Here is a 144,179-nt window from a genome sequence, read left to right on the forward strand (position 1 = left end):
GGGGTTTAGCCGCTTGCCAGCGGCACCCCCATGTGCCCCCCCCGCCAAGCCTCCCAGAAGCTACTTTCTGCCAAGGCCGGAAGGTGGGTAAGGTTGGTGGCCGCTGGGCCAGGCAGGCTGGGGGAGGCGGTGGTGGGCTGCCTCCCCTCTAGGGGGTGGGGGGTTTGGCTGCTTGCCAACGGCACCCCCCATGTGCCCACCTGCCAGGCCTCCCACAGACTACTTTCCGCCAAGGTATTACGGTGGGTTATGTCGGCGGCTGTCGGGCCTGGCAGGCTGGGTGCAGGGGGTATGGCCTGGCAGGCTGGGTGCAGGGGGTATGGCCATTTGCTGGCAGCACTCTCCATGGCCCCACCCACCAGGCCTCCCAGAGGCTACTGTTTGCCAAGGTATTATGGTGGTAAATGTCGGCGGCCGCCAGGCCTGGCAGGCAGGGGGAGATGGTGGTGGGCCACCTCCCCTCTAGGGGGCAGGAGGTATGGCCACTCACCAGCAGCACCCTCCATAGGCCTGCCCGCCAGGCATCCCAGAGGCAACTTTTTGCTAAGGTTCTATGGTGTACTATGTCGGTGGCCTCCAGGCCTGGCGGACTGGGGGAGATGGTGGTGGGCCACTTGCCCTCTAGGGGGTGGGGGTATGGCCACTCGCTGGTGGCACCCACCATATGCCCACCCACCAGACCTCCCTGGGGCTACTTTCTGCCAAGGTATTACGGTGGGTCATGTCGGCGGCCGCATACCTGGTGGGCTAGGAGGTGGTGGTGGGCCGCCTTCCCTCTAGGGGGCAGGGGGTTGGCTGCTTGCCGGCAGCACCCCCCAGGTGCTCGCCTGCCAGGCCTCCTACAGGCTACTTTCCACCACGGCCGGAAGGTGGGTCATGTTTGCAGCTGCCACATAACCAAATGACCCAGCAGCAACAGTCTGCAAAGAAAACCCTCCAGCAAGACATGATGGCATATGCAGAGGTCTTGCACACACAAACCCACACCCTGGTGGGTCAGAGACACCAACATACGTCCACCAGATGGGGACATCATGGTATCAGGGCCAATGCTGTTGTCCACAGAGCATTGGTGCAGAGGCTGTTGCTGCCCAAACACACCAGTTGGACATGGAGCATTGGATGTTTAGGTACATGGGATAGATAAGTATCTCAATAGACAGGTGGATAGCTGTATGGGATAAGTGTATAGGATAGAGAGATGCATGGATACATTGAATACCTGTATTGAATTGACAGGAGAGACAGATACCGTGTACAGGCATATTGGGGAGACATGTGGATTGCATAAATATCTGCGTTATCTCATAATTAGAAAGTTGGAAGGAAAGAACCAAGGTTGGGAGGTGGGGCCAGCCCCTAACATGTAGAAGTAGAGTCTCACGTGCTGGCCATTGAGGTGGTGGAGGATGCTTTCGCCCCCATTTGTGGGGGAGGCATCAGTTCCCCTAGGAAAGGGGATCGTGGGCAGACAGGTAGGTGCCCATGTGGGGAGCTGTGGGCTGCCCCCCATATCACCCACCAGCCTGCCGCCACAGACATGGCAGTCTATTCAGCACACCCTACAGAAGACAGCAGTTCCACAGAATCCACACCGCTTAGAGACAGCTTACCTGTGCAGGCAGCACAGGCAGGCTGCCGCCAGCATCACCCACCTTCCTGCCTTCACAGGAAGGATGGGTGTTGCAGCCAGGACCCATTTCCCCTGCTCAGAGGGGACAGAAGATGCTATGGATAAGGGGCACTGTGCTGTGCAACCATATGTGCAACAGCTCCTGAGCTGCCCTTTGTGCCTAAAAGCAGCAGCAGACAGCACCCACCTTCCTGCCTTCACGGAAAGGGTGGGAGGGACCCATTCCCCCCTGCTCAGTGGGAACAGCAGGTGCCATGGAATGGGGGGGGCACTGTGTGGCGCAACTGTATCAGCAACAGCTTTTGAGCTGTCCCTTGTGCCCAAAAGCAGTGGCAGCTGACATGGCCCACCTTCCTGCCTTTGCGAAAAGGACGGGATAGGCAGGACAGGAGAGGTCGTTGGGAAGGGTCGTATTAGTTCCATCCACAGAGGCTGAGGATGAAAGAGGGACCTTCTGGGAACTTGTCAGGGAGAGGACACAATGGGCAGGACAAGTCATGGGGAAGGGTCGTTTGGGCACCATGCAGAGAGGGAGAGGTTGAAGGAGGGACCAGGACCTTGTCAGGGAGAGGGGGACAAAGGGTTACCGGCTGCATTGAGGGGCAGGACCAGGAAGACCCCTTCACTGGTGAGCCATGGGCCGAGAAACCCACTGAGTCACGGGGCAGTGGTGGCAGACGACATGACCTACCTTCCTGCCTTCGCAGAAAGGATGGGATGGGCAGGACAGGAGAGGTCATTGGGAAGGGTCGTATTGGTTCCATCCAGAGAGGGAGAGGTTGAAAGAGGGAATGTCCAGGACCTTGTCAGGGAGAGGAGGACAAAGGGTTGTTACCAGCTGCATTGTGGAGTGGGACCAGGAAGGCCCAAAGACGGTGGCAGTGCCATGGTAGTCCCTTGTGCTCAAAAGTGGCGGCAGCTGACATCACCCACCTTCCTGCCTTCATGGAAAGAAAAGGATGGGCAGGACAGGAGAGGTCATTGGGAAGGGTAGTACTGCTTCCATCCAGAGGGGGTGAGGTTGAAAGAGGGACCGGAAACTGGTCAGGGAGAGGACACGATGGGCAGGACAAGTTGTGGGGAAGGGTTGTACGTTTGCCATCCAGAGAGGGAGACGTTGAAGGAGGGATTAGGACCTTGTCTGGGAGAAGAGGACAAAGGGTTACGAACTGTGGAAGCAGCCCCGAGATCTGAGGGGGTCTAAAGCCCGCTGCAGAGGAGCTTGGCTTAGAACCACAGTAGACTTGGGGTGGCTCAGAGCCCAGGTAGGTCCAGGTCCACAGAGAGATACCCAAGTAGGTTGAAGTTGACCTTGATGAAGGTCAACATGCCCACCAGGTCTGGGTGCAGACATGCGTAGCGGGGACGGAGGAGGTCTCCCAGGTGGGAGAACACCTGCTCGCTCTGCACGCTGGTGGGAGGGCAGGACAGGATGTTGGTTGCCACGATGGACAGGTCTGGCCATATGGCAGATTTACTTGCCCAATATTCCAACAGATTGGAATGGGGGGGGCTCGGGGGGCTCCCCAAGGTACTCGGGGCTCAGGGGGCTCCCCAAGGTACTCTCGCACCATAGCTCTCGCCGAGTCCTCCACTGGAAGAGATGCGTCCACTGTGCTGCAGCCAACCACACAGCCCACCAACAAGGCCCAGAGATAAAGCAGGGTCATTTGGGTGGGTCTCTCCTGGCATGGCTCTCTTCCCCCCTCCTCCCCTCCCCTCCCCCCTCCTCCTCCTCTTTCTCTGCCACCTGCCCCTTGCCCCTGCCTGGTTCCCTCCTTCCTGCCTTCTCTTTCTGGAAATGGAGCACTGCTGTGCGGAGCTCCTTTTTCCAGCGCTGCATCTGAACTGCCCGCATGGCAATGCTGCCCTTGATCCGGGAGTCACAGAGGGAGGCTATTTGGTATGGCAGCTCATGGCACAGAGGATGCAAGTGCTCGGCCACACATGCCTGCATCCTCCTCACAAAGTCCCTGATCCTGGGGAGCAGCTCTTTCTCATGGTCGAGCTCCTTGGCCAGGAACTGGTTGGGCCCGTGGATCAGGAGGATGACTTGACCCAGGCTGGCCTTGTACGTGCACAAGAGCTTGGTGGCCTCCTTAAAGGGTTTCAGCATCTGGTACATCTGGGCAAGGAATCTCCATTCCATGGAGCTGAGGCTCAACTCCTCTCCTCTCCTCAGAACGTCTGTAGATGACAGGATGTCCTTCAATGGGCCCTTCTGCTCCACCAGACGACATATCTGGGGGATTCCACATGATCAACTTTGATCGGACTTTGTGAGCAGCCGTGCTGCAGTGGAGTCGCATGAATCCACTGCTCCCCTGATTCCACATTAAGGTTTTTGTTTTGCATTGACATTTGATTTCATCATGCTCCAAGTCCATTTTGTGGAATTTGCCAGTATAAAAATTGATTCCTCATGGCTTTTTCCAGGGAAAGTGTTGACAAACATGCATCTTCTTCATTTTTTTTTAAACGTTGCTACGTATAAATATTGCATCAAACAAACACATCAACATTTTTCTCAAAACACACATTGCTATGTATAAACGTTGCATCAAACAAACACATTTGATAGGTCAGAACATTTCCCGCCGATATCATGGAATAAATATTGGTTATTGACATTTGCAGGGAAAATTGTTATCAATGACCCCACTTTCCTGCTGCCTCAGAAGCTGTCAGCTGTCAGTTGTCAGCTGTCAGTGAGCAACAAGTAACAAATTTGGTGCATTGAGAAATGGACCTGTTATTGGGCAGCTGTCGTCACATGACACAGGATATGTTTCTGCCTAGACATGTAGAAACGTTTTAACATTTTTAATATTTTTTTTTTAAAAAGAGAGAGAAACAAGCGGGGAAGGGAAAAGGTAGTGGGTGTGGCTTGGAAAACGTGATCAACCAATCAAATTTAGTTGATTAGAAGGGTGGGAGAAAGGGGCAAGAGTGGGGAAAACATTGGATAAAGAATTTTGCACGATTAAAATCCCTAATCTGCAGCAAATGGACAAATAAGTCAGGGAAGAGTAGGAAGGAAAAAACCTGGACAAAACCTGCAGTGACTTCAAAGCTGCTGCTAGGATCATTTTCCCACGTGTGGAAATGCAAAAAAAAAAAAAAATTGAGGTCATTTGGAAGCTGAACCGCGGAAAACCACTAGTGGAGAATCACCCATTATATTGTAGGTGGAGTTCCAGCAGTTGGGCACGTCTTGAAAGAGTTGGTGCTCGGGGTTCCCCCCTCCCCCTGCCTCTGGAACAGCTCGTGGAAATAGTTGATGCTGTGGGAGAAGTGGGAAGCGATGCAGCGGCAGCTGTCCAGCAGATTGCATCCACAACGTTCCCTCGTCCCAGCTGTCCCTGGGCTTGCTCCCCAGCCCGAGCACGTCCCTCATCACCAGGTGCAGCGTGTGCGCCATGCACACCAGGCCCTGGAGGGATGCCTCTTTCAGGGCTGCCAACATGTTGCTTCCTGTGTCCGTCACCATGAAGCCACATCAAACCCTTCCCTCCCAGCCATCCACTCCCTCAGTGCCACCTTTATGGTGATGGCAATGTTTTTCCCAGTATGGACCTGGTCTATTGCCTGGGCCTGGAGAAGAACTATCCTGTAGCCCGGTGTCAAGCATGGCACCTTTTTCCGGGTGCCAGTTCTTGGCATGGGGTGGTGGAGGTCCTCTGGTTACCACTGGTGGGTGGTGATGGCAGCTGCTTCAGAGGTCAGCCATGAAGTGTACTATATGGCCTTTGGCGGCCGACAGCTCCCTGAGCACCATGTCTCACACAGACTGGTAGAGGGCATGCAGGACTCGCGCCCAACGGTGCTCCGTGATGGCATGGAGAACCATGGGGCAAAGTGCTGAAGTGGCCTTTGGAAGCCCAGGCCCTCCATGACGGATAGGAGTAATCTTTGCAGGGCAATTGTCTCTGCCACCACATGAATGCCTGCCTCCTGAGCCCTTGACCTCGCCCTTTTCAATGGCACTATCCCCGACCCTGATGGAACAACCTCCCCAAGGGTGGCCTGCTGACCATTCTGTTCCCACCAGCAAGGCTACTTGCTTGGGGTGGATTCCGATGACCCTCCCACTGATCCCATCTCAGAGGAGCTGGTAGCCCTCTGTCTCCCCCCGCCGGATGTTTTGCTGGCCGAGGACAGAGACCACAGGCTCAGATGGCGTGTCTTCAGGTGCCTAGTCAGGACTGTCGATGACAGGTGCTTCGGGTCATTGCCCCTGTGCACCAGGCCATCACAGACACGGCACCACACCACACGGGGGTCATTCAGAAGGGCCCGAAAGTGCATCCATACAGAGAGTTTGAACCGTGGCCCACTAACTGTTCCAGGGAAAGGAGGACGAAGGGTTACTGGCCGCGCTGTGGAGCTGGCACCAGAGGATGGAGTGAGGGATAGATTGCAGCTAGGGACAGCACCGGGAGTTTGGGATGGGGACAGGATGGATGTTTCATTGAACCCCAACCATTCCTCCACAGATCCCTCGCCCTCCTCCTCCTGAAAGTGTTTAAAGAGTTCCTCTTCCCCTGGCGGCAAGAGCTTTTCAGCCTCCTCCACAGCCCCCAGAGGTGAATTTTGGGGAGCGGGAGTCTCTGCTGCCCCAGAGCCCTGCCCGGTACTGCTACCCATGGGGCAACCAGGACAATCTTTGCACTTCCCCCCACGACCTCCCTTGGCTACCACCTGAAGCTTCATTGTACCAGCAAACAAAATTAAGGAGGGAAGAAAAAGAGAGAACACTGTGAGCCCTCAGCCGAGGCACCCACTGAACTTGGCCCCAGGGCCTGGCAGCAGCCCTGGAACCAGAAGGTGTGCAGACCAGATCAGTAATAAAAATGTGAGCCCTCAGCCAAGGTTCCCACCGAACTTGGCCCCAGGGCCTGGCAGCAGCCCTGGAACCAGAAAGAGGGGCTAGAGCCCTAGCCCGGCACTTCCAGAAACCTGACCAGATCAGGCACTGATAATAATAATAATCAGTGTGAGCCCTCAGCTGAGGTGCCCGCTGAGCTTGACCCCAGGGCCTGGCAGCAGCCCTGGAACCAGAGGGGAGAGAACCCTATCTCACCCACCACACACAGAAAAAAATCCCAGCTCCAATGCGCTCTCCCTGTTTCGCTCCCAAAAGGCTAGCAACAGCTCTGTCCCACTCCACTGCCTGCTGAAACTGAAAGCCAGCCTGGGAGCACAGTGCCTTTTATAACCAGAGGTCCCATAGAGCAACACAGGAGGTCTGCGGTTTGCAGTTGGAACTGCCTACCAGGGTTTGCAGGGATGAGATTGGAGTTCCCATGGCCACAGAACACCCCTCCCCCTCCCTCCCCCCTGGTGTCTGCTCCCATGTAACCAATTGTAACCAATTTGGAGCTCCACACTTGGAAGGAAGACCTCCCCATGAAGCTAAGTTCGGCTTACATTGGGGTTTCCAGGGCGACAGAAGGTGTGCAGACTTCAGGCAGTCCATGCCTCCATTGCCAAGGGAATTGATTGAAGGCGCCTGACTGTCTGGCTTCACGGACAGTGGACGAACGCAACAAATGAGGCTTGCGACGACCACTTGTTCATCTACAATGGGGTCTCATGAACGCTTGTTCGCGAATCGCCGATTGGGCTGTTCGTGGATTTTTTGTCTTCTTAATGCTGTTTGTGCCCATGTCTAGTCAGAGCTCCCTTCGTCAGATACTTGGTAAGAGATTTACTTTCACTCGGTAGGAAATGTGCCCTAATTACATTGGCCAAGGAATCTACAAGGAGGAGCGAGAGCAGCTTCAGAGTTGCACCCAAGCTGTTGTTCAAGTTAAAAACCCATTTTCCTATGAGTATCTGGCCAAGGTGACAGAACTATCGGGAAGACAAAGAATAGATGGGCTATCTGGAGATTTTGGACAACTGTGTTCCACTAATGTAAGTTTTTCACTTTCTTTTCTTCCCTTCTTTGTCTTTCTTGCGTGCTTATGCTCTCCAGGGAAGGATTGCCTCTTAATATGTGTTTGAGCAGCACGTCTCACGATACAATCTTGTTCTTAGAATGGCACCTGCAGGTGCTCTGTATTATAAAATAATAGTTTAAGACTTTCGAAGATGACAAAACTCAAAGTTCCCTTTCAAAATTATAAAATGACAATCTCTATTGATCTAAGCTCAGGACAGGGATAATGTCAAAACACCAGCAGTAGCTGAAGCACAACGGTACAATGTTATTGTTCAGAGCAAGAAAGTATAAGAACTATTAGGCTTTGATTTGTTCGTAATAGAGCTTAACACTTTGTTAAAAATAAAAAGCATGGAAGAAAAACAATAGTATCTGTACAAGTTAGGTTTTGCTCTTGTTAAAGCGGTCAGGGATTCAAATTGTATTCTAACATGCTTTGAGAAAGGACAAGCAGGCAAAAGTACATATTGAATGAAAGAAGTGGCACAAAGGGATTTATAGTGTGTTGCTTCATTCTGGGTATTTCTGCACATAACATGGTGTATCTTTTGTTTCTTGTTCAGTCAGAAGAAGTGGATGAAATAAAATATGGTGCCAGCATACTTTCTGATAAAATATTCCACTAATATGAATTTTCAGTCTGTTCAAGGATCTTTGTCATATGGATGAATGGTTCTGAAAATGTTAAATATTTTAATTTATTGCCAATTCAGAAGCTCTAGCCATAAAAAATAACTATATGTAGCAGTCTATGGAGCAGAAGCAAATGGCTGAAAGCAAACAAACTGAAAATGAACCTAGACAAGACAGAAGTGATGCTGGTTAGGAAGGCAGAGTTCTTGAAAGACATTGCGTTTCCCACTTTTGATGCAGTTTCTCTGACACTTGCAGACTCAGTTAAGAGCCTAGGGGTTATACAGGATCCAAGTTAAGGCTGCTGCAAAAAATGCTTTCAATAAACTCACTCTAGCTTGGAAGATGGCCCCCTACCACGACATGACTGATCTGACCGCCTGGATTCATGCCATAGTAACATCAAGACTTGACTACTCTAACATACTGTACATTGGTCTTTCCTTTAAATCAAGTATGATCTTAATAGGTAGTTTCTATGTTTAATATGTCATTCTTAGAATTGCTTATGCTCTGTTTCAGCATTTCTTCAACTCTGTATTGGATTTCTGCTGGTTTAAATCTTTTCAAATTTGCATTTATGTACCCTATTACATTGTTTATTGAAATGTCCTTGAAATTGACTGTACCAACTCATACTGTATAATCTGCCCTCAGTCCCAGTGAGAAAGGCGGACACTAACTAACTAACTAACTAACTAACTAACTAACTAACTAACTAACTAACTAACTAACTAACTAACTAACTAAATAAATAAATAAATAAATAAATAAATAAACTTTAGTTTTCTTTAGTAATTGGGTTATGAATAATTTAAAAAGATCTTACGTTGTCAACAGACTAGGGATGCTCAAACACATGCAGGTTTGGCCTATGTCTTGTTTGCTTCTCAGGAAAAGGGATCCAGTTTTTTATAGACTGTTCACATGTTTGTCAACCCATTCATAGCTATTACATAGGATGCTTCAGCATATCAGTCATCAATATATCTAATTCTTGACATAAGAAAATCTGTGGAAAGCTAAATCTTGAGATTAGAGCCCTGAACAGACCAGACAAAATTATCTACTAATTTGAGAAATGCATAAAAGTCTGAAAATGTTTTTTAAAAAGACATTGGGAGGGTTAACTCCCTGGAGTTCCTGCAGCTTTAAGAAATGGATGCCTTGGAGATCATTGCTAGGGAACCACTACAGTATTGACAGTGTTCAAGACTTGATTTCTGTCAGTAAAGGCAGGTGGAGGGGCACGACCCTTTCCAGAGCTCTTCTGGCCTTTGAGAGAGGACTCATCAAAGTCAGGCTTGGCCATCACCACGGGGTGAGTTGATACCACTCAAATTGCATGACTCACCCAGGCCTGGCTGCTTGCTTGCTACTGCAACAGCAGCCGTCTCACAAAAGCAGTGTTATGTAGTGGTCAGAGTTTCAGATTAGGATCTGGGCAATCCAAGGTCAAATCACCATTTTGCTGTGGAAGCTCGGTAACTTTGGGCCAGTCATACAATGTCAGCCTAATTTACCTCACAGGATTGCTGTGAGGATAAAATGGAGAGAGGAGAATGATGTAAGCTGCTTTTGGTCCACATTATGTAGAAAGATGGAGTAACATTAAACAAATAAATAATAAATATAGCTTGAGGGGCAGATCAAACTGATGTTGGTGGATAGATGAGAAGCAGGGAAAGGCATTGCCAGGAGGAGGGATAGAGGGAGATATAGGGGAAAGTGAGGCCTTTGAAGGTTTCTTACTGCACCAGGCCCAGTGGCTAGCATCATATTATGGGGGCCAGGGTAGAGGCTGCTGAGAAGAGGGAGGAAATAAAACTGAAGATAATGGGGAAGGTAAGTTGGCTGCTGGGTGGGAAGGAGAAAAGGAAGCAGGAAAAGGGGAAAGGCTGGGGGGATTTCACAGAAGGGAAAGAGAAAATAATGGGAAGGAAAAATGAGATACCCCCACAAACCTTGTGGGCCCCCTATTTGTGGGCCCTAGGTTTGCAGAAAAATCTTAAATCTAGAAATAAAAAATTGGGGGCTAACTCACCTCCAATAATAGCAGTACAATATGTATCTTTAAGAAATAAATCCCTATGCAGTGGCCATTGTGGGGTTTGCTAGACAACTGCAGCAGTATTGCCAGTCTTCAAACTTCCGTTTGTGTCAGTAAAAGGAATGGGGTGTTTTAGCCTTTGAGGAAAGACTCATTAGGGCCAGGGACAGCAGCAACCACTGGCAGGCCCAGCTGCTGATTACCATACAAAGACAGCTACTGTATGAAAGCCAGTATTGTATAATGGTTAGAATCTGGGAGACTTGGGTTCAAATCCCCTTCTGCCATGGAAGCTTGCTGGATGACTGAAGCTAGTCACACGCACTTAGCCTAAATGTCCCTACAGTGATTTTGTGAGGATAAAATGGAGGAGAAGAGAATGATGGGTTCCCATTGTGAAGAAAGGCTAGATATAAATGAAGTAAATAAATATAGCTGAAGATTGGGGGGGCAGATAAAAAGTTCATTGGTTGGTGGGAAGATATTCAGATCCATCAGCAAGAACCATGTTGAAAGAAGGGAGATTTTTCTCCAAAGTTGGGAAACCTACTCAGAAAAATCACAAACCTTACAAATGGAGTGGTTACCTCTGCCTAAAAACAACAACCAGGGAGCAGGTATTTGTGTTCCATTTGTGCAGTCAATTGTTGCTTTATTACTGCTCTGGGTAGGTGGAGGAGGAGCAGCAGGAGTCTCTATGAGTTGCAGAAGTCATGGTATGGGAGTGCAAGCCACCTCATCCCTCCACAGCAGGGGAGGTGGTGCTGGGGGTGAGGGGGTAGGCAAGGAGAGCCTTTGTTAATCCTCTCCTCTGCTGCTGACCTGCAAGATCATGCACAGATGGTTAGGTGGGTGGGTATACCGGGGGGGGGGCAAGGAGTGGACAGAATGTTGGAGTGGGGTCAGGCAAGCCAAATCCTCCCTCCCCGGGAGTTTCACAGTTTCCCTCTTGTTCCTTCCTAATAGTATGCCTTGTTACAAAGCCCAACTGAGAGCCAAACTACAAGTGACGTCTTACACAGGTTGGACACTAGTCGGCTTCCCTCAAGTTTTGATGGGAAATGTAGGCATCCTGGTCTTGCAGCTGTAATGGAGAGCCAAGCTGTAAAACGAGGGCGCCTACATTTCCCATCAAAACTTGAGGGAAGCCGACTAGTGTCTAACCTGTGTAAGACGTCACTTGTAGTTTGGCTCTGAGTTCTATTGCTCTGCTTCCCCTCCCCTTTTGCTGTGCCACTTACTGGCAATGAATTGTTTAAATAGTTTGGTTTTATCCTTATATCTCAACAATGAAAGGGTCACTTAAAAAAATAAAGCTAGAGATCTAGAGAAGCTAGTAGATTGTAGCAATAGATTCTTAAAACTCCCATTCTCAGAACTATGGGAACATTGATAGGTGTGACAGACAGGACTCGTTCCAGCTTCACCTCCTCTGAAAGACAGCCAATGGGAGTTGGTGGAATGCTGGACCAATGAGAGTAAGTGTTAATTGGAGGGAAAAGAAGGCTCTTGGGAGCTGCTTGAGGGAGAAGAGTTTGAGATACTGCTCAGAGAGGTAGGAGAAAAATAGCTGGCTGTTTACTGTTCTAACAGTAAAAGCATTTAGTACAGCATCTCATAATACATCTCAAGTCCTTAGCACTTGAATCACCCTCCAGTCGTTAGCACTGGAGCACCTCTGCAGTAACAACTAAAACTCAATAAAGTACCTCAGAATGGTCAAGTTGTTAACTATGAGTCAATGGTGATAGAAGACAGAAAGACTGATATCTGCAAGTGAACATCTTAAGCCAACGAATGCATCCTTATATGGAAGAAATAAGAAAGTGCCAACTGAAGATCTTGCAGCACTACTACCAGATGACAAAATGGATTGCAAGACACTAGATAACCGTGGCGTGTGCTCTGGCACACTTAAAAAAAATGCTAGAGAGATGTTGGCCAAGCTGACATTTGATTTTCCTGAGCAGCATGAAAAGAGAGATCTGACGACATTACAGTTTGTTCCTGAGAGAAAGGAGAAGGGGCCAAACTTGACAAAGGAAACAACCACACAGAACCAAAAGAGATGGCAAGCCACCTGTGCACAACATCAAGCATCCCATGCTTCTGGGAATACAAACCAAGCTCCAAGATGTGGGAGAGGAAACAGACAAGACTGAGCAAAGACAGCACTCAACCTTTGAGGAGAGAGGGAAGCCTGTGAGGATTTGAATTAGGGCTCTCTGCCTGCTATAGTGGAGGTTAGACAGGCATATGAAAGTGTTGTTTGTGTCTGTGAGTGTGAGGTGGGGTCTACCTATATACCTTACCTATATAGACTCACAAGACCAAGAAAGGTAAGGCATCTGGGCAGGCAGGCAGCAGCAGGTGGATCTTGAGGTCAATTTGCTTAGATGGGGACTAAGGTTTGGAGATTGGGAATCAAACCGGGGGAGTGTAGAGTGCTGGGGAAAATTAGGCACAAGGGCAGGCATAAGGAGCAGATCCTTTAGAACTGGAATATCTCACACACATATGTACAGGTTGCAGTCAGTCTAGACAGCCCAGAGTTTCCCTTCCCCTCCCATTAAGGAACACTGTGCTGTCTCTATGCCTTTTGCCACCCCAGTCGGAATGAAGAGACAGACGCCAGACTTGGATCTAAGGGCCACTTTATTAATTAACTACAGCTAACAATATTTATTAAGAACTGCAGCAAGGGCCTACAAGCGGTACAGGTCAAGCCACGTGGTCATTCCCTGGACCTCTGCCTTGACCTGTCTGGGCGAGCCCCAAAGCCCCAGGTGTGGGCCATCCCAGTGGATGGCTGCAACCTGGCCAGCCAGGCAAATTGGATCCCCCCTTTCAAGCTCCTAAGCCTCAGCTGTACAGCAGTGAGGTAAGGACTTGCACTCGTGGTTCCCCAAGGCAGTCTGCCCGCACAGCATGGCAGCTGTCACAAGCAGTACCATCCTCTCCTGGCAGACCCCTCTTTCCCCTGAATGGAAAGTGCCAAGGGTGCTCACCGGCCCGCTCCCTATTCCCCAAATCTATCCAGCCTGTGACATCACTAAACAGCCCACCATGCCAATTACCTCAACCCCAGCAAAGGTGCAAGGTAGGCGAACCCCCCCCCCCAATGCCAATTCAGGTGAAAGAGGAAAAAAATCCTACCTGGCTCTGAAAACAGCAGCCGGCTAATCCTACACCAATACTAGGAGAGGAGGGTGGGCCGAGCATTTGTGAACGACTGACGTAGGGGTGAGGCGGAGCTGCCCAAACAGGCTGCAGGCTCCGCCCCCCCAAACAATCCCCGGATGCCTGGGAAATGGCGCCTTCCCCTCCTCTTTCCGAGGAGGCAAATTATGGCCCCCAGCTGCACAGCTAGCCGGCAACTGAAAGGGCCGTTTTATTAGGAAAAAGCTGGCTGCTTATATAAGAGAAACCAATAGAGGCAGAGACTGTGATAATGAAAGAAACCTGAAACAAAGAAAAAAAACCCTTGTTTTGTTGTTGTTATCGTTTTTTTAGATGGTGAATTTCTTTTTTTTATATTACAAAAACCACGAAACACCCAATTTTTGTAATTATTATAATTAATAACAAAATTAATGTACATCTAGCATTTTTCCTGCAAAATTTGTAGCATCCACCAAAGACTAACATTCTGTTTTCTAAAAAATACATAGTGTTAATATTACCAGACATAATATGAATCTCTGTTGTTCCCACACTGATCCCACTGCCCTGATGTGTAGGTTCAGCCAAGCATCTACAGCAAGACCCTATGCATATACAAGTGTACACATGTAAGAAAGGGTAAATTGTCTGTGCGCTTGGGTTAAAAAGACTACAGAACTCTTAAGAACAGGAGTAGCTTTGTGCTGTGTAATGAGACCTGGAAAACAATGCTGGGGAGATAGAGGAATAATGGATGCTGGAAGTCAAGATGGATAAAGAAATGTTGTTGTCTAAGCAATGGACTAAAGAACAGGAACTTATGGTAACAAATGAGAAGATGTGGTGCTAGAAAAAGCACACAAGGAAAGCAGGGAATTATATTTCACATTTTGATATGAAGTAAGTATGCAGTATGCCAAATGTTGTCTGAAACCCATGTATATATTCCTAAACATTTTCTTCTGTTGTCAGATTATGTTCATTTACCGTTTTCTAAATAGTTTGTCCTATGTAGATTGATGAACTATGATGATGATTTTATCTTCTTAAATGCTTGAAAAGGCATAGTATAGAATCACAGCTGCAAACTCTCTTTTTGATCAAGGAGAAGAAGAAAGAGCAGATTTTATACTGGGGTTAGGATCTGTAATGGTGGTGAATAGTCCTGCTTTTGAATCACAGTTTGGTTATGCATCGTGAGCAGCAGCCTCAAAAATGTTTTAATGGGAACACTGAAATTGTTCTGTTGTGTGTTACAAATACTTTGTGTATGCATGGTGTCACACTGCTTTCCCTTCTCTGTCTACTCAACTCAGGAAAAAAGAAACACAAAAGAGGTGCTTTTCTTGGTTGTCTCAGCCCTGCTTGGAAAGTTGAGGGAGGGGAACTGTGTGGCTCATCTCTCTAGAATTCCAGCCTGTTTTTTCTGTCTGTTTTCCAAGGCCAAATGGGTTCATCTGAGGTTCTAAACTGGATTACAAATGCTTTGTGCATTCTTAGACTGTTGCCTGGGTACTTCAGTTCAGTCTAATAAATCCTTAGCTTCTGCCAACATGATGAATACCATAGACTGACTGGTGTTGCCAACTGGGCAAGAGCAAATACACTTGAAATATAGCTTATATTAAATGATGTATGGCCTGCTTATCATGGCCCTGGGTGTACATAAATCCTGCAATCCAGTAAATTATGAGCATGTACCAACTGGGACCACCTGGCCTGCCAACACACTGAATGTCACCAGCTACATAGACATAAAACCATTCAAAATACCATTCTTTTCAACTTGTGAACAAATGCTCAATACAATTATATGGGATTTGAACTTGAGAAAAAAGATGATAATTCCAAGCAAGGAAACTTAAGTGTTTGAATGTCTTATTTGCAAAAACTGAATAATCATTGATTAGGCCTTCAGCTGGCAAGAACTGCGCAAAGTTGTCAATGATATGATATTTTTAAAGTTGTTAATTCATAAATCAGAAGCAACCTGACAGGACATAACATGCACATAGGATTGGCTACATGTGATCTTATGAAATGTTACCTCAGAAGAACAGCTCACACAATTGGGTTATATGTTTATGGAGAGTAGAGTTAAGGCCAGAAAAAGGTTTATTAAGGTCAGAATAAAGGTTTATTATGATGGTAGTAAGCATAATATGAGTTTACATGATATGGCAGTAGTCTGTAATTGACTAACTTGTAGCTGTGTAGTTATCCCATTTATACAAGGATTGTGCTGATTAAATTCGTAACAAACCTTTGCACATTTAGAAAACAATTCTAAATAGGTCTATTCAGAATCCTACTCCATTGTATTCATTGGAGCTTATAACAAGGAATGTACTGTTACCACAGAATAAGGAAAGTGTTCTTATGATTCTGTTATTGACTTGATTGGCACATCCAGTGAAACTTTGAAAGAAAGAAAAAACTTTCCTTCAGATGCCTTCAAAGGATACAACATTTATCTGTACAACTTTCAGGGCTGTATCAATCTTCAGGTAGAGTGGGGCAACTATTTTAGAAAACAGCATGCTGACATTTATTTTAGGTGGGTTTTTTTAGTCTCAGAAAATGGACCTATTGGATTCTTTCCCCTTGGGTAAAAAAATGCCTTGAGTCAGACCCAACATCTTCTATGAAAAATAAGTAGTGTATACTTTCTTGAGTTTTCAACAGTATCTAATAAAAAAGGAAAAGAGACACAGAGCATTCTTACTGCTGCATATGATAGTGAAACAACATGAGCATATTGCCTAAGCGAATTCAAACCCACAGTGCCGATGATATCATGAATTGCTTAGGCTTCTGTTATGTGGTTCATGCTGGACAGAAAGTCTCTGGATGAAGCAATTTTCTTTCTTTTTTTCTTGAAGTATTACATACCAACCATCGCCTGGTGCTTTGAACCACTCAAATGGCTGGTTTAGAAACAGGCTTCCCATTTTGTTTTGTTTTTTAATTCAGCCTTCTCATGCTTTTCAAGTACTTTTTAATTACACTGTATTCCTTTGAAACAGATGCTTTTAATATTCAGCTTGAGTATTTTATAAGCTATACAAATATTTTGTTTGTGGTATTTTCTGGGGCTCACAGCCAAAATATGCTAGTCAGTGTTTCAGAAGATCATTTTATTATACTGGAACCTGAGGCGATTCAGCTTCTGAACAGTTTTCTCTTTTTCCCTGTAAAATTAACATAATGTTATATATGCATGGTTGTGTTAGTTAACCATAGTATTTGGTACAAGAATTTGATTTTGCAAGGTTTTATGTGCCAAATCAGAGTATTAAAACAATTAAGACAATTTTCTCACTATAAAAGTAGATGGCCTTTTGGCTGCCACTCTTGCATTTACTTTTGTTCTAGGTTTCTGTTCCTACACTAGAAATACCATAAATTTCTATCAAGTACCACTCCTTACTAATTAACAGTGCCATCCTAAGAACACTTTCCTGTGAGTAAGCCCTGTGGAATAGACTTGAATAGGATTCTGAGTAAACGTGCTCAGGATTGCTTTCTAAGAATGAAGTGGTATAAAGTGGTGAAGGGGTTATCGTGATTCTTGTAAAGATGTACATTTTTACATCTTTTAATAGGCTGTGCCAATAGTAGCTATAAAAGCTGAATTTCACAAAGAAAACATAAGCAAAAAAAAAAAGAGTTGGATCTAATCATCATTTCCATTGTTGAAATAGGGAAGTGGGAATCCCTTTCCCTATATATATATGAAAGAATATGACATATATGAGAGAAGATGACAAATACTGTCTGCAATCATACAGAGCATGAACATGTGGATGTTGGCCTTTCCTCCCCTTTCACCTAGAAACACCATCAAAGACTACAAAACACTGATGCTGGAGAATGTGGAATTTACATAGACAAAAAACTCAGGGACTAAACTGAGGAGGGGAAACCAGGCTGCTGCTGCTATAGCAATGGAATTTCCATTGATGGAAGAAGGTTGACTTCCCCTGGCTCTCCTTCTTCACTGCAACTTCCAGGTCTACAATGGTTTTTGCCAATGTGCTCTGTAGGCTTCAGAGAATTGCTGGGGAAAGGGTGTTGGTGGGAAAGAACTACATTTTTAAATGCACACAGTCTTGGATCTTGGATACCATTATGTCTACTGTTCTCCACTATGTGTCATATCCTATCCAGTGGAGCTCTGAGCTACCTTACAGCATTCACAAGATCAAAAGCAACACAATGATTATTATAAAAATATGAACACTTGCATTCTAATATGAAACTTTTTCTTTACCCCTGAAAGACTCAAAGTTATTTCACAAAATTGCTTTTGATGTACAAAAAAGTCACCAAATGGTGGTTGTTCCCCTCAGCTTTCATGTGATGATCTTATGAAATGCTCACCAGCACAGTAAAATCTTGAGAATTGCTGATATTTTCAGGACACATTCACTTATGAGTTCATCTACATTTTGCCTGTATAAATGTATCCTGAGCAGGGCTGGCGCCACCATTGAGGCGGTGAGGTGGGCACTGCAGGTGCCGGGGTGCTGGAGGGGGCGCCGGAGGGGGTGCCAGGGGTGGAGGCGTGCACCACGGAGCTGGTGTGCCTGGCCTGCAGCTGCTGCAGCCAGCCAGCCCTGCACTGCTGCCGCTGCCGCTGCTGCCACTGCCACACGCCCCCAGCCGGGTGCAGCAGCCATGGACCAGGCACGTCAGGCATCCAGGGCAGTGTGCGGAGTGCAGGCAGCCTCTGCGTGCTGTCCCAACCACCCTCCGGCCAATGGGGCTGGCTTTGCTGCGTGATGATGTCACCATGTGGTGATGTCATCATGCAGTCCCGGGGCGCGCGAACGTAGGTGCAGCCACGGGCGCCAGAAACCCTGGCGCCGTCCCTGATCCTGAGAGAAACTCAGAAACATCAAACCACCATCAGAACCGCTGTAGGACAAAAAGCAGGATGAAGGGCTTTGATGGAAAGATGATGCTTCGGGAAAACAAGGGTTAGAATGGCACATACATTTATTGATTTTCCAATAGCACATATGATTTCACTTAAGTCTGGTCTACACATGCAGCAGAATGAGGTAATAATACAATGGTAGCATACTGAGATAGAAGAATGTGGGTTGGTATTTCAGATTTTTATGTCTTCTTTCTCTATGACTATCTTTTTGGCTTTGCTTGGCTATTGATTATAACAATTTGATCCTACATGTTGTCTATTAACCAAAACAATTCAATAATATACTTATGAACTTTTCTTTAAAAAAGAGTAAATCTGACACATGTGTAACTGCTTCACTATATTTCAAGTAGATGGAATATACTTTTATGGTTCTGCAAACAATAATCCCTTCTGTGAGAATAAAACCATGAAGCGTATTTTGAACAGAGCATTTGCTTTTCATTTAGAGAATGAAGAACTGGTCCTGTGGCCACTTTAAAGTGGTTTTGCACAGTTGCAGATGCCCAACATGCATGACTGCATCATCCACCCACAGTCGGCATTAAGGGCTACTTTCAGAAGAATGGTAACAAGTGAGATTTCATTCACTTCTGTCAGTTCACCACATGCTTTCTTGGGATGAAAAAAAATGTCACTACTTAGAAGCCCAAATGACAGGTTCATATTTATCCCACAGCTCTTGCCCATCTTCTAAATGTCTGGAGCAGAAATTTCATATTCTGTAATTGTGCTGGTCTCCCAATGAACTTTTAAAAACTCAGCTTTATTGTTTAGCTAAATATGTTCTGCCCCTTGCTTTGTTGATCCCTGCTGGTGACTTTTCAGTGATATCCAAATGAAAAATCAGGGACGCCCACCCTGATTTTTATCATCAAAACAATATTGTGAGGAAGGTTAGGATGAAAGAGAGTAACTTGCAATGGTCACCTAGGGAAACTCCTGACTGAGTGAGAATTTGAATCTGGACCTTGGCCTGAGATAATGGGAGAGCTGCTGCCAGTCAGAGGAGATGGTATTAAGTTAGAAGGCCAGTAGTCTGTTTCCTACGTTCAATAGTCCTTCCGTAAGAGATACTTCCTTTTATGTGTGCATTTATATCTAATCTGTACAACTTTTTTAACACCTGTGGTTAGACTGTAGTACTAGGTAGTGTTGTAATTTTTTACAGACTAGATTAACTGGGTGCTAGTGGTGCTAAAGTGTCCTTCAAATGTTGCTGTTCAGTATCAAAAATAACTTGAGGGAAAATCCAGAGAAAGCAATAACTTTATTGAATCACTGCTAGCTAAAGTCCAGTGGAATTAAGAACAGTGGAAATCTTAGGTCTCTGTTCATTGACTTGTTTTTTTTTAACAGGACCTATGTTTTGAACAAAGCAAGAACTGAACAGCCAGCAACATTCTCCCCTTCCATTGACTTACCTTGCAGAAATCTGAGACATTTCACACCATTCATTCACAGCATGAAAAGCAATAGAAACTCAGGAAGAATTCTCTTCTGAAGCACTTCAGTTGCTGGATTCCCCTACATGATCATGGGCAAATGGGAACAAATCACTGGAGAATATAATAAGAGAATTGCCTATTGTTGGTCACACTGCAGGAAAAAGAGGACTGAGGAGATCTTTGCATGATTCCTGAGGTGGCTATGGTGCTCAATAAGGAAAGGATTCTGACAAGGGCCGATTCCAGATGGCCCTCCCCATCCTGAAACGTCGTGCGTTGTCGCGCGGAAAACGCGAAATACCGCATTTTCTTGTGCGAGTTTTGCGCGATGTCGCGCAAAACTCACGTGAGAAAATGCGATATTTCGCGTTTCCCGCACGACGACGCGCAATGTTTCGGGATGGGGAGGGCCGTCTGGAATCGGCCAAGATCTTGTTTGGTATGCACTCTGAGGAGGAATGGGTTAAAAAGCCCATTGACCTGCATTCTGCTCTTTAGGAGATGGTGGTTGAGGTACATAGTAATGGTCCGGGGATCATGGCAATGCAAGTTCTTATATAAAGCTACTGTAGGCTTCCCAGTTCCTGCTTCCTACCTTGAAAAGAATAGAGGAGATGTGGTCTACATGTTGGGTTGCAAGGAGCATTCCTGCTGATAGCACTGAATCCTACTGAAATGGGTCCAGAGGTGATGGAGAAGATGGTGATGGAGATATGGGGCTGTGGCTGTAGAATTAAGCAGATATGATGCAAGTGATGTCATCACCTGAGCCCAAGCGTGGTTCTACTCTCTATGCAGTAACTGCTTCTCACTCCAGCTGTAGCACTTGGTCCTCTATCACCACCTCCTGACACCCTCTAGTAAGGATGCCACATCCCACTCCCCTTTCAGTGCTTTGAGTGGGAACTCCCCCTGCAATCCATCACACAAAACATTGCTGGAACAGAGTTATGGGCATCACAACAAGTCTAATCAGTCCCCGGCTTGGTCTTGGAACTGTCACTTCCTGCTCATGAGGAAACATACTACAATTCTGTCCCAAATACTTTCCCTGTATCTCTTCAATACTATAACATCAAGGGGTGTTGTGGCATCTTCAAGTCTTATTTTGTAAACTACCTTGAGTCTCAGCAAGAAGGTGGGCTATAAATGAAGTAAAGAAACTTCACATTGTTTCATTATGTTTTGATAAATCTGTTGATTTTTAAGAAGCAATGAGAACATTTTTTTTGTTTTTAAGGCTATATATAAAACTAGCTTTCACAATTCCATGTTCACGTCAACTTTTTTTGGTTTGCTGAGTTAGTACATACTGTATCTTTGTATAGAATGCAGTAACAGTTCTCTTGAAATAATTAGATCATTATTTTCCCAAGACCATGATACATTTCTCCTCCACTACAGATTTTTTGCCCCAATAGAAGAAACACATAAGGATGCATTAGCCTACTTGCTTTTTCATTAGATAATACCCAGGGTTGGTGACTAGAGGTGGGAAAATGGCCTCTCTTCTTGCAATTGGCTGTTTATAATCACATTACTGCCCATGTGCTTCATTGCATATGTCACCATTGTGATTTGTGTGATGCTAAACTTATAAATTAAATTTTATTCCTACATTCAAGTTCTTTAACACTTTTTAATCTCAATGTAACAAAAGAGAAATGCACTCTTCTTTTATAGAAAGCCAAAGATGAACAAGAGTCCTGAATGGGCACATACTGCAAAAAGTGAGAGGGGCTGGTTTCATGCTGTGGATGAATGAATTTATTTATTTCATTTTTATCCCTCAACCATTCCTCCATTGAGCTCAGAGCTGCAGATGAGAAATGCAAGAAATGGGGAAACATCCTAGTAACAAAGTAAGAATAATGCAAGTTTTATAGATATCAGAGGAAGAGGGGATATATTATTGTAGTGACACAATTAACTTTACTTGAATGTTACTGTAACAATGTCCATTAAAAGTACTGAATAGGAAAAAGAAAGATAGAATCCATTCTTGTTCAGAGGTACCTGAAGCCATAGCCTGGCTGCCGCACGAAATTAGATCTTGGTGTGACTACATTGCTCATGTTAGAGGCCCAACATATAAAAGGACCACACGCAAACTTTTGGTAGTCAGATTTTTGCTATATGAGCTATTTTATCTGGATTGTTTCAAGAATGGGTGCACTGAAACAAACGATTCTGGGAAACACCAGGCAGAGAACTGAAATCTAGCAACCAGTCTGAGATCACTTGTAGTAAATGCTGCACAATGTTAACATATCAATCATTTGCCATATTTATGTATGTATGTTTGTGTGTGTATGTGTGTGTGTGTATTTCAGTCTCCTGAGGAAAGATCTGAGAATATCAGACCAACTATCACCCTGGCAAGGCAACTTGAGGCCACTGCAGAAGCAAAATCACAGGACATTGGCAGCAGTTATATCTAAAGAACTGCGGCTAGAAGCCAGAGCATTGTATTTATCAGCTAAGTCCCTAGCCTATGGGAGCTACTTGGCTCATGGGTTACAGTTAATAGAATAAGGTATTTTTTGTTCCATTGTACAAAGTAACTAATTTTATGCCATTGTTTTCTTTTGATAGTTTAATACCAAAAAAAGTATTCTGATTCCACAGTCCTGAGCAGAGTAATAGCATTCACCCCATACAAATTTCATTTGATTTTCTGTGTTGAGGTTCAAACCAGAAACATTGATGGAAATATAATTACCCCAGATTTTGAACTTGACTCTTTGCCTACATCTTTGACATAAAGGTTGGTTACACAGCATGAGAAAAGGAAGAATGGTAGCGCAGTCCTAAGGAGAGTTAAACCCTTCTAAGTCCATTTAGAAGGGTACTTCAGGATTGCACTGTGAGTTGCTGACATCTGATGTTGCCCGTTTTTTTTCATAAAAATCTTACATAACATGATCATCAATTATTATTGGGGATATATATTTCAGTGATCTAGGACTTATCAGAGGATATTAAATCTTTATGACAGATTCCCCAGGATCTCTGAATCTAAACTGGAATATTTTCAATGTAGCATATTCACCAATCACATTTTATCCCTCCTCCAATTAATTTAATATGCAAAGTATTAGGTTATAAGGTAAGTCAAGCAGGCTGTAGATCTTATGATCCTGGCGGAGCACTCTATGCCTCTATCAAAAGCTCTGGAAGAAAGGGAGAAAATATAGGTATCAAACACACTCATGAATAAGAATGCCAAGGTATTCAAATACATTTAGAGACAGTATTGTATTCTGAACCTTGATATTATAGCTTGTGTTCTGAGCTTGATACTGAAGATAGTAGAAGCCAGCAAAAGAATAGCCCACTGTAGAAATGCAAATCTTCCAAAATGTGGAATCCATTAATCCGCAGCATGCTTTCTTCTGCATTGCACTCACTCCATTGAAAGGGTAACTAAATGTATTTTGAATATTTGCATAATTTCAAACATTCTGCTCATAAATTATTTATTGGTTGTGGTCAAATGAATGTTCTTTCTTTCATAATTATCTTTTGTGCAAAAGATTGCATAGTTTACAGAGACATTTCAGTTGCAATTGAAGATCCATAGTATCCCTTAATGTGGCGGAGGAGAAATGGCACTTTAATTGTAGAGCTGCTATACGTTTGCTCTTCAAGTGTAGCAAAGCGCAAAGGATTACATATAATTTGAAGTTATTTTTAAATGACTGCTTTAAAGCAGAGGCATAGTACAGTGCCTAGTTCTGGGCACTCAAAATTAATCAGAAAGGGTGATGAAGCTTAAAAGAAAGGAACCACTTAACATCGTATGCCTTGTAGAAGCTGAGTAATGATAAGTATCCTGATGCAAGTCTTCCTCTGTTATCAGCAGTGTCTGTTCTTCAGTTCTCCACAAACAGAGACATAGAGTAGGCAAAATGATGGTATGCAGGACATGAAATGGAATTGGCTAATAAGAGCACTGGTCCAGATCCAGCTGCAGTTACAGGTATGTGGTGAAATCGAGGCTATCTGGGTACCTTCTTATGAATATTTCTATTTTCAGAAAACAATAACTTTGTTAGAGCTTGAGAGAAAGGTTGTAGTCTTAAAAAATCTTGGATAGACATTTGAACTCTTGGCCATTGAGAAAATCATGGTTTCAATAATTGGGCATACTCTTCCCGTATGATACAATAAGCATTCCTCTTGTCCATTTTTACACGTGTATCTTGTTTAGTGTCGAATTAAAGGTATCCTGTACAAGAAATGTTGAGTTTTTGTTGCAGAATTTATTTACTTATTTGCTTTGTTTTTACCTGACTTTCTTTACAATGGAGATCCAAAGCTGCTTACATCATTCTCCTCTCCTCCATTTATCCTTGCAACAACCCTGTGAGGTAGATTAGGTTGAGAGATAGTGACTGGCCCAGCAAGCGTTTGCAGAGTAGGGAATCAAACCTAGGTTGCCTAGATCTTTTACTACACCACACTAGCTCTCCAGTGTATTCTTCTCATTGCATAGATTATCATTTGGGGAGGAAAGAGCATCAGAAACATCTTCTTCCTTAGTGTATGAATCTCCCATCTGATGAACTGTTACGGAATCAGTAATTCAAAATACTCCAACCATATTCTGACATATGTTCACTATTCTAATTTCCATAAAAATGCAATGCCCTAGGGATGTCCTGGGATTGTCATACCAGGTAGTAGCACAGGTGACCATAACTTTATTGGGTACATATTGAAGAGGCATCATGAACTGTTGTCAAAGCAATCTTGGTCTAGTAATCTGTATTTCATTCCAATTATTTACAGTAATTTTTTCTCTGTTCTATAATTACTTTGAAATTGTTTTAGATTATTCTAAAAAACCAGATCATTCCTGAGCATCCTTCTGCAACCGCACACTTTCATATGTCTGCCTTTGTGTTTTATGGCAATTAATTTGGACTCTTTTGTCAGAAAAGATGCCATGTCTGTATGGGAACTGATTGTACAATGCACCTAATCGGATATTTGATTCAGACCTTTGTAAATGAAGGAGGCAGCTTGCCTTTAGTTTCCAGCAGGACAAAGTGGTACCTGTTAATATTTGATGAGAATGATTATTTTAAACAGTTTGGGATGATAAAAACCACTCACTAGAGGCTGTGTGAACATTGCTGCACATTACAGCAATAGATTTGCTGTCAAAAAGAGAATGGGGAAGTTTTTCTTCACTACCACACAGCCTGCTCTTAAAGCAAAATTACTCATGCCACCAGTTTAATCGGCTTTGTAGTTCTACAAATCAATTCAAGGGCCCTTTCTTGCAAAATCTATATAGAAGCCTCACACTGGAAGGGGACTAGAGGGCCATCCAGCAATTAGTCCCATTCACTGACCCTCCTGGGTAATCCAGACTACTATGTGCCACAGGGAAATGAGTGTGTGCACTGCAGAAGGACGCCTACTAGACAACTGGCTCCAGGCAACTTATACAAGCAAGCAAACTCACATACAGCATCAGAAGAAAGCACAAAGCCCCATCTGACCTGTGGCAGAATTCCTCTTCAAATCCTTGCAAAGTGGGTCTTTATCAAAAACAGACTAAAAGAGACAAGGTATGTGTGGTTTGAAGTGTAGGGAAAGTTTTCATGACATACATTTTGTTAAGCTGCACACAGGGTCCTGAGGTTTGGCAATAGAACAGGGCAAAAATACATCATGTTTTTTATTCCTTGTGCCTGTGAATGTTTAATTCATATAATTCCTTGAACACACAGCATAAAATGCAGACCTTTGGATCACCTTCCTTAAAATGGAAATAAATAACTTTCTGTACTTTCTTTGCTCTTAAATTGCCCACCTACTACTAGAGCACTTTAGGGAGTTTGCTATCTCTTCTTCTGATCCCCCTTTTTGCTGCAGCCCCATTTGTAACCACCATCACTGTCTGCAAATGTTTCACCCAAGGCTGAATGTTTCATATATTCTAAGCAAGCAGAACGAATGTGGGAGGGGATGGAAGGGAACTGTGGTAGCAAGCTTGGTTCCAGTCCCTATAGGCACATATGCATACCATACATCCCTTTCCTCGTGGCTGGAAATCCTGCTTTTTCATGGTCTGGATCACATAGGAAGAGAGTCCTGCACAAACACTTTTGTACTCATGTAAACTCTATGTTTAACCCCTCCACACCAAACACAAACACATTCATTCTACCCACTTAAAATGTATGAAATGGGCTTTAACATTCCTTACTGCTAATGTTTCAAATCAGGCAGTGGAACTATGAAATAAGTTAATAGATTCTGCTTGTGCAGACTAGGTTATATTAAAGATGAAAATAAACCAGTATGAACCAGTACTGTGCACTGGTAATACAGTGGCTGAAATGGTGCTACCCATCTAGAGTACATAAGCCTTTCACATCACCCCCTACCTGATCTTTTAACTGGATTTGTCAGAGATTGAACCAAGGACCTCTGCATAACAATCAGATGCTCTGCCACTGGCCTGCAGTCCCTCTTCTGCCTTGAGCTTCCAAAAGAGAAGGATCAATAAGAAATGTACTGTGTTGATTGCTGGGTAATATTCAAATTTCTGGCAGTTTGGCCACTGATTTTAATGGCATTTTCATTGCAATCTTAATTCTAAATCTCTTGATTATAGCTGAGGATACATATACATATACATATTAGACATGGGCACGAATCAAAATGCAAATCAAATTTCGTGCTGAATTGTGCTGATTCGTGTTTCGCAAAACACATTTCGTGGGGCCGCGGTTTTCATGAAATTCACGACTTTTGGGGCCGATTCATTCAATTCATGAATGATTTGTGATTCCAGACAGACTGGCGCCAATCCATTGATTCCCTAGGCAACATAGGCCCGGAATGTCTGCACACCTTTAGTTGCCATTGGAAACCCCAGTCTTAGCCCACATAACCTTAATAGGCAACTCTCCCTGCAACTGGAGAGCTTCCATTCTGCCCTATGCAACAAGGAGCGGGGGGAGGGTCAATCCCTCGGCAACTGAGGAGATGGGCCTTCTGGGAACACCAATCTCATCCCTCCAAACCCTGTTAGGCAGGTCTGTCTGCCAACCAGAGACCTCCTGTTCTGCTCTATGTGAGCACTTCTTATATAAGGCACAGCTCTGTGCCTTGTGAAGTGCCCTTGGTTCTGATGAATTATGAAACTAATGAATCGTTTTGCGAAACAGGACGATTTTGTGAAAGTTCATGATTCATGATTCGTGGAATGCGATGAATCACAAAATGCTCATTTTATTTTTTCCCATTTTGTGCCCATCTCTAATACATATACACACCTGTGACATTGTATATTACTTCAGTTGGCTGAAGTAGGTCCAAATTAATTTGGTGGGTTTATCTGGCAATGAAAAACAGAAGAACCATGTGTTTGGGGCAATTTTGTTCGTCTTTCTAGCTGACATTTCAGTTGATACTAGCAAACCAAACTAGTTTGAGAGTCCTAACCCTGAATGCCATCCAGCATTTGCCCATATCACAGTTCTTGGATGGAAGAATGGTAAACTTTCTAGCTAGTAAACTTTCAATGGCATGCTCATGAATGGCATCAATTCTTCAATTGTATTTAAAACCAGTTTTAACCAGTTTATAGTAAGCAATCACTGACATTGTTTTGGCCTGCCTGAGGAGGTTAGGAAAGCTCTCACTCTCCTGGCTTTCTGCAAACTATGCAAAACTGAATTATTCAGGAAGGCTTTTTTACATGGGTTGTGGAGATGTACTGGGAGATTATGGCTCAGAGAGATCCCTTGTGATAAGAGAACGTGGTCTATACTAATTGAGTATGTCTGTTGCGGTAGATAACTTCCTTCTGAATAGATGCTATGTCATTTAATATAGTTGATCAAATTGCTTATATTTGGCTTCTGTGCATTGTTTCAGCTCTATTCTGGATTTATATTTCTTTTTGAAATTTCTGCAGTTCCATACTCTATTGTCTTCCTTATGGAATGTCACATGTTATCTCATACTGTATAATTCCTTGAGTCTCAGTGAGAAAGATATAAATACATACATAAATATCTGAACAAAAGAGAGACTTTCTTGGAACTGATCTTCTAAAAAAATGTAAAATTTAAAAAGGTTCTCTTCAAAAAGATGCCAATGAAATTTGCTTAGTACACTGCTTTCCCTTATGCCCAGAGATTAATCTGCAACGTGTGAAGGGCAGCGTACACAAATTTCCCACATTTTCCAAAGCAGAATTTAATCTCTGCTTCAGAAAATAATGTGTAAAATGGCCTTCACAAGGAAAAGAAGACACAGAATTCAAATACCTCATTAACAAAGCATACAGATCTTTTTCTCCCATGATCTTATGAAAGCCAACACAACACCCACTCACTCATTCTCAGTAGCATTAATGTTAACAGGCAGGCTAGTTGGAAAATAGAATCTCTTGTGATGAACTGGTATAAAATGTTGTGAAATGAAAGTTTGATATATTTCCATGCGAAAATAACTTTAAAATCCATTTAAAATGTTTTTGAATGAAATAAGATGTTTTGGATTTTCTGTTTAAAGAATAGCAAAACATTTTCCTTAGGGAAAATATATTCAACAGTGGTCCAATTCAGCTGATACCATCCTCCTAGCTTCTCCACTTGAAGTCTGAGATTGTACCTTCCTGCCCCACATATAGAATATACCCATCCTGGACTCCATATGTGAGTTTTGAATAGGGGTATACTAATAAAATCTAATGTGCACAAGCTCAAATTGCATGGCCAGTTCTAGGACTTCCTTTGAAATCAACAGCATAATTTGGAAATGCATGCATTGGAACTTACATATGTCAAGTCCACCCTATTCAGATGTTACACATTTGGATGTACAAAGTGCTAGTGGCAAGAAAGGATCATTTGGTTGGTGGTGGAAATCTTCCCCCATGGAGGTGAAAGTATGGGACAAACCAGGCAGTCTTTTTGTTGCTGTTGTTGTTCATCTAGTTCTTGGGACATCAATTGGTTTGCAGATATATTTGCTGTTCTAGAAGAAAACTCTATTTATAATTCACCTGGTTCAGGAGAGTTTTGCTTAGATTAACAATTCAGTGGGATGACATCCTGCTTATGTTTGACTAAAAACAGCCAAGAGTGTGGTCTTTCAATAAATAACAATTAGGGTGGTCTAAGTTTACATGAGAACTCATAGAGGGGTGATAGTTCATACAAATGCATGACACAGTAAATATATTAGAGTACAATCCCAAACAGAGTTACACTCTTCAAAATCTACTGAAGTCAAATAGGTTTAGAAGGTGTAATCTTGTTTAGGGTTGCACTGTTATGTTGCTTTCACACTCATCGGATTATGCACTTTCAATGCACTTCAGTGATTATTTGCAAGTTGCAACTGGATTTTCCTATGTGGAATGATTGCTAAAGTGCACTGAAAGTGCATTATTCAATGTGTGTGAAATCAGCTTTTCAGGAGCCATGGTAACATTGATGCTCTCAGAACTCTGCTGTAGCAGAAGCAATGGTTGTTGTGATTAAAGTATTAGGAAAGGCAGTAGTAAGAAAAATATTTTAAAAATGGAGACATTGTTATCCAACTAGATTTCCAACACTGGCACAAGGAGTTGTCATGAGAAGGATAAGCTTGCCAGGATTTCCTGTCCTGGCAAAGTGAACTGCATGAAATGCTAAATCTTCTAGTCTTGCTCTCTTCACTAGTGTTCTTTGAGTGCCACTGTGAATTTTTTTGGCTGGACCAAGGGACAGCAATAACATCAGATAGGGTAAGGATTTCTTCGATATACACATTGAAGAAAAAATGTACTCAGATTACTTCAAGAGAAATGTATTCTGTTTCCGTGATGAATTCATTTAAATAAATATCAATTTTGGAATAATTTCAGCATGATTTTTTCCATTAGCTATTTTATTTCACTGAACTATTCCTATTCATTTTTCAAAGGTTCTGCTGGTTTTCTCTGATGTTATGATTTCTCTGCTGAAATTTCTTCAGTCAAGAAAAAAGACCTGAGCTAAGGATCTGTCTAGATACCATAAAACAAATAAAATAATGAGACTCAATCTGGTTTGTTCATGGGCTCATATGCTTCCTGCCTGCTCCCTTGCCCTTTAGTATACCATCCTTTCTTAGGGGCAGGATAGGATAAAAATGTAATAGATAGGATCTCAGAGAACCTGAAACTCTTTAGAATTCTCTGTTGCCTGCTTTTAGAAATGAAAAGCTAAACAATGTGGTCCAAGATTCTGGACCATTATAACAATTCAAAAAAGGCAAAATTCTTATCCTTCCACAGAGAAGAAACAGTGGCCTAATATGCTGATGATGCATTTCAGAACCCGCAAATATTGGTTTCATAATTTCAATTAAATAATTGTAGCAATTCCATCATAGACTCCTCCTCTTAAATGAATGAGCCAAATGAATGTGATTGCTTACACACAATTCTCACAAGTCAAGCAGTGAAAAATAAATCACAGCCCTGGTAGGTCCAGTATTATCCTATCACAAATTATGAGTCAAGAGGGAAGAATGTATTCCAGCAATTTATAGCTTCCTGTGAGAATAAAAGAGGATCCCATAAGGTCAGGCATTTTATGGGTGGTGGAGTGTGGGAATAGCCTTGGCTTACTAGCTGTGCAATTTATGAAGGATTTAAGCTTCATCCTTACCCAAAAGTCAGGCTGGTGATGAACAGAAAGTTTATTCTTCAGCAGTTATTTTGCAATTAAGAAAACCATGTATTTTTATGAAGGTGCAGAGTGGTAAGCTGCAGTACTGCAGTCCAAGCTCTGCTCACGACCTGAATTCGATCCTGGTGGAAGGCAGGTTCAGATAACCGGCTCAAGGTTGACTCAGCCTTCCATCCTTCTGAGGTCAGTAAAATGAGTACCCAGTTTCCTGGGGGTAAAGTGTAGATGACTGGGGAAGGCAATGGCAAACCACCTCATAAAAAGTCTGCCAAGAAAATGTCATGATGTGACGTCCCCCATGGGTCAGTAATGACTCGGTGCTTGCACAGGGTACTATCTTTACCTTTTTAAATTATAAACAAAATTTACATGTGGTGGTAGGATTCTGGATTAGGACTGCTAAAACTTCTGGAATAACAGAATTGTCCACTTTCTACTTCCATATGTTAATTCCCTTAAATACATGCAAATGTAAAATGGCATCAAGATTGAGCTATACTGGACAGGTGGCTACCTTATATTTATCATCAGTATAATTCTCAATGTGGCCAAATCTTTATCCCAAGTTTGCCTCAAGTTTGCAGAAAAATCTGAAACCTTAAAAAAAACCTGAGGGTTAACCTCCACCAAATAACAAGCAGTACCTGTAACTTTTAAGAATGAAATGCCCTCAGTGGCTGTTGCTAGGTAGCCACAACAGTATGCCAGCTTTCAAACTTTGGTTTGTCAGTAAAAGGCAGGGGGAGGGCCTAGAATGCTTTCCAGGGCTGTTCAGGCTTTCAAGGGTAGAGTCATCAGGGCCAAACTCACCAGCAACTACCTGACAACTTGATACCACCCAACTTGCATGACTCATCCAGACTCAGCTGCTTGCTACTGTTCAACAGCAGCCATCCCATGTGGTGTAACGGTTAGAGTTATAGACTAAGATCTGGGAGACCCAGGTTTGAAACCACACTTGCATGGACTTGCCCCTACAAGTCCTTGGGCCAGTGACATGCTCTCAGCCTAACTCATCCTAGTGTGATTAGAGTGGTGGACTATGATCTGAGATACCCAGGTTTGAATCTCCTGTGGAAGCTCACTGGGTGACTTCAGGACAATCACACATTCTCAGCCTAAAACACCTCACAGGGTTGTTGTGAGGGGAAAATGGAGGAGAGAAGAATGATGTAAGCAGTTTTGGGGGTATAAATGAAGTAAAAATAGAAATAAATAAAAATAAAACATCTTGTGGTGGTGATATGAAGATAAAATGGAGGAAATGATGTAAGCCACTTTGGGAAGAAGGAAGCAGGAAAAGATGAGAATATGGGGATTCCGGGATGAGGAAAAGTGGAAGTAGTGTTGGGAGGTGCAAACAGGGGAAGTGAACTGTCCCCTGCAAGTCCTTGCAGGTTCTCCATTGTATAACTGGGTCTGGCCCAGTGGCCAGCACCACACTATTGGGCCTGCTAGGCAGCTTGGCATGGTGCAACTGAGTCTAACCCAGCTGGACAGCTGGAACTGCCCAGAGTTTTTCCAGAGAGTGGCTGCCAAGGAGAGGGAAGGACAAAAAGATGACGATGGGGCAGACAAAGGTAGGTTGTCTGGTGGGTGATAAGGAGAGAATGAAGCAGGGAAAGGGAAAAGGTGGCAGACTATTGGGCTTTCAGGCAAGGTAATGGTAGGGGAGGGGGAAGTGAGATGACCCCTACAAGTCCTTGTGGACGTACAAGTGGGATCTCCCCCTTGCATGTTCTAATGTTCAACACTGGAATATTTCCAGGTCTATAAATTAAGCACTGAATCCAACAGTGTCTTATAGTAATAACTTGAAGACAGGGCTATGAAGTATTGTATATCTCAAAAGCCAGGTGCATCAATGCTTGGACAGACTCAGCATTGGTATTACTTTTGCAAATACTGTATTCATATCATTATAGCACAATCACTCCACCTTTGAGTTGCTATTGTGCCATCATGAGGTTCACTGGTAAGCTTTGGCCCTGGTAAAGGCTGCTGCATCCTTTGGCCAGAGTCTGGCCTTTATGCTGATCCTACTTCAAGAGTACCAGAACACTGAATCTGTCTGCCAGTCTCTATTTCATTTTTAATTTGTATGCCGTCTCTTTTCTCTGCCTCCATGTTCAGATCTGCGGAAGAAGAAAATCTATATTCCCAGACAACCAAAGCAAGTACCTCAGTTTTGCAGCCCTGGAATGTTTTAAAGTATTGGTCTAAATACAACAGGGATATGGAAAATGTACTTATTTGCAAAGCAGGGTGATATTTTTAAAATTATCAGTTAAATTGAAAGCAAGCTACAATAGCTAGAATTTCAGCATGAACCAATGCATGTAATTGTTCATTGCATCAAAATAGTTTTAAAATACCAACCCAACTAGTGTAAATAAAATCTGCACAGATCAAATAAGGTGAATTTCTTATTGCACTGGAGGATTTTTTTTTGAGTGAAGAAGCAGCTCTGTGTCCTTTGCAAAGTAGAGGAGAAAGACTAACAGTTTAAACTCCAGGGTCAGATGACTGATAGAGTGCATTGTCTGGAGACTTTCACAGTTCAGGTTAATGCTATCAAACCTTTTAATTACACCAATATATAGTTGATAAGAGGCCCTAATGGCCCTTTCATATCTGTATAGTAACTAGAACATACACCATGTATGGGTGTAAGATTGATTCCTATAAGGCTTTGTTCTGATAGCTTGACTTCCTGTCAAATGATACATTGCAGAAACAACTTGCAGGTCTTTGTCCCTTCCACTGCAGCATTAAATGTTGTTTCAGTGCTTGAAGAATGGACCAGTTAAGAGAAGGAGTATGGGTCCTAAACGTGAATTGCCTCAATATGGGTTAGTATTGCTACTCAAAAAGAGTCCAGTAGCACCTTTAAGACTAACCAATTTTATTGTAGCATAAGCTTTCGAGAATCAAGTTCTCTTCGTCAGATGCATGGTACAGAAACTGGTCAAATATAGAAGAGGAGGGGGGAGGAGGGGAGGAGAGAGAAGATGCAATTAGGGGGGGGAGAGGGAGGATGCAACCAAAACATTCCTTTGCTAGTAAATGTAAACATCTCCTTTTAGTATGGAGATTAATTGGCTTGTGTGAGGCTTCAAAGGAGTTTGCCATGTTGGTTTGTAGCAGCAAAACAACCAGACCATCCAATTCCAATGTAGTATAAGCCTTCGATAACCACAGCTCTCCCCGTCAGATGCATCTGACAAAGAGAACTGTGGTCCCCGGAAGCCCACGCCAGGTGCCACTGGGCTCCCCCAGACCCCGCCTCTGTAAAGGAAATCTGTATTGCTACTCAGAAGTTTTAAAGAGACAACATTACAATCTTTTCATTGAATGTAGATTTTATATAGTACCCAGGAGGGATGTACAAAAAACAGCTTGATTCAGTTTGGGGCTTTCCTCCCCAATAATATAAAAAACATGATGAATACTTTAATATCAGGCTTAAAGCTAGTCATATTAGGAAATCAATCCAATCATCTTGTCCGTTGATTTCATGGGAAACATATGTATTGATATAATCCCCACTCTCAATCCAATTGACACGAAATTCTCAGGCATTATAGCTCTCTCCCAAGGCCAATTTCTGGGGGTAGGAGGGGGAAAAAGTTCAGATTTTCATGTAGAAAGCTGGCACAAGAAGAGGCAAATTTACTATGAGGGAGCTTTCCTTTCTTTTCCTTAGATCTTCAAGCAGGGGATGGATGTAATGTTTTGCATCTAAATAGTTTGGATTTTGTTTCTGCTTGTTAACATGGGGGTTCTAATAATTGTTGCTGCTAGTTAAAATATAGGCCTGTGAGGAAAGGAGAAGGGAGGCTTAGGGTTGCCAGGTCACCTGGGATTCAAACTGGGGAATGGGGGAGTCATGGGGAGGGGGTCACAATGGAAGTACTTACCTTGCTTGTGCACAGCACACACATGATCCAGAACATTTCAATGTCATGTTAGGAATGATGTCATTCCTGGTGCAATGTGGAAAAGTTCTGGAGTGTGTGGGAACGTGCTCTGGGGAAAGCCTGACCTATTCACTTGCCTTTTCCCCTGGCTGGCCAGGTGAGAGGTGGTGGGGGTGAAGACTGGGAGTGGGGAATCTCCCACCCCTACCTGGATACTGGGAACCTTGGGGGGCTGGGTGGGTGAATGGAGACTGCTAGATTGGAGGGTAGCTGTACCCTAGGGGGCAGAGTGAACTGCAGTTTTTTAGTCTGTGCTGAGGGAACATTTTTCAGTCAGTCTTTGTATAGCTCAGAGAGAGGTTATTCTGGCTAACTCAGGCAAACTGGAAGGCTCAGGGCCTAATTCTGTATAAGTCAGGCAAACTGTTTGTGTGTGGGTCAGTCTGTGTTAGGGTCAGTCTGTGTTAGGACATGCAAGAATCAGTGATCATGGAGGAATAGATCCTGTATGTGACAGAAAACTACTGATCTGAGAATTTACTTGTTATTAATATATTTAAAAGCAGATATAAGGGGACCTAATATATATGTCCAGCCACTTACACATAAAGCAGAGAGGATCTATTTTAAGCCAAACCAGAATGCACAAGTGAGGGAATTAACACTGTCCCTTCTCTTGCCTTACCTTGAGGCATTCTACTATTTAAAGTGAATTTTCTCATGGTCAGGAGGATCCAATACAGAAAGTTAGGCAGGCTAGAAGAAAATTATGGAAAGATATGTACCATAGTGTTTTTCTTTCCTGTATATTCCATTTTAATTTTTAAATGATATATCTTCTGTAACAATTTGCTTGTTTGTTTTCTTTTTATAACTGTGCCTTTGTACCTTTAGTTTAATTCTTCCTTACATTACCAACACTCCTTATGTTTCCACACTCACAGAGCTTCAGGAGTTCTCTACTTTGGTGGTGGAGAGGGCCCTCAAGTTATAGCTGACTTATGGCAACCCCTGGCGGGGTTTTCATGGCAAGAGACTAACAGAGGTGGTTTGCCATTGCCTGCCTCTGCAACTCTAGTCTTCGTTGGAGGTCTCTCATCCAATTACTAACCAAGGCTGACCCTGCTTAGCTTCTGGGGTCAGAGTGTTCTCTATTTTACTCAGGCTTATACCTCAAGAACACCTTTCTCATTTTTGTTTGTGTGACCTTGCTGCCTCTCCAAAAGGTTTATGCTGCCACCTAAGCCTTTTGCCTTAACACTCCATTTAACTGGTAACATGGGAAGGCTTTGTTAGATATGGTAGTTCGACAGAACGGTCACAGAACGGGCAGCATGTGGGGTTGGCTGTAAGGTAAAAAAGGGATTTTTTTCTTAAACAAAAGTAGAATTTATTTATAAATACAAAAGTGTGATGGTTGCAGAGTATTGACAAGTGTATTGGTTTCAGAATAGTTCTTGAACTTGGTCATTTCAAAAACAGTTATATATTCACGTATCTAGTAAGAAAGACTAATTTTCCACACAGATCTTCACTAACAGAACAATCTCTCATCCACACAGACAGATTCACTTAGGCCTTTTCACACAGCTTGCCTGACCTAGATATAGAGTTACCATTCCTCTGGTGAGAGTGGGGAATCCCTTGCTCTTAGCATCAGCCACCCTCCCCCCATCCTCTGCCACCATTCACCTGACTGGCAGGAGGGAAACATGGGAAATGGGCCCAGGAGCTCTGGAGTGAGCAGGACACATCCCAAACCTCTTCCTTGCTGTGCCAGGAATGACATCATTCCTGGCATGACAAGGACTCAGCAGACAGGTGCTTGACAGGGCTGCTGTCATAACACTTTGTCATTTTCCTCACAAAACAAAATCAACCTCCACATCACCCAGGTTAATCTTTCTTTCACATATACACAGACTGTTGTGTATATTTGTTTGTTGTGTGGTTTGTTGTGTGGCTAATAACAACATACTTCGCAAACTGTTCTGAGTGGGTGTTAAGTTGTCCTGAAGGGCGGTTTATAAATCAAATGTTGTTGTTGTTATTAAATAAGACAGGGGAGGAACCTTAAGCTTCTGTCTCAATTCTCAACCCTTCCCCTTGCCACTCTGCAAGCCTCTTGCTGAGGAAGGGAAATCTATCCTTCTGCCATTAACTGCTCAGAATTAAAGTTAGTCAGATCAGTCAATATATTTCCATTAGTTTTGATGGGAAACATGTTTCTGATATAATTATCTTAGCACCACCCAACTGGGGTGAGATTTTCAAATGTTCTCTTCACTCCACATATTCTTCCCCCCACCCCTGCAAACTACAGACAGGAAGTGTTCCCATTTTATTATATTTAAAATGCTCCCTTGCACAGTGGGACAAGAATGTATAACAATAATTGTGTGTGAATTTGACTTTAGGGTTTAGCTCCCTGACCCAAATATGCTGGGTTTGTTTAAAAATAGATCCAACTGACTCAATACTTTCTTGACACATGAATGGGAGATTGCTTACCTTTTTGTCTTATGGAGCTAATAGCAGCTGTGTGGAGAAGAGCCACTTGTGTTGGCAAAATAATGCGGCTGTGTGGCCTTAATTCTTGTACATAAATTTAAGGAGGCATTGGGCCTGAGGTTTCATACTCTTGACATTCATTTCTGGCCTCACCTGTAGCGAGCTACAACATATTTCTTTATCAAAAATACCATGGGGCTTTTTGTTTGGCTCTGCTTTTTATGGGTGGGGAAGACTAACCTCAGCAGCCCTTCCTGCAGTTTGCCTGGCCTATAGTGGCCAGGAAAAAGCTCTCCTGGGACAGTCCTGTCTCCTCAAAGGAAGGAGGGTGGGTGCCAAGCTGGCTAGGTGCCACTTTCCATGTGAAGGGTGGGCCAGGTGCAGTCTTCCCAAGCCGTGCAGGACTGGGGCAGGCTGGATGCAACATCCATGGGCCATACTGGGCTAGAGTAGCCCAAGTGCTGCCTCCTCCATGGCAGGCTTGGGTAGGCTGGGCATAGTCCTTATTCCATTGGCCAGGGTGAGGGGAAGCCATCAGCTTACCAGCAAAAGTACAGGTGGCCATAATGGCCAGTTGACCCCTGTCTAGCTGAGTCTTCTTCCTCTGCACACAAACAGCAAATGTGCCTCTGTCCACTGTAAGTGCACTGCCACACTTTTCTTTTATGATGATGGAGAATGTAACATAGCTAGCTTCTGTCTCATTTGCCCCATGCTACAAAATAGATAAGCTGCCTATTGGGGGGAAACTCACCCCACCCCCTGCCAAAGACAGGCACTGAGGCGCAGTCCCAGAGACCAAAATTGGTCAAGCAAACAGGACTGTGGCATGGCTGGGCAGCATCCAGCTAGTCTGGAATTCTGGGCCCTTGGTAGGTTCAGATGCCAGCCCCCTCCCAACACACACACATACAATAATGTGCTGGACGACCAATCAGTTTTATGGCAGTTGTTTATTCAGGGCTTAATAAAGTCAAGACAAAAAAGTCGTTGACAACACTCCTTCTACAGTTTGCCCTGGATCCCCTCTCCTGCCTATGTCAGCCACCCCAAGAAGCCTCCTGCCACTGCTTTTAAAGGCTGTCTCCACCAGTAATCTGGCCTACCTGCCTCACTGCTACATCTCTCCCAGCTGCTGCTGCTGCTCTCTGAGGGCTCTGCTCAGTGTCATCAGCCAAAAGCCAGTCTCTTCCACCACTCTCTTCCACCAGAAACTGACTCTGCCCTTCTCAATGCTTGCTGACTGGGCACCCTTGCCCTTCCACCTGACTCCCTGCAGGCTGTAGTTCCCATGGTCCTAGATGCGTTCATTCATGAAGGATAAGAACAATTGGCACCAAATAGATGCCTTGTATGAGACTACCAAAGGATATTGCGTGCTGTTCCCGCTTGCTTCTCATGGCAGTAGTTTAGGTCTGGCTGTTTACAGTAGTCAAGATGACAATAATCTAGGCTAGGTTAATAGTCTTCAGTTACTGAAACAGGTGTGAAAGTTTTATTTTGGGACTGAGGCCTCTTAATTGTACCCAAGCAATTCATAAGGTGAATGTTGCTAGTGCACAATCACACAGTGAAAATACCAACAACAATAACAACTACAAAAACACAAAAGGTTTAAATACAGAACAATTCACAATATGTAGCCATGTTTGTCTGTAGCAGTAGAAAAGAGCAAGAGGGTGTGAGCTTTCATGAGTCACAGCTCACTTCTTCACATCAAAATCATATCTGAAAAAGTGGGCTGTGACTTATGAAAGTTCAGACCCTACTACAAGTTTTGTTAGTCTTATAGGTGCTACTGGACTCTTGCTCTTTTATACTGTCACAGAATAATTGTAAATCTATGTGCTCATTAGGAAAGTGTTTTTTTTAAAAAAAAAAAACCTGCTGGCACGCACATGTAAAACAAATTAATTTTGTATTAAAAACTTTTCCCCAAAACATTTGTTTTTCATCTGGCATCAAATGAAATTTAATTTCAAGTTGTTTTATGTCATTTTCAAAAAGATGCACAGGAGGTTCCTAAACTTATGTATACACATCTCATTATTTCTCAGTGGGATCTGTGTTTTTACCACCTGCTCGCAATTGGGAACACGTACCCTAATGCCACTGTAGCAAACTTTACCACTGGGCCTCTTTTCACAATACAGTTTTAATCTCTGTTGCATTGTTTCATACAGCATTTTTAAAAAATACATATGGACTTAAGAAAAGGGGGGGGGAAAGACAGCCATGTGACTACTACCACCAGTTTCCTTAGTTTGGGAAGAGTAAATAGTGTTTTAAAACCATAGGAAGTTGTAGAAGCAAAGTTATCAAGTTTAAATCTGTCAGTTAATTGGCTCATGATAATATACAAAACTGAAATATGGTAAAACAGAAAGTGCTATGGCACCCTACAGACTAGTTCTGTAAGCCTACACATTACCGGGAGCCAACCCCTTGGATTCAATCGGATATCAATATAGGACTGGTCTTATGGCTGCAACTCTGTGTATGTTTACTAAAGAAATCAGAAAGTTTGGGTTAGTTGAGAGATTATGAGAGATTAAGTACGCCCCAAATTCACAAAGTGAACTTCATGGCTGAAAGGGGATTTGAACCAGTTCTCCCCTTTCTGATATTTACCACTAAATCACACTGAGCTTGAATACAGAATTGAATTGCAGAATTCCAGTCTAGCCAAAGAGAAGTTTATTTAAATATTGTTTCTTAGGGATGAATAAACATGCACTATTCTGTTCCATCATTGTTCTATGGGTTTCATATCTGCTGTGTTCCACTCTGTCTTCTGGTTTAAGTTAGTCAATCTCTAAAATTAATTTTGGAAGGGGAGTTATGTTTGCTTCATTTTTGTCTACTAGTTACTGATCCATACTAGTACAATTATAATTAAATCATAATACAAAGGGAGTCAAGCTTCTTTTTGATTTTTCATTCACATTTTGTAAGTATCCCTAGTTGATTTCTAAGAAATAATTACAATACCTTGTGGTAATTGAAAATGAAATGCTCCTAATTTGGGCGGAGTTAAGCATAACTTACATTATTCTCATATGGACCAAGAAGATTTTTTGTTGGTCCCTGAAGTGCCACTGGACTCAAATCCTGTTATTCTACTGCAAACCAACATGGCTATCTACCCAAGACTTTATTTACATATGCACTTCCATAGGTGCAAGACCCTCCTTCATGTAATATGTGAAATGGACTCATACATGTTGATATACAGTCCTCTGTGTACTTCAATCAATCACTGCCCAGTTAAACACATTTAGTTTGTCTTAAACCTCTCTTACTCTATGCTCTTGATTTGTAGAACCATAAATGGACTAATTTAACTAGGAGAAATGGTGTGGTATGGCAGCTAGAGTGTGGAACAATGATCAAATAAACCCAGAACTGAATTTCTACTCAGCCATGAAACTCATGGCAGATCACTCAGTGTAAACTTCCTTACAGGATTATTGTGAAAATAAATTCTTGGGGGGAACTACAATTTATCCCACCTTGAGGATGGCATGCACATGTTGTAAACTGATAGTACCATCCAATGTTACTCCAGTCTAAGTCAATTAATTTCAATAGGTTCAAACTGGCATTACTTAGCTCAGGATCCCACAATATATATTGTTGATTTCAATGATTAAGTGAGAATCAGAGACAGTAAAAGTTTTTTTTTAATCACTATGTTACACATTTAGCATATTTAAGGAAATCTGTTTGCTTTGGTCATATTATTTCCAAATGAGGGATCAATAAAATAACAAAAAATGAGAAACTTTTATAGCCCTCTTACCATGTATTTGTGTGTATCTATGATTTGTTAGTGCTAGAAACATGTAAGTAGAAAAAGAACTTCTTTAGTTTTTACTTAAATATAACTAATGCCTCTCTCTCAAATAAACAAGTTCCTTAAGTTATGCTTTAGCCCTGCCATGGTCACAGGCCTAGCAGTTAAGATCATGGCAAGGGTGATAGTGATCTTTAAAAACCCGCCCTGAATTAGGGGGCATTTTGGATGGGTAAAGCTGGGTGAGTGAAGGTCAAAGCATTACCACTGCTTAAAGAAAAGAGAAGAATTTTTTCTTATTTGTTAAATAGAAATAAAAAATTAACAAAGTTGCTATCCAACATTATTCAATATTAAATGTTATTCAACATTGTTCACAGGTGAGGCAGGGTGTCCATTCTGATGGGGGCCCTTTCCCCAATTTATGCTCTTAATCCTGCAATTTCACTCATGTGGGTGAGGAAAATGAATGCGATTGGAGGAAGGAATGGCATTATCATTTCCTCCAGAGCATTCATTTCTGTATCAAAGTATCGGCTTTGTGTATTACTGTCATCGGTTCTCAGTGCAGCTGATGCTTCGGTGTGGTTTTTGCTCTCTCCCCTTCACTTATCCACTTGATATGATCTAGCTTTCCCTACTCGCCAGCAAGGATGGGAACAAAGTGCATCACTTTCTCTAGTACCCATGGGAAAAACTATTCAGATATTTTTATTGCCACGGTGTTGGTTTGATTCAAAGCTATACATCCATTGCAGTGTGTGAAAAATCATTGTGATGTGAAAAACAATTGACACGTTAATTGCAGCTTACAACAAACACCTGTCAGTCAAATAAACTTGCAGACAAATGGTGCTCTGTGCTAAACTTTAGCTCAAGCAGTCCTCACCCCAGGCAGTGAGAAATGCTTATGCCTGAACAAGTCTTACCATATATCTAGATCTTAGCTATTTTTTAAAAAAAAACACGAGCAACTGTAGCAGTAACTTCTTACAAAGGCCAATGCTTTGTCCTTCTCAGTATTATTTTCTTTCACTCAAAGTATCAGTAGCTCTGTTTGCCCCACCAAATGAGAAACACAAACCAAATAATATCTTTTATGTAGGTCTTTAAACCACTGGAAGCAGGCTTTCAATTTATACAGAATTCTCCTTCTGGGGTTTGGACCCCACCCCCGTCCAAAACAGAGTCCCATTAGGGCAGCAATTTTGAAGCTGCTTATTTAGTGTGATTCATTAATTTGTCACAGATTTCAAAAGCACACTATTGAATTGGGAAAGTCATCAGCCCTATGATTCAGCCCCTTTTTGTGCTCGGAAAGTACCTCTTCTTGAGTTGACTTCAGACAGACTCAATCATTTTGCAGTGTGGTCTATTCTGTGTGGATATAACTGTCATATGTGGCATGATATCAGCATAGGATTCCCTCTTATTTCCTTCCAGATCCAAAGCTAAGCCTTAAACACACGTATAAGTGTACTCACAGGTTGCAGGACATGCACCTACCTGCCCCTCTCCTGCTCTGAGTCCAAGCCTCCAAATATTTGTACTGGAAGAAAAAAGGTACTCCACTGATTGAACTGGATTCAGTCAGTTTTTTTCACTCAGCCTTACTCTCAAAAATAGTTAGTTAGCAAAAAGGCCCCAAAGAAATATGAGGCTGAAAGTTGGAATGGAGAATGGACTGGATTATGGAAATCTAATTTTGAAAAAAAATGCATCGCATATGCACCCCTCTCCCCAATCTGCTATAGTGTCTTGCAGATATGTGGTACCTGGACTTCAGATTTCTTTCTTCCTTTTTAAATAAGAAACATCTTATTTTCATAACTTGATTTTGGAATCATTCCTGGTTTCTGGAAACAAATTATTAAAACTGAGCATATGGAGGTCTTAAAGTAGAACCTTATGGAAGGTGGGGGGGGGGACTCTCCATTTGATTCCTTCTATTTTGCAGCATCTTAAAATAAAAAGAAATGATTGCAAACTTTGGTGAAAGAAGACGTTCCCTGAAACATTTTCTTTTCAGGTTAAGGCTTTCAGTTTTCTTCTGAGTAGAAAGTGGATATTGCACCAAAGCACAATTCTTATTTTCAACAGAATTTAGTTGAGTTAGAAAAGGAAAACAAAGACCATGATAAGAAAAATTATGTTGAGAGATGAAAGCACAATATCCACATATTCTTTACCAATTTCTTCTTTTGAGCCAAGATTGATGCGCTTGAGAAATAGCTTCAACTTAGCCCAGTAAGCAATGGATTAGGACATCTTTAAACTCTTCAGCCACACTTGGGGGTGGGGACACTACACATTGCAAACCTACGGGTATAGAGAAGCACAAAATTTCCCCTTAACATGTAGTCAAAATAATTTCACATCCTGACGTCATCACACTGTTTTTCCTGGCCCACGCTCCACATCATTAGCTGCCTGCGCAGGAAACAGTTTCCTGACATGTTGTAGGTGATAGAATCAGGTGGTAGAATGATGTTCTCATTTTGATCTGCAGCCCACTGTTTCTTATGATTCTCATAATCCCTGTATGTATGACTTATGTATGTACAAGGCCAGCATGTGTAAAAGGAGAGAAGGAATGGGAGTTAGCATGCTGGCCCTGCCCACTGCTTGTACCAGAATGTGCTGGTCTTGTGCCCCATCTCTGTGCTTTTGCATAACACAACACAGCGCCTATACATACAAACTGTAGCCATGTAGACTTTGATGTTCCCATTACTGGGAACATTTGAAAAGCTCTATTCCTGATCACAGGGATAAATTCTATATGTGCATAGTTTTTATGTTTATATATACTGTGCCCACATACACAAACATGCTGAGGTATGTGTGTTACCTGCTGTTGTGGCATGAGCACACATTCCCCCTCCCCCTTTCTGCATGCTGGCTGTGTACACTGGTATATTATATGTACAGGCTTTATATGAATAGACAGTGGTCATTTTTTAAACACACAGAATTCCCATGTGATTGACAGGCAGTACTCTGTTTTAACCTATTGTGTATTAAAGATACACAGGTAGAGAAACTGTTGTCTTTCTACATTCTCAAATAGACAAGGATGTTGAGCATTGCTGGCTCATATCTGGATTTTTCAAATATCTATGGTCATAGCAATAGACAAAGCCAACTTTTGCTGTTAAATTGAAATAGCACTTGAGCATCTCTAAAATAGACCAATTGGAAGCAGAGGCATTGGATAAATTTGGAGGCAGATCACAACCTACTTTTAGCAAGCAGTAAGCATGGGAGCCTATTTTCAGTGCTCAGGTCAGCCATTCTTGCATCACTCTAGTCTTACTTTCCCTGGCCCATATATCAATCTGTATCTAAAAAATGGACCTTTTCTCTCGGCCCATTGTCTCAACATAACCTAGTCAACAGTTTTGCTGTCAATTCTTTCTTGTCAAATATAGTGTATAACCAGAACAGATATTCCTATGAAATATTTTATATGATTTAAACTGCACCAAACTACACTATGAATTTAAAACCTATCTTTCTATTGTTTATAAAAACATTTTTTGGAATATTTTTGTACAATAAGACAATCAAGACTAAATTGTAGCAAATTATTTATTTGCAAGCATTCAAAGTTATTCCACTGGTCTAAAAATTGATTCTGGTTTAAAAGGAATTAAATACCCTGTAATATCTTTTTATTGCTTTGATAACTTCCTTCCAGAATTTAGTGATATGTTGGCATTCCCACCAGCAGTGAGAGAATGTTCCTATCTCACCACAGCCATTCCAGCAGTATGAGGTTAATGAAGAATAAATTTGTGAAAGTTTTTTAGGGATCAAATACCTTGCCCCCTAGTCAGAAGAATGAGACAAACACAAGGTTTGGAATTAAGGGCTGCTTTATTAAATACAACATAAACTTTAAACTGCGGGAAGGCAAACTGGCAGTACAGGACAAGCCATGGGGTCACTCCAGGACCTCCGCCTTGACCTGTCTGGGCGAGCCCCACTGCCCCGGGTGTGAGTCATTCTTGAAATGGTGTTGGCCCGGTTGGCCAGACAAAGGGCTCCATGCCTCAAGCTCCTAAAGCCTCAGCCATACAGCATGAGGGAAGGACTTGCACCTGGGGTTCCCTGAAGGCAGTCTGACAGGTGGTGGTAGCCGTGAAGCATACCATCCCTCCTGACAGACCCCATTTCCCCACTGATGGGGAATTGCCAAGAGGGTGCTCACCAGCCTGCTCCCTATTCCTCAACTTTCTCCTGCCAACGCGAAGGGCCAAGCCTCTGCTTAGGCCCTTGCATCCCACAGGTGGCCTAGTGCCACCCCAAGCCTTGTCGCAGGTTCTGGAAAAAAGGTGTCATTACCAGCTTCATACAGAAAGCCCCATACAATAATTGCCGGCAAAAGCGGTCGCAGTTGGATGAATATTAAGTCCCTAGCCATCCCCTACTGTAAGGTGAATCAGGCGCAAGCGCCTCACAAAAAAAATGAGCCCACAATGTAGCCACAATAGGTGGGAGAGGACCCCTCCTCCCATGTTACCTGCTTTGTAGCGGAACTTTAACCAAAACATATGAGGGAAAGAAACTCCCTTAAAAACCAAAATGCAGGGGAGGACCCTTCCTCACTGAAATGAACACAGGGGAGGGCCCTTCCGTCCCCTAAACCAGAGATGCGGGAGAGGACCATTCCTCCCCCCAAACACCGGGGAGGACCATTCCATCCCCCAAACAGTTGACAGGGGGAGGACCATTCCTTCCCCAAAACCAAAGTGCAGAGGAGGACCATTCCATCCCCAAAACCAATGGCTTGAACCCAGCCGTCTTGGCCAGCCATCTCTACCGTTCCTAGGTGGCTGTCACCGCAATCTGGCTCCTCTCTGCTGGTGTCAGTCACACCTAGGAAAACTCCATTAGTATTAGGCATTATTGGTGCACCATGGCTACTGCAGAAGGGGCCCTCCCCTCAGAAAAGTAGCCCCTCCCAAAGGAAGCTGCTACACACCGGGGGGGGCATCCCTGCCCAAACAAAAATGGCTTCTTGAACACAGTACCAACAACCATCAAAAACTATTCCGACCTTTCACATGGACCCGGTGTCCCGACATTACTGGGAACTAACCACCGGCAATCAATTACCCTCCGCCTCGCTGGGCTGGTTCCCCTTGGCAGTTCCCTGCTGGCCCCCTCCCCCTCCAGTTTGCCAACCACCCCCTCCCTGCTTGGATCCAGGGCAGGCAGCATAGGGGTGGTTGCCAGCACAAGAGGGACATTCATGCCTGTATTTACAGGCTTTCCTATTACAGGCCCCTTTTGCCGTGAAATCCCAGCAGAGCAATCAGAGTTGTGACTGCTGACCATCAGGGACATGAGCCCCTGCCGCTGCTAAGGGGCGGTTAATCAGGTGACCACTGTCTGATCTATCACCTGAATTCGGCTTTGCGGGGGACATAACCTGCAGCCACAGCTGCTGGTGAATCTGGTCCCAGGGGAGGTGTGAGTTGAGAGCAGCCCACATCCTGAATTCTTTGTCGCACCGCATCCACGCAGTACTAACAAAATCAGTGTACCCCCTGTAAATAATGTTCAGGTACTGGAAAAGAGACACCACCCGAAAAGGCTGGGCTCTACTCAAAACCCCAGCATATATTAAAAATCCTGGGAGCCAGTTGTGTCAGTTACAGTCCACCTTTCTCCTCCTGATTTTTTTCCTTGTCCCACTCCTCCAGCTCGTCCATGTCCTTCTATTCCAAGAATTGAAAACATCAACGTACTCCCCTTTCACAATCCTATCCCTGGTGGCTTGGGTAAGATGATCTCCAAGGGGGAGAGCTGTGTCTCCAAAGGGGAGTGTCCGATATGGGACCTGTCCATAGGAGAGGGTGCTATAAGGTGGGAAGCCCCATGGCAGGCACCCCCTGAATTGCCAACCCGCTGATGGGAGGCAAAGGGGCTGACCATTGGCTGTCCCCCAGGTAGCTTGAGGGCTTCCTAATGCTGCCTGAGAGCACGTAGTACCTGAAAACTGACCATGCCACCCCAACTGTCCTGGCATCTGCCAAGCTGAGGTGTTGCAGTGAGAAGAAGGATAGAAAGGTGTTACGAGACCCAGGGACCCAGAAGCAGCAACCTGACTCCAGGGTCCTCACAGCCAAGTGCATGCCTGCTGAGGCAGGGCAGACTTACCGACAGCCTTGCCATGCTCCACCGCTACTGCTACTTAGCCCCCATCTCCCTGACCTTCCGTCTCCACGTCAACTACAATGTTCTCTTCATCCGCAGCATGCTTCTCCAGGCTAGTGCTCACTGCTGCCGCTGACCTGCTGCTGACTGAAGGACAGAAATACGCTTCAGTAACTCCCTCTGGAACTCCCCTGTAGACACTGCCCTGAATGGCCTGGTGCACTTTTCCATGCTACTCGCTGAGGCAGTGACCCCCTTGGCCCTCTCCAGTGCCTCCAGACACTGTACAATTCGAATCCTACCACCACCACTACCTTCATCCTCAGAAGAAAAGAAAGCAGGCAGGGCCCTCTTAGAGAGTTACTTCTTAGCAGGCTGTTTGCCCTTGGACCGGCCTGTGCTCTTTCTGGAAGACAACTCCCCAAGAACTCCCTTGTTGAATGTCTCCGGCAGCTAAAGATAAATGTAGATGTAACACGTGCCAATGAGCAGACTGGACCAGCAAAATGGATTTGCAGCCAAACCACTTAACCACTGTACCACTGCAAGAGAGCTGACTTGCTGCCACATCAGTTAACCACTGCAGACTACTGAAAATCCAAGAAGTCGGACAAATACCAGGCTCAGCCCGCCCCACAGGGCCTGGTAGACTACAGCATTTGAGCACACCACAAAATGGCGGAAAACTACAAAATGACGGCTATATAACAATAGGGAGTGGCTAAAATTCCCGAGGCAAAAACCCGGGTATTATAAGTAAACATGGGCACGATCAGAAAAAACCCCCAAACAAGCTGTTCGTTGTTCATTGCCATGCACAAACAATGAACAACGAACAGTAACGAACATGACCTGTTCACAAACATGTTCATTGTTCATTGCCCCTTAAAGATCCCTTTAAACTATCAGTTGGCAGGTGGCAGGGGGAATTCCCCCCTGATGCCTGCTGGCTGATAGTTTAAAGGGCCCTTTCCTGCCACGTGCAAGGGGCAGGGCCCTTTAAACACCCCACAAACAGACCTTTCCAATGCCCAATACCCACTGAATTTTCAGGGGACATAGTCCTCACTGTCCTCTGAGGACCCCCCAAGTTTCAGAGAGATTGCACCCCGGGAAAGGCATGATCTATGGGTCCTTCCCTTTGTTGTCATTTTCTCTTCACAGTGCCAAAAATGGGACTCTCTGATGGAAGCTACTTTGAGGGGTTACAATCTGACCTTCCCAATGTCCAATGCCCACCAAATTTGCAGGGTACATAGTGATCACTGTCCTCTGAAGACTCCCCAAGTTTCAGAGAGATTGCACCCCGGGAAAGGCATGATCCTTGAGTCTCCCCCTTTCATGTCATTTTCTCTTCACAATGGCAAAAACGGGACTGCCTGTTGGAAGGCAGCTACTTTGAGGGGTTACAAACTGACCTTCCCAATGGCCAATACTCACCAAATTTGCAGGGGACATAGTCCTCACTGTCCTCCGAAGACTCTCCAAGTTTCAGAGAGATTGCACCCCGGGAAAGGCATGATCCACGTGTCCCCCCCCCCCTTTGCTGTCATTTTCTCTTCACAGTGGCAAAAATGGGACTTTCTGGTGGAAGTACTTTGAAGGGTTAAAGCCAGAAGGAAAGCCAGAAGGAGTTCAGACAGAGTTCCATCCCTGCCGTTGCCAAGGGAATTGATTGAAAGGCCCCAGACTGTCTGGTTTGACGAATGGCTGTCGAAGGTAACAAATGAGGCTTGCAACGACCACTTGTTTGTTTAGAATGGAGCCTCATGAACGGCTTGTTCGCAAGCCGTTGGTTTTTTGGTTGTTGGTTTTTTCCATTTGTAATGCTGTTCGTGCCCATGTCTAATTATAAGCCCTTCTTCCCCCTAACACAATAGCTCCAAGGGGCAACCCCAGGGGAAGGCCACTATGCTTAGAGCCACCAGTCAGCACTACCCCTATTGGCACAGCACCTCCTATTGCCCTTAGGGCAAGGAATGAGGCCCGAAAAGCACTGAGGCTTTCCTTGCGCTACAGAAATAGGCAGGGGTAAAAGCCGGAGCCCGAGTCTAGCAAGGCCTGCTGCGGCACGGGACCCTGCTGTGGCGAACAAACTGCTCCCGAAAGGGACACCAGCCTACTAAATCTGGCCACAGTGCAGTGCGGCTGTGGTGAACGTGCCCCAAAGGGCCGAAAAGGAGCTCTGCTACTCCTCCACTGCTGCTGCCACCAATAACTCCAGGCACATTCTCCTCCGACGCTTCCGTGGCCATGCTACCGAAAGGGGCCTTTCAAGTGCCCTTCTCCGCTTTCTCTACAGGCGCTATTGCCGCTGCTGCACCGAGCTGGAAAACAGTGGAAACGCCGTACAAATGGCCTGCCTTCCCTGCAAGGAGGGCGAAGCTGTTGCCCTACTCACTCCTGCGAGTAACTCCATATGTTGGACACCAGGCAGGAGCCCAACAATGCCTCCTGAAGCCACAGGGAGTGGAGACGCCTTCTCAGCTCCTGTCTCCGCCCCCCGGCTGGACCCGGAAGCCCGGGAAAGAGAGAGGTCTGTCTTCTCCTCCTTCTAGGGGGGCAAACTTTGGCCCTCGGCTAAGCCTCTGCGAGGCAGCCGGGAAGGGCCACAATCTATTTATAATCTTAAAAGTTTGATATGTGGTTACAACTGCAGAGGAATTATAAATATTTGATGACCAAATCTTTCGCCATTGTCCAGCTGTTAGATCTAACTTACAATCTTGCGACAATTTAATTTGATAATTTAGAGTCTTGGATTTGAATGTATTCAATACAATATTATATATTTTAGATATTAAGCCCTTAAGTGAGTTTATTTGAGAATCAATGATTCGTTCAAATTCAGTTTGGGGGGCATTCATAAATTCTTTAATATTAATTTGATCAGTTAAATTATGAAGTTGCAAATAAATGTACCAATGCACCTTTTGATTTATCTTGTGTTCTAAATCAAATTTGTTTAAAAGGCCGCTTTGTGTTGCAACATCAGCAAATCTGATATTATTGGTATGCCTCCAAAAGTGACAAAATGGGCTATTTAGCCCCAATGGAAACCATATTTTCAAAATAAATGGCGAGAATCTGGAGATATTAGGCACTATTTTGTTTCTGATTTGATCCCATTCTTTTAGTATCGTGTTTAAAAATAAATAGTCTTTAATCTTGGATGGACGAGTAATAGTTTTTCCCCAAATTAATTCAAGTAAGGTTCTGTGGTTTAACAGTGGTTGGAATATAAATGACCAAGACGGTAAATCTTTGGTAGATATAAGCTGAATAATGTTTGTTAATCTAATAGCCGTTTGATATATGGATAAGTCAGAACAGTTGAAGCCACCATTTGGAGATTTACGTCTGATAGTGTCAAATGCAACTCTTGTTTTTTTGTCACACCCTAAGAATTTATTTAGTATATTTTGCCATTGATGTAGGTGTGTGTGTGAAATTTTGATAGGTATCGCTCTAAATATATATATATTTTAGGTAGAATGAACGATTTGATGAGATGAAATCTGTCTATCCATGAGAGGTTTGCCTTATTCCAATTGTTTATATTAGTTTTTATTTGAGTTGTGATCATATTATGATTAACTTGAAGTATATTGTTAATATTAGTTGGGATATTAACACCTAAATAATGAATTTGGGATGCCCATTGATGTTTGAATATTCAAGTGATTAATTTGCTTAACTTTTCATTAACATTGATTGGTAGCAATTGTGATTTAGATTGGTTAACTTGTAAGCCTGAAATCAAACCGAACTCTATTAAAAGTAGAAAAGAGACCAGTAGCACCTTTAAGACTAACCAACTTTGCTGTAGCATAAGCTTTTGAGAACCACAGTTCTCTTCGTCAGATACATGGAGGGTAAGAAGAAACTGGTCAGATATATATAGGTGATGAGGGGAGGGGGGAGTAGCTGCAATCAGTAGTTTCTGATGATGGGATCAGTTTGCTTCTGATAATGAGATAACCATTCATAGTCTCCATTCAATCTAAGTCTGACTGAGTCAAATTTACATATGAATTCCAATTCAGCAGCTTCTCATTGGATTTTGTTTTTGAAAGGTTTCTGTTGAACTATGGTGACCTTTAAGTTCTTGCTGGAATGTCCTGGTAGATGGAAGTGTTCTCCCACTGCTTTTTGGATGTTGCCATTTTAATGTCAGATTTGTGTCCATTTATTCTTTTGCGCAGAGGTTGGCTGGTTTGTCCAATGTACAGAGCAGATGGACATTGTTGGCACATGAGGGCATATATCACATTGGAGGATGAGCAGCTGTAAGAGCCGGAGATAGTGTAGTTGATGCGATTGGGTCCTGTAATCGTATTTTCTGGGTAGATGTGAGGGCAGAGTTGGCATCTGGGTCTGTTGCAGGGTCTGGTACCAGTGTTGGTGACTCTACTAGCTGATTCATGGTTGTTAGTGAGAAATCGTTTAAGGTTGGTGGGCTGTGTGTAGGCAAGGAGAGGTCTTCCACCCAGGGCTTGTGAGAGAGAGGCATCATTTTCCAGGATGGGTTGCAGATCACTGATGAACCATTGGATAGGTTTGAGCTGGGAACTATAGGTGACAACCAGTGGTGTTCTGTTGTTAGTTCCTTTAGGTTTGTCCTGGAGCAGGCTGTTTCTGGGTACTAGTCTAGCCCTGTTGATTTGTTTCCTGACTTCATTTGGTGGGTACTGTAGCCCCAAAAATGCTTGTTGTAAATCTCTTAAGTGGGAGTCCCGATCACGAGCACTGGATCAAATACGATTGTAACGTAAGGATTGGCTGTAGACAATTGACTGAGCGGTATGTTTAGGGTGGTAGCTGGAGGCATGTAGATATGAGTATCGGTTGGTGGGTTTCTGGTATAAGGTGGTATTTATCTGTTCATTATGTAGTTGTACAGTGGTGTCCAGGAAGTGTACCTATTGTGTAGACTGGTCCAGGCTCAGGTTTATAGTAGGGTGAAAGTTATTGAAGTCCTGATGAAATCTCTCAAGGACTTCCTTCCCATGGGTCCAAATGATGAAGATGTCATCCAAGAATCTTAAGTACAGGAGTGGTTTCAGTGGATGGGAGCTGAGAAAGCGTTGCTCCAAGTCTGCCATGAATATGTTAGCATATTGTGGTGCCATGCATCTGCCCATGGCTATGCTGTTAACCTGTAGATATAAGCTGTCACCAAATTTGAAGTAAGTAGATTGCATCTACTCCCCCCTCCCCTCACCACCTCTATATCTGACTAGTTTCTTCATACCCTCCATGCATCTGATGAAGAGAACTGTGGTTCTTGAAAGCTTATGCTACAGTAAAGTCGGTTAGTCTTAAAGGTGCTACTGGACTCTTTTCTATTTTGCTACTACAGACTAACACAGCTAACTCCTCTGGATCTATTAAAAGTGGTTGCAATGTTGGAGAGAAGCTAAGGGATCTGTTAAATAGAGTAACATATCATCAGTGAACATACTGATTTTAAATGAAATAGTATTTATGTGAATCCCCTTTATTGACTGATTTTCTCTAATGGCAATTGCAAGTGGTTCTAATGCTATTGCAAAGAGGATTGGGGAAAGAGGGCAACCTTGTCTTGTTTCTCTGTTAATATTTATCATGTCTGATGTTTTTCCATTGATTTTAATATTGGCTAATGGTTTGGAATATATTGAATTAATTGCAGTGAGAAATTTATCACCAATTCCCATATGATGCAATATTTTGTTTAAATATATGACCTTCTCCGTGTCTAAAGATAGGAATGCTGCTTCAATGTTATACATTTTACAATGTGTTATTAAATTAAGAGTTCTATGAATGTTATCAGTTATGTCACGTGTGGGGATAAAGCTTTTTTGATCAGTATGTATATAACTAGCAACAAAGGAATTGATACGTTTTGCTAAAATAGCTGTAAAAAATTTATAGTCTTGGTTTAGTCAAGATATTGAGCGGTATGAGGTAGTGTTCAGGGGGTCCTTTCTTTGCTTTGGTATTACTATTATTGATGCCATTTTCCATGTGGGAGGTATTTGACCAGATTCCATAACCAAATTGTAAGTTTCAGTTAAAGGCTTTGAAATTAATAAAGCATATTTTTTGTAGAATTCAGATAGGTAGCCATCCCAGCCAGCGGCTTTATTGTTTTTTAAATTGTTTTATTGTTTCTAATACCTCTTTTTGTTTTCTTGGTTTATCTAACATCACGCAATGATGTTCCTCTAGTTTTTTGAGGTCTTTTAGTGTTTTTAAAAAGTTTGAGATCCTATTTTAGTCTGGATTTTTGGATGTATATAGAAGTTCATAAAAATCCTTAAATATTTGAATAATTTCATTTGTTTTTGAATGAAGAATTTTATTTTTATCATAAATAAAATTAATAAAATTACCTGATCTTTGTTTTACTCTATTTGCAAGTAGGCGTAATGATTTGGTTCTATTAAACCAATATTTTTGTTTGATGTAAAGTAGATTATTTTGTATTTTATTGATTTATAAAGAATACAATAGTTTACGTTGAGTTAATAATTTTAGATAGGTTTTTTTTAATTGCCTGTTCATTTATGTTGGTTTTCAAGGAACTTAATGTTTTCTAATAGCTCCTCCTTTGGGCTTTTTTTTGCTTATTTATATGTGAGGATAATGCAATAATATGTCCTCTTGCAACTGTTTTAATTGTATCCCAAATGATATTTGCACTTATATGGCTTGAATTTTCAATAATTGCCAGTTCTAATACTTTTTCTATTTCTTTGGCTGTATGGATTACTGCTAATAATGATTTAGGTAGGCACCAATGTTTGTTTTCTTGAACTTCTAAGTCACTAGAGATTACAAGATTTACCCAGGCATGGTCTGAAATTGAGATTGCCTATGTCCGAGCTAATAACTTTATTTATTAGAGTATTTGAGCTCAATACAAAGTCAATTCTAATATAAGTATTGCGTCTTGATGAGTAATATGTATAATCTTTTTCTTTTTCATGTAGGTGTCTCCAAATGTCAGTAAAATTATTATTCTTTAATATAGTTGCTAATCTTGTTGAATATTGTTTTCTCGTTTTTCTTTTTATTAAAATATGATTTATCTAAATCATAATTAATTATATAATTTAGATCACCACCTATTATAAGTTCTCCATCTTGGAAGGCTGTTAGTTTAGTTAGAACTTCTTCAATAAAAACTAGTTGATTTTTATTTGGAGCATATACTGAAGCTAATGTATAAACTTGGTTCTTGATTTGCCCCTTGACAAAAATGAATCTGCCTATAGGGTCTTTAAATGTTTTTTTATGTTGAAACAAAGTATCTTTTGAGATTAAAATTGCAACTCCTCTAGATTTTGAGGATCCCATAGCATGTTATTGCAACTGAATCCAATTTGCCTTCAATTCAGTGTTCCAGATTGGATTAATATGAGTTTCTTGTAATAAGGTTATATGGGACTTCGTCTTGGCCAAGATTGTTAAGATACGTTTTCTTTTGACTGGATTTCCCAAGCCTCACATATTGAAAGAGGTAATTTTCAATTTTGAACCCATGAATTAAAGACAATATACAATAAATATGTAATGAGTATAAATTAATTAAATTAGTTAATAATTTATAATTGATAAATTATGGATAGATATATACTTATGTCTGTTCCACAAGTGAGTATCTTAAAAGCTGTTACAAATTTCTGATATAACTTACAATCTTGCTTAAATAAATTTTTATATCTGATATTGATAGAATGTATTAATAAATATATAAATAATAAATTTAAAAATGTGAAAATGCAGTTACTGTAATGATGCGGATTAATTAATTTAGCAAAGAGGCATAAAACAAATACAATATTGATTCTAAATTCAGATTTAGCCAATAATCTTAAATTTAATGATAATTGTATTGCTTAAATAGTTGTATATATTATAATTTTACCTGTAAATCTTATCACTATATTTATAATAATTACCTAAACTCTAAAAGTTTTAAAAATATTATATATATATGGGCAGTGCAATCCTAAGGGGTGCAGGGAAAGTGAATAGGAACCGAACTAAGGCTTGCGACGGTGGATCTGGCTCCTATGTGAGCCAGTGGCACGAGGCGCAGCACCGCTGGCAGGCTGGCACTGCCGCAAGCGAGAGGCGGCCGAGCGGAGGCATAGAAGCGGTGTAGAGCCCCGCATCGGCACAGGAGGGGGAGGGGAGGAGGGCGGGGCCAGAGTTAGTTTGCTCCCTAAGCCTTTCCAGAAGCGGGAATGCCCACAGCAGCGCAAAAGAGCTACGCCACTAAAGAACAAGGCATAGCCCATAGGTGCCCATTGAATGGTGAAAACTTGGCCCCTCTCCGAGCGCCTAGCCCCACCCCCGTGGCCTGAAGGAGCACAGGATGGGAACTATTGTGGGGACCAATCCATGTGCTCTCCCGGCATGGACGAGCCCTCCTCCCCTCACCCAGTCACCCACAAATGCACCCTATAAAACATCCGGCCAGCCCTGTAACTACCTGCCCATTTCCTCCCTTAAAGGTAAAAGCACCCCAAGGCAGAGTGCAGCCTCACCAGATGGTCTTGCATCAGCTGGTTGCTGCCGCTCTCTACTATGTGCATCTTCTCAGATGTTGGAGTGCGGGCTTTGCCTCGGCCACGGACGGGGCAAAGCCCACGTGTGTCTTTCTCTCGCAGGCACGTCGTGAGCTGTCTGGGAGATGACCGACCAAGCATGTCTGCTTCCTCCCCCCCCCCCCCCCCCGTAATCCTCTGTGAGTGACATTCGGATCCAGCCCAGGAAGCAATATCTCACAGTAGTCCGCATCTCAGCCTTGCCCCTGGGAGCGCAGAAAGAAGGCTGCATGAAATGTCTTGGCTTCCTTTCCAGCCTAGAAACAATGGCACTTTTTCCAGTTTAATAAAATGAGTTGAAAAACAACTAACTTCTGTGTTTGCATGTCTGACTGACATTGTCATTAGCCCCTCTCTCAATACCCTGTCACACATTTCCACTCACACATCGCCACAAATATATCAAGCAGCACCCCGTTCAGCCTCCCTGCCCCCTTCCTCCCCCAATGTAACGTCAGGCAGAGGGGTGGGAATTGAACTGTGGCCCATGAATGTCTGTGGGGAGGGGGGAGGCACTGAGGACTTTCATTCTCTGGTAGGCTGAGCGGCTGGCATCTGATAAGCCAGAAAGTCGGGGTGCAAGTGGTAAGCTGCTGCCAGGGGGTGGCGGTTGTGTTTGTGGAAGCAGGGATGGGCTCAGCATGGGGAGGGTCTCTCAGTTCATTCTGGGGGGGGCATCTCCCCGGTACTGGGACATGGCTGTCAAGGTCCGCCCCCGGCTCTTGCTTTGTAGAGATGCAGTGATATGTTCACGTTGCGCGGCAGTGAGTCTGAGCGCACTTCTCATTCCCCTCATTTCCAAATGAAGCTCTGTCAAGCGCTGTGAAGCTCTGTCAAGATCCATGGCTGATTCCAAATTCAAAGATTGCAGTAGTGACTGACCCAATTTTTCATCCACTATTGTATATCGTTTTTCTTGAACTTGTATAAGTAGATTTGTGTGATTGACCCATTTATATTGTATATTTGCTGTTGGAGCATTGCAGATACAGATTTCAGAGCTCTTCTCTTCTCTAAGACCTCCGCTGGAAGATCAGTATATATGTAGATTGGTTTGCCCTTATATGGGATTGAGCCATTTTTCCTGGCTTCATTTGCAGCCCAATCCTAAAAATGGGGGGGGGAGTGCATAGGGAGAGAACCAAGGTTTACGTGGGCATAAGTGGCTGCTACATGGGTGCAAATGCCCTTACGCTGGCGGTGGCACGAGGCGTGCTACAGCTGCTGGGCTGCCGCCAGCGGGAATGCTTGGCGGGTGGACAGAGGCGGAGAAGCGGTGCAGGGCTCTGCGCCAGTGCAGGAGAGAGCAGGGTGGAGGGCGGGGCTGGAGTTAGTTCACTCCCCAAGCCCTGTCAGGTGCAGGAACACCCACAGTGGTGCAAAAGAGCTATGCCACAGAAAAAGGTGGCGTAGCCCATAGAGGCCCATTGCCAGGGAAAACTTGGCCCCCTCTCCAAGTGCCCAGCCCCACCCCCACAGCCTGAGGAGCATAGGATGGGAACTACCATGGGGGCCAATCTGCGTCCGCTTCCAGGGCGGACGAGCCCCTCTCCCCACACCCAATCACCTGCTCACGCACCCTTCAAAACATCCGGCTGCATGGCTTGTGACCCCAGGTAAGTTAGCACGCGGCCAAAGGCTCTGTCCCTCGGACTTCTGCCTGGGTACTTTGAGCACGAAGTGGGAAGGTACGCACGGTGGTGGGCACTGAGTGCACTTTGGGGACTTTGCAAGAAAAGTGGGAGAACTTTGCACTTGCTCAAGGGAAGAAGGGCAAAGTCCAGAATGTCTGGCTAACTAACAATAACCACTCATGTTTCCTCACAGGTTATCTGACTCTAAAGTTCCATCTCAGTAAGGAGCGAGGTAGCACTTACAGGTAAGAAGGAGATGGGGCGAAGGCTAAGCCAGTTCACTGATTTGTGCTGGCTGCCCCATCACCTGAAGTCACCTTACCGCTAGCATTGGCGGGGGAGAGGATGGCGGTGGCAGGTGTTTGTAACTACCTGCTCACTTTCTCCCTTAAAGGTAAAATCACCCCAAGGCATGGTGCTTCCTTGCCAGAGGGTCTTGCATCAGCTGGTCCCTGGCTGCACCTGTAGGGCTGCTGGGGCTGCTTTCTACTCTGTGCATCTTGTCAGATGATGGAGTGTGGGCTTTGGCTCGGCCATGGAATGGGCTGGGTTACTTGCAACACATGTGTGCCTTTCCCTTGCAGGCATGTCGTGACTCATCCCGGGAGATGACCAAGCATGTCTGTTTCACCCCCCCTCCCCGTAATCCTCTGCGAGTGTCATTCAGATCCAGCTCAGGAAGCAATATCTCAAGGCAGTCAGCATCTCAGCCTTGCCCCTGGGAGTGCAGAACGAGGGCTGTGCAAAATGCCTTGGCTCCCTTTCCTGCCTAGAAGCAATGGCACTTTTTCCAGTTTAATAAAACGAGTTGAAAAACAACAAACTTCTGTGTTTGCATGCCTGACTGACATTGCCATTAGCCCCTCTCTCATCTCCCTGTCACACATGTCCTCTTACACATCCCCACAAATGTATCAAGTGGCGCCCCGTCCAGCCTCCCTGCCCCCTTCCTCCCCTCAATGTAACTTCAGGCAGTGGGGTGGGAATTGAACTGTGGCCCATGAATGTCTGCGGGGGAGAGGGGACTGAGGACTTTCATTCTCTGATAGTCTGAGCTGCTGGCATCTGATAAGCCAGGAAGATGGTCGCTGCACATAGGAAGTTGGTGCCAGGGGGTGGGGGATGTGTTTGCAGAAGCAGGGATGGACTTGGCCAATCTGGCGTGGGGAGGGCCTGTCAGTCCATGCTGGGGGGGGCATCTCCCCAGTAATGGGACATGGCTGTCAAGGTCCAGCCCTCGTTCCCACATTGTAGAGATGCAATGATGTGTTCAAGTGGTGCCGCAGCAAGTTTGTGCGTGCTTCTCATTTCCCTTGCTTCCAAATGGCCTCCTGGCCTCCCACGTTATTCCCAATGAGTGTTCCTGTCACTCATTGAAGACCCTGCCTCCCCCCCACCTGCTTCTCCGGAACCTGGGGACTACTTAGGGTTGCCAGTCTCCATGCGGTAGCTAGAGATCTCCCAGAATTACAACTGATCTCCAGGCAACAGAGATCAGCTCCCTATTATCTGGCCCTACTTTTCAGGGAGAGGGAACCTATTTCTTGTTGTGGTGGTGGCGGCGGCGGGTATTTGCAGGCACAACAAGCTGTAGCCACTGGCCTGGCCCTCATTGGAAATGGGGGCTGGACGGGCAAGAGGGTGGGTGTTCAATCTGGAACTTCACTGTCACTTCTGCCCCCCTCCCTGGAAGGGATGCCTGCTCTCTGATGGGAGGTGCCTATTGGAGGCAGTGGGGATCGCAGCCTCCTTATTGGCGGTGCTGCTGCTTGCTCCTCACCTGGATGTCAGGGGAGGAGTGTGGCCATTGGCTGGTGTGAGCAGGGTTGTCAGGGGAATGGCAGGTGGGCGCTCCTGGCAGCGGCTGCACCTTGCTTTCTCATGCTTGGGCGCTGGCGGGACTCTCCTGCAAAAGTCTATAGGGAGCTGTGTAGCGGCGCCCCATTTACGCCAACGCACAAGTGACAATGCTGCCTTGGCGGTTAGGATTGGGCTGCCCGTATTTTTTTCCATAATCTATGATCAGAAATTTCAGTTAAAACATCCCTTGGAGTTTCTTTCTTCGCTTGTTTTTTATAGCCAATACGGTAAGCTTTAGACATTATTGGAGAGACCTTTAGCTGTAGTTGATATGTTAGCCATGAGGCTATGAAGGCGTCAAGATCAGTATATTGTGTGTCTCGTCCGAGCCCCTAATTTCAATGTTCTGCTGCCATGAAATTATTTCCAGCTTAAGTAATTTATCTTTTAATTGATGCTTGGTGGTCTTTTAGGTCATTTCCCATTGCAATGCTTTTTTCAAGTGCTGTATCGGCTTTTGAATTTACTTTTTGCAGATCAAGATAAATTTTAGGTTGTTGTAGATCAGAGCTGGCTTACAGCTGAGGCAGATCTTGTGCTTGAGAAAAGTCCTGACTCTTTCTTGCCACTTTAGCTGAGTGTTTTTTTTCTTTTCTGAGTCTTTCCCCCCATAATAAGATGAGTTAAATGAATATTTCTTGAAATTAATGAGGATTAGGGTACTGGGTAGAGAGAGCTCTCTCAGTTGGCATCCATTCCCTCAGGCTTTGACACCATGCCCCTTCAGGACTGCAGCTTTTAAAGCATTGCAACTTAGGTAATAATATAAGAGAACACTAAATTTAGAGGGATGCTTTCTCAAAAGAAAACTTTTATTGAAGGGAAGCAGAAGATACTAATATGTTTTTGGTGTACAATTTGTTTTTGTGAGGGAGGTGTCAGGGTGTATCTAAATAGATATACGCACTCCAATGCTGTGTGTATTTCTTGAAAGTAAATTTTGCTGAGGTCACTGGGCACTAAGTAAGCATGCATAAGATGGCAGCCTTAATCAAGGCTATGTAAACCAGGGCTATAAATAAAAGATGCTTCCACGATACTATCTTATAAAACACAACTTTTACAAGGCTGTCCTATATAGAATTATACCCTACTAAGTCCATGGCTGAGAAAGTTATAGCTCTTGCTTAGGATTGCACTGTTACTGGAGCAAAGAAAATTTGTAACTCCAGATCTGGAAATATAGATAAAAAAGCAAACAGAGCTTTGTCCGGGGCCTGCAGCATGGCACCCGGACTTGCCAGGAGGAGAGGATGGGAGACAGCCAGGAGACAGCTGCCCAGTTGCCCCAGCAGACCCTCAGGGCCTGGACCTACCTACACAGGAGGGAGGGAGAGAAGCCCTACCTACTCAAGAGGGAGGGAGAGAAGCACCCAAGCCTCAGAGGGTTAGAAGGGGTGGGTGGAGGCCAGCTAGTCCCACTCTCCAGTGGGAGGCTAGGAGGCCAAGCAGGGAGAGTGGGGTCAACCCAGAGGGGGCCAGAGCAGAGGGAGAGGGCTAAGGCAGCGGGGACAGCCAGCCAGCAGCTGACCAAGCAGAGATCTTACCAGCCAGGGAGGAGAAGCAGTCACAGCAGCACAGAGCCACACCCTAGCCTACAGCCCAGCTAGAAGACAATAACCTGGCTCAGGGGATGCCAGGAGCAAAGCAACTCCAGGTGGAGCTGCCTGAGGCACTCTGTGGGAGAAGCTGGGCAGCCAGCCAAGGAGCCACAGCTGGGCCTTCCTTCAGCAATCAGCTCAGCCAGAGAGGCTTGACAGCCAGACAACAAGATACATATGTAAGGAAACAAGGCAAATCCCGGTACAGACAGCTGTAGAGAAAGTGGAAACCCACCCAGGAAGTGGAAAAATATATCTATATATTAAGGCATGAGATACAACAGTATTATCATATCATATCATCCTCAATACATGTGCAAATATACAAGTGCATTCCTAGTATTCATAATACATCCAAAAGTTCAAAGTCTCTTCGTCCAATTGAAACAAGGGACTCAGTGCCCTATTCCAATGCCTTTTTAGGAACAAGGTGGACACTCCAGGTGTAAACAAAATGGTAAGTTTGTAACTAGAGATGGGCACGATCCGCATTACGAACGACAAAAACCCACGATAATGGCGATCGTGCGATCGTGACCCGGCGGATCGTGCTCGTCCACGGCCAATGATCCAGCGGTTGGGAGAGGCCTGGATCGGGGCGTTCGGGCTTGGTTCGGGGATCCAGACACTCAGGTGCCAGCAATCTATTTCCTTGGCAATGGAGCAAGGGGGATGCCTGAGCTCTGTTTGCCCTCCTTCTGTTGCCCTGGAAACCCGAATGGAAGCCCAGCTTTCCTTGATCAGCAGGGCTTCCTTCCAACCACAGAGCAGCAAAGCAGTCACCAGTTCTGAGAAGACACCCAGGGGAGGGAGGGAGAAGGGGGTGTCCTGTAGCCATGGGCACTCTAATCTCATCCCTGCAAACTCTGATAGGCAGCTCTGATGGCCAAACACAGACCTCCTGTGTTGCTGAATGGGACCCATGCTTATAAATAGCCATGGTCTCCCAGGCTGGGTTTCACTTTCTGCGAGCAGTGGAGTGGGACAGAGCTCTTCCTTGCTACTTGCTAGCCTTTGGAGAGAGAAAGAGAGAGAGAGACTGAGAGAGTCGGCTGCCGCCACAACCCACCTTCCCACATAGTTGGGAATACCAGCATGCCCCGCTTTGGCATCCACGATCCATGATCCACGGTTCGGGAACGGGAGATGATTGGTGTGGATCGTTAATTCGGGATTGTCGCCAGCGCCGAACCACGATCCGCTGGCTCGTTAATTTTTTTTGGATCGTGCCCATCTCTATTTGTAACCAATACTGTTTTTTTCTTTTTCCTTTTCCAGTGTCACTCAGGATGTAACATCAAGGATCCAACAGAGAACAGCCCAAACTGTGACCAGCTAAATGACAGATTTCATCATCAAGACTTCCTCAGGGGCTGTGGGATCACCTGAATGAGTACAAATGTTTTTTAAGACCCAGAGAATGATGTGGATACCCCAGCTGCAACTGCTTGAGGCAGCCCAAGACAATGCTGGAAGGCAAAAGAGGGGTGTGGCCTGGCAGGTGGAGCCTGGGATGAGGGGTAGGATATAAGGAAAGTCCACCCATAGGGCATGGTGGGTTGTGTAGGAGTGATGGAATAGAGAGGAGCAGGATAGTGTGAGGAGGCAAGTTGATGAAGGAGGAGATGGAGGAGATTGAGGGGGATGCTGGGACCAGGTTGAGCAGGCCAGCGAGTGGACTGAGAGCTAGTCTGGGTGATGTATACTGCCCCTCCTTCCAAAGAGTGCAGTCCTACAGTATCCCCCTGACACCACTTCAAAGTCAGAGCCAGGCATGCTGCTGCCCCGCCCAGCGGTGCCCGCGACAAGCCGTGACAAGTGTAACCTCCAAAAGTCAAACCCCCCAAAATATAGGATTGAATCCAAAGAGAATTATGCAAATAGCTTGTGCTAACTAACTGACTTTTCATCTTTTTTTAAAAAAAATGAAATCCATATCATAACAACTGCTTTGGGGACTCAGAATAGTTTTCCTATTGAGAATTAAGCTATAAAACAACACACAAATGAGGGGTTCGAGTTATAGAGTGAATTTCATGGTTGTTTGGATACTGGCCATAGAAATCTTGAAAAAGAATGGGGCCCTTTTCAAAGTTAACCAATCAACATGATGCTGCAGTCATTCCAGTGGCTACCCATCAGTTACTGGGCTCAGTTCAAGGTATTGCCTATCACATACAAACCCCTTCACGGCCTTGGTCTACCATTTCTGCAGGACCACCTGTCTCCCTTTGCTCTGTAATGAAAATTTTGCTCATCTGAACAGAGCATTCTGCAGGAGCCACCCTGCAAATGGGAAAAAATCAACAACTGCCTGTACACTCATATTCTCTTTAGTGGCCCCCACCTGATGGAATGTCCTACCTAATGAGGTTAGGAAGGCTCCCATTTTCCTGGTAAAACTAAATTATTCAGAAAGGCTTTTTATGCAGGTTATAGGGTTGAACTGTAAGGAAATTGTTCAGAAAGATGCTTTGGTAAAGGGATAGGGACAATAGACTATACAATTGTGTACTTTGTAGAGTTTGTTGCTGTATGATCTTACTAGATAATTTCTGCATTGTTTAACATGACCTGTTTAAATTGTTTATACTTTGTTTTAGTATTGTTTAGTTCTATATCAGGTTTCTGCTTGCTTAGAATTTGTTTCAGCATTGTTTTAGCTTTGTACCAGATTTCTGCTTGTTTTCAGATTTCCTGCTTTCCAGTACCCTATTCCACTGTTTATTGAATGTCCCAGCCATAGTTCATTTTGACTTACACTGCATAATCCACCTTGGATCTTAGTGAGAAAGGTAGACTATAAATAATGTAAATAAATGGAGAGGGGGTCTCAGATCCTTCGCTAATGAGTTAAGAGACCATAGACTTCACCACTATATTGCCTTACATATTATCTGTTGCTTTAAATTTGTACTCCTACTACCTGTGCTTCATGTTGTCTAATGTCAGTCCTAGAATTTATTATGTTCTGTTTCAGCAGTTCTTCAACTCTGTCTGTATTGGATCTTTGCTAATGCTATGTCATTGTAAACGTGTATTTATTTTTGTCCTATGGCATTGTCTATGGAAATGTCCTTGACACTGTATGGAAACGCCTGCCCTTGTCCTTGCTACTGATTGTACTAATCTCACACTATGTAATCTGCCTTGAGTCTCAGTGAGAAAGGTGGACTATAAATGACATAAACAAACAAACAAACAAACAAATAAATAATCACCCTTTGGGACACTTCTTCAGCCTTTTCAGAATCCTTACCAACATCGTGCCAAACTCATCCTCTGTCATTCCCCTGATCTAGAAGCACAAACACATTTGGAATATGTATTCTGTGTAACCATTTGAAAATAGAGATGCTAAATAAAACCCATTATTTCTGTAAGCAGCCATACATGTGATTACTTCTTACTGTCTCATCGTCACGGCTCTGTTACAAGCATTGTTCCAGTGTTGTCATTTTCTTCTTGTAATTCTATTTATGCTGCTAATGGAAATTATTGTGTTCCTAAAATGCTGTTTTTTGGATTAACACTATTTTCATGTATATTTCATGTACTGTGTGATATGATCCATTGTTTCCTGATGCAGTATTTTGGGACTTTAGAGAAGGATGAAAATAGTTCCCCATCTCACAACATTTTCAGCACTACCATAAAATTGTCTGATACAATTCAGCCTGATTGGCTGTATCTACTCCATACTGGAATAGCAAGGGCACTGCTGAGGGCAAGCTAGGGTTTCAGTAGCAGTGCAGTGTCTGGAGACTCTATTGACTGCAAGAAAAAAAGAGAAGGAAGGAAAAGAAATCAACCCAGCTCACACAGACTATTGTTAATTTGACTTTTGTGCACACTATTTCTCACCCCTTCTGCCTTTTCCGATCTCCAAAATATTAAGACAATTTAAAAAGTGATATGCAAAAGGCAGAAGTAACACAGTAATGGTTTTTAAAATATCAAATGCACAAATAGAGGCTGTGTTCATTACATTACACTTCTGCATATAGATACTGTAACACACCTGTATCTGTTTTCCAGAAATATTTGACAGAACATGAAAACTGAATGAACAGAAGGACATTTTTTTAAAAAATTGCCTGGAGCAATAACATAGAATTTTGTAAATATATATGTGTGTAAATCACTTTTTCAAACTAGAGCTAACGTGGATGCTTAGAGGAATTAAAATTGTAAATATTATTTCCCCCACCATCCAGTAGTATTCAGGAGCTTTGAGGCACTTGTACTTGAAAGAGCTTCCTCATTCTTTTCTATGATTTAAGGACTATATTAAAATAATTTGGCCAATTATCTACTGCATGTAGGAAATGATAGCCCAGTTATTTCCTATGGGCAGAATACCTAGCCTCTAAGGTCAGATATACCTCCAGTGCCTGCTCCCCAGCTGTTCATCTGTGTATCTTACCTTTACATTTTAAAGAGAAATTATTTTCTGTGCAGGTAGAGGTCAGGTCTTGCAGGATCAGCTTGAGGGATGAGTAGGGTTGCCAGGTCCCCCAAACTTACGGGGAAGAGGTTGGAGGCCAGGCACCTACCTTATGGCTACCCTGTTGCATGCGTCCAGAGCGCACACACTCCTGGCCTGCACTATGAGGTTGTGGAGACAGCTGGGCTGAGGCAAAAGGAGGCAGCTGGGCTGAGGCAAGGAGTGGAGAGCACATGGTGAGCTGCTGCTAGAAGGTAAAGGGTTTCTTTGTCTTTCTGCCTTTTGGCCTGTGGGCCCTGAAACTCTGCTCAGAGTTCCCTTGGAATATACTTGGAAGGCAATGATGTCGACAGAAGGCCCCTTTCCAGTCACCTGCATGGAGTGTGCCATGTTTGTTTTCCTCCCGGAAAAGAAGACGGACTTCATTTGTCAGAAGTGTAAGCTGGTCAGGCTTTTGGAGGAGAAGATTCAGAGCTTGGAGGAGAGGATCACCACCCTTCAGGAAATCAAGGGAGGGGAGGATTTTATTGACAAGAGCCTGGGGGCTCTTCACAAGCATGAAGAAGTAAGTCAAAGAGAAGAAGGAAGAGTCAATCTCCCTTGATGCAGAGGAGTTAGCCGTGTTAGTCTGTGGTAGCAAAATCAAAAAGAGTCCAGTAGCACCTTTAAGACTAACTAATTTTATTGTAGCATAAGCTTTCGAGAATCAAGTTCTCTTCGTCAGATGCATGTTACAGAGACTGGTCAAATATAGAAGAGGAGGAAGGAGAAGGGGAGAAGAGGAAAGAGGCAATTGGGGGGAGGGGGAGGGTGCAACCAAAACATTCCTTTGCTAGTATATGTAAACATCTCCTTTTGGTTTGTGGATCAGTTGGCTTCAAAGGAGTTTGCCCTGTTAGTTTGTAGCAGCCAAACAGCTAGACCATCCAATTCCAATGCAGTATGAGCCTTCGATAACCACAGAACTCCCTGCCAGATGCATCTGACAAACAGATCTGTGGTCCCCGAAAGCCCACTCCAGGTGCCACTGAGCTCCCCCAGACCCCGCCTCTGTAAAGGAAATCTGTTACCTGTGATAATGTGATAACCATTCATAGTCCCTATTCAGTCCCAGTTTGACAGAGTCAAATTTGCATATGAATTCCAGTTCAGCAGCCTCCCGTTGGATTTTGTTTTTGAAAGGTTTCTGTCGAACTACAGCGACCTTTAAGTCTTTGATGGAATGTCCTGGTAGATTGAAGTGTTCTCCCACTGGTTTCTGGACGTTTCCATTTCTAATGTCAGATTTGTGTCCATTTATTCTTTTGCGTAGAGGTTGGCTGGTTTGTCCAATGTACAGAGCAGAAGGACATTGTTGGCACATGAGGGCATATATCAGATTGGAGGATGAGCAGCTGTAAGAGCCAGAGATAGTGTAGTTGATACCATTGGGTCCTGTAATTGTATTCCCTGGGTAGATATAGGGGCAGAGCTGGCATCTGGGTCTGTTGCAGGGCCTGGTACCTGTGCTGGTGACTCTGCTGGCCGATTCATGGTTGTGAGTGAGAAGTCGTTTAAGGTTGGGGGGCTGTCTGTAGGCAAGGAAAGGTCTTCCACCCAGGGCTTCTGAGAGAGAGGTATCATTTTCCAGGATGGGTTGTAGCTCACTGATGATACGTTGGATGAGTTTGAGCTGGGAGCTATAGGTGACAACCAGTGGTGTTCAGTTGTTAGTTCCTTTAGGTTTGTCCTGGAGCAGACTGTTTCTGGGTACTAGTCTGGCCCTGTTGATTTGTTTCTTCACTTCATTTGGTGGGTACTGTAATCCCAAAAATGCTTGTTATAAATCTCTTAAGTGTGAGTCTCGGTCGAGAGCATTGGAGCAGATATGGTTGTAACGTAAGGCTTGGCTGTAGACAATAGACCGAGTGGTATGTTTAGGGTGGTAGCTGGAGGCATGTAGATATGAGTATCGGTCTGTTGGTTTCCAGTATAAGGTGGTATTTATTCGTCCATTATGTAGTTGTACAGTGGTGTCCAGGAAGTGTACCTGTTGTGTAGAGTGGTCCAGGCTTAGGTTGATAGTAGGGTGAAAGTTATTGAAGTCCTGATGAAATCTCTCAAGAGCTTCATTCCCATGGGTCCAAATGATGAAGATGTCATCCAGGAATCTTAAGTAAAGTAGTGGTTCCAGTGGATGGGAGCTGAGGAAGCGTTGTTCCAAGTCCGCCATGAATATGTTAGCATATTGTGGTGCCATGAGTGTGCCCATGGCTGTGCCATTAATCTGTAGATATAAGTTGTCACCAAATTCGAAGTAATTGTGAGTGAGTACGAAGAGACAAAGTTCAGTGGCGAGGTGTGCTGTGGTTTTGTCCGGGATAGTATTCCCTATGGCTAGCAGTCCATCTGCATGTGGGATATTGGTGTATAAAGCCTCCACATCCATGGTTGCTAGGATGGTGTCATCTGGTAGGTTGTCAATGGACTGTATTTTCCTGAGGAAGTCAGTGGTGTCCTGTAAATAGCTGGGTGTGCTGGTGGCATAGGGCCTGAGGATAGAGTCCATGTATCCTGAGACTCCTACTGTGATAGTGTCTCTTCCTGAGACAATGGGGTGTCCTGGGTTACCCGGTTTATGGATTTGGGGTAGTAGGTAGAATTTTCCTGGTCGTGGTTCCTGGGGTGTGTCTGTATGGATGTGTTCTTGTATGTCCACGGGGAGAGTCTGTAATATTTTATTGAGTTCTCTTTTGTATTGCTCCGTAGGATCAGAAGGATCTTCGTTCTGAGCCTTCTCTCAAGATGTAGACTAAGATGGTGCTCTGGTCCACTGGAGCTCAAGAATCGTTTTGAGGTGCTTGAGATGGTGATGGAGACAAGAGTGGAAGGAGAACCACAAAGACCTGGAGGAGGGACTGAAGAGGGCATGGGGCCACATGGAAGTGGAAGAAAACGGAAAGTGGCACATGATGGGCTTCACCTCTCAAAGTCAGGGAAGAAAATGTTTGGAAAGAACCTGGAGAGCTTCATCAGGACAGCTTTAAACTGATGCCTCAAGGGGATGATCAACATGGGGATTTTAATGTAGAAGTGATAACAGTGGGGGCCCACCTGGGTAGGACAGATCAAACAAAAGTACAAGGCTACAAGTGCCTATAAACCAATGCCCAAAGTATGGGTAATAAGAAGGAAGAGATTGAGCTTCTCTTGTAAACCGAGGGCTATGATTAGACATGGGCACAAACCAAAAAAATTTAATGAACCAGCAGTTCGCTGTTCAGTGCTGACGACAATCCTGAGATCGCGAACCACAACGAACATTTTCCATTGCTGAACCGGTTCATGGTTCGTTGGGCGTGGAACAGCCCCCGTGGCACTTAGAGAGCCCATATTCCTGGGGAGTCTTTTGCAGGCTCTCCTACAACCATCACCCAAGTTTGGACAAGATTGCAAAAGGGATCTTGGAGTTATACCCTCTCCAATCCAAGGCCCCCAGGAAACTCCCACTCGATACAATTAGAGCCACCGGTTGACATTGGGCCAGTGTACAGAAGGTGGGTGTTGACAGTGGCCACCGGGCCTAGTAGGCATGGGGAGGTGGCGGTGAGCCACCTCCCCTCAGGGGGCAGGGGGTCTTGCTGCTCGCCAGCGGCACCCCCTATGTGCCTACCCGCCAGGCCAAAAGGAGCGCGCTGGTATTCCCAGTGATGTAGGAAGGTGGGTACCAGCGGCGGCTGGGCCTGGCGGGCATGGGGAGGCAGTGTTGAGCTGCCTCCCCTCAGGGAGCAGGGGGTCTGGCCGCTCACTGACGGCACCCCTGCTCCCTGAGGGAAGGGTAGGACTTCCGGTTTGGGATTAATGGGGATCTGAAGCAGCCTGGTGATCTGGGCTGTCCGGGGCACTGTTTTTTTTGGACAGTGAGGCACTCGAATGCCTGCTACCAACCCAACTACAGGGAGAAGTTGGGTTTGAATGCTGCACACCTGAGAGAGTGTGATCTCGGTGGGGGGGGTCTGAATCAAGGATTCTCCCTACCACCTTGACGTCCCCTCAGAGAAGGGTGAGCTACTAACTCTGCAGTGCCTCAGGAGTCATTTAATTGGCATAAGATCATCAGTAACCAAGCTCCAGTAACAGCTTTAACCAACTATAAGTGAAAGAAACAGCACAGACAACCCGCAGAATCGTCGAAAGGTAAAGATCATTATCGGACTTTGTAAATCAAAACGGCAGTGAAAAGCCCAGGATAAAAAATTTAAAAGGACAGAATTTAATAGAGTAAACATCAAGGATCAATTATTGAGTAAAATTTTGGATGCTGCCAAAGTTTTAAGGACTAAAAAAGTTAAAAGAAATATTGTTTATACATACTTGCGGTTAGAAGAGAGATAGCCAGTATGAGAAAGGAGGGGTGGACTAGTGGAAGCATCGCGAGATGGGAAGTAAACAGGGAGCAGGCAACATGTTGTCTAGAGAAGACAGCAGAGAGCAGGAAGCAGGAAGACCGACTAGAAGAAGCAAGACCCGGAGGCAAAACAAGGGAAGTACTGGAAAGGCTACAAGACTTCAGGAACAGGAAGCACGCCATTTTAAGTGAGGTATGAAGTGAAGCCAGTAACCATAGAGAAGTGGCTAGGAAACCATAGAGAAAAAATGCCCGACATTTTGGAATCAAAAGGAACTATTTTTAATTGTTAAATAAAAGTTATTTAAATATATTGAAATAAGAGAGGAACTAAAAGAATTCAAAACGGATTTAAGGAAAAGAGTGGATACGTGGGGAGGCGTGAAGCCGAGTCCTACGATGGCAGCAAAAAAAGCAGACAGAGAATGTCAAGCCTCAGTAGATGCAGCAATTGAAGGATTAGAAAAAAGAGTTGCAGAGAATCACAAAGAATTGCTGCAAAAAATGCAGGAAATGCTTTCAAAAAATTTAAAAGATATGAAAGATGCTATTAAGGCAGAAGTAGTGGGACTGGCAAAAAATATAGATGGAATAAAAGAGGAATTGCAAGTAACCAACAAGAAAGCTGAAGAGGTAGAGCAAAAGACTAAGGATTTTGCAACAAATATAAAGCAGGAAAATCAAGGGATGCAAGAGAGAATGGTGTTGATGGAATGCAAGGTGATGGAAAGGCAACTAAGATTTCACGGCGTGCAGGAATCAGATACGCAAACTGCACAAGAACAAATGACAGAAATTCTGGCAGAATTTCTAAATAAAGGAACAGAGGAAATATCAGCAAATATGGATCTGGCATACAGAATCAACTCAGCTTATGCACAACGAAAGAAGATACCAAGAGATATTATTGTCCAATTAGTGACAAGAAGAATGAAAGAGGAAATTATCAAAAGGCATTTTGAAGATCCCTTAATAGTGGAGGGAAACAGAATCCAGATTATGAAAGAAATGCCAAAAAGGATTCTCCTAGAAAGGAAAAAATATAGCGAGTTGACCCAGAAATTAAGAGAAAAGGACATCAGATACAGATGGGAAATACCAGAAGGACTAAGCTTTTATTATAAAGCTTTAAGAGTCATCATCAAAACAAGACAGCAGATGGAAAAGTTTTTTGAGGAAAATGTGGAGGATTTTCCCAGACTATTAAGAATTTAACATAATGGAATACAAATTATTATCATGGAATGTAACTGGACTAAACTCACCCCAAAAGAGAAAAACAATTTTTAATTGGCTAAAAAAACCAAACTGCAATATAATTTGTTTACAAGAGACACATGTTAAGGATCAAGATACTAAATATCTAAAAAATAAACAACTAGGAAAAGAATATATAACATTGTCCAACCAAAAGAAAAAAAGAGTAGTGATTTATATTAAAGAGACTATAGATTCTAAATTAATTTTTCAAGATCAGAATGGAAGATATGTGGTGGTGGAAATTAGTGTAAATGCCAAAAAAAATTGATAATAGGTCTCTATGCACCCAACGGTGCAAAAGACCAGTTTTATAGAAAAATAATGGACAAATTGGATCAAGACTCATATGACCAGATGATAATGGCTGGAGATTTCAATGGTGTTGTGGATTTACAAATAGACAGGAAAATAAAGGGAGGTAACAAAAAATCTGGAAAGTTACCAAAAATATTTTTTTCAATTAGTCCAGCAAGAACAACTTGAGGATGTATGGAGAAAAGAAAATCCCAAAGGCAAAGACTTTACATACTACTCCGCGAGGCATTCATCATTTTCAAGAATATACATGATTTGGACATCAAAAGAACTAGCTTTAAGAACAAAAAAAGTGGAAATTTTGCCAAGGGTGAGTTCAGACCATAATCCAATATTATGGAAAACAATAATGGGTCGGAGAAAAGTAAGATAGAGTATAAATGAAGATTTATTACAAAATCAGGACAACTTGAACTATTTGAGAGAGGAGACAAAACATTTTTTCCGAATAAATAATAATAATGAAGTTTCAATCCAAATGGTATGGGACACGTACAAGGCAGTTATAAGAGGAAATTTAATTTTATTAAACAACAAGGACAAGAAAAGAAAACAAGAGAAATGGCATGAAATTCAGGAGAAATTGCATAAAAAAGAACAGGAACTAAAGAAAAAACCTGGGAAAAAATCAATAAGACAAGAAATTAAAATACTGCAGGAACAAATAAGAGCCATTAGCAACAAGGAATTAGAATGGAATTTAAAGGTATTAAAACAGAAGTCATTTGAAGGAGCAAATAAACCAGGAAAGTACCTAGCCTGGCAACTGAAGAAGAAAAAAGAGAAGAAAATCATTAGTAGGATAATGGAGGAAGGAAAGGAATTGAAAGATCATCAAACAATTAAGCTTGCCTTCTACAAATATTATGCGAAATTATTCCAGAGGAAGGCAGTAAATTTGGAAGAAATAGACCGATATTTGCAAAAAACAGATCTACCAAAGATAACAGAAGAAATGAAGCAGAGATTGAATGTTCCACTAACAGAGGAAGAAATCGTACAAGCAATAGAAGCAGCAAAGATTGGAAAAGCACCAGGACCGGATGGGATCACTGCTAAATTCTACAAAGTAATTAAGGAAGACCATGTACCGATATTAAAAAATATAATGAATGATATACTTCAAGGAAAAGGACTTCCAGATACATGGAATGAAGCCAGTATTGCTTTGATCCCGAAAGAATTACAAGATTTGACAGATGTGAAAAATTACAGACCAATTTCGCTTATAAACAATGACTATAAAATGATGGCAAGAATATTAGCAGAAAGGCTTGAAGTATGGTTAATGGACTTTATAGGAGAAGACCAGGCTGGATTCCTACCAAACAGACAACTAAAGGACAACTTAAGAGTGGTTATAAATGCCGTTGAATATTTTGATAAGCGACCAGACAAAGAAGTTGGCTTTTTCTTTGCAGATGCAGAGAAGGCCTTTGACAACTTGAACTGGGACTTTATGTTCACATCAATGGAAAAGATGGACCTAGGCAAAGAATTTATAGAAGCAGTAAAAACAATATATAAGGAACAAAGAGCAACAATCTGTGTCAATGACGACCTGACAGAGAAGTTTGAAATAAGAAACGGTACAAGACAGGGATGTCCACTATCACCGTTGTTATTTGTGATGGTCTTAGAAATATTACTAAGGCAGATCAGAGAAGATGATGACATAAGAGGAATAAAAATAAAGGGATCTTCCTATAAGTTAAGAGCATTTGCAGACGATGTGATGTTTATAGTAGAAGATCCACTACAAACTCTGCCAAGACTACTGAAAAAAATTAAGGAATTTGGAGGTTTGGCAGGCTTCTATATAAATAAAAAGAAGTCAAAAATAATAACTAAGAACATGACCAGGAAGAAACAACAGGAACTAAGTGAAATAATAAACTGTGAAGTGGTACACAAGACTAAATATTTGGGAATAGAGCTGACAGCTAAAAATATTGATTTATTTAAGAATAACTATGAAAAGCTCTGGACACAAATTGAAAGAGATATGATAAAATGGAATAAATTAAACTTGTCGTGGTTAGGTCGGATTGCCACAGTCAAAATGAACGTGTTGCCTAGAATGATGTTCCTAATGCGAACAATACCAATTGTAAAAGACAGAAAACAATTTGAAAAATGGCAGAAGATGATATCGGAATTTGTGTGGGCAGGAAAGAAACCAAGAGTAAAGATGAAAGTTCTTTGTGATGCTAAGGGAAAGAGGTGGAATGCAGTTACCTGATCTTCGACTTTACCATGAAGTGATATGTTTAGTCTGGCTAAAAGAATGGGTGTCTTTAACCAATCAAAAACTACTTAACTTTGGAAGGTTATAATAAACTATTTGGATGGCATGCATATATGTGGTACGATAAGTATAAAATGGACGCAATGTTTCAGCACCACTATTTGAGAAGAAATTTATTGTTGACTTGGCTGAAGTACAAAAAATTTATAGACCAGTAGAAACCACTTTGGATTATACCATCTGAGGTGATCAACCCAAACTTAGAATATAAAGGAAAAGAATGGCTTACTCTCAAAGACTTAACAGAAGTAACAGATAATGAGTTGAACCTTAAACCAAATGAGGAGTTGCCATTCAAATATGGTTGGTGGCAATATAGACAAACCAAAGACTTATTTGATTCAGATCAAAGAAAAACAGGCCTTAGAACCAAGAATTCAGAGCTAGAAGAATTACTGTTGGGAGATAATAGTAAAATAATTTCTAAAATGCACAAATTGTTATTGAAGTGGTTTACAGAAGAAGAAACAGTCAAGGTGCAAATGGTAAAGTGGGCTATAAATTTTAATAATGAAATAACGATGGAAGCATGGGAACAATTATGGAAAAATACTTTAAAAATATAAACATGTACCAGTATTAGAGAGAATGGCTATAAAATGTTATATAGATGGTACTTAACACCGAAAAAAATTAGCCATAGCCAACAAACAGCTATCTAATAAGTGTTGGAAATGTAAGGAGCATGAAGGTTCTCTATTTCATATGTGGTGGACTTGTCGTAAGGCTAGAGACTTTTGGACCAAAATATGTACTGTGATGTCTTTGATACTTCGTTATAATGTTGCAAAAAATCCAGAAATGTTGTTATTATCATTGCATTTGGAAGATGTTAATAGAAATGATAAGATATTGTTATATTATATGATATCCGCAGCCAGAATAATATATGCTCAGTACTGGAAGAGAGAAGAAATACCTGAAATTGAAGAATGGACAAGGAAATTGTTGTACATGGCTGAAATGGACAAAGTAACAAGAAATTTGAAGGAGCAAGATCCAGAAGTATTTTTGGAAGATTGGAAAAAGTTGAAAAAATACATGGAAAAGAAATGGGATGTTAAGGGACAATTATGGTCTTTCGAGGGGTTTTAAAGAAATTAAGTAAGATAAGATATAATTAAGATCTTTACTACTAATAAGAAAAGAACAACTTTAGTATAGAAATAAGGTATTATCTATAACGGGGGGTTGGAGTGCTGTTGGAAGACATTATCAAAAAGGGGGGAGGGGAGGGGTGGGGAAATATACACAGGGGAATTGAAATGGAATGTATTTGTTGTTTTTTTAAGTTTTTATTGGATGGGTTAACATATATCACTCATAACATTCAATTAACATCTCCATCCCATTTCGATTCCCCCACCCATTCCCCCTTTTTATAATAGACTTCCAACAGTTTTCCAACCCCCCCTATTTAAATTGCAGTCTATCTGCTATCTCTTCTATTAAAGTATATTTAACAATAAAAATCCCTTATCTATCATTATCTATTGTTTAAATATTTCAACTACCGGCAAAGAACTACCTTCCCCCTTTACAAATTATCCAAAGACCAGATTTTCCCCTTCATGTCCCCTTTTCTTTCCATATAGTTCTTAAGTTTCTCCCAGTTCATAATAAATTCTTCTATATCTTGTTCTTTAAGTTTCCTTGTTAATTTGTCCATTTCTGCCATATTCAATAACTTCTGGATCCAATCTTCCACCGATGGTATGTGTCTTCCAAAGTTGTGTATATAACATCCTAGCTGCTGTCACCATATAAAACACCATTGTTCTGTCCATACTATCAAATTCTTCTAAGTTCATACATAGCAGTAACAGTTCTGGGTTTTTAACAACATTTTTCTGCAAAATATCTTACATAACATCCACAATATTCCCCCAAAACTGCTTTGCCTTTTCACATGTCCACCACATATGATAGAAGGAACCTTCATGTTTCTTACATTTCCAACATTTATCTGACATTTGGCTGTTACCATTAGCTAGCTTTTTTGGTGTAAGATACCATCTGTAAATCATTTTATAAACATTTTCTTTTATAGTGGTACATGTTGAAATTTTTACTGTATTTTTCCACAATCGTTCCCAAGCTTCCATTGTAATATCTTTATTACAATTTATTGCCCATTTAACCATTTGAACTTTAACCACCTCATCTTCTGTATACCATCTCAACAAAATCTTATATTTTTTAGATATCAACTTTTTCCCTTCTTGAAGTAAACACTCCTCTAACTCTGGATTTTTAACCCTAAATCCTACTTTCCTACGATCTGCATCATATAAGTCTTTAATTTGTCTTTACTGAAACCAACCATACTGAAATGATAAATCTTCATTAGTTTTCATAATATATGTATTTTGTTCCACTCTTAAAATTTCTTTATACGTCATCCACTCCTCTCCACCATGTTCCACATTCGGGTTTACGATTTCAGCTGGTATAATCCACAATGGAGTCTCTTCCTCGAAATATCTTTTATATTTTTGCCACACTCTAAATAAACTCCGTCTCACAAAATGGTGCAAAAACATAGCATCCATTTTAATCTTATCATACCACAAATATGCATGCCATCCAAAAAATTTTTTATATCCTTCCAAAGCCAATAATTTGTGGTTTTTCAATAAAATCCATTCCTTCAGCCAAACTAAGCAAATGGCTTCATGATAAAGTTGTAAATTTGGTAATTGTAATCCACCTCTTTCCTTGGCGTCATATAACACTTTCATTTTCATTCTAGGCTTCTTCCCTGCCCAAATGAAGCTCAAAATCTTCCTTTGCCATTTATCAAACTGCTTAGTATCTTTCACGATTGGTAGGGGTGTGCAAAGGCACACTGTTTCGGGATTCTCGTTTTGGATATATCCGAAACGAGAATCTGATCCGGAAACAGCAAAATCTGAAACGGCAAGCCGTTTCGGGTTTTGAGTTTCAGATATCGTTTCGGGTTGTTTTGGGTTTTCGGAAATGCATTTCAATGCATTTCAATGGGGAAAAGCCTCCCCCAGGCTTCTGGGAAGCCTGGGGAAGGCATTTTCCCATAAAATCAAACCAAAATTGGTGGAAGCCTTCCTCTAACTCCCCTCTAACAACCCCCCAATTTTCAGAAAGTTTGGACTTTGAGGGGGCCAAGTTATGGCCCCCCAAAACAGGTCCCCTTATCCTCGCCTAAAAGGGAAAGGTTTTTGCTTGCTGCTGCTGATCTCTTACGTTGTGGATGCTGCTGCTGATCTCCATGTTTCCTATCGAGGAAAAATGAAGAGGCAGCCATGCAGGCTTGTCTTGCCAGGGGTGGCATTTTGCATGCAAAATGCCCCCAACCCTCAGGGTCCCTTCTCCTACCTTTCCTCCCACCCCCCACCAAGGCTCAGCCTGCTCCCATTTGGGTGGGCGCATTTCATGGCCTCCCCAAGTAGGTGATCTTTTCTCTACTACTTACAGCTGGGAGAGGCTTGTCTTGCCATGGGTGGCATTTTGCATGCAAAATGTCCCCCAACCATCTGGGGCCCTTCTCCCACCTCTACTCCCACTCCACACCAAGGCTCAGCCTGCTGCCACTTGGGGGGGCATTTCATGGCCTCTTCAAGTAGGTGCTCTCAGCCCCCAAAGTCCACCCCCACAGCCCCACACAAACCCAATTCCCCCCCAGCAGCCACACACAGACTCAAATCCCAATTCCCCACGTTAGCCCCTCACAGCCCAAATCCACCCCCAGCAGCCCCACACCCATAACCCCAGGAACAGGCTGGCAAAGGCCAGCCCTTCCCCTTTGTTCCCTATGCTGGGAACTTCTAAACTCTCTTTCCCAGGGCAATTCCGCACAGCCCAGGGGTGCCACAATGGTGGGCAAACTTCTGAGTGTCAACTTGTCCCTGGGAAAGAGCACCTGACCTGACACACAGATAACCACCCCCTGACACTCCCACCACCTACAGAGAAGCCTGGCCAGCCTGCCGCACTGTTTCCTGTGATGGGGACCAACTGCACATCAAAGAATAAAACACGAACAACACAAAATATTTTTTTTAAAAAATTATTTTCTCACTTTCAGAGTACAAGTAGGCAAAGCATTATGACACATTACACCAGCAGTCCCCCACACAGAAAAATAACACGACTCACTTAAGATCAGAGAATCACAAAAACACAATTCCTATCAAAAACACTTTCTTTCTTGAACAGCTTTAGGTTACACAGCAGGGGGGTACACCAAAGGGTATGCCAGAAGTATCTTACACAAAAATAACACAACTCACTTCACATTAAAGAATCACCCGAAAACACAATTGCTTTCAAAAACACTTTATTTCTTTAACTGTTTTAGGTTACACAGTAGGAGGGCACAACAGGGCATGAAAGCAGCATACTACACAAAATAATACAGCCCACTTCACCTTTTTTAACAGCAATTGTGTTTGAGTGATTCCCTGATGTGAAGTGAATTGTGTTATTTTTGTGTAGTAGACTGCTTTTACACCCTGTTGTGCCTTCCTACTGTGTAACCTAGAGCAGTTAAAGAAATAAAGTGCTTTTGACAGCATTTTTTTTGGGATGATTTTTAATGTGAAGTGAGTTGTGTTATTTTTGTGTAAGATACTGCTGCCATGCCCTTTGGTGTGCCTCCCTGCTGTGTAAACTAAAGCTGTTCAAGAAATAAAGTGTTTTTGACAGGAATTGTGTTTTTGTGATTCTCTGATGTTAAGTGAGTTGTGTTATTTTTGTGAGGTGGAATGCTGGAATGCCCTTTGGAGTGCCCCCCTGCTGTGTAATGTAAAACTGTTCAAGAAATAAAGTGTTTTTGACAGGGATTGTGTTTTTGTGATTCTCTGATCTTAAGTGAGTTGTGTTATTTTTCTGTGTGGGGGACTGCTGGTGTAATGTGTCATAATGCTTTGCCTACTTGTACTTTGAAAGTGAGAAATGTTTTTTAAAAAACTTTGTGTTGTTCGTGTTTTATTATTTGTTGTCCAGTTGGTTCCCATCATAGAGAACAATGGGGCTGGCTGGCCAGCCATCTCTGTAGGTGGTGGGGGAATTTGAGGGAGGGTGTCTGTGGTTCAGGTGCTCTTTCACAGGGACAAGCTGGCACTCAGAAGTGTGTCCACCATTGTGGCATCCCTGGGCTGTGCACATTTGCTCTGGAAAACAGAGTGTTATAGTTCACAGCATAGGAAACAAAGGGAGAAGGCTGGCCAGCCTGTTCCTGGGATTGTGTGGGGCTGCTGGGGCTGGATTTGGGCCTGTGAGGAGCTACTGTGGGGATTTGGATCTGTGTGTGGCAGCTGGGGGAGAATTGGGTATGTGTGGGGCTGTAGGGGGTGGACTTTGGGGGCTGAGAGCACCTACTTTGGGAGGCCATGAAATCCCCCCCCAAGTGGGAGCAGGCTGATCCTTGGTGGGTGGTGGGTGGGAGGAAAGGTAGGAGAAGGGCCCTTGAGGGTTGGGGGAATTTTGCATGCAAAATGCCACCCCTAGCAAGACAAGCCTCTGTTATTTCCCAGCTGGAAATAGTGCAGAAAGGGGGGGGAGCACCTACTTTGGGAGGCCATGAAATGCCCCCCCCCAAGTGAGAGCAGGCTGAGCTTTGGCGGGGGGTGGGAGGAAAGGTAGGAGAAGGGCCCCTGAGGGTTGGGGGCATTTTGCATGCAAAATGCCCCCCCTAGAAAGACAAGCCTGCCTCTTCATTTTCCCCCCATAGGAAACATGGAGATCAGCAGCTGCATCCACAACGTAAGAGATCAGCAGCAGCAAGCAAAAACATTTCCCTTTTAGGCGAGGATAGGGGGACCTGTTTTGGGGGGGCATAACTTGGCCCCCCAAAATCCAATCTTTCTGAAACTTGGGGGGTTGTTAGAGGGGAGTTAATGTAAGGGTCCCACCAAGTTTGGCTTGATTCTGTGGGAAAATGCCTCCCCCAGACTTCCGGGAATCCTGGGGGAGGCTGGGGGAGGCTCTTCCCCATTGAAATGCATTACTAAAACAAGCTGAAATACCCAAACGTTTCGGAAATCGTTGTTTCGGATTACCCGAAACTTTTCGGGTTTTCTGAAACGTTTGGGAAAAACCCGAAACAACCCAAAACAGTTTTTTTCGTTTTTTTCGGGTATCACATACCCGAATTGCACACCCCTAACGATTGGTATTGTTTGCATCAAAAACATTATCCTTGGAAGTACATTCATCTTAATCGCAGCAATACGACCCAGCCATGATAAATTAAATTTATTCCATTATCTATCTGTTGCCATAGCTTGTCGTATTTGTTTTTAAATAAATCAATGTTCTTCACAGTTAATTCAATGCCTAGATATTTTGTTTTATGCACCACCTCATAGTTCGTTATCTCCATCAATTCTTGTTGTTTTTGTTTAGTCATATTTTTACATAGTAGCTTTGATTTATTCTTATTAATATAAAATCCTGCAAGGTCACCAAATTCTTTTATTTTTCCCATTAATCTTGGCATATTTTGAATTAGATCTTCAACTATCACCATCACATCATCGGCAAACGCTCTCACTTTATGAGAATGACCTTTTATTTTCAGTCCTCTTATCATATCGTCTTCACGTATCTGTCTAAGCAGAATTTCTAATACCATCACAAATAACAGTGGAGAGAGTGGACACCCTTGTCTCATCCCCTTCCTTATTTCCAGTTTTTTTGTTAAGTCACTATTTACCACAATAGCTGCACATTAGTCTTTATATATTGCCCTTACTGCTTGGATAAACATCTTACCCATCTGCATCTTTTCCATTGCAGCAAACATAAAGTCCCAATTTAAATTGTTTGAAGCCTTTTCTGCGTCAACAAAAAAAAAGCCAACCTCCTTCCCCGGATGTTCATCATAATATTCAATGGCATTCAGTACTGCTCTTAAATTGTCTTTTATCTGTCTCTCCGGCAAAAAAACCTGCCTGTTCTTCTGCAATAAACTCCGTCAACCAAGTTTTAAGTCTTTCCGCCAACACTTTAGCAAATATCTTATAGTCATTGTTTGTTAGAGATATTGGTCTATAATTTTTAACATTTGTTAAATCTTGGGTTTCTTTTGGTATCAATGTAATGTTTGCCTCATTCCATGTTTCCGGTACTCCCTCTCCTTCTAATATTCCATTCATTACTCTCTGCAACAATTGTATCAATTCATCAGCCATTACTTTATAAAATTTAGCCGATATTCCATCTGGTCCAGGTGCCTTACCCGTTTTTGTTGCCTGTATCGCTTCCATTATTTCTGTTATTTTAATTTTGGCGTTCAAACTATCTTTCAGTTTATCAGGTAACATTGGTAAGGTTATCTTTCGAAAGTACTCATCAATTAGTCTAATATCAATAGGTTTTTTCTGGTACAATTTCGCATAGTATTTATAGAATGTTCTCCCAATTGCATCTTGATCAAACAACTCCTTGCCGTCTTCCATAATTTTACTTATTAATTTCTTCTCTCTCTTTTTTTTCAGTTGCCATGCTAAGTATTTCCCAGGTTTGTTGGCTCCTTCAATCTTTTCAATTCCCATTCCATTTCTTTATTTTCCATTGCTCTTTATCTGCTCCTGTAAAATTCTAATCTCAAGTTGAAGTTTCTTCTTACCCGGTCTTTTCTTTAGTTGTTGCTCTTTTTGCTTTATTGTTTCTTGTATTTCTTTCAATTTCATTTCTTGGCTTTTCTTATCGCTGGCATTTAAATCCATCAAAACTCCTAGAATGACCACTTTATAGGCATCCCAAACTTTTTGAATTGACACCCCTTGGTCCACATTATGTTGAATAAAACACTTTGTTTCTTTTTTCAGGACATCCAAATTTACTTGATTGTATAAAAGATCTTCATTTATTCTCCATCTCAGCTTTTTACGCCTCATTCCAAATCTCCAAAAAATAGGATTGTGGTCTGAACTAACTCTTGGCATGATATCAATCTCCTTTGTCCAAACCGCTAGTTCCTTAGATGCCCAAACCATATCTATTCTTGTTAACGATGACTAGTCGAGAAATACGTATATTGTCTGATCTTCGAATTATATTTCCTCCAGATATCCTCAAGGCTTTCCTGCTTTTGAAGCTCAAAAAATACCTTTGGCAGTTTCCCTGTTTTATTTTTACTCACACTAGTTTTTTTGTCCAATTGCAAATCCACCACTCCATTAAAATCTCCTGCCACAATCACTTGATCATATGTCATTTGACCCAGTTGGGCCATAACTTCATTGAAAAATTGTTCTTTTGCTCCATTCGGAGCATAAATTCCCCAAATTAATGCCTTTTTGGTATTACATTTAAACTCCATGGCCAAATATCTGCCATTACTGTCACTCCCAATCATCTTTGGTTGTAGCTCTTCTTTTATATAAATTGCAACTCCTCTCTTTTTCTGCTTTGCTGCCACCACAAATTCTTGTCTCAATTTCTTATTTTTCAAATATTTAATATCTTGATCTTTTATGTGGGTCTCTTGTAGACAAATTATATTACATTTTTGTTTGGCCAACCAATGAAATAATGCCTTACGCTTTGAAGATGAATTAAGTCCATTTACATTCCATGATATTAATTTGTACTCCATATTTAAAGCCTACTTGTGTCAGGTAAGTCTTTCTCATTCTCTAACAAGAAAACCTCCATGTCATGTCTTGATTTAATCACTCTCCTTACTCTTTGAAATTTGAAGCTCAGACCTTCAGGTATCTCCCATCTGTATCTTATATTCAAAGTTTCCAACTTCTGTGTCAAATCTCTGTATTTCTTTCTCTCTTGCAAAATTTTCCTTGGTAACTCTTTCATAATCCTGACCCGCTTCCCTTCAAGTACATTCCCAAGTTCAGTAGCAGGAGTTCTGGGTTCTTATTAACTTGAAACTGTAAAATCTCACTTATTACTCTTATTATTTCCCCCCAGTACTGCCTGACTACCTCACAAGTCCACCACATATGATACAAAGATCCTTCATGCTTTTTACATTTCCAGCATTTATTAGACGTGTTCACATTCCCTAGCGCAATTTTCTTTGGTGTCAGGTACCAACGATAGATCATTTTATAGACATTCTCTTTAATGTTAGTGCATGTCGTAATCTTCAAAGTATTTTTCCACAAGTATTCCCACGCCTCCATTGTTATTTCTTTATTAAAATATATAGCCCACTTCACCATTTGCACCTTAACTACCTCTTCTTCAGTATACCATTTTAACAACACTTTATAGACCTTTGAAATTTCCTTTTTGTCTTCTTGTAAAATTACTTCCTCCAAGTCCGAGTTCTCCATTCTTATCCCTCCCTTGGCACAATCCGATTTATAAAGGTCTCTGAGCTGTCTATATTGAAACCAGTCATAGTTTGGAGACAACTCTTCTTGTGTCTTTATTCTTAATTTAGAAAATTCTATTTGTGTTATCTCCGTATACGTTAAACACTGTTGTTCATTATCAACAGTTCTCGGATCTATCACTTCATAAGGAACCACCCAGGAGGGAATTCCTTCTTGTAGGTAATCTCTGTACTTTTTCCATATTGTGAAGAGGCTTCTCCGAATGTAATGGTGTAAAAACATATGTTTTTACACCATTTCAGAAAAGCTTTTGATAAGGTTTCCCATGACATTCTAATGGGTAAACTGGAAGACTGTGGACTGGATGGTGGTTAGAGAACTGATTAGAGGACCACACTCAAAGACTGGTGGTCAATGGCATTTCATCAGATTGGAGGGAAGTGTCCAGTGGGGTGCCGCAGGGCTCAGTTTTGGGCCCGGTACTTTTCAATATTTTTATCAATGATCTGGAAGAAAGGGTAAACAGGCTACTCATTAAATTTGCTGATGATACTAAATTGAAAAGAGTGGCAAACACCCAAGAAGATAGAGTTAAAATTCAACAAATCCTGAATACTCTGGAGAAGTGGGCGGTTGTGAACAAGATGCAATTCTACATAGATACGTGCACAATATTACATCTGGGCCACAAAAATATGAAGCACAAATACTGGATGGGGGACACACTTTTGGGTAGTAGTGTACACAAAAGTGATCTTGGGTTAAGAGTGGACTGTAAACTAAATATGAGCAGTCAGTGTGATGTGGTGGTTTGTATCAGAAGGGCCATTGCATCAAAATCGCAGGAAGTCATAGTCCCTCTCTATACTACCCTGGTCAGGCCACACCTGGAGTACTGTGTGCAGTTCTGGAGGCCTCACTTCAAAAAGGATGTGCACAAAATCAAGAGGGTGCAGAAGAGAGCGACTAGGACGATCGGGGGTCTGGAGACTGAGCCCTAAGAGGAAAGGCTGAGGGCCTTGTGAATGTTTAGTTTGGAGAAGAGGAGATTGAGGGGGGACATGATTGTTCTCTTTAAATATTTGAAAGGCTGTCATTTGGAGGACGGCAAGGAGCTGTTCCAGTTGGCAGCAGAGGATAGGACCCAAAGCAATCGGCTTGAATTACATGCAGAAAGGTACTGTCTGGATATTATGAAAAACTTTTTCACGGTCAGAGTAGTTCAAAGGTGGAATCAGCTACCTAGGGAGGTGGTAAGCTCCCCTTCACTGGCAGTTTTCAAAAAGAGGCTGGATGAATATTTGTCAGGGATGCTTTAAGCTCATCCTGCATTGGGATGTGCTGCCTAGGAGTCTGCCATGCTGCCCAGGAGCATGCCATGTGAGTGCGCAGTGCTGCCCAGGAGCATGCTGCACTGCCTGGGAGCATGCCCCAGGAGGCACGTTCTCTCCAGCTGGCCAGATGAAGTTTGAAGAGCAGTGCAACAACAACAACAACAACAAAACCACAGAGAGACCAGCTGGAGGTAAAAAGGCCACAACTTTATTGACTATAGCTTATGAATCCTTGGTGCAGCATAGGCCTCAGATCCCTCGCTGGCTGACCTTCCTACCAGCCCATGACCCCCATGCCCCGTCAGCCCACCTGTGGTGGGACCCAAGGGAACCCACAGGATGACAGTAGGTGGGATTCCACAGGAGTGTAAACCCCTGAGAGGATCCCCTGACAACTGGAAATGGACATACCATGACAGGCCTTGAGCTGCACGTCCCTGGCATGCCTCACCTCCACTATCCCTTAAGGGCTTCCTAGCTATAGAGAAAGAGAGCACACAGGCTGTGTTTACCTCATGAGGATCCATGCCCAATGCTATTACCACCACCACTTAAATCTCTGTCAAATTAAAGCAAACAACCAAAGAGTAACAGAACTGCACAGGTGACCAAGAGTCAATCCCAATGAGGAATGTCCCCTACCAAGCCAAGGGACAGATGGGTGGGAAGTAGGTCACAAAGCAGGTCATAAAGAATGCTGAAATGGGGGGGGGGAGCAGACGACTCCCCTACTTACGCTTGGCTAGTGGACCTGAGTTTCCCATATCTTCCAGCAGGGCTCACCCTCTAGAGAGCCCAGCCAGCCCACCTCTGACTGGCTGGCAGGGCAGTGTGAATTTTATTAGTTTTCATGCAGCTGGGAGACAGTAGCTGGGAGGCACCCAGGCCAAGGGAATGGCAGCCACCTCAAGGAGCCATGAGGAAGCCACCAGGAGCCACCTGGGGCTGAAGGAATGGTTGCTGCCCTGCTCTGCATCCCATACTCCATGGCCCATAAACAGGGGTCCCAGCTAAGTCTGGGACCAGGGCTTCTCAAAGAAAACAAATTATGCTTTAAAATTGAAAATTACTATGCACTATGAGAGCTAGGGTACACACTTCCTCACTCTCCCTCCAACTCCTGTGCCTTCCCAAATCCTAAAATTCTCTCATGAAATTCTGGGAGATAATTGTTACTTCTGGAATTTGGGGAGTGTTTTGGGTTATTTTGGATATCCCCAAGCCAATCTGTAACAGCTAATTTCAGGTTTAACATTGGCTCAGGCATAACCTAATACACACCACTAAGGAGGGCTATGCAAAATGCAGCATTATTTGATTTGGAATTTCCTATATGTTCTGTTCCCTTGTGTCTTAAGATTGTCTTGGGGAAGCCGCGGTGCCCAATTGCCATTTGAAAGGTAGCGTAAGGCAACCTAGAATAGGGCCTTCTCAGTGGTGGTGCACTCACTATGTACCTGCCTTGAGAGATCTAACTGACTCCCTTTTATTCTTTTATTTAGAAAGGCTGTAAATTTATTTTTATTCAAGAAGGCTACTGGATGTGTTTTTTTTTTCATTTGGAGTATATATGTCTTACATTCCCAACTCAGTTCAAGATTACTCACAACAATAACAAAAAAAAGCCCAGGGATGCTCAAACACCTGCAAGTTTGGCTCACTTCCCAATTAATCAATGGACTGTTTGGCTATTTGCAACCTGTTTGTGCATATTTTCAGGAACTGGCTACGTGTAGCCATCAGAAGTGGACTCCCAGCTGATGAGGGATCAGCTGGAAATCACTTCTGATCTTCTGCTGGGGATATTTTGATCTGTACCCAGAAAATTTAAACAGAAGCCCAGATGATTTCCCTTCTTTTCTCCCCAAAGGAGTAAATTCTCCTCTTTCTTTTGAAATACAAAGATGAAAAGCATTGTACCTGTTCTAACCCAGTGTGTGTGTGTGTGGGGGGGGGGGCTCTTTCTACTCTCCCTTTTGCTACTTTACTGCATAGCTATTTTGTTTGTGGGAGCTGGTGCTGGATAAGAACCCAACTCCCAGCTGATCTGCAGATCAGCTGAGAGTCAGCTTCTGACCAACAGAAAGCTACAAACTTGTCTGGCAACTGTTCAAGTTGCTCGATGCAATCAGAACATATCCCTCATTGGCCCATATTCTGATCATGTGAGCAAGTGCCAAACAAATTTGCTGGCATCCCTAAAACAAATGCAGTTGCCTTAGGCCACGTCTGCATGGTTAACTTGATATTGGCTTTTCTGTATATCCAACCCATGCAGATTGGATCCACTTTATTCATTATTTCTTCCCTATAGTGCTTCAATTCTTTAAATCTACACTTCAGGGGAGTTGAACCATAGTGATGTCTATTTTTTATTTCTGCACTAGAAAAATGCCCCAATTCTGTTGCAGACTTCGAGGACTTGCCAGTTTCCTCAGTCCATCCACTAACGAATGAATGGACTGTTTTCATTCCCAGTCCAGTTTCCAGTCCATTTCCTCAGATGATTAAATAAAAATCAGTTCCTATTAGCTGAACCAACATCAGGCATGCATTCATGCCATTGCTATTTCTCAGTTGTGATTGTGCAAAGCTCTTCATAAGAGTGTACAAAAGTAGCATCCTTATCCTTTTTCTTATTGTTTTTACAGTGTACCATGCTGGACTACAGTATTCGAAAAAGGAATAATTCTACCTTTAATAAAATGCTAAGGGCATTGCAATGTTGTAATCCAAATAACCACAATAACTACAGGCATAATTATGCCAGTGGAATTAATATTGTTTTCAACTCCCTTTGAGTCATCTTAAAATAGAAGACTTTGATGGTTAAATTTTAATGGAACAATCAAAGAGCAGTTAATTCCACAGCATGGGGCATCCTTTTGCACAGTTCTGGGGTTAGGAATGCTCAGGTTTTGCAATGACCTGGTTGCCTTAACATCCCTAGATGATTTGCAGTGTTTTTTAAACTTGCTGTATATTAGAGACATTTCCTGTATAGAGATTTACTCAATTAAATGAAAAATAAGTAGTTTTAAGAACCAGTTCTGTCATTCATAGACTGAAATCAACAAGCTTTTGAATATCAGTGTCTCAGAGGTTAACCTCCCCGATCATCATCTGAAACTCCTTCTCATTCTTATCAACTAGACGTAGTAGCAGATTGCAAGCTTTCCTTATTATCTCGTTAAATCAGTAGGTGAAAACATTTTTTTCTCTTTAAACATCTTTTATTAATGTTAATATGCCAGATGGGACAAATTAAAATGGTTCTGTTCCACATGCTGCCACTACCCACAATCTTACCACATCGTTTATTGGTTAAGGAAGCATAAGAAAATGATAGGTATAGTATATGCTTGTAATAAAATTTTTGAAAACACTAGTATTCCCAAGCCTAGAATAGATTAAAGCTTGGATCTGAAGCAGTACAAGTGGAGACATGCTAGAGGAAGGCATCTTTCCCTTTTCTCCCCTCTCTCTGCAATCTTCTCTGTGCCCCCAAAATCAGGCCTCTTGGGGTTGATGGATCATAAGGAACGGTGAGGGGAGCAATCTGGGATTCTGTAGCAGAAGGGGGAAATCAGCAAAAATTGGTCTCATCTCCCATCCGCAATGGACTGCTAAAACACCCAAAGGATTGGTTAATACTGCTCAGTACCGTTCCTTCCCAATCCACTGTGCTGCTCAAGCAAATGATGGGCTATTATAGATGCCTCATGATAGTCATCAATTATCCCTACTTGTGGCATAGCAATTCACTCTCTTTCTTCCAACCCTAGTTATGCTATAAATTAAAGAGACAGTCCAGTGGCACCTTAAAGACTAACAATGTTTATTTCAATATGGGCTTTCATGAGTCACAGATAGATGTGTACACTGAGAAAATTTCTATTTCAGTTTTGGTTCCAGGGTTTCTGAATGAACTTCATTCCATTATCCATTTGATCTGGGTGGGCTGGTGCCAGTTCAGATGTAATCCATTTGGGTTTCTTCATTATCATGCATTTCGGTCTGTTACATGCACACAAGGCGGGTGATGGCCATGCATGTGCACATGCATGCTGTTCTTTTCAAGCGGAGTTGGGGAAACAAGGCTCTGGGGCAGCATTTTTGCAATTAATGGCATCAAAATCACACTGAACACAGTCCTCCCTCCAAATCATTGACCCACCAAATTTGAGCATGCACAGAACAATGGGATTTGGTATTCACAGACTCTGAAGAATGCTTGGGGGAAGGCATCAAGGTGAATGTTGGGCAGACACACATGCACACACTGGAAACAAGAATTCATTTGTGCTTAACCCAAACCTACGATTTTCTCTATTTTTGTTACCAACCCCTTCCTAGTCCACAAACCAATGAATCCAGTAAGTTTTTCTTCAAGCATAAAACACACACAGACAACAATGGGCCCCAAAGAAGGTGAGAATTGGTGGGTGCACACAATTATGGAAAACTAGCTGGCAAAATGGCGTGGTGGGCCAGCACTCAACTAAGCGAGTTCTCTGTTGCCAACCAGTGCAGTGCAGCAACTTTTTTTTAAAAAAAATCCCTAATTGTTGATAGAGCTAATAAATTACCTTTGTGTCCTGCTGTTGCCTGTTGATGCCATGTTTCCCTGTGTTTTGTAGTTGCATCCCTATAATAAGAGGTGAATCCTTCCTTTTGACACTAAGGAGGAGCTACCTGAGTCAATGCAGCTCTGAGTCAATGCAGAAGTCCATCTGCAGCTCTGATTTTGAACTCCAGAACTGAAAAGCTGAGGAAGAGCACTTTGGAGCTCTTCCAAGGCTTCAAAATTAAGAGCTAAGTGTTGGGGAGTGCTGCTGTGCTGTCAGATTGGGAGTCAGTGTTATGTTTCACTCATAGCCTCCTACGCCGGTGATTTCTCTCCTTCCTAAAACAGTCCACCACAGTGAGATTGGAAGTGGGAGGAAGAGGTCGTATGGTTTTGTTAATGGGACATTGAGGGAATGAGGGATGGCCCTCTCTTTTCTCTATTTTTTACCAATAAAAGTGGGAGACTGGTCAAATCACCCAGTCTCCATGTACCAACTAAAACCAGGGTTGAAAAATAAAGGACAAGAAGTTAAACTGAAGCCAAAGCCACAGTCTCAATAAAGAGAATGAAGAGAACCTGGGCCCCTTTCACACTCACAGTTTAAAGTGCCATTTTTGAGCAGTCGCAGTGGCTTCAGCTTGGCACTGGTCCTTTCACACTTCCCAGCAGTTTTGATTTGGCCTCTAGTGATTCCTTTCAGACCTGCCTTTGTTCAGTTTTGGACTTTTGAGGCATTGCAGTGCACGTCATCACCTTTTTTTTTTAAACTTTGAGCATGTGTAGTAACATTTCTACATCTTCTGATGGACAAGCCCCCCCCCCATGCCTACCCTTCAACCACCCACCACCACCCCACTCTTCCAAAGGGGTAAGGCAGGACAAGACTTTTTAAAAAAATTCTGAGCATCTGTAGTAATGTTCCTGCGTTACTACATCTTCTGACAGACAAGCCTCCCCCACCCATGCCACCCCTTCAACCACCCACCCTTACCCCACTCTTCCTGGGGTAAGGCAGGACTTGCCTCCCCAGGGGTAAGGCGCATCTCAGCTGAGCCATGGGTGGGTATAAGTCTGCTCCTCCCCACCACGCCTTACCCCTGGGGCACAGCCCAGCTATCTCTGCTAATTTAGCAGCAGATTAACAGTTTTAATCAGGACCCAGAAAACAGGGAGTCTTTTCTGGGCAAGATGAAGAGTTTCCTGGTGCTTCTTGACCCATTGTCTTAAGTTGACTTCTACAATCACAGTTGACTAGTTGCCATGGAACCTAAGCAAAGGACAGCAGCAGAAAGGCACGGATGGGCAACCTGCTCGGTACATGTCTGGGTCCTCCTCAGTCTGCTCTCCTTAAATAATTCTTTATTATTTCTAATTTTCATCCTAAATAATCTGCATAACATTAGCCTTTGCAGCAGCAGGGGACTCAGAGGCTGGAAGAAATTCCTCCCTCCACAATCCTGTGTGTGCACCTGCATGCACGTAGGTTGCTTGCCAGCCTCTTCTTGCATTGTACATAAAAGCACACAGAAAGGGATTGGTGAGGCAACACCAGTGGCACTGTGCTATCTTTTGTTCCCGCCCTGGCACAAAACAAGCCTTTCACAAGTTGATCTTTACAAGGATGAGCCACTCAATGCCAATGCCATTGCTTGGAGATGCGAAAGACAAAATGGCCTCATGAGCAATGCGCACATTCCCCTTCCTGCTAATTGAGTTACACTATACTTCTCCCATTGGGATTAGATTGGTTGGTTGCCTTTAAGGAAAACAGTTACAGATGCTGCTACCTGCTACTGCCAGTCCAGTGCCTGCTTTTCTGCACTACCACTGTGCAATAAGAACTGATCTGAAACCCAAAAACTTTGTGGTGGTGGTGGTGGTGGTTACAGCTTTGTTTCCTGAATTTGTTTCACCATTTGGGTGAAACTGGATATTTTTCTGGCTCTTTTGCTTTGTTTTGCACACCCCTAATCACAGCTCATTTCTTTATATATCTGGAAATTAAACTTCCTTTTTCCCACACAGAGAATTTACACTTGAAAGATTCATGACAGAATTTTCTCTCTGCCTTAACTCCCCCCCCATTCCAGAATCTTCCTCATATATTTATTTATGTCATTTATAGTCTGCCTTGCTCACTGAGACTCATCTGAAGAAGTGAGCTGTGACTCAGAAAAGTTCATACTGAAATAAATGTTGTTAGTCTTTAAGTTATCACTAGACTTCTGTTTCTGTTTTCTACAACAGACTAACATGGCTACCCCTATGCCACAAATAGTCATAAGATCAAGACCATGTATAACACGACACAATATGAAGCACGTAAAGAAAAGATCACTGTTTGGTGATGATTTTTCTACCAAGCTTAGTGTGAACCACAACAACATTTTTTTTTAAATGATGAGGGCCAAGACTAGTGAGGGAAGACAGAGTGGGAAAGGGCATGGTTACATATTGTTGTTCAAGCAATCAGGCTGCTATCTTGGGAATCACATTTTATCATATTTTACTGTATTTAATGATTGCTTAGTTTTATTGTGTTTTAAATGGCCCTGAGCCCACTCTTGGGAAGGACAGGCTAAAAGTCCAATGAATGAAATGAAATGAAGGGGAGGGTGAAAGGCAGGTCCAGGGCTGATACCAGAGAAAATATTCTGCACTTCCAAAAAGCTGTCTTTTAATTTTGCTGTTAAAAAAATGGGGGTATATGCACAGGGAAAATCATCATGGGAAACTGGGTGGGGGAGTCTATTCTGCAGCAGATGTAGCCTTTCACTGTGCAGAATGCAAAAAAAGCATGGGAAGCAGTTTGGAGACTGAACTGAGGTATTTTGGCTGAGCATGCAGAACTTGGAGGATACATCAAAACTGCATGGACTCAGAACTGACAAAAACACCCCATGTGGAAAATGAATGAGGCAGTTTTCTGATGAATAAATTGTATGTTGGCCCCAGAAACCTAATTAAAGGATTCCATGTTTGGGCTGTTAGCAGAGCCTATTGTTCAGCAGAGGAAGTGTGATTATAGGTGGTTGTGAGCTGGTTCTGCTGGCTGGCTGGTTGGCTGGTGTGTGTGTGTGTGTGTGTGCGTGCGTGCAGGAAAGAAAATAACAAATCATACACTTGCTTTTACTTAGAAAAGAAATAAGAGTTCTTTATTGTAGGAACTCCATACTCTGATAGGAAAGGAGGAAGGAGAGATCCTAACTACCTATCTAGTCTAAGGATGGGCATGGATGCTAGGACAAGTCCTGCATCCATGCTTGCAAGATAGAGGGAGGAAAGGAGAGAGATGTTGCCTGGAACAAAGTCAGGAAGAGAAGACGTGAGAGGGAGGAAGTCAGGAGATGGTAATCCTGAGAATAGCAATCTACATATCAAAAGATAGTCAGAGCAGTAAACAGTAAACAGATTACCCTGACCTCTCTTTCTAACTCTTTGGTTTGTCCCCCTCTGAAATCTGAGGAAAGGGACAGCGCTAAATCCTCCTCTTCTAACATTTTCTACCTCTGTTGAAGAACAATTCATCTAGACCTGGCAGATCTAAATAACTGCAGATATATGTCCTATTTGCCTTGGAGAAAGAGATGTAGGTAATTGGTAGGACAACTCCAAGTTATCTTGAAAGAGATGGGATATTCTGGACTCATATTAATCTAGCCTCAAAACAAGGTCTGAAATTGTGATCTTCTAGATATTTCAGTGGTATTTAGTACCAGAGATGATAAAATCCCTCAAAACGTTGGGTGGATGTGACTCCATGGTACAGCATCTGATTGGCATGCAGAAGGTCCCAAGTTAAATACCCACCACTTTCAGTTGAAAGGAATTAGGTAGTGGAGTATGTGAAAGACCTCTGCCTGGGACACTGGAAAGCCACTGCCAGTCTGTGCAGACATTACTGACCTTGATGGACCAATGGTATGATTCAGTATAAGACTGCTTGAGATGGTTAAGGATTTGGCACCATTTTGTAATGGCTCTACCCCTACCTGACAGGACAATCCATAGAGTACAGTTGAATAACATCTAGTCTGAACCATGGAATTTTTCCTGTAGGGCACTGCTAGGTTCTTTCTTGTGTCTTGTATTTTTCAGCAACCTACATGCAACTTCTGGGAAATATCAAACCAGAAATATAGAGGTATCAAATACTGATAACTCCACCACCCCCCATATCACATTCATAAATAATAGTGACATTCCTGAACAAATGCCTAAAGGTGGTTATGGAATGGATGAGGTTAAAAAATTGAAGCTTAACCCAGAGAAACAAAGGTGATTACTTTGGGTTAGTCCAAACCTGTTCTGGATAGGTTCCCATCCTCTGAAGCCCATGGTTTTTAGCTTCGTACGTTCCTTGATTCTGTTTTGCTTAAGGTTGCTTAGGAAATATGACTTTATTGTTTTGGAAGAGAGCAGGTTTTGCCCTCTGCGAAAACCCTGCGAAGCTGGAATGGTTTTCAAAATTCACTTAAATCTGGTAAGATAGAAGTAATATAAACACTTCCTTTGCTTGATAGGAGATATCCGCACCCTTGTTGAGATAAAAACAGAATGCGGGAAGAACAATGTTATAAGCTGCTTTGAGTATCCCATTGGAAACAAATGTAGAGTATAAATAATATTTAAATAAATAAATACTAGTATGCCTAGCATCACCCTCAACTTTGATCCACTGAAAGGTTTCAGGTAAGGTTTCAGTTTATGTTTGTAGATTTCTTCCTTTTTTTTCTGTACGACAGGAACAATGATTGATGTACAAATATGACTGAGAAAGAGCTTGCTTTCCAGGCAAAGTGGTATAGAGTTCAGTTACTCATCAAGTCTCTCTGTAAGTTTTTTCCTTATTTTAAACCCAACCCAGTGTCTTTAACTTTCCGTGCAAGCTAGATGAATTTCAGCTTTTTAAAAAATTCACCAATTCATCAAATTGTGCTCCCTAATCTGATGTGTATGAAAATGACTTAACATGAATATAATAGAAATGAAAGAGTAACTCTGCTGTACTAGATTGTTAAAGTGAGTGACATAAAGGATTGTAAGACACAGTTTGTGCCATTTAAAAAAACTACTAGAGGTATTATTACTGATATTATTAATAATAATGGGAATAAAGTAATAAATGTAATTCTAAATACTAATAATTGTAATTATTAATAATAATCAACAATTAGTAGAATGAGTCAAAGAGACAACATTAGCATAAAAATGCATTCTCAGCTGTAGACCCAAAGACATTCACCCAACTTTCTCGAGATAGGCAATGATATCTCAAAGTGAGGCTTTTAAAAGCTGTTCTGTCTTGTACTACTCCATGTGGTATCATGCAAGAGCCAAAGCAGAGGTTATGCAGAGAATCCACAAAGAGGATCTATTCCTCTTTTTTTTTTAAACTTTAAGGCAGCCATATGGATCCAAAAATCCTTACCTCTGACAATCCTTACCTCTAGCCTTATTTCCTGATCTCACAGTGCCATCCTATGCAGAGTTATACCCTTCTAAGTCAATCAATGGGTTTAGAAGGGTGTAACTCTGATAAGGATGGCAATGTAATTCACTCACACACATATGCATGCACTCATGCACACTCACAAGCTGCTGCTAGCTCTGCAATGGAAAAAAAAAGAAAAATATACTTGAGGGCTACTTAGCAAAGGCCAAAGATTTATTCATATTTGAAAGTGGGCCCAAAGAAATGCATCCCATCTGCACTCAGCCTCTATAAGAATAACAGTTTGATTATGTCGCTCATAGTTCTATGAAAGGAGGTCAAACTGATATGCCCTTGAGGAGTCATGAACTCTAGGAGAGCTTTAACTAGTTTGCTCGACGTGGTAGGGCAGAGTCTGCTTTGCAAGCCTCAGCCCTGATTTAGGAGACTGATCCTAGTTGTGTATTCCTTATCAACCTATCACAGCCCAATGAAGCTGTATTACATAGAGTGAGATCACTGGTTGCATCATGCCTGGCACTGTCTACTGTGATTGGCAATAGGCCTCCAAGGTCTCAGGTAGAGGACATGCTGGGAATTAAATCTAAGATCTTATGCATGCAAAGCATATGCTCTACCATTGAGATATATATCACCCATTCTGCAGAGAAAGAGAGAGAGACTTTTTAAAGGTACAAAGTCAGATCCACCTTAGCAAGGCAGAACACAGGAGACCACAGTTATATATATAGTCTAGAAATGATGCAGTTCATATCCAGATTCAGCTCCTTTGTTTTGTTTACATTGCAATGCATCAGATATTTTAAAAATTCATGCCTGCTGGTAAGCACTAATGTAAATATAGAAATATTTGTAGTAATCAAGGGTCTGAAAATAGGTGTTAAAAATTAAAATCAAGTAACTTTTTCCCGAAGATACAAGGAAAGCATCTTGTACAATATCAATATACTTCTCATTAGGGACTGGATATCTCTCTCTCTAGAGACTGTGACCAAGCATTAAGAATGCCTAGTAGCCTAAAACCTAAGATGTGTAAAGGAATCATTAACGCAGCAATAACAGTATGTATTATTCATATTATCAGAACATCTCTTTAATCAGCAGTGACCTACAAACATTCAGTCATTCAAATTTCCTATCTACTCACTCCCCACCATTCTAGGGCTCAAAGCAGGTTACAGTTTAAAGGTAAGACTCCAAGTATTTCCAAACATACTTGATATTGGAGAATATTTCAGATATCTACACTTTGGGCTTGTGAATATTTGTAAGAAAAGAGTCACAGCTAATATAAAAAGATAACATTTCAACCATATACCATCAAAGAATCATTAAAGATAAAGCAAGTAGGTGCCAAATGTACCCTCAATGAATCTTCACACAGACCTGTAAACAAGTGGTACATGAAAAATTCATCCTATCAGCATACAATTCTTAAAGTGCATAGTGCTCCAGTACAGTATACATTTCTTAAAGTGCACAGTGCTCCACAAAACATTTCCTAATTGCTATTTTCAAATAGTTTTTATAGTAGGAAAGTCCAAAATAAGTCATGCCAAAATTGTTGCAGGGCCAACAGATGCCTCCCCTTGGAGCCAGCAGGGCTAGTGCTGAGGCATGGTTTCACTCAGCTTTGCTTTTGCTGACACAGAGCCAGCTTGCCTCCTGTGTTTCGTCCTTCTTTCTCAGGAGTGTGTCGAGCTTTATACAGGTTTCAAAGCTGGTTTCACTCAGCTTTGCTTTTGCTGACACAGAGCCAGCTTGCCTCCTGTGTTTCGTCCTTCTTTCTCAGGAGTGTGCCGAGCTTTTTTACTTTCCACCAAGGTTTTTCATATTGGCTTTTGCTTCAATCAGACCACCTGACCAGGTGGACAAAACACAGGACATACTCTGGCCATTCTGTCAAACTATTATCTATAACAACCCTTTCTATTTTACCAGTTAAACTGAGGAGCTTTGGCTGCAGGTCATGTCCCCCGCCAAGCCGAATATGGGTGACCGCTCTGACAGCAGCCACGTAGTGCAATGGCAAGAAGCCGCTCAGAGCTCCTGCCCCCAAATGGGGCAGATGGTTCAACGCCGTCTGCTCTGTTGGGAGTATAGCTCCCAGGGAGTCTGTTCCAGAAAGGCCTGTAGTTTTAAACATCAGTACCTCATCTGTGGTGCCCCCGCCCTTTTGCGTCCTGCCCAGGAAATGGGGTAAGAGAGGGGGAGAGGGAGGTGGTTCCCAGTCTGCTTCTGGTAAAGTGTCCCAGCCCCGTAAGGCTGAAGGTTCTTAGATGCCTTTTAGCTGACTACCCTAAGCATCACAACGCTTGTTATTTGTTAGAGGGTTTCAATATAGGTTTTAGAATTCCATTTCAGGGCCCTCGGCCCCTCTTTATGTTGGTCAATTTGCATTCTGTTGTCGGCATGGAGGATGTTGCATGATGTAAAACAGCCAAGGAGTGTTCTGAAGGATATGTTTTAAGCCCTTTCAGTATCCCTCCTGTCCCTAATCTGAGGGTCTCCCCTTTGGGTGTTGTGCCAAAGAATGCGGCTGGTGAGTTCTGACTCATTCACCACCTTTCTTATCCAGGGGAGGAGGGGGTCAGTGAACAAGGCCCTACCCGACCATTTGTGCTCAGTGCATTATACAAAGCAGTCAAAGCTGTTAGGCAGTGCGGGGTTGGGCAGAAATGGCCAAATGCGACATTAAGTCTACATTTTGCCTTTTGCCCACTCATCCTATGATTTTGAGCCCTTGGGATTCTCATTTGAGGGCCAATTCTACATGGATAGGGCCCTCCCTATGAGATGCTCTATTTCTTGTGTGGCCTTTGAACGTTTTAGCTCTTTTCTGGAGTGGGCCTTGCAGTCCCAGCTTTCATGCCAGGACATGGTTCATTATCTGGATGATTTTCTTTTTGTGGGTCCTCTGGGCATGGGCCAATGTGCTTGCCTATCGGCTGGCTTTATTGGACTGGCTGAGGAACTTGGGGTCTTGTTGGCCCATGAAAAATTGGAGGGCCCTGCATCTGCACTTACATTTTTGGGCATTGAACTAGATACAGTGCAGCAGACTTCACAACTGCTGCCCCAGAAGTTAGGCGATTTGCAGGCCCAATTGGCTTCCTTTAAGGGAAAGCATACGGTTTCCTTGTTGGAACACCAGCAATTAGTAAGACATCTTAATTTTGTGTGTTGAGTTGTGGCACTTGGTTGGGCATTTTTACGATGTCTTTGTGATGCCATGGGTGGCCTTAGGCTGGCACATCATAGACTACGAATCAGTCAGGCTATGAGGGCTGATCTAGTAGTCTGGGAAGAATGTTTGGCCTCTTATAAAGGGGTTACTTTCTGGAGGGAGGACCTCCTCGGCACTCCTCAGCATACATGACATACGTACGACCCCTGACGTCCTTGTAAACTTGTTGGTTCTGTTTCTTTCTTCAGATGCTGTGTCTTGCAGCCAGGGGCTCCAGATCCTCATCTGCGGGCACAGTATGATCTTTTGGGTGGCCCACCAAGCCAAGAGGACACCGATTGGGTCCCAGCTTGGCCTTAGTGAGTGGGCCATGGTTGAGTGGCAGGGCCGTAGAGGCCTTCATTGGCCTGAGTTTCTGCCACTCCTCTTTGAGGGAAGGAGCAGTCCACCCCCTCACATCTTAGTCATTCACCTAGGTGGCAATGACGTTGGCTTGGTGAAGGTCAAGGTCTTTGCAGTCCCGGGAGGACTTGCTGGTTATAGGCAAGTCCTGGCCTGATGTGCTGATCATGTGGTCAGTTATGCTTCCATGTCTGGTATGGTGGGAAGCCTTGAATCCTGCAAGGATGGAGCCGGCAAGGTGCTAGACCAACAGAGCCTCTGAAAAAGTTCTTGGTGAGGGTCTGGGGATATACTTGCCATACCCCAGAATTCAGGATGAGTGTGCCAACCTCTATTGCGGTGATGGGGTACACCTTTTGGTGGCTGGCAACAACATATTTTTAGATGATCAGGCTCAGGTTGGCCATAAGCCACCTCTGGGGGGCGAGGGCCTAAGCAGAAGCTTGGCCCTAGTGCTGGCAGGTTAGGATGGGAAAATGAGTAGGTTGGTGACTCCCTTGGCAGATCCTCATTGGTGAGGAATTGTGGTCTATCAGGAGCGTTGTGGCTCCCCCTGTAAAAGTAAGGCTCTCCTGCTGTACAGTGAGGTGCTGCAGGCTTGGAGGGGGATCCATTTACCTGGCTGCCGGGTACAGCCATGCATTTGTATGACAACCCTGGTGCAGTGGGGGCTCACCCAGACTGGTCAAGGCAGAGTTCCGGAGTGACCCCAGGGCTTGACCTGTATTGCAAGTTAGTTAGATCCAATGCCGTAGTGACAAATTATATTGTATTCAATAAAGTGGCCCACTTTTATTCCCAAGTTTTGTGTCTGCCTTTCATTTTGACTGGGGGGGGGGCAAGAATCATCTCTCATTTCAAACAAAACCCTGAATTTAAAACTTTACTAACATAATGACAGTACAGATTACTTGGCTTGTTGCTGGCTGAAAATAAATATCTTAATTAAGATGAAAACAGTAAATTACCTAAAGTACTTGCACAAGAATACATTGTTAGTGGCTAAGACATGCTTTTGAAAATCTGGCTAAATTTTAAAAAATCTTTCCTCAGTTAAAACTAGCACTGCACCAAGACTTAAAAATCTATTAATATTTTTTGTTTAGGATGGCCTTTAGCTCTCTTTTCTATTAACTGTGAGCATTTAGATGCTACGCTATTTACCAAAGTATGATAGTTTATTATTATTATTAATGATGTAGCAATTTTAATATTTGGTAACTGTTCTGTCATTCACTCAGTCACAATCTTTCAGGTAAGTCCTTATTTGTCTTTTACATTTAGGGATCCAAAACTGACAAATAGCATGGCCCAAGGAGAACCCAAGGATCCATATGGGATTTTCTCATCACCTGGTTCAAAATGCTGCCTGTTAAAGAATAATTACATTTGGATATCCTAGGCATATAGTATTCCACTTCAGTGACAGTGATATCCCTATGGAAACAGGTTTCTTAGTGTGGATCTGTTGTGCCAGAAGTACAAAATTTCATAAAATAATCCATCTTCTTGATAGGTCAGCTATCAAGAGAATTTGGGCCAAGCTACAAGTGACGAATGACACTTGAACGGCAAGTGGATCAAGTGGAGAGCAAGTGAACAGGGAGGAATACACTTGCCATTCAAGTGTCATTTGTCACTTGTACTTTGACCCTTTGTTATCAGTACCTCTCAATAGCTATTGGGGTCAACATAGATGAGGTGTTGGGAAACCTATGATGGAATCCTCCCAGTGCTTTAAGAATGAGAATAGAAATTGCTCAGGACATCTGATTCAAACTGGCATCATATAAGGTTGAGTGGGAGCAAGAATTTGAGGCACCATAGGCTAAGGTTAGGAAGCCACCCCTCATGCTGTGGAAGAAGTGGAAAGCCGCTGCTTGGTCTCCTCACACCTTCCCCCTCACCACACCATGGAGAAGCAGGAAGCTGCTGCCTGCCTTCCAGATTTGGTACTTCTAGATTTGGTACTACTGCATAACTATGAACTGACATAATTTCTCTTTCTACCAATAAGTGCTATCCTGGTGTCATGATGTAACAACTCTAATAAGCTTGAGCTAGAAAACAAATCATAGCAGTATATATCCACCTACATCAATAAACAAAGAGCGAAGTAGATTCATGATCATAATGGAACATAACCCTCTGTGTACACGGAAAAATCAGGACACAAATGTTTTCGAAACATCCTTTCTTTTAACTCCACGTACAATTAATGCTGGAACAGCAACAACTGGAGTGTGGAGAATGTTTTCAGTGCAGATACACATTCAAAGGGAAGGAAAACAAATGATGAGATGCCTGTCATTTTTCCTTTGAGGGCTAATAAGAGCAATGGAGGCCGGGGGGCGGGGGATCAGCCAGAACTCCTCTTCCCACCCCTTTCTACTAGGCCTTTACTGATTCTGGTGGGGATCCTATTAAAGATCTCTGAGCTTTTCACCTTTTTTAAACCTTGAAGTTTCTGAGTGAAGTTTTAGCTGCCATTAACTGTTCAGTAGGGCAGAAGCTGATGAAAGTATGAGTATCAAGATGCTGCAGCACCCTTTCCATAGCTCCTATCCCATCTGATTGCTAACTGGGGTTGAAGGCCTCTATTTTTCTATTCCAAAAAGAACTTGAACAAATACTTCTATCATGCTTAGCAGGATTTGAGTCCAGCGGCACCTTAAAGACCAACAGGATTTTCACGGCGTAAGCCTTCATGAGTCAAAGCTCCATTCTCCAGAGATCAGTAGACTTGAGTGTCTGAAGAAAGGAGCTCTGGCTCTCAAAAGCTTACACCCTGCGAATCTTGTTGGTCTCTAAGATGCCACTGGATTCAAATCCTGCTGTTCTACTGTAAACCAACACAGCTACTCACCTAAAACTATCCTTCTATTATACTTGACGTTATTTGAATTGTTAACCATGTATCAGGATATCTCATAAAGGCAATATTTCACAAAGGTGATATTACAGCCTGAATATTCAGGAGGTCAGAAATATTATCCACCGGTTCTACTGATATGTGACCTAGTAATATGGCATCTCTGACCTATGAATCCACATACTGATGATAAAATGAAGAAAGAACACCTTAAATCATTTCTTCTAAATCTTTATCCAAGAAATGTCAGCCTTTTATAAGTTGCTAGATGAATAGTAACCTTTTTTTCTATGATAACATCATTACAACTGCTAAGCTGTTTCTTGCTGCAATTAAGCCATTTAAAAAAAAAAGCAATTTTGTTCTGCATTTTGGTTCATGGCTGATGAGCACCATGTTGAGTTTCAAAAGCATCACAAAATGTAGAGCAAATCTCAGCTGAAACACTCTGTGCCTGGCTATTCAGAAAGAGATTTATGTCATTTCCTCCCCAAACAGTAAGCTGGCCCACAACTTTACGATAATGAAGATTTATCTGGAAATGTGGCTCTGTTGAGGGTTCACCCTTTTCAAGTCAATCTGGTTTGAATTTACTTGCTTTGAAATCTCAGTGTAGAAGTTAAAGTAATTACCAGGATAGACTAAAAATCTGCTGCCCAATCTTTATGATTTTTGATCAGACTAAAAAGCAGCCTCTTTTAAGGGATTTTCTTCTCAAGGCTAGTATCCTTGACTTCAATGAACAAAACAGCAAAAATCCTACTAACTTTTCCCTGAGACTAAAAAAAATATCATACTAGGGCATTGGACCTGAGGCTGCTCATGTGTGTGACACATGTACCCACTTCTCTTTGTTGCATCTCATGTCATGTGCAAGAACATTACAGTCCATATCTGGAACAAGCAAAATATTTACACTGGTTTTACAGGACACTGAGAGGGCCATGTTGGAAACTAGAGAAAGGAACAAGCAGAAGAAAAACTGGGCTTTCATGAGAACAGCTGGACTTATTTTATTCAAAATGTAGCAGGACAGAACTTCCTTTAAATATGTTCCTTTAAACATGTCTTTAAATACTTGCATGCATGAGTTTAGGAAGCAGGGATATTTTTTCCCTTTCCTTTTTGTTTCCATGTGTTGTCATTATGAATGGTTGCAGTCTACTTATTTTTGCTGTTGTTATTGATGATTTGTTTGGGGGTTTCTGACACAACTGATGCATAATGTTCAATGATGATTTATGGATGACCAAATCATTCTGAAGTGTGTGTAAAGGAAAAATTCATAATTTGTAAGTAGAATATGGCATGAAATTAAAGAGACAATGGATTGATTTGTGCAAGGGAGAACTAAAATTAATAAATAGGGATATTCAAATCCAGCCAACAAACTTGCAAAATTTGATAGCATCCCTACTAGGAAGCCTGATTGTATCAGAATTGCCCAACACTTCTACATAGGTATATAAAAGAATATGTATATTGGTTATTACAACTGTACTTTCCATGTTTTTCCCTGGGAAACATCAATCTAATTTCTGTATTTCCAGAAGCAGTTGTAATGTTTAGAATGCTGAAGCAAGCCAGCATTCTGTCCACTTTCAAAAGTTACAAACTTGTATTTTTTCTTCAATAAGATGGTGACTTTGCCCTCTCATCTCCCGAAAGTACAGAAATATCAAACAATTCATACTGGAAGCTAAAGAACACCACTACTGTGCAATGCATCTCTGTTCATGTTACTGTAATGAACTTGAAAGACAGCTGCATCACTTTATTATTTAATGTATTGATTGTGGTCAAAGATAATTGTATTAGCCGGACATAATATATATGCCAAACACTGGATTGCTGCTATGGTATAGGCTGGCTTACTACAAACACTGCTTTAATAAGATTTAACTGACATGAATATTTGAGCACATATTATCTGAAAGTATCTCATTTTGATTTGAAAACTATGTTCCCATGCACAAATTTCTCAACATGAACTTGGCAGTAAGATTTTAATATCTTTATTCAGCTCCTTATTTCCTGGAATTTATGCACTTTTTAAAGTTCATGATAGTCAGGCAAGCATGGTATATGAAAAGAAAAATGTTTCTTAAGTTTCCTACAATCATTATTATTATTTTTTAAATCTCATTCATGATGTTATTCAGGTGACTTCTTCCTCCCTTTAGAAGATTGAATCAGAAGGCCAAGAAAACTACAATTTCTTCAACTTCAGAAAGAAATAATATTGGGGAAGCTTGGGTGAATTAATTTACAGCAGTAATAGACCTCAGTCAGATTCTGTCTAGCGGTGTGCAAAATGGAAAAAAAGAGCCAAAAATATAGCCAGAAATTTCTGTTTCATTTTGTTAAAGTAGCTTCTGGAATGGTGAACCAAATCCAGGAAACCAAGTTACAACAGCACTCTACCACCAAAATATTTTTGTGATTCATTTCAGTTTGGACCTCACCTCAGCAGCAGCACTGGGCTCACATGGCTGCATTTTGTTTTCCTTAACCACATTCCCCAATTGGATCCTAAGGGGAGAAAGCCCTTAAGTTATTAATTAACTCTGTTGGCAGGAAGGTGGAATGAGTGCAACCTGCATGAGTGCATTTTCCTCTCCCCTGCTTATCAAGTTCTCAGCAGGAGAGACCCCTCCCTGACTAGCAGCTACATTTGGAAGGGGGAATGTGACTTCAATCATAAGTTGCAATTCTAAATACACTTCCCTGAGAGCAAGCACTATTGAATAACATGGGACTTATGTCTGAGTAGACCTGTTTAGAGGGGTGCATCTTGGTTTGTTTTACAGTGCTACCCAGGCACTGGTCTGTCTCCTCCACCCCCATCAGGTTACTTGGATGGTCACTATGAAGAAAAGTGCTGCTGGGCTGTGTGTGCAAATGGTCAATTCAATCAACCTTGATAGAAGCACTAGAAGACTTCAATCATAGGCTGCAATTCTAAAGACACATCTCTGGGAGTAAGCCATGAAAACAATAGGCAACAATAAGAGCAAAGATAATTTATTGGCACTATAGAAAAAGAAAAAAAGTGAACATAAAACAGGATTGTTGTTTGTCCTGCCACTTTTTCTTAGCCAGTTTCTCACCATAGTGTGCACCACCAACACTTGCCTTCTCCGTGTCTGTCTGTCTGTCGGTTGTTGTTGTTGTGTGTAGCGTAACTAAGAAGAAACTGGGTGGATTGATGCTTTAGAGGGAGTTCTGTGTTCTGTGCTATTTTGATGCTTTTAAATACAAATCAGCTGCCCTAAAGAGCCCAGAAACCCTCATTGTAAAGAATGAGGATGAAACTCATGATAATGAAAAAATGAAACAGATTAGATCCAAGCCGGCCATGCCCTGAAAAAGTTGGTTCCTCTAGTATCTGTGTTTGAAGGTCACAGCCATTCTCTTTGTCCTTTTGGAAAGGCCAAGTTTGTGGCTTTCAGGTAGAATGGGATAGTTGACTGTATAGCAGCTGGCATTTTGTGAGCCATTTCAGATTGGATTCAAAACCCAATTCAATGATGATATGACATTTTTGTGCATAGGGACAGTTATAAAGTTGGCAACTATAATAAAATATAACAATAATTTGTTTAGTTCATTTAATACTTTTTTGCTACCTCTCCATAAAATTCTACCCTATAATAATGCCAAAATGAGATAACACCATTAATCAGTCAAATAACTAAGAGAACTAAGCAGCAATTTAATCATAAATGAAACACAGATCAACAAATGTGATGGTTTTTGCCTTGAAAGACATGATTTGAGTGATAAGCATACTTTGGGAATGTACTGTGATGACTTGACAAAACCCCAAAAGTTTGCAAGCCATACCAAGTTGTCAGTCAGGTCCCCTGGAAACTCAGACTTAAGACTTCACCAATTGAAAAAACATTGTAACAATTTGAAAATCTCCTGCAATCCCCTTACACAACCTCTCTATATAAAGAAACCTACAATAACAATAACAAATATTCTAACATTATTTTGTGCTCTGTTTATTTTTCATTGTGGAGAACTAAACATATCCTGTTTAGATATACAATCTGGATTGATTTAATGCTTAGCAAGGTTGATGGTATTGCAACAGAAACTGGCTGTGAACAGCACTGATTGGCTGGAAACAGTGTCATCACCAACCCACCTTTTCTCACCTCCTCTGAGCAGTTTTCTCAAACTTTATTTAAAAATAATTATACTTTTCAAATACAGAAAGGAAAGGGAAATAACAAGAATCCAAAGGCTTGAAAGAAGTTGCTAAACAAACTACTGAATCAGTATTTGATTCACTGGCCAGTTTCAAAAACAGTGAAAGTTAGGGTTCAACTGTAGGAGAAAAAAACATAGTAAGTGCCCTTTGCACATATATTGCTTTCACCCTCACACAGTTTAGTTCTTGTTCACAATTTTTATAATTATACAATTTATATATATATATATATATATATATTTTAAACTGACAGAGAGAAGTGAGTCCTATTGATTTGCATGAATATATGCTTAGGATTGCAGACTCACTGAGACAACTAACAGATGGAAATTAGTGATGGATGAACTCCCCCTGGTACTATTTGGAAATGACCCAGCAATTACAAGCAACCTTGCAGAATGTGTTAAAAAGTCCCCCTCCCCCAAAAGAAGATTTCCTGGTAATTGCCAGGCTCCCAAGGAGTTCCCCTGTAATCCCTCACATTTCTTACTTGGCTGCTATGGAAGTTGTTATGGCTGTGTGTCAGCAGCAAAGAGGAAAATCTCTGTCCATCTCTTGCTCTGCTGTATCTTGAATGTTACTACAGCATGCTGGGAAATGCATTTTCAGCAGCAAGCCTGATATCCTCAGTATAGACACCAGCATCCTTAGAACATATATGTCCCCAAACTCTTGGACAAGGATGACCCAGAAATTACATGCCTGCAGACTGTGCAGCAAGCTGATGAAAGCCACATTTTATTTATTTATTGTATTTACATTGTTTATACTCCACCTTTCTCACTGAGACCCAAGATGGATTTACACAATGTAGGTCAAAAACGATCAACAAGATGGAACATCCAATAAACAAAGCAAGAAGATTTATTTATTTATTTCAAATTTGTATTCCGCCCTCCCTGCGAGTGGTCTCAGGGCAGATAACAACATATTAAAAATACAATTAAAAATTCATGTTTATTAAAAAACAACACATTTAAAACAGGATTGCAGAAATCTGAAAACATTGCTGGAACAAAGCATAAGCTAATATGAGATGTTAAACGAGGTAGAAATCACATAGTAGGAGTACATCAGCTCCTTTGTCCTAGTTCCCATTATTTAACCACTCATGCAAAACACAGATCTGTGGTCCACTAGTTTATCAAGAAACTTTACTTGTGCCCTCAACAAATAGCCAAAAGCTTGCTGGATGGCAGCAGAAACATGTGGGTGTACAGTCAATATATGCCAAAGGCTCCTGGAGATGGTTCAGTCAGTATGATTGACTGTAGAAAAAGAGGCTGCAGTGGAACTTCCCATTGTGTTCTGAGCTTGTTGGAAACTCAAATCTTGGCATTCAGCATACCATTCAAACCAGAATGCTGCAATACCAACAGTGTAAGCTACTGTTATCAAAAATTGCTAACAAAGGATTTGTTTAAAAAATCTTTATATCACCTTTTAGGTCTCTTTACTCTCTTTCCTTATATTTGTATCTCTTTTTTATTTTATTATCTCATCCTGTAAAGGGGAACTTTCATGTACCTATTATTTGTACGTTCCAAGGCTGCTGCATTTGCTTTGAAACTCTCAAGTGTATTTTATATTATTAACACAATGCTTTGCAGTCAGTGGGAGGCATATCTCTGTAAGGTAAGACATGTGATCTGTTGCTAACTCTAATGACTTTATTGTATGCTGCAGCAGTATAGAGATGTGAGCTCCTTGAAACTAAGCTGGCATCCCAGGCATGGCAAGTATGACAGTGGAGTCACAGATCCTTGCCCTACTTGCAATTTGCAGACCACCAGCAAAACCCATTCAAAAGTCAATACAAGTCATGAAGGACCTTTCATTTTTTAAAAAAGTTATGAATGACTGCCTGGATCATCACAGTCATCAACAGTTAGGAAAGGGCCATACTTCTTCTAGGGATCAGGGAGCACACCTTATTCTTAAATTGACCCATAGCTTTGCTGCACCCCTGTGTTCTACTGAAATTCCTGTTTGACTCAAAGAATTTCTCACATCAATTCAAGAATCAGAGCATACACCATCCACTACTTTTAATATCTTTTCCTCATTTTAATCCTTCCCCCACTCTCCTCTACAGTGTTTACATGTACCTTGAAAAGCACTGCAAAAGTGCTATTGCATGTTTGATTGTATCAAGATTCTTGGAGGGCAGAGTTTGACTGAGGTGCACATCCACTCCCATGCTTTGAAAGAAGACTACCTATAAGATTCTTGATATGGCCATCCATATGATTGGATTGTGTTTATCTATTTGTTTATCTGTTTGTTTATTTTATGTTATTTATAGTCTGCCTTTCTCACTGAGACTCAAGGTGGATTACACAGTGTGAGTTAGTACCGTCAATTTCAAGGACATTTCAATAAACAATATAACAGGGTATATAAATGAAAATTTGCAAAGATTTTAAACCAACAGAAATCAAATACAGAGTTGAGGAAATACTGAAATAGAATATAAGCAATTCTAAAACGGACATATTAAACCAAGAGAGCTACTCAGTAGGATCAGACTTCAAACAAGTCTGTTTACTACTATAGTACATATACTACTATAGTACATACTACTATAGTACATAGTAGCGCATAACTGAAAAGTCTATGGTCCCTCCCTATCTCTTTACTGATGCATCTCTCTGAGACCACTTTCTTACAGTGCAGCCCTCCTATCTGAGTTTTTAAAAAAATCAGTTTTGCATAGTTTGTGGAAAGCCAGGAGAGTGGGGGCTTTCCGTTCCATAGGTTGGGGGCCACCACAGAGAATGCATATGTATGAGGAGATGTTGATTTTAGCCATGTGCAAGGTGGCACCTGCAGAAGACCCTGTTCAGATAAGCAAAGCTGCCATGGTGGAACATGGGGAGAGAGGCAGTCCCATAGATATGAGGGACCAAGGCCATGAAGGACTTTGCATGTGATAGCCAATAACTTGAATTGAGTATGGTAACTGATGAGTAGCCAAAAGAGTGGATGCAGAATAGAAGTAATACACATGTTTCTCCTAGCTCCTGATAATTGAGCTGCAGCATTCTGCACTAACTGGAATCTCTGACTTGACCTAAAAGGAAGATCTATGTACAGTGCAAGTCAAGTCTCAATGTTACCATGGCATGGATCTAGGTGGCCAGATTAGCTATGTTGAGGTAAGGGGCCATTTTCTAGGCTAGACTGAAGAGATTTTTGCAGCTGCCTTTTCTTTTCTAGCAGTAAAACTGGGTCCAGTATAACCCCTTGGCTCTTAACTAAGTCTGCAAGGGTCAGAGAAACTCCATTAGAAGTGGGGAGTACAATGTCCTTCAAGATCTCTGCCTTCCCAACAAGCATCACTTCCATCTTGACTGAGTTCAATTTCAATTTGTTAGCTTTCAGCCATTTAATCACAGTTGTCAGGCAGCAATCCAAGATTTCTATTGCATCCTGAGGTGATTTGGATAGTGAGATATAGAGTTGGGTGCTATCCACATACTGATGGCATCCAATTCCATGGCTACAATTGAGGTCTCCTAAAGGCTTTACATAGAGGTTGAATAACATGGGGGATAAGATTGTGCCCTGTGGAACTCTGCAAGATAATTCCCACTCTGGAGATAGCTGGTGTCTGACAGTGATCCTTTGTGTCCGTTCCATGAGAAACAACTTAAACCAGCTCAAGGCATCTCTTTTAATACCCACTTCTGCTTCCAAATGTCTCAACAAGATGGCATTGTCTACTATATCAAAGGCTGTGGAGCAATATAGCTCTAGGAGAAGCAATAACAAAGCATGGCGGATATCATGCACTACAGCTACTAGAACTGTCTGTGTCTTTGGCTTGGTTTGAATCCAGACTGAAAAGGGTCCAAAGCTCTCGTATTATCCAAGAAGACCTGGAGTTGGTCAACTACTGTTCTCAATCACTTGGCCCAGAAAGGGAAAATTAGAGATTAGGTGATAATTAGCCATGCTATTTTTGTCTTGGGATGGTTTTTTGATTAGCAAGCAGATAGCCACCTGTTTGAGTGGCTGAGGGAAGGTACCCTGAGTTAGTGACTGATTCACCATAGACCTCAAATGTTCACTTATGTGGTTCTTACTTGATTTTAACAGCCAAGAAGGGCAAGGTTCCAACATAAAGCAGTGGCTTTCGCAAATGCCAGGATCCTTTCAAGATCCCTCACTGTAATTGGTTCAAAATGGTCCATACATGAACCAGATTAAGTATTTCTTCCACCTTGTCTATATTATAGCTGGCTTCAAGATCATAGAATATTCATGCTATTTTATTGGCAAAATACTTTGTAAAGGCCTCACAACTAACTGCCTGTTCTTGAGACTGTAAAGGTTCAGATTTAGGAGAAGATGTTGAGATACTTTGAACAACTGGGATGGTCATGAACTAGCTGATGCAATGTTTACAGAGAAATAAAGTTTCTTTGCTGCTCTCATTGCTACTTCATAGGTTTTCCAATGGGATCTGTAGCACGTTTTATGAGTTTCAGAGCAAGTTTTCTGCCAACATCTTTCAAAGCATCTTCCAGCTCTCTTTAGGACATCCATGTCCATGGTAAACCATGGGGCTGGCTTCTGTCCAGAAGGTCAGAGAAGTCAATGTGGAGCAGTGTTGTCAATAGCTTCAAGGAGCTTTGCATTCCAAGCTCCCACAGCAGCCTCAATTGAACAGATGTGTATCAATAGATTTATTGTTTAAAACATCTGTATGCTGCCTTTTCACCTAATTTAGAGTCCCCAAGGTGGTGAACAATTAAGCAATATTTAAAATACAGATAAATTATATAAAATACTTAAACAATTTAAATAAAATCTATCAACACAAACAGAGACACACCAAAAGGGAGGAGGGTCAATGAGTGTTAATGAGGGAATGCCAAATGAAACAAAAAGGGTATTTGCTTACTGGTGGAATGCAGTGATGGAGGGAGAAGGATGAATCGCTCTGGGGAGGGAATTCCAGTTTTGGTACTGCCATGCCTGAGAAGGACCTCTGTAGTTTAGGTTCAGATGGCATGGATACCTGAAACAGAGTCTCTGAATATGACTGGAGAGGTTAGTAGGTTCATATGGGGGAAAGCTATTCTTAATGTACACATGTGCAACAAAAGATCTATATGGCTGCATTTTTCATTGGTAATGTATGTGTGAACAGGAGGGGAGGGTGGAAGGCTTCCCAGCTTTGAGAGCTTGCAGAATGTTATTCCCATACTCTCAGCATGGCTCTTTTACTAAAACCTTACAACAAACTTTTTTACCACTGGCTGCCACCAGCTCATTCTTTTTAGGCAACTAGCATGTCTTATTCTAAGCTTCCTATATAAAACAAAATAAACCTCAGCATAATAAAGACACAAATTTTGGTAGCAAAACTAAAGCTGCTTATGAGCTGGTGGGATGGTAATTTCCAGCACACTTTTAAATTTAAAATTAACTATATTTATTATGAAAGAAAACCAGAAATATCCATGGGATTTAATGGAAAAAGAATAAATATAGAAAAATAGAAACCATTCTACAGTGCCAAATACATGGCGTGCCTAGGCAAGGTTCAAAACTGATTTACAGAGATACTTTTGTTTTAGAATCATTTTCAAAATGGCTTTCAACAAAGAGGCAGCATCCTTGTATCCACCCTCCTATCTCCTCATTCCGTTATGAGTTTTTACAATGGAGAAGTTCAGGAGAGGAGACACAAATGAATGGTAGGAAATGAAAACTGCATCAACCTGCCCATGCCTGTCACTTTATATAAAGCTCAGAAGGAACAAAACAGAGCAATAGGGTCTTTATGGGGCTTCCAGTGTAGTTGCCCTGGGCCCCAAGCTGGGTGGTTTGACCGCTTATGGCCCTGCCACCCTGACAAAGATGGGAGAGTAGGCAGGCAGCCTCTCATCACTACTCATTACTAGACATGGGCATGAACAGCATTACAAATGGAAAAAACAGACAAGCAGCCCGTTTGTCTATTCACAAACAAGCCGTTCGTGAGGCTCCATTCTAAACGAACAAGTGGTTGTTGCAAGCCTCGTTCATTGTCTTCGTCAGCCGTTCGTCAAGCCAGACAGTCTGGAGCCTTTCAATCAATTCCCCTGGCAATGGCAGGGACTGAACTCTGTCTGAATTCCTTTTGGGTTTTCTTCTGGCTTTAACCCTTCAAAGGGGACACGAACAACGAACATGTTTGTGAACAGGGTTGTGTTCATTACTGTTCGTTGTTCGTGGATGGCAACAAACAACGAACAGCTTGTTCGGGGTTTTTTTCTGTTTGTGCCCATGTCTACTCACAACAACCCTCTCTGGCTATCAGGTAGCCAACTTTTCAGGATTTTCAGTTCTATAATATCACTTAGCAGAGCTCCAAAATACCTTTCTCTGAAACCCGAGAAAGCTATTGCTAGTAAGGCTTGGACTAGAGATGTGTATTAATTCTTTAAGAAGATACCAACATGAAAACAAGACCAAAGTCCTTTTCACACTTATGGTTTAAACTGCCCTTTATGAACATTCCTCACAATCACAATGGCTTCGGCATGGCACCCTCATGTTCCACACTGTCCAAAGCAGTTTCGATTTAGCGTCTTGCTTTTCATTTTAGATGGGTTTTTCAGCTTCAGTGCAGTTTTGGGCTTTGGGGGCTTTGCAATTCACATCACACTTTTAAAAAACTTTGAGCAGGCATAGTAACTTTGCAGTGTTGGAACTCACCCACCTCCCCCTTATTTGCTGAATGGGCTGTCCTATGCCCACTGGACAGGCAATTGGTGGTGGAGTACTGGTGGGAAACATGTACTTTTCGTGCTTGTTACACTCTCATTAATTTTTTTACATCCAAGCCAAGAAAGAGTTAAAATGCCACTGCTTCATCCCCTCCCCGCAGCATCCCTGCCTCTTTGTTTCCAAAGATCTGTCCAAAACGCTTAGGTTTTTTTCCTCTTTAGCAAAGCTCAAAACATGCCTGGGAGGGAAAAGCAGCCATTTAATCCTTTCCTGGCTTTTAAAGCCATGAGGAATGTGCAGTGATATTACAATGTTACAACATTACAGTGTTACAATGTTACAACCCATTCTTGCCTTTGGGGGAAAAAAAGAGAGTATGTGTATACCCCAAGGAAAGAAGGGAAAGCAGTCATTTAACCCTTTCCTGGATTTTATAGTTAGCATGGAATAAGCAGCAATGTTAGGAATCATTCCTAGCTTTGAAAAAAAAATTAAGAGAATGTGTGCATACCTGGGAGGAAAGAAGCCTTATGACCCTTACCTCACTTTACTGATAAAAATGGTGGAAAAGGAGTTCAGAGAGCTGAGGAGGGTGGGAGTGATTAATTCCACACAGACCAATCAGGTCCCGGAGAAAAGGAGAGGGAGGAGAAGAGAAGCAGAAGGGGAATATAGAGTTCTCACTGACATTAATCAGGCCAGACTCCACTTGGCAGCGACTTCAAAATAACATCACAGTATGTCCACTGGAGAAAAATCAGTGGTACTGCAGACAAACATTGGAACTGCATCCCATAAAGAATGGTCACATGATATTAGGAGATAATATATTGGACTATGAAATTAATCACTTAGAATCTTGCTTCTTTACTATTGCAGGGGAAATGGCCCCATATTGCTTTTAGTCCAGTCCAGTGCTAAGTATATAAAGAAGTAACATAAAATTAGCAGCCACTTCTGTCCTATTATCTCTCCAGAAACTCACCACCAGTAGACTAATCTACTGAAGATCAATGTATCACTAACTTTAAGAATGCTTAATTACTCATTTAATCATCTCAGACTGGTCAGTGTCCATTAAACAACAAAGACCTAGAGAAACACTTGTGTATCACTTTTATATCCTGTTGGGTTCCCAGGCAGTCTCCTATCCAGGTACTAATACAACTAGGATTGGCAGTTGCCTACTTTGGGTGCAACCTCCTATCCTTCATCCCCTAGCCCCTGTCACTGCTCTAATGACATAGAGATCAAGGAGGGGGGATTCCTAGAGCATTGCAAGACATAGTGCCATCACTTTTGGTTTTTCATCCAGAAATAAAGTTGCAGAGTTGGATGCCAGCCCCCTCCACCCCCAAACTGAGTCTACTACTAGCTGCCAGAATGACAGGTAATCTTAAATTCAACCCAGATCTGTTCCTCTTTGGTATGGTTGCTGGCTCATGTTCATTCAGTCATTCTCTGGCCATCATGATCATCAATCACTTTTTGATCTCATTTTCAATCTATAGTGACTTTTCTGTAGTCCTGTGCAGATGACATGTTGACATATTGGCTCACCATATGGGAAAGGAAAGAAAGTACAAGTGTGCTGCCTAGTCTCCAGCCTTCTGCCTCTGCGTGATTGCTGAGTCATCTGCATGGTGCAAATGCAGAGAGGAAATGTCTGTGAACATGCCCCCTCCTGTGAGCATAAATATTTGGAAAACAGCATCACTGATAATGGAGAGGGGGTGTAGATGAGGGCACTTCCTCCATGCTTTTGCTCCATGCAAGAGTCTTAAAGAGGTTGTGGAGCTGGGGCGCTTGTACCCAATTTCTTTGCCAGCATAAGGAGTCAATGAGCAGATGGGTCAGCTACACAGCGCTAATGTGTTGGAGAAAAGCAGTGCAACTCTAAGCAGAGTTACTCCACTCTAAGCCCATTGACTTCTTAGGATTGCACTGAAAGTTATGTTGGTTGATCCTGTTTCAATGGTATGTGAGTTTGTTACTCTGTGCCCCTTACTTTTGTAACTTCCTGATTGCCTATGGCCGTATCTTTTTCAGATTGTAAGCCAGCAGGCAGGGTTTGTTCTTAAATCCTGTGAATATACAGTGCCTAGTATTTGAAGCACTTTGTATATAATACAATATAATACAAAAATGTGTATGACCTCATTTTCTTAGTCAGATGGGTTTTGAAGCTTTAAAATCCCCAAACTTTTAAGGTTTTCTTCATAAGAATTGTGACCTATTCTTATTGCCCCCTTCAAATATTTTTATTGCCTTTTCACTGTACTTTCCCAAGTCCTGCCATATTCTATTTGAGATGAAGTGACTCATTTATGGCGCTCTTCTTCTTCCTTAGCAGGCGGCTCCGCTGTCCTGGCTGGCAGTCGCGTCTTTCACTTGGCCCACCTGCCTCACCCTGTAGTAGTGTAGGATTAGCCGGCTGCTGTTTCCAGAGCCACGTAGGAATTTTTTGCCCCCTTACCTAATTGGTTGTTGAGTGTGTGTGTGTGTGGGGGGGGTCAACTACCTTGCACTGCTGGCAGAGGTTTGAGGCTTTGGCCGGGGTGGGCTGTTTTGGTTTGCCCCTGGCAGGAGTTTATGGGGAAACAGGGAGCGGGCCGGTGAGCACATGCATTTCCCCATGTCGGGGAAACAGGGTCTGCCATCAGTGCGGTATACTTGTGATGGCTACCATAGCACAGGCAGATGCCTGTGGGGATCCCCAGGCACAAGTCCTTCCCTCATGCTATACAGATGGGGTGTTAGGAGCTTGATGGGGGGGATCCATTTTCCTGGCTAGCCGGGTTGCAGCCATTCCAGGGATGGCCTACACCTGGGGCTGTGGGGCTTGCCCTGACAGGCCAAGGAGGAGGTCTAGGGTTGACCCTGTGGCTTGACCTGTACTGCTTAGTTGGCCCTTGCCATTGTTTATGGTTATTGTTATTCAATAAATGACCCTTTAGTTCCAAGCCTGTGTCTGTCTTTTCATTCCAACTAAGGTTGCAAGAAGCAGTTTCAATGGACCAACAGATCTTTAAACTTTCCTTAACAGTACCTCAGATAAAACAGAACAGTCTTATCTGAGATATTGTACTTCTTGTGCTCCTCCCCAGACCACTCTACCACTTTAGGTCCATTCACATTTGCTCCAGTTCTGCTGGTCATGGAGTTCAAAAATTGCACCCTTCTTTTCACACATTTCCCTTAAATGGATAAATGTGTCTGGCTAGTGGGTGTTGTGGTAACATACTGCCAGGCAGAGACTCTTAATTTAAATGCCATGCTGAGTCCCAAGCTGGCAAGGGTTTGAGAGCCTGTGAGAACAACCAACTTAGCAGCTGATGGAGAGAATGTCTCACCCATTAATGACTCACTCCAGCCAACTCCAGCTACATTAGTGACAAGTTCCACTCTGAGCCATAACTGATCAGCAAGAAGATTCTGGGGACATATGTCTGAGGATGGCAGGCTCCAATAATATCTCAATAATCAATATCCATCAGTTGTTCATGACATGGTTGCTGAGACAAGAACACAGAGTTGCTTTCTCCATGTGCTCATTAGGAATGCAAAGATTTAGTCGCTAGTGGAGATGTTAAGGTAATTAGCAGGGGGGAAAATGGAAGAAATGTACGTTGCTATAGCAATACATTCATCATGATCTACTGCATAAACACCCAGATTAATTTACAAGATGCCAGATAGACATCTGCATGGTACTTGCAGACACTAACTTATTTGCTTTTATTAAGGCTTAATCATCGACAGTAGAGCTTTCAAGGTATGTGTGCTATCACTGTCAATCATAGAGAGATGCTGAATGCTTTTAAGGGCAAATTCACCAAGGCAGCAAACAGCTTAAGTGCTAGGTTGTGCACAACTCATCTCCACAGGGATCAGAGCTGGCTGTGGGAGGGGGAACTGGAATCTCTCTACTAGGTGACAGGACTCCTTTGGAAAATAACTCTGTCACAGCACTGAAGTGCTAGTAGGCCATGCTCTGTGGGATAGTACTAGCAGAGCACCAGACGATAGCAGTGCCCCTTGCGTTCCTCATCCTTTGAAAAGGCCACAGCTAATAAAACGAGTGACATCAATGTGATGTTCTCATATCCTGAGCTGAGAGATGTGAGAGCTCTCTCTTGTTCAAGGAGAGGTACACCCTAAATGAGAAAGATCCAGTACAATTCTGCAAACCTAGGGAAAAAGTTTAATTGCTACTTAGTGATGGTATGGTGGGTATTTAAATTACTAACAGGAAGGTGGTGGAAGGCTTGAATTGCCTTATGTTTCATGGTCTTTCAGCAGTATCTTAGACTTTGGAGAAGCAGCACTGAATCAAGTGGTGAGATGCATCTCGTAAGTATTGCATTTAGCTGTTACATCTGAATTAGACTTGTGCATGGGAGTTTGGTTTGTTTCTTTCATTTTTGTTATTAATTCCAAAAGGGAGTGCTTTGTTATTGGGTTGTTTTGTATGAATTTGCTTAATTATTGTTTCTTCCACCTATTGCTTCCAATGGAAGACTCCTGTCTTTTATGGGGTCTGTACCTTCATAGTTTTCCATCCAAACTGGACAAAACTCAGTGAGATTGTATTGCTACCATAGGACACCCACAATGCCAAACTTCAGATAGATAGACGAAAGCCTCACTTCGGAGGCAATGAAATGCACTCACATTTAGTATTAAAGTCTATGGGAGGATTGACAGGAAGGATTCCAAACTGTGATAGCACTGCAGCCACTTAACTTGAAAACAATAACACAAGGAAGAGGCAGACTCACAAGGCCAAGAGCATTTGTGGCACAAAGAAGGTAAGGCATCTGGGCATACAGCCTGCAGGAGGAACTTTAGGTAGATTTGCTTGGACAGGGGAGAAAGTTTGGAGAGCAGAAGTCAAGCAGAGAAGTGCAGACTGCAAGGGAAAATTTGGCACAGTAGGGCAGGCATTGGGAGGAGAGAGGGAGGCCATGTCCCACCCCATATCCTCATGATTGACATATATGTATGTGATCCAAGTGGCTACTGTTTGCAGTCAATTAAGAAAGCCCAGAATCTCTCTCCTGGCTCCCTCTAAGGAACTGTGCTCTCTCTGTGCCCTTATTAGGAATACGTTTTCTGTCTTGTAGAAGTGAAACCAATAGAGGCAAATACTGCAATAACAAAAAAATTGAGAACAAAATGAAAGAAAATCACGATTTTTGTTTGTTTCATTTTCATATTAATTGTGCTAATTATGACATGCTCATGTTTGTAATTATTGGGTTGGATTATATTGTTGTAGAAAAAGTAGACGCCACCAGAGCAACAGTGAGCAAGCGGGCAGCACCAGCGGCATGAAGTGGAGGCAAGCCTTGCACCTCAACAGAAGAGTGATTTGAGGACAGCAAGAGATGGAGCAGTAGCCAGTCCAGTGAATAAGGCAGTCAAGCCTTGTGCCATGGGAGGAGAGCAGTGCAAGGCCAGCAGGGGACAAGAGGCAGCAGGAAGAATGGATTCCTATCCTGTCCCCCCACCCCCACTTGAGCTCCAAAAAAGCCTTTCAAGCCTCTGTCTTTAAACTCACAGCTCTGGTGAGCCTCCCCTCCCCTTGCTTCAGTAAGGATTATCTACTACTTTTGCATTGGTGTTCTCTAATTTTACATTGGGGTTCTCTGGTTTGGCATTGAGACTCTTTGGCTTGACATTGGATGCCTTGCAGTAGTTGGTTCTGTTGAGCTTTGTTAGTTCAGCTTGCATGGGAGTGGGACTTGCATTTGGGACTGGATTTTGGCAAGAGGTTGCCTTAGTTTAAGGTTTCTCTTTCCTTGGAAAACCTTGGAAATATTTCCCCTCATAGGAAACAATGGAGAATGGTTAGGGGCAGCTTGTTTAGGGGCCCAAAGAACTGGACTCCAGGGTCCAATCTTCCTGAAATTTGGGGAAGAGGATCTTTAGTGAAAAAGAAGGGGTAGGTTCTCTGCAAATGTGGTGGAACTTTCTTGAAAAATGCCCCCCACCCCCTGGATATTTTCCCCCACAGGGAATAATGGCTGGGTAAACTCTGGTTTCTCTAACTGGATCAGAGAATGTGACCCAGTTTTTAGGAATACTGATTTTTTTTTTGGTATCCTTGAAACCTGTATCTAGGTCACTCAAATTTGGTGTGTGTGTGTGCGTGTGCGCGCGCACACTCCTGCTAATCTGTCTAGAAATGTGGTATAGTTTGGTGTAGCAGTTAAGAGTGGCAGGTATAGTGGTTAAGAGTGGAAGGACTCTAATCTGAAGAACCGGGTTTGATTCCCCACTCCTCTGCTTGAAGCCAGCTGGGTGACCTTGTGTTAGTCACAGCTTCTCGGAGCTCTCTCAGCCCCAACCACCTCGCAGGATAATTGTCATGAGGATAATAATAACACACTTTGTAAACTGTTCTGAGTGGGCGTTAAGTTGTTCTGAAGGGCAGCGTATAAATTAAATGTTATTGTTGTTATTGTTATTGTTGTTGTTGATTTTAATCCCAATTATGGCAAGTAATTGGTCAGCTTCAGAGTACAGCTTCTGCTAAGTTCAATGCTGTTTGCACCCCAGTAAATGTGCACAGAACGGCAGACTTTGCTCTTTTAAAGTGTATAATTTGGGCCTATGATATAGATAATTGGAAACTATATACCAAAGTAAACTGTACACAGTTAAAATTGCTGTTGCCAAGTGTAGTTTACTTGGACTGTCAATATATTGTGTATCACCCAGTAGGCCTTTTTTTATTGGGTATTGTGAATTAAATAAACCAAGACCGAACACATGTCTCGAAACCACAATAGTTTATTTATAAGACGAAAGGCAACCCATCAAACTTTCCACAGGAATTGAAAAAATGCATCGTGGACTGAAAGCCTTTACTTTCTTTCCATTCATATAATTTTGGTTTTGGCTTAACACTTAACACAATATGCAGTTCAAAAGACCATACTTTGCATTTAAAGTAAACAATGACTGTTCTGGAGAGACTTGTAATTTTTCTTCTCCTCTGCCTTGGCATTTTCTCTTAGCCTTCCAAAAGGCTGCTTACCTAATATGATGCCATCCCTGTGCCAACTCAAGTGCCTGTTTTTCAAATTATGGTTTCCTACAAACCAAATGAAACTGTAACATATTCACTGACTTTAGTTTGTATTTGCTTAAGAATAAAAGAAGTTATTGTGTATGCATGTGTTTGTGAGTGTCTTTTATAAGACAGAATTGAAGGAATATAGAAAATAGGAATGAAAACAATCCCAAGACTCAAGGCATGGATAAGATGCAGAGTTCATATTTCTGAAAGTAACATTGATATATACAGTCTAATTTAAAGTGGAATTTAATCCGGAATCTTAAAAAAAACCCTACACTATCAAGCCTCTTACTACTGTGAACTCATTTAGCATTTCACAAACATTGACCAATTTTATCCCTGGGGTACCTTCACTGAACTAAATGAATTAGGCCAAGTGTTTAATTAACTGCAAAAAAAAAAAAGCAAATGGGTAAGTAGTTGGCACCACACCGTAGCATGTAAAATGCTATGCATGTACCTAATTTCATTTATCAAGAACCCTTTTTACTGTGCCAGTTAAATATATTAAAACTTTATTAATTAACTTTCCTATAATATATGCAGAAGAAACCTAATAGCATGTTAGGTTTTCTAACAAAGGTGTTAATTTTTACCATTTTTGAAGGGTGACTGGAATAAGATTAATGGCTTTGCCATTTGTATGTAATCTAGTCTTTCCTAAAGCACTTAAAGAATCTTCCATTTTACATTAAATTCTTTCTGTTCTGTTCTGTACACTCTTAACTTGGCTGTAGTAGTCTCAGTATCCACAATTCTGAATGATGTGTACACAAGGACTTCCTGTTTTCTTTTATGTCTAGAAAAATAAGATTTCTCATTTCCATGTGCCAAGCGTTGCTTTCCTTGCACACAGATGGACTCTCAGGAAAGTCAAAATATGCAAGTGGAATCCAAGCTGACTGAAATGTGCAAATGTATATATCATTGCAATATTTGTTTATTTGTACAGGGCCACCAATTCACATGACCCTTTAGAGAATGCAAGAAAAAAGGTCCCTGCCCTAATGACCTTACAATCTAAAATTTGATAACTGAGACAACAAAGAGGGAGATCAATAAGTGAATAATATGTGTTCTTTCCAGTTACAAGGGCTTGGACCTAATTTATCATGCTATGAAGGGAACAAGGAAGTGGGAGGAGAGAGGATTTCCAAACTTTCTGTTAAGTGTATGGATAGGCGTATAGACCAGCTCTTTCTGAGGCTGAAAGCAGTTTATTTTGCCATAAATTGCCAACCCCATTTCACATCCCTTTGCTTTGTTATCACAATCCAGACTTCAACCACACTTTCAGAACTAACACAATCTCCTATGCCTCCCCTTCCCCGTCTGACCTCTCTCCAGCCCTATATCTTCCTTGCCCTTCTCTCATCTACTCCAAACTCCATTTGCTTCCTCTTTTTGCAGCTTACCCCCAAACTCCTTATCTTTTCACTTCCATGTCACTCTCCTTCACTCATACTTCTCACATCTCCACAAAGTTTGACTGGTTTGTGTGTAAGAGAGAGTGAGGGACTGAGACAAGAAAGGGAGATGGAGGAGATAATGAAGTGGCTGGTATATGTCTTTGTGAATGGAGTGAGTGGTGTTAAAGGATGAGAAACACAGAGAACATATTAGCCAAACAGCAATTGATTCACAGGTCTTCCCGAGTTTTCATTTGTCATCTTCTTATCTGATATAGCCATTTTGAACATAGCATTAACAAAAGAACCAACTTCTCAACACTTCACTTTTTTCTTTGATTTCCAACTGCTAATTATGAAGGAGTTTCTCTCAGAAGAAACAAAAGCTATCTGACTCAGTTATAACTCATCCTTTTCTTTTGCCTGATTGAAGTTTTAATTCCATGCTTTGGGATGTTGAAGTATCTGCTGAGCGTATTAGCTACAGATCGTGATTCTGTGGCATAATCTGCAGAAAACCAATAGCACAGGTGGAAGTTAAGAAGAGCAGGCAACATGTCACCCTCCTTTCCGCTAAGTGCCCACCTTTGGTGATACAAAAACAAAGGATAATGGCAATAATATCATTGCTTCCTTACAAACAAACCTAGCTCTTCAATCTGAAAGGGAAGCAAATACATGTACTCCCACTGCTTTCATTTACTTTGCTTTTTGTGTATGCATACTGATACTAAAATGCTTCTGCTTTACTATCTTTACATTGTTTTCAAACCTATGACTCACTAAGCTTGCATTTTCAAAGACTGAAGACAAGCAAAATGGTTTTTCAGACTGAACACTGCACTAGGAGATGTGCACAATTCCCATTCACAAGCCTTTCAAATCATGAGATTTTTGCTTTTACTTCCTATGCATCATTTTGAAAAGAAACTTACATCTTAAACCTTAAGTACCTTATTTTTCCTTCTTTCTTCTTTTGACATTTTCCAACCGCTTACTTTAAAATGAATGTATAAAATTTGAAAGCGATCTCCCCTCAGCCACCTGTACATCTTTATCAGATCAACTACAATAGAACTTTCAGATCTCACACTGTTTTTGTAATAAATGGGTACGATGAATCTGATGGAAAGCCTTGCAGGAGAACTCACTCCAAAAAAGCAAGAGGAAATGTAAGCATTCACTCTGCATACAGTGCAGTTATGTTTGGAATAACAAACCCAGTAGAGTGTATTGTGCTTTCTTTGCTGATTATTGAACCTTAGAGTAAGACAGATGAACCTTTCTACGCCCCTAGTTGGGCACTGCATGTTTCATAGTTTCTCCAGACACAGTCAACTGCATAGATTGATTGCCTTGTGAGCTAGGACAAGATGATCAGAGGCTGAAGGATTTTGCAAATATAGATTAAGAGGTAGTGGCTATACTAGGGAATGGGAGGTAATATTCCAGGTGACTAGGTTGCCCCCACACTTCCTTAAATGAGTGCACATCTTTTTTTTCTGCCACTACCTGGACAATAGCATTGTCTCCCTGTCAATTGAGTTATAACAAGGGAAGACTCCTTCCTTCCCCACCTATCAGCTTTGGAAATGTTTGGGGAATGTGAAGACTGTAATCACAGGCTGCAATTCTAAAGGGCCTTCCCTGGGAGTAAGCACTATTGAATAACAAGGGACTTACATTTGAGTAGATCTGTTTAGAGGGATGCATCTTGGTTTGTTTTGCTGCAATATGCAGGCACTGGTCAGCTTCCCCCACCTCTATCTGGGTACTTGGACAGTCATTGAGAAAAGTGCTGTTGGGCTGTGTGTGCAAATGGTCTGTTCAATCAATCAAACTTGATAAAAGCCCTGAAAGACTTCAATCATAGGCAGCAATTCTAAAGACACCTCCCTGGGAGTAAGCATAAGGGAATGTGGCATCAAATGTAATAATTTATTGGCACTATAGAAAAAAATAAAGTGAACTGGATTGTTTTTAATACTGCCACCTCTGACCTGCTCCCCCTTTGCCAGCCAGTTTCTCATCATAGTGTGTACCCACCAACATGCAACTTCTTCAGGGTCTGTTTTTATGTGTGTGTAGTGTAACTGAGGAAAAACTGGATGGATTGATGGTTTAGAGGGAGGACTGTGATCTGTGTGATTTTGGTGCTGTTAAGTACAAAAACAGCTGCCCCAAATAGCTTGGATGTCATTGCAAAGAATGAGGCCAAACCTCATGATAATTAAAAAAACAAATGGATTAGATCCAAGTTGGCACTGCTGCAGCTGGAAAAACCAGTAATGTTACATAATTGGATCGGAACCCTAAGATTTGAAACTGAACTGGAATTTTTTTCAATGCACATCCCTATTATTTGCTTGAGCTCTGGGCATAACAGAACAGCCACTCAGTATGAGAGAAAGGTGGACTAGAAAAAAATGGAGACTGAATTCAAGGAAGGGAGGAAAAGCAAAGTCTTTGTGCTTCATGGCTACTTTTAAGTTTTATCATAAGTCACAAAGGTTTATGGCAAACTTACTTTCTAAAGATGCTTGGGGAATTTGCCTGGCTGCATAAACAGTGCAAAGATAAAAGAAAAGAGAACAAAAAATATCCATCACCCCTCCACCCTCAATTGTTCCCTGGGAGGTAAGTGAAGTGGGATGAGGGCTACACATTTCAAGGGCACATGATAAATTATGGACTAGGCTTTAGTTTTCTGTGTGTCACTGTCTGTTAAAAGCTGCAGCAGTGAGTCAGAGAGACTCCAGGAGTTTGTCCCTTCATTGCACAAAGGAGATATTTAGTCGAGTAGTACTTTCTTATACTAGATGCTGTATTTTGTTCTTCCAACAGATACTATCTGCATATGGAGATTCTTCTCAATATCTTTTTCAGCTTTCTACCCCTTCTACCCTGCTCCTTCTCCCACTTTTCAAATTTAAATTGTAAACTGCTTGGGGTTGAGACTTTACAGTATGCTTTTTTTTGCTGACTTTTACACTGCAAAGCACTCTGCATTGGGGAGAGGGTCTGTGATATGTAATTTGATGGTAGGTTTGGGGTGACCCCATCTAAAAATCATGAAGATCCATTTAAGCCATCTAGTCAGTTACGCAGCATCATGAAGAAAATCAAGCATTTTTGATCACATGGAAAGGGTTATTCTTGCTTGTCCAGCCCATCACAGAACTTCCAGTTGTACATCCAAGGACAAAGGAACAGACTAACTACTTTGCAAATGCTTCAATTAGCCACTGCTAAATTTAGAGAGAAAGTTTTGTAGAGTATAGGCTCAGTGTTATGCTGAAATGGAGTCCCCAAATGGGAAGAAATCACTTGGGAGTGAGATGAGGTTTCAGCTGCTGAAACAATCCCCCCAACGGCAGCACTGTAAAGTGATGCTCAGCAGTGGGGGGTGGGGGGAGTGTCCTATGCTGAACAGAGTCTCCAATAGGAAGGAAAACCTCAGTATTAAAGCAGCCACAGGGAAAATACCATTCCGATGCTCCTTTGTTCTCTTAAGCATGTATGTGTGTGCTGCTCTGCTAGACATAGACATGCAGCCACCCAGCAAACTCCATGGAAAGGCTTAGCAATCATGTTATCCAATCAGCGATCAAACTGAGGTTTATTCACAACAGGCTATTATGACACAAGCTAAATCTGCAAGAGTACAAGGTCATGGGTGGCTGGGTCATGTCATTAAATGATGTGAGGGAAGAACTGCACCTCCCATAAGGCTGTATGAAAATAGGCATGTGCCAAATAACATAGATAACATGGATGTAAACAAACATCAAATGGTAAGACTTTTTAAAAAAGCATGGTGTTTACTTATAATTGCTAGCTCCCTGATTGTTTTAACACAGGTTTTATTTATACCATTGGTTCCTGAGTTGTGTGCAGCAACAACAGGTCTGTGCAGAAGGGGAAGGGGACTTGAAACACTGCTCTATGCTGTAGTGTTGCTTGAATACTTGAAAAATAAACCAATGAACTGTAAGGTGAGGAGTATAGACTGAGGCAAGGGAGCCAGGACCGCTTCCACAGGGAAGGATCCAAAGGTGCAAACCTTGGAACAGGACTTGGTTGCCATTGTTCAGATCAAGTTTAAAAATGAAAGAGGAAGGCTGGACCATATAATAGGTGAAATGGCCTTTCCCTTTAGTTCCTGTAACTGGATTCATGAGTGTTTATGCATGTGAATGTATAACAGGAGATTTCCATATTTGTCACCTATGTGCTACGTCAGTCTGAGTTCCGGTAAATAATGCACAGACACCATTCTTAGGCTGGAATGGCCACAACTTTATTGATTACAGCTGGATGGAGCATGGGCCAGACATATGGGCATGGATCCCCATTGGCATCGGAGGGCCCGCCTGCCCTCCAATGCATATCATGCCAGCCCCATGCTGGTTCACTACAGCAAGTGTTCTTCCACCACCAGCCATGCTGGATGGCTGCTGCCTCCCACTCTATCGGGGTGAGCTGCCCAAATGCCCCACTCACCCTGTTGGGATCCAGCCCAATGCCTCAAACCCGCCAAACCCATAAAGTTGTGACAGCCTTTCCTTCAGCCCAGAGAGTGGAGAGTGGGCAGGGAACATGTTGCTCCTGCCAGGGCTCCAGAAGGCATGGCACTGGACATGTGGCTGAGCCGGAGGAGAGATGGATGCTCCTCCTCTTCCAAGCTGACCATACCTCCACTGCATCCTGTCCTCTGTGCCAATACAGCCCACCAGTGAATCATCGAGCTTCTCTTAGAAACTCTGCTTCAAGCAGCCCTTTACAGAACCTCAAGCAGCCTCTTCTTTCTGTGACATAATTTTTAATACTTGCTTGACAGTGCGCATCTTGGACAGGTATATTCTAACTCTAGTTTTTGCAAAGGCTTTTGACTGTTAACAGCACCAACCATCTGGGAGCACCTGTTTAATTCAAGTGACCTTCTATCAGCAGTTGTCTATTGAGCACTCCCCCCACCAACACTGAATGCACTGACAAGTGATATCGATAGTCATTACACAAGGAACAAAAGCTTCTTGAAAGATATGGAATAATTTTATCTGGTTTTTTCAGCATTTACACTCCAATGCTCATACAAATGAAAAGAACAGATATTCATACCATTCTGCAGTGAAATATGACATTTATTAACATACTATAAGACGAGCGACAGATTGAGAAAAATCAACAGAAAAGCACATGTCCAATAACTGAAATGATTTTAGTACGTGGGTTAAATTGTGGCAGGCTTCTAAATATATATATGTGTAATTGTAATATATTAAGAACAAAAGATGAAAAAAAATCAAAGTCAAATATGGGGAAGCTATTTTTGTAGCATAAAAATGAAAATTGACTTGAACAACTGAAAGCATTGCTAAAATATATATTTAAAAAACAACAGGGAAAGACATGAAGTTCAGCGAGTTAGAAACAAGTCACAGATTGAGGTTCTGCATATATATTTCATTATTGTGTATGTAAAACATTCCTGCAAATGAGTAGGAGGAGGCATTTATCAGTCCATGCAAGCAATTGCTTTTGTTTTGTTTATGGTTACTTTCATTTGTGCCCATAAAAAGTGCCACAGCTGTATTATGTCGTCCAACATCAAGAGTGGAGGGGGAGCCATGACTGAAGAGGAAGCCTTGTCCCCATCTCTCAGCACAATCTCTGTAATAATCAAGAATAACCTCTTAATTAGCCTTTTACTTCCTAACATCACTGAGAACGGAACTACAAGTGACAAAAGGCACAGATTGGACACTTGTCAGCTTCCCTCAAGTTTTGATGGGAAATGTAGGCATCCTAGTCTTGAAGTTTGACTCTCTGACTGCTGCCCAATGGACTTTTCAACTGTCACTTGTCCAACATTCCGCCAAGCTGCCTACATTTCCCATCAAAACTTGAGGGAAGCTGACAAGTGTCCAACCTGTGCCTTTTGTCACTTGTAGTTCCGCTCTGAGGCAACAAAGTTAGCTCCAAGGTGATTTCTTAGCGTATGTATTTATTTTTAAAAAATTATATCTCACCTAACTTGCTTAGACTCAAAGTGGCTAACAACACAGCAAAAAGTTTGCAAGGACACAAAAACACAGGCATCCTTAAAACTAACCTTGGGTGAATTAGCTCCTTTTTTTTTTTTTAGCAGAATATAGAAATATGCGGCTCTAGAACCTTTCTGCTTAAGGCATTTTAGCCTGTACAAACAATGCCACCAAAGTATGGACAATTACCACTTACTATGGGAACCATTTTAAAGTGCTCTGAAGTAATGCAGCCCTTCATGAGAACCTGGAAAATATTTAGTTTTCCACACGGAGATATATTTGTGGGGCAGAAAAATATCCCAAGGTATAAAAATGTTAGAAATTAATTTTAGATGTTTTCCATTGAAGTTCATGAAAGTTTATGTTAGCTATCTAATATCTTATGTGCAAAAGATATTTTTTGTTATGTCACATTTTAATAGTATAGCTTTGTACAGGAGCCATAGTGGTTTGAGTTACTCAATATACAAAGAGGAGGGATGAACCTATGCAAAGTAAACATTCTACCCTGTCAAAAAGTGTTTTCAAGTACCGGATGTTTTAGTGCTATGTGAAACAAAATGCCCTCACACCACAAACAACAACAATGTGGGACTTTTTAACCATTGGATACATGGGGGATTTGGTCTAGGATAGAAATATACCTCAAATGCAGTATATATAAGGTTTTTTATAGTTTGGTCTGAGGGTTCAACAAATAAAAGTAACAAACAAATCAAAAACATCCAGATTAAAAATGTACAGATTAAAAACACAATAAAAGAATAGATTTTGTACATCCCTCTTGCAGTCTTTTATGTTGAAATGGTAACCTGGGGTTAATTTCAGCACGTGGGTCCCTTAGTGCATGTGATATAAAGTTCAAACGTGTACACTAAATAAATGCCATGGTGCTGCTGACTTGGACTCAGCCATTCTAGCAACTTGCCCCAAATCCTGGCAAATGGCCTGAATGCCAGCCCATCTTCCTGTTTTCTATCTGCCTTGACTATTAGCAGTTCTGCTATCTATGGAAATCTGTAAAATGGAAGGCTGCAATTGGATTGTAAAGGCATAATCTGATATGCCTACATTACACATGAGTGAAATCTCCCTTGTCCACACTTTGCCACTATAAAACAAGCCTACCAGGGCTTCTTTAAAACTCATTAGCCAAGTGAATGTATCTTTTCCTGTTCCTGCACTTACTTATTTCTGAGTGGAAACAAATCATGTAGAAGAGGCTCTGTGTCTCTTTGGTTGGCCACATAGTTGTCACATAATGATTTTGGAATAATTTAGTGATTTCTAACACTGAGGACCTATGTAAGACTTTTGAAACATCCTTACATAATATGTTAGGACAAAGGGGTGCCACGGCTATTCTTTTCTTCAGTGTCATTGTGTGTCCAGCCACTTACCATTTTGTCTTTTACTCAATTTACCTATTTGAAGGATTGCAGAATCTTGGTTTCCCCGAGCACTATCAGAACAAAGGACCTGTCTGTGAAATTATTCTGATCAGTTGTACTAATTCCTGATGGATTTCTGTTTACATTATGTAATCTTTATTTGGCAGAGTACCACACAAGCAGATCTTTAAGGTGCCAAATGTTTTCAAAAGCACAAGGAATGAATTGCTCAGTAATTATATCACAAGAAATGATAGAAATAAACATCTATGATAAAACAAATCCCCTCCCTCGCCCACATACCTATTAGGAGAGAGAAATTAAGCAAATGCCAGAACATTTCCATTTGATGTGACCAGTCATTTTGCAACTGTCACTGCCTAGATGCTGAACGAATGGCTTGCTAACTCTGCATAACTCCCTGAGATGTTCATAAACACAAAATCTGGAACCCAGTATATCTAATCACTTGAGCTTGGCAACCAGGAAAAGGGTTGGGGGTAGGTCCACTTACACTCCTGGAAGGACAACGGGAACCTGGCATTCAACTTTAGACAGTCTGTGTGCATGCGTGCTCCTGGCACCAACGTGATGACAAATTGGTCCCATGCAAAGCAAAGGTGCACTCCCACAGCCTGTGTGATAACATCACTCCTAGGTCGTTTCTACACATCCCAGCATAGTGCTATAATCATGGAATGAAGGCATCTTCCTTGTGCCTCGAGAACAGCATCGTGATGCAATGATGTCAGAAATCACACCAGGAAGACGCTCTCATGATATCATCACACAGCACTGGGAGAGCACCCCAGGAGGCCCATTCCAGTGCCTTTTCCCTCTGCCAGCCAGGTGAGTGGTGGCAGGAGGTGGAGGCTGGGAGTGAAGAATCCCCCCCCACTGGGGGACTGGCTACCCTAGTTGGGGGTGGGGACATGGTGTGTGTGATGTTGGCAACATCACTACATCACTAGGGGTGTGTAAAAGGAAACAAAGGAGCTGGAAATACACCCAGAATTTACTGTTTCATTTAGTTAAAGCAGCATCTGGAACAGTGAACACAATCTGGGAAACCAAGTTATAATGGCACCTTCCCACAAACAAGTTCATGTGTTCTGATCTTAACTCATAGCAATAGCAGCAGCAGGCAGGCAGGCTGGTCAGCTGGCAGGCAGCACTTTTTTTACTCAACAGCAAATCACCAATCAGATCCCAAGGGAAAAGAGGAGAGCCCTCACTTAACTCTGTTGGTGGGAAGGGGGAACTGCACAATGTGCATAAGTTCAGCTTTGGGGGGGGGGTCATTACCCAAGCAATGGCAGTCTGCAGATTCTATTGGTGGGAAGGGGGAACATACACAATGCACATGAGTGCACCTTTTTTTTCAGCTCTACGCAGAGAGCGGCATTGTCTCCCTGCCAATTGAGTGAGCCCTCGCAAAGGGGGGGACTCCTCCCCACCTATCAACTTCATAAACATTCAGAAGGGGAAATGTGCATCATTTTTTTTTGTAGTGCTACCCAGGAACTGGTCTGTCTCCCCATCAGGACACTTGGACAATTGGTCAGTCAATGAATCAAACAATAAAAGACCTGGAAAACTTCAATCACAGGCTGCAATTCTTAAGGTACTTTATTTTATTATTTATTATTTTTTATTTTTTCAATTTATATACCGCCCATCCCCAGGGGCTCTGGGCGGTGAACAGTTAAAATCGATAAAAACAAAAACTAAAATCAATATACAAATAATAAAACAAATTAACAAGGTGCAGTGGTGGGGAGAACCTTCCCCACTCCAAAGGTGGGAGGCCGACATGGCACCGCCCCCTTCAATCACCAAATGCCTGGCGGAACAGCTCTGTCTTACAGGCCCGGCGGAACGATAATATGTCCCGCTGGGCCCGGGTTTCCATTGACAGAGCGTTCCACCAGGCTGGGGCCAGGACTGAAAAGGCCCTGGCCCTGGTTGAAGCGAGGCGGGCTTCCTTAGGGCCGGGGACCACAAGTAAATATTTATTCGCTGATCGGAGCGATCTCCGGGGAACGTACAGGGAGAGGCGGTCCCGAAGATATGCCGGTCCCAACCCACTCAGGGCTTTAAAGGTAAGAACCAACACTTTGAACCTGATTCGGAATTCAACCGGAAGCCAGTGCAGCTGGCGCAGGACAGGTGTGATGTGTGACTGGTAAGGTATACCAGTCAGGACCCGTGCCGCCACATTCTGGACCAGTTGTAGTTTCCGGATCAGGCCCAGGGGTAGCCCAGCATAGAGTGAGTTACAGTAATCTAGCCTGGAGGTGACCGTTGCATGGATCACTGTAGCCAGGTCCTGGGGCGTCAGGTAGGGGGCAACTTGCCTGATCTGACGAAGATGAAAAAATACAGACTTGGCAACCGCCGTGACCTGGGCCTCCATCGATAGGGAGGCATCCAGGAGCACACCCAGACTCTTTACCACTGGCAAAGTTGCCAGTGGTGTCCCATCCAGGGCAGGGAGCTGGATCCCAACATCTGGCAGCCCCCGTCCCAGCTGCAGGACCTCTGTCGTCACTGGGTTCAATATCAGCCTGTTCTGTGTAAGCACTATTGAAAAACAAAGGATTTACATATGACTAGATCTATTTAGGCTTGCTTCCCCCTGCATCCAGCATCCGCCAAAATATTATTTAAAAACAAATTCTGCATATCAAGCTTAAGTCAAGCCTCCTGTGTGCTATAGGCCTATCCTGCCTTTTCAAAAACAATCCTGCCTTCCCACAGCAAAAAGAAGACTTACGGGAAAAAATAGGTCTGTTTAGGGAGAGATTATGTCATGAGATTGGCAAGAACACCACGTTAGAGTGGAACACTGAGCTTCAAAAGAAGGGATTCAGAATTGTCTCTCATTGTGGGAACAAAACTGCAAAACACAAGGAAACATGGCAACAGCAGCAGGATGCAAAGGTAAGTCATTTATTGCCGCTATGATAATCACTCAGAGAATGAAAAACATTAACATCAAGCAGGATTTTAAAAAACATTCCTGTGCTGTGCTAGTTGGAGGGCTCTCCTTCTAGGCTCTGGCCACCAAGGCTGCTGCAGTACCAATTGCCAGCCATTTCCCCTGTGCGCTCACCAAAACTCTTCTTCTTCAGGGACCTTTGTTGTGTGTTTGTGTGTATATTGTGCTTGAGGTTATGCAAAAATAGCTGCCCCAAATAGCCTTGAAGGTCTCTTTGCAAAAAACAGGGCTGAAACACATAATGAAGAAACCAAATGGATTCGATCCAAACTAGCAACACTCAACCTGGAAAAAAATAACAATAGTTCATTTGGGAACACCAGATTCAAAAGTGAAATAAAACTTTTTTCAGTGCACACCCCTATACATCACTTCCAGGTACAGCCCAGAAGTGACAATGGGTAGCTTTAGGAATCACCGAAACAGAGACCAGAGATTTTTTTTCTTTATTTTTCTCCTGCTACTTCTTAGGGCAATGAAAAAAATCCCCAGGAGATTCTTGACAATGAATGGAAATGTCCTTGATACTGTATGGAAATATACCTGATACTGATTGAACTAATCTCATACTGTGTACTCCATCTTGAGTCTTCGTGAGAAAGATGGACGATAAGTAAGTAAATAAAATAAATAAATGGTAAGCCTAGTGCCACCCCAGAAGTAAGTGTATTAAATGATCATTAAGTACTTTCTGAAAATTATCTCAAAGACAGGCTATAAAAGTTTAAATAAATGTACAATTTGTTAAGCAGGCACTCTAATTTGTTAAGCAGTGACATTAAAAACAACCCTGCTTCATGTTTACTTTCTTCTTTTTCTATAGTGCCAATACCTTATTGCCTTTGCATTCTCCTGTTGTTTGTTGCTGCTATGCTTCTTTGTGCTTTGTAGTTTTGGTCCCACAAGGAGGCATGACTTTCCTTTCGATGCTAAGCATTCTGCTGCAAAATGGGGTATTCTCACTGCCAATCTTCTCCATTGCACAAGTGCAAGCAGGTAGGCAGAATGATTGACTGCCCTTTCCCCCACCTAAGCAGACCTGCATGTTCCCCATAAGTTTTGCTGTACCTGCGGGGGCAGGCAGGAATTATTTTTGAAAGGGCGGGGTAGGTACACGTTTGCCATATGACAGAAAAGAAAGAGTCCTGAAAAACTATGAAAGCAATCCTAAACAGGTCTACTCAGATGTAAGTCCCATGTTATTCAATACTGCTTACTTCCAGGGAAGTGTCTTGCAAATTGCAGTGTATGATTGAAGTCTCTCTTCCAAGTGTTTCCAAAGCTGATAGGATGGGAGGGATCTCTCCTTGTGAGGACCTGATTAGCAGTTGCATATACATGAGTACTGGGGGACAGGGTGTAACTTCATGGCACCCCCCCACCACTGGCATAGGCCTCAAGAGACAGAGCAAACCACTGTCATCAGCTAGTTAGATAATAGTGGACCCAATATAATATGGTACATCCAATCTACGCTTGTTCTAGCCAGTAAGAAGGAGTTGATGATCACCGCCCAGAGCCCCTGGGGATGGGCGGTATATAAATTGAATAAATAAATAACTGAGTTGATAAAACTCCACTGGGATTACACACCCTGTCAGGTTTTAGATGCACATTGTTCACCAGGCTACCAATGCAGTCTGTGTTCCAAACTCCAGCCTATCTAAATCTCTGTCGAAATGGGTAGAGAAAATTGGTTTCTTCCAGTAATTTCTAGAACTGATTTGCATGTTTCTACTAAGCTGCCTTGCCTAATATGGGGGATTTGATATAGGGCAGTAATTGCTGGAATCCATGGGATGAGGTGATTTTTTTCCCCAAACCAGCTTCAACTACTGCCCCTTTTAGTGGTTTCAGCATTTTAGTCTGTCACCAGGCCTTATATATAATGGTCAGCAAGAAGACAGGTCTCACCACCATCTCCAATCTGGGCCCACACCAGTCATGAAGGGCAAGGACTGAAAAAGCAAGACTTGGTCCATGTTCAATAACAAGTAAAATTAATTCCATAAAGCCTGACAGACGGAGGCAGCTGAAACCAACAAAAAGTGAATAGTAGTGTACAAATAAATATAATCCCCTCTCATCATAAAATAAAACATAACAGCAAAATAAATAACAGATATATTGTCGAAGGCTTTCACGACCGGAGAATGATGGTTGTTGTGGGTTTTCCGGGCTGTATTGCTGTGGTCTTGGCATTGTAGTTCCTGACGTTTCGCCAGCAACTGTGGCTGGCATCTTCAGAGGTGTAGCACCAAAAGACAAAAATATCTCAGTGTCACAGTGTGGAAAAGATGTTGGCAGGTCATTTATATCTACTCAGAAGGGGTGGGGTTGAGCTGAGTCATCCTGTAAGCGTTTCCCAGGGTGTGGAATGCTAATGGAGGGAGGCTTCACTGTATCCTGAGGAGGTTCTTTTGCATATGGATTGGTACTTGATGTGCTAATCTTCTCTGCAGGGCTATTGTTGTGTATAGAGTGTTTTGTTAGCCTGGTGTTTTTCAGAACTGGAAACCATGCTCTGTTCATTCTTAAGGTTTCTTCTTTCCTGTTGAAGTTTTGCTTATGCTTGTGAATTTCAATGGCTTCCCTGTGCAGTCTGACAAAGTAGTTGGAAGTGTTGTCCAGTATTTTGGCATCTTGGAATAAGATACTGTGCCCTGTTTGAGTTAGTAGATATAAATGACCTGCCAACATCTTTTCCACACGGTGACACTGAGAGATCTTTGTCTTTTGGTGCTACACCTCTGAAGATGCCAGCCACAGCTGCTGACGAAACATCAGGAACTACAATGCCAAGACCACGGCAATACAGCCCGGAAAACCCACAACAACCAAATAACAGATAATTTGCTGCTTTTTTTTTTGAAAATTTTATTGGTGAGTATACTTTTCAAATTCAATACATACATTCCCTCAATATCTAATTAACCCTATCCCCCACCCTTTTCCTCCCCCCTCTCTATCGACTTCCAACAGCTTTCCAACCCTTACCCCCTCTTATTACTTGATAATTCCCTTAGTCTAAGCACATTCTAATTTTTTTTCCAGGTATTCTATCATATATATCAAATACCCTATCAATATAGCATGCTTCTATCAATTATACTATCAAATATTCTATCAGTATAATATACATCTATCAATTATACTATCAATATAGTATAAATCTTATACCCCTCAATATAGACCAGTATGATATGATATGATATGATATGATATGATATGATATGATATGATATGATATAATATAATATAATATAATATAATATAATATAATATAATATAATATAATATAATATAAAACAAAAGTCTTAGTTTAAACATATTCTATTTCTTTTAAACATATATTCTATCAAATATACTATTGTCATTATAATATGTATTAACACCCCTACTGTGCACCCTGCCACCAATGTGGCACCGCACACAGCACCATACTGCACATTCATTATATAATATACAATCTAATCTACCAACATAATAGTATATATAGTATGCCCCATCAGTATATTTGTTTAACTATTCCCTTATTCATATACTCTGATAAAGGTATTACTTATCATAACCTCCCTATCTTATTCTTTAAAAAATCAGTTATAAATTTCATCCCTCTTCTGCTATATTATAATCCAATCTTAGATTAAAATAGATATAAATTCTTAATGGTAAAGTCACTTCTCTCTTCTGTTTAAAATGTCTTGTTTCAAAAGTTCTCAAACTGCCACAGGTCTCCTTTCACATCCCATTTTTTTTCCAAAAATTGTTTCAGTTTCGCCCAGTCCGCCAAATACTGTCCCGGATCTAGGTCTTTAAGTTTTCTTGTCATTTTATCCATCTCTGCCATGTACAGCAATTTGTAAATCCAGTCCTCTACAGTAGGTACTTCTTGCACTTTCCATTTCTGCGCATACAGTAATCTTGCTGCAGCTGTCATATAAAATAACAATGTTCTATTTTGTACTGGAACATTCTCCATTCCCAAATTTAGTAGCAGCAGTTCTGGGTTCTTATTTATTTGGGTTTGTAACACCTCATTAATTACTTCTATTATATCTCCCCAGTACTGCTTCGCTACTTCACAAGTCCACCACATATGGTATAATGATCCTTCGTGCTTTTTGCATTTCCAGTACTTATCTGACATTTTAGCGTTCCCCAGCGCAATTTTCTTCGGTGTTAGGTACCATCTGTATATCATCTTGTATACATTTTCTTTAATATTCGTACACATTGTAATCTTAATTGTATTCTTCCACAAGTGCTCCCATGCCTCCATTGCTATTTCTTTATGAAAATTTATTGCCCACTTCACCATCTGTACTTTCACTGTTTCATCCTCAGTGTACCATTTTAGAAGTATCTTATAGATCTTTGAGATTTGTTTCTTGCCTTCTTGTAGCATTACTTCTTCCAGTTCTGTATTTTCCATTCTTGTTCCTCCCCTTGAACAGTCCGATTTATAAAGATCCCTTATCTGTCTATATTGAAACCAACTATAGCAAGGAGACAATTCTTCTTGTGACTTTATTCTTAATGTTGAATATTGTATTTGTGTTATCTCCTTATAAGTTAAACATTGCTGTTCATTCTCGACAGTTCTCGGGTCTATTACTTCATACGGGACCACCCAAGAGGGGATTTGATCTTCCAGATACATCTTATATTTCTTCCAGATTGTGAAGAGGCTTCTTCTAATATAGTGATGCAGAAACAGAGAGTCCGCTTGTATTTTATCGTACCATAGGTATGCATGCCATCCAAATATTTTCTTATAACCTTCCAATGCCAGAAGTTTGCGATTTTTCAACGTTATCCAATCCTTTATCCATGTCAAACAAATTGCTTCATAATACAGACTTAAGTTGGGCAGTTGCAAGCCACCTCTTTCTTTCGCATCCTGTAACACTTTCATTTTAACACGTGGTTTCTTGCCTGCCCACAAAAAATTCGAAATTTTTCTTTGCCATTTTTCAAATTGTTTAGAGTCTCGAATAATCGGAATTGTTTGTAACAGAAACATCACACGAGGTAGAACATTCATTTTTATTGTCGCGATTCTGCCCAGCCATGATAAATTCAACTTGTTCCACTTTATCAAATCTCTCTCTATTTGTATCCACAATTTCTCATAGTTGTTCTTAAATAAGTCTATATTTTTGCGGTTAGTTCAATTCCCAAATATTTTACTTTGTTGGTTACCTCGCAGTCCGTTAATTCCATCAGTTCTTGTTGTTTCTGTTTGGTCATATTTTTGCATAGTATCTTCGACTTCTTTTTATTTACAAAAAAACCAGCCAGATCTCCAAATTCCTTTATCTTCTTTATTACCTTTGGCATATTGCCAATTGGATCCTCTACAATCAACATTATGTCGTCCGCAAATGCTCTGACCTTGTAGGTAAACTCTCTTATCTTTATACCTCGGATTGTGTCATCCTCTCGTATCTGAATCATCAATATCTCCAAAATCAATATGAACAGCAATGGAGACAATGGGCAGCCTTGCCTTGTGCCTTTGCTTATTTTCAGTTTTTTTGTCAAATCGTCATTCACTACAATCGCTGCACTTTGGTCTTTATAAATTCCTTTAACTGCTTGTATGAACTTTTCTCCCATTTGCAGCTTTTCCATGGTGGCGAACATAAAGTCCCAGTTCAAATTGTCAAATGCTTTTTCTGCATCTATGAAAAAGAAACCAACCTCCTTATCACAATGCTTATCATAATATTCAATAGCATTTATTACTGTTCTCAGATTGTCTTTAATTTGTCTATTAGGTAAAAATCCCGCTTGTTCATCTGCAATAAATTCCGACATCCATCCTTTAATTCTTTCCGCCAACACCTTTGCAAATATTTTATAATCATTGTTCAACAATTAAATTGGTCTATAATTTTTAACATTAGTCAAATCTTGTCCTTCTTTTGGAATCAATGATATGTTAGCCTCCTTCCAAGAATCAGGAATCTCTTGATCCTGCATAGCACCATTCATCACCTCTTTCAGGAGAGGTGCCAATTCTTGGCCCATTATTTTATAAAATTTTGCCATTAGTCCATCCGGGCCTGGCGCCTTCCCCAATTTCGTTGATTGAATAGCTTCTTTTATTTCTTCTTCTGTCACTTCCTTATTCAATTTCTCTTTCCATTCTTCAGAGAGTGTCGGAAGTTTCATCTTATCTAAATATTCCGCTATTGAATCTTTGTTCACCTCTTTTTTTTGGTATTTTGCATAAAATTTAAAAAAGGCTCTACTAATAGCGACTTGATCACTTAATAGCTTATCATCTTCTCGTATCGTACTGATAATTTTCTTCTCCTTCCTCTTTTTCAGTTGCCATGCCAAATATTTCCCAGGTTTATTTGCACCTTCAAATGACCTCTGATTCATCCTCTTTAAATTCCACTCCAATTCTTTATTGTTCATTGCCGATAACTGTTCTTGCAATATTTTTATATCCTGATATATTTTCTTTTTGCCTGGTCTCTTTTTGAGCTGAATCTCTTTGGCTTTAATTTTTTCCATAATTTCTTGTCTTTTCTCCTCCTTTTTCCTCCTGTCTCTTGCATTCAAGTCCATTAGTATCCCTCTGATCACGGCCTTATATGTGTCCCAAACCTTATTTGTCGATACTTCTTTATTCAAATTGTATTGCAAAAAGAACTTGGTCTCTCTTTGCAGCAACGCAATATTCTCTTCCATTTGTAACAGGTCTTCATTTATTCTCCATCCCCTTCTTTTAGTATTCTTACCAAATTTCCACACAATTGGATTATGATCTGAGCCTACCTTTGGCATTATTTCCACCTCTTTAGTCCAGAGCGACAGTTCTTTGGAGGCCCAGATCATATCAATTCTTGATAGTGTAGAGTGTCTTGCAGAGTAATATGTATATTGTCTATTCTTGGGATACTGTCTCCTCCATACATCCTCTAAACTTTCCTGTTTCATGATTGCAAAAAATGACTTTGGTAATAGTCCTCTTTTTTTGTGTAGTCTTAGATTTCTTGTCTTCCTCCAAGTTTGTAACTCCATTAAAATCGCCTGCCAATATTATTTGGTCATAAGACAGTTCATCTAACTGTTTTTGTAAGTCCGTAAAAAATTTTTCTTTTGCACCATTAGGCGCATAAATTCCAATCACCAATGTCTTTTTTGAATTCCAAATTATTTCCACCGCCAAATATCGAGCTTCAACATCACTGAACACCACTTTAGGCTGTAGTTCCTCCTTTATATACAACACAACACCCCTCTTTTTCTGTTTGGAGGCAGCTATAAATTCTTTTCCAAGTTTTGCCATTTTCAAATATTTTACATCTTGCTTTCTAATATGTGTCTCTTGTAGGCATACAATTTTACATTTCTGTTTTACAAGCCAGTGGAAAATAACCTTACGTTTACAAGGTGAGTTTAGTCCATTTACATTCCAAGATATAATTTTACACTCCATGATCAAGGTTTTGTGGGTTTTGGTAAGTCCTTTTCATTTTTACTAATAAAATCCTCCATTTCCTGGCCAGATCTGATGCTCTTTCTTACTCCACCAAACTCAAATGTCAGTCCCTCTGGTATTTTCCATCGGTATTTTACTTTCATTTCTTTTAACATCTGGACTAGCTCTCTGTATTTCTTTCTTTCCAACAACACCGATCTGGGCAGTTCCTTCATAATTCTTACCGCCTTTCCATCAACTTCTAATGGATCCTGAAACTGTTTTGTCACAATTAGTTCTCTTGTATTTCTTGTCGTAAATTGCACAATCATATCCCTTGGTAACTTCCTCTGAGACGCAAATTTTGAATTAATTCTGTACACCACGTCTAGGAGAGCTGCAATTTCCTCTTCCTCCTTCCCCAGGTACTCTGCCAAAATTTCTGTAATCTGCTCTCGGGCGGTCTTTTCCTCTGTTTCCGGGATTGAATGAAATCTTAGCTGTTTTTCCATTTGTTTACTTTCCGCGATGGTCACTCTCGCTTTCAGTCCTCTCATCTCTGTCCTCTGCAGATCCATCGTGTTTTCTACTACTTTCACTCTCTGCTGCGTATCTGATATGTCTTTTACCAGCTCTGCCATTTCCGATTTAAGTGTCTCTTTAAAGTCTCTAAAGTCTTTTGCCATCTCCTGTATCATACCTTTGAGCTCTTTATTGCCTTCTGTAACTTCAGAAACTTTTTTAGCCAGATTCTCCATCGCAGCTTGCCACTCCTTCTTCGACATCGTGGGGCTAGATTTACCATGCTCCCACGAGTCTGCCCTTTTCCTTAAATCCGTGGCGCTGATTTATTACTTCCAATTGCTTTAAAAAGTCCCAATTTACTCAGTTTTTGTTAAAAGTTGTTTTGCTCAATCCAAAATGTCGGGCGTTTTTTCTCTATGGTTTTAACTTGAAGCAAACGCCCTTACCTTCTTCCAAGATGTCCTACTTCCTGTTTCCTTGAAGTCAAAACTTTGCCCTTCTCCGAAATGGCAAACTTCCACTTCCTGTATTAACACAGCACGCCTCTTGCCAGTCTCTTTATGGTCCTGACGTACTTCCTGCTTCTTTAATGTTTGCAGCAGTTCTCGCGATATTCAAGCTTTCCCACAGTCCAGTATCTCTTCCCACTTCAGGTATGTAAACAATATCCAATTTTCCGCCTTAACTACTGTTTAAAATGTCGCTTTTTAGATTTTCCCTTGCCGGAATCTTCCCCTTCACTTAATCAGTCTGTTGCAGTTTTTAAGTCCAGTTTTAAACTTTATTACTTGCTTAAATCTGTCCCGGATTGAGAGATAGCAATCTTTACCTTCTTAAGCGTCTTTTCTTGGGTTGTAATTGCTGCTTCTTTTAATCAAATGAATCCGTTTCCCTTGCTGCTTAACGAAGCTCGGGCATGCAGGTCTTATGCCAATACAATTGACTCCAGAGCCGCTGCAGAGATCTTGGCAAACCTGTCTTCGGGTGGGATCTCCAGGGCGGGAGGGAGCTCGTTGCTTAGAGCCCCCCATCACCCAAGATGGACGCGCCCTCAGATGCAGTGCGTACTTGCCTGTTCTCTGCCTGAGAACAGGGGGCCGCGGGCAATCTGTGCCCCTCCAGCCTCCACAAACAGCGGCACGGACAGCTCAGCTCTTAGAACTGCTTTAGACCTTTATGGATCCCGAACCGGAAGTCGCTGCTCTTCACTGCTACATGACTGCTGCAGGGATGATTAAAAAATTGAGGATCAAAAATTCGTAGTGGGAATGGAGAAGGGAGATTACAATGGAGTAGCAGGCGACAGGTGTTTCAGGAAAGACATTGCTTTCTCTGAATCTTTCTAAGATATTAATATTTGTACAAAATATGTTGCAGATTTACATCATGTGCCCAGCATTCATCAGAACTAGGTTGGTTTTTGAAGTATGCTACAAAAAGTGAATCCTTGATACAACATTTCATCAGATGTTCAAATGTATTGATGGGGAAGAGAGGTATTTAACCCCACTCTATGCATGCTTATTTTTATGCATGCTTATTGGAATATATATCCCTTTTCAGATATTACAGTTGCACATACCAGGTGTCTACCAACTGCACATAGATTATCCCAATACATGCAGTTACCATGTTGAGTGAAGAGGGGCAACACACATATTTACCATGCATGTACAGCATGAACTGACCACTAGATATTTCATTCGAACCAAACACATTGCCCTTGTTCACACAACATGACCACATGTATTAGGAGGATGGGTAGCATGCACTCCCAATACACATGGTTGTAAAGTCTGAGAGGGCTTATGCATGTACACATTAGAACACTGGAACACAGAAAGAACGTGCTTTGTGTAAACAAGATCATGGCAGCAAGCTGTGCTCCTAAACTATGTGCATTTGACTATATACAAAGAACCCAACTGCATACAGATGAGTTTGCATATGGTTTTCTTGATGCAACTGGGAACTCTGAAAAATCAAGGTTCTCAGTTATGCAGAAAGAGCCACATATGTATACATCTGTATGCATGTATGCTCTTTGAATGCATTCTCACCAAGTAGAAATTGTATGTGTGTGCTTAATGCATGGAGCTCTTGTTTGTCAGGTATGCTCCCTTGAGGCAAGGGCTGTCAACACAGAGGAGCTGAGGGAGAAAAAGAGGTATATGGGAAACACTTTCAGGAACATACTAGACCAGTTCTACTCCTGTGCTGACTGCTCTTCTGTTGTCATGGAGATTGAGGGTCTCAAGGTTGGAGATCAGGTTGAGCACATGATCCCCTTAGATAAGACTCCTTCTTGGATGATGGATCAATAGCCTCTCTTACAGAGGATACTACGCTGGAGTTGGGGGAGGTGGGCTTTTGATAGTGGGTGATTTTATTATTAGGAATACAGAGAGTAGAGTATATGACAGGCATTTTGATCACATGATGACATGGTTTCCTGGTGCATCACGTGTTTTCTCAATAAGTTGCTAGATAGTACTGGAAAGCAGGCAGTTGTCATATTGCAGTAGTCATGGTACATGTTGGCAGCAGTGCATTGGTAAATGTAATCCTGTGGTCCTGGAGGAAAAATTGAGGTTATTAATTCAAGTCAGAATTATGTATTACAAAAAAAGCGTGCTTAACGGAAATCCAGAAAGAACCCCCAAAACAATGAAAATGTTTAACAGAAATATTTTTCCCTGCTTGAATAGCTATTTCCTTCAGATTTTCTTGAAAATTAAAATAAAGCCAAAGTTCACATACAGTGTATTAAATGAATGCAGTTCTAGTCATAAATGGTTCACAGACTGTGGTTTTCATAGGAGCTAAATATAGAAGAACTGAACTCTGACTCAGCCTTGTTCTCTCACACTCTGTCCTTCTAGATTAATAACACAAAGGGTGTAATATTGTCTCATCCTTCATGTTGGGACAAATTCAGCTACTCTTACCATGCTAAGTAGCATTTTACTCAACAAGTAGCCTTGTTGATTTTCTTTTTGAAAAAAAAGTTATTGATTACCATATGGCTGTAATGGAAAGAACGTGTTTGAAGGGATTTCTGAAGTACAGGCCTTGAGAACCGCTAAGATGAAAAGTCAATATTTTAGCCTTGAAGTGTCCCTGTGTCAACAGAGAAAACACAATACATTCCAGTTCCTGAAGGTAAGGAAATGGTCTTAGTCTTTCTAACACAATCTAGCTCTGTTTATCTCAAAATAAAGCCTGGTGGTATATTCCCCTAGGCAACAATTTGTTTTACCAAAGGGCCATTTTAAGTTAGTGGCAATTAGGTTGGCAGACCAAGGCCTCAGTTCTGATCAGAGGCCTTGTAACCACAAATGCCCCCACTCCACATTTTTTGTCTCCATGATGGTAACCCAGAGAGGAGAAGACATCCTCCAAGGGATATATGTGGTCCAAGGGATCCCAGTTGCAATCATTATTCTTTTCCAATCTTGTAGTCTAGGATTGTAATTCCAGGCTTGAAAATTCCTGGAGATCTGGGGATGGAATCTGTGGAGGGCAGGGTTTGAGGAGGGGAGGAACCTCAGCAGGGTATAATGTCACACCATCCATCCTCCAAAACAGCCATTTCCTGCAGCAGAACTGATCTCTGTAGTCTGAAGATCAGTTGTAATTCCAGGAGATCTTCAGGCCCCACCTGAAAGTTGGATTAGAAAGAATATGGCAGAAAAATCCTTTGCAAATCCACTCTGTATGTTGATAGTTGTTTTCAGATGTTTGATGATGATGTGGTAGAATTGTCACATTCCATGTTATACATGTCTATTTGTTCAGTTCTCTAGTTAAAAACTTTTTGTCACTTTTTGAAACACTAGACACATTTTTACATCCTGTTTGAGCAGAAAACATTTTAGGGGGGATATAATGAATAGATATAATTTATTTTTGTCTTATGGGATACAATTGGTGGTTGATTTTCCTGCCATTTTCTTTTCTAAACAAAATGCAGCAATGGAGAAAGAGGTGCTAATTTGGTTGGACTATCCTTTATCATGAGTAGGGATGTGCGTTTCGGCATTCAGAATGCCGAAAGAATGCCGAAACAAAAGTGTTTCGGCTTCTTTCAGGGAATGCCGAAACGTTTCGGGGAATCCCGAAACGTTTCGGGTAGCCGAAAGAAAAAAGCCGAAACGTTTCGGGATTCTTTCGTCTTTCATTCGGCTTTTCAATGGGAAAATGCCTCCGTCTTCCCGGACGTCTGGGGGAGGCATCTTCCCACCGAATAAGCCCAAAATTGGTGGGGACCTTCCTCTAACCCTTCTCTAACAACCACCCAAGTTTCAGACAGATTGGACTTTGGGGGGCCATGTTATGGCCCCCCAAAGCAGGTCCCCCCATCCTCCCATAAAGGAGCATCTTCTTCATTATTTCCTATGGGGAAAAAATGAAGAAGCAGGCTTCCTTTGCCAGGGGTGGCATTTTGCATGCAAAATGCCCCCTTACCCTCAGGGGCCCTTCTCCCACCCCTCCTCCCACCCCCCACCAAGGCTCAGCCTGCTCCCACTTGGGGGGGCCATTTCATGGCCTCCCCAAGTAGGTGCTCTAATCTCTACCACTGACAGCTGGGGGAGGCTTGTGTTGCCAGGGGTGGCATTTTGCATGCAAAATGCCCCCCAACCCTCTGGGGCCCTTCTCCCACCCCTCCTCCCACCCCCCACCAAGGCTCAGCCTGCTCCCACTTGGGGGGGCCATTTCATGGCCTCCCCAAGTAGGTGCTCTAATCTCTACCACTGACAGCTGGGGGAGGCTTGTGTTGCCAGGGGTGGCATTTTGCATGCAAAATGCCCCCCAACCCTCTGGGGCCCTTCTCCCACCCCTCCTCCCACCCCCCACCAAGGCTCAGCCTGCTCCCACTTGGGGGGGCCATTTCATGGCCTCCCCAAGTAGGTCCTCTCAGCCCCTAAATTCCACCCCTTACAGCTCCACACAAACCCAATTCCCCCCAGCTGCCACACACAGACCCAAATCCCCACATTAGCCCCTCACAGACCCAAATCCACCCCCACCTGCCCCACACCCATAACCCCAGGAACAGGCTGGCAAAGGCCAGCCCTCTCCCTTTGTTCCCTATGCTGGGAACTTCTAAACTCTCTTTCCCTGGGCAATTCTGCACAGCCCAGGGGTGCCACAATGGTGGGCACACTTCTGAGTGCCAGCTGGTCCCTGTGAAAGAGCACCTGAACCACAGACACCCTCCCTCAAATTCCCCCACCACCTACAGAGATGGCTGGCCAGCCAGCCCCATTGTTCCCTATGATGGGAACCAACTGCACAACAAAGAATAAAACAAGAACAACACAAAATAAAGTTTTTTAAAAATTATTTTCTCCCTTCCAAAGTACAAGTAGGCAAAGCATTATGACACATAACACCAGCAGTCCCCCACACAGAAAAATAACACAACTCACTTAACATCAGAGAATCACAAAGCACGATTCCTGTCAAAAACACTTTATTTCTTGAACAGCTTTAGGCTACACAGCAGGGGGGGAACACCAAAGGGCATGGAAGCAGTATCTTACACAAAAATAACACAACTCACTTAACATCAGAGAATCACAAAAACACAATTCCTGGCAAAAACACTTTATTTCTTGAACAGCTTTAGGTTACACAGTAGGAGGGCACAAAAGGGCATGATAGCAATGTACTACAAAAAATAATACAACCCACTTCACCGTTTTTGACAGCAATTGTGTTTGTGTGATTCTCTGATGTGAAGTGAGTTGTGTTATTTTTGTGTAGTACACTGCTTTCCTGCTCTGTGGTGCCTTCCTACTGTGTAACCTAAAGCAGTTACAGAAATAAAGTGCTTTTGACAGCAATTTTTTGGGGTGATTCTTTAATGTGAAGTGAGTTGTGTTATTTTTGTGTAAGATACTGCTT

This window comes from Eublepharis macularius, chromosome 8 (genome assembly GCF_028583425.1).
Source record: "Eublepharis macularius isolate TG4126 chromosome 8, MPM_Emac_v1.0, whole genome shotgun sequence".
NCBI lineage: Eukaryota > Metazoa > Chordata > Lepidosauria > Squamata > Eublepharidae > Eublepharis > Eublepharis macularius.